Consider the following 112,374-nt stretch of genomic DNA (forward strand, 5'->3'; position numbering starts at 1 on the left):
AACGAAGACGTCCTTCCCAATATTTAGTCAATATACGCTAACGAAGGCGTCCTTCCCAATATTTAGTCAATATACGCTAACGAAGACGTCCTTCCCAATATTTAGTCAATATACGCTAATGAAAACGCCCTTCCTTATATTTAGTCGATAGCCATGATGTATAACTTAGTGGAACTGAGAATATTCTGAACGCAGGCATAATTGCCTCTATATTCATATCGGTGTCCATATGATATTCAAACAAAGATGTATTTGTGTTTATGTTGTGACTTTACTCAAAAATTTGTTCAGACGGTTTCGAAACTGATTAAATTTGGGGCTTGAACTATAATTCCGTGTACAGAGTTCCAGCTGTCCACAATTCTCTGAGGGAACGAATATTTCCTCATGTGCAGTCTACTTCTTGATTTGTCTTGGCTGAGTGAATGTCCCAAGTTTTGAGAATGGGAATGTCAGCAGCCATGTTTATCATACGTTTTGTCACTTCAAATAAAATAAACGTTTTACAAATAATCAAAAGAAAGAATAATAAACCTCAAAACATGGATTTTAAGTTTTTATTAAAAATATTAACAACTCATTCAGGACATACTTCACGCCCGATACAGAAATATGATAACAACAAAGACGCCCTCAAACAATCCAATATACGTCGGCGTGTATATATATATATACACGTCCGAATCATCAACGGTATAGTTTTACACTGATCTGTCATTCTCAACACTCGTACCAACTATCAACTACCAAGTCTCTCTCTTAGACAGCTATTGACATCTATATCACTCGGTGCTGACGTCACTAGAAGAGAATCAATTTGACAAGGGGGCTATGACAGCTATATATGGATATATATATATAAATATTTAATGTTTATTTTCCTTGAATGGATACGAACTTATTATCTTTGATATATGAGAGATCAGATATTATATCAGAACCATAGACAGGGTATTTAGCTTGTAAATTAGAATGTGAAATATGCACATTGCGCAGTACAATGCACAATACAATGTGCAGTACAATGCTTACACTGATCTGTACATAAACAGTTTAACACAGCGAACTAATATATAGTGTAATGTTATACAGAGAATCCCTGTACGATAACCACCAGGGAATAATTAAATGTTTTTAACTCTGGTTACAATCAAAAAAGCACAATACACCCATAAATGTACACTTCACCTGAAAAACGGAAGGCGATTGATGATATACCACACAAATTTGCAATCATTTCTTTTAAAAGGAAATGATTATCATTTATCAAACTAACTCTAACCATTCATTTGACATAATTCTATCCGTAGATCAATAAAACAATTGTGAATCATTTGGCACTTACGGTATGCACGAACACCTATTAGATACAACTATTATGTGACAGCTGTTTGCCTGAAATGTAATTTATTCAATAGTAATACTTACATAAATACACATTTCCTGTTGAAAGAAGATGAAGGGAATGACTATTATCTTTCTTCACTACCATTATTTACCAATTATCTAACAATATAAATCATACATTCTTCCTATATTGCTTCCATCTACCGTCTCACACGCATCAAATGATAATAGGTTTTGAGTGTCAAACATCTTTATATTTCGTAGAAAATTGTTATACACCAAAATTTAATAACAATAGGATATGACAAAAGAACGAATTTGCCATGACATTTGGACAATATACATGTGCATATAAGATCACGTGACAACCTACCTTATAATTCTAGCTATTGATTCCAGTAAGTAAATAACTGGAATGTTAAACTAAATGATATCACGTGACAGCCTACCTTATTAAACTCGTTACTGATTCCAGTAAGTAAGCTACTGGAGTATTAAATGGAGTGATGTCACGCGACAACCTACCTTATTAAACTCACTTGTGATTCCGGTAAGCTACTGGAGTAGTAAATGAAATGGTGTCACGTGACAGCCTACCTTAAAAAAAACTCGCTACTGATTCCAAGAAGTTACTGGAGTGGTAAATGGAATGGTGTCACGTGATATCCTATCTTATATTACTCACTACTGGTTCTAGTTACTGGAGTGATTGACTGAATAATAATATATTATTGAATGTGATTTTCTGATGTCGCAAAATTATATATCATTGACTCTATTTGGAAGAAAAATAATTATATTAATGAACACACGAGCTAGGAAGCTCAAGATCAAATGTTTAATGGGATTATTTTACAGAAAAGAATGATTAATCAATATACTGTATTTAACTTGACAACATTTCCTAACCGTCTGTCAAATGGCGTATTACGATAATTCAGAAGATCAATAACAATCTACCACATGTTTTGAGATCATCGGTTGTGTTGATTCTATAAATGCACAATATCTAAAATATACAGGAAACCACTAAATGAATTGTGACGTATGACACACATGTATCAATATATGAAATGGAATGTTACCCGCTTTATATTGGCTACAACCGTGTCCGACTATCCTACAGTCCAATACACAATGAAGACAGACGTAAACAAAGTCACATGTATTCTTACCGATGGGGTAGTGAGTACTGGAAAGATCACCAAATGATCACCGAGGTGCATCTTAGACTAACACAATGTAAATACAATATTAATCTATAATGTAATGATTTCATATTTTATCATTATATTCGACATGATCATGTAATGAAATTCAGTTCGAAATTTATAATGAGTTTTCAAAATCCGGCAAATACAATTCATACGACGTGTATGCATGTTCTTTTTTGTAATTCCAAACTCAACTACAACAGCTTACAAACACAATTATTATGTCGTATTTCTATATCCGTTCAAAGTCAAAACATGAACAATCAAAACTACTCTTAAGAGATGATAGTTGTAACAGACCAAGGTTCCTGGAAGACACAGTTAGCATTTATGTCATTGGTCTAGGCATGCATCCCGTACATATCAATTAACATGTATGCCATTGGTCTAGGCATGTGTTCCGTACATATCAATTAACATGACTTCGAACATCACTACTGCAGTGTATTAATTCATATCACATATCCAGACATTATAGTCGCTTCAATTTGATACATTGTTTGGAAGAACGATACTATTTCGAGATTAAAATATATTAGAATATTGAATCTAATTTCAATGACTTATGAATACGATTGTGTATCATTATCTATTTCATGACACCTGTTTGTGGTTTTCCTTCTCTTAACATACTGATAATTAAGAACAGAAATGAGACACTTTCGTCATTATGTTATGTATATATTACAGCGCCGTCTATATCTGATAAATACAGTGTGGTACAAGGAGTATATAAGCCATTGGTTATTTAGAAAAACACTTGTTGCTACCCATCAGATACAAGTCACTACAAGTCACTAGGAATATTACTTATAAAGCCTTTTGATGTAGATCAGTGTGTATCAATAGTGGACATACCTGACCATATCTGATTTTGTTTTATTAGTGGAAGTTCAAGCTGACCACAACTGACAAACACAGGTCGGTGGTAGACATAAGGTATCCCTCTTAATATCTTGAGATTGGCGGAAGGCCAAAATGACCGCAATGACAAAGCCTTGGTTGCACGGAAGAATGACTTGTAGACTCTGAAGTTAGTTGGTTCGACTGTGGAATGTAGAACTGACCGCTACTGACGTACAATTGCAAAGACAAATCGCCACACACATTGTATTATCGTAGTCCAAAATCTTGTAACCAGGGTTGGTGAAAATATCACAGATAGCTAAGAAACTAACCTACAATAAAGAATTAACAATACATCAGTACTTTGTATAATGATATACCACATGACATATGTAATTGTTTGTTTTATTTTCCTGCTCTGTTACAGAGTTATATTATATACCACGTATGTGTTTATTTCTTAATTATGACAAGTCATCAGATGAAAAAAGGATTAATTAAGATAACCATTATTTATCGTCCATACCTGAAAATAATAGTCCAGTTCATCCGAATGAATGGTATTGCCACACAGTCTTCATACCCCTGCGACCAAAACAATAAGAACAATTAACAAAACTGTCATATTTCATCATTACCATGATTTTGTTTTCAAAACCTACATTTTGCTTTACAAACACGATATTTACTACGACGAAATTATCTCAGGTGTCAATAAATGGTAACAATGATTCTAAAATTAAAATTTTGCATAAAATAATCAACATACATTTGGCTAAAGCTACGCACTTTCAAAGGCAGCATTCGGACACAAAAAGTGCGGATCTCAATTTGTGGTAAGTAGCATGTAAAGTGGTAATGTAAAGTGGTAACAATCACGTGACAGCTAGCAATCTGTTCAAAACGAACCATGAACTCAAACAATCAACTAAGGTAGAGAGCCCGGTCATCATTGTTCCTGATTAGTATGGGTATTACGATACAGAAAGCCGGCTGTACCAAATTGACAATCTAGAATTATATCAGTATTTATTTTGTTCAACAGGTAATCGTAGTTAAGATATTCATTTTTAAAAGAGTAGAACAAACACTTTTAACATTTGATATTACAAAATATGTATATGTCACACCATTCCTAACAAGTTAAACTCATCTGCGGTGAATGCTCCTTGCGGTTTGGACTCTCTACCTTTGATTTAAAGTGATAGCATGGGATATGATGAATTACAAGTATTAAAGACCTTCAAAGACGTTGTGGCAAACAGAAGCTACACCTATACGAATAAGGAAAGATAACTAAGCAGTCCCTTCCTAATATGAATAAACGGGTAACATTTAAGTAGAAATACGAAGAAAATTAATTGTTATTTATGCTGATAGAGATAACTAGGGCATTGATATATTTATATACATATACGACTTTATATATATATATTTCTCTCGGTACAACTATGACAGGAAATTCAAATCTATATCTTCGGATCACCAACACATAGTGTATATGATAAATTGACAACTTTTTGACTCGTGCCCTGACCGGGCCATGAACTCACGATCTACGGCACCCAATCGCCTAGCCAGAAATACCCGCGGCTTATACCGCTGCGTCACATCGGCGTTCTTAAAAAAGAACGTTTCAATGGCGCAGTGATGGTCGGCCCGATACCCTGACATGATCATTGTGGAAGTCGTCTATGAGATGATATGAATACCTGGATCGCAATGTATTTACATACATGGATACGAATCGTACATATATGTATTTCTCTCCGTACAACTACGACAGGAAATTCAAATCTTTATCTTCGGATCACCAACACAAAGTGTATATGATACATTATGCTAATAAATAGATATATAACTTAGCAACACAAATGACGAAGGAAGACAACTTATACGACTTTATATATATACGTATATATATAGAAACGGAACTATCTATATAATGCATGTATGTTTCCTTTTCTGATAGAAATTAACACATATGATATAAATATAAGCTATTTGGAAATATGGCGATTATGTGTGTCGTTCCGACGTTATTCTATGTCGTAGACAACTTTTCGGACGGTCCCCTGTTACATAGATGAGTTTCCGGACGAATCCCTGTTACATAGACGAGTTTTCGGACGAATCCCTGTTACATAGACGAGTTTTCGGACAGCGCTCTATGGCGTTGATGATACACTTGGTGAAAAATACATTTATCTATTTAAGCTTTTAAAGTCGAATTTATAAACACTGTGTTTAGATGTAAGGATTTATAATTTAAACAGTACTGTAACATGTAAAAATATATAAGGAAGTTACTAGATTATTGAACAACCATTCATTATCCGCTTTTAATGGAATATTTCAATTTTACTTAGTGACTCTTTTTAACAACTATGATAGAGATCGTTAGGATTACAACACATACAAAAAAGTGTATATATTATACAATTTACAAATGATATGTTGTGTTAATATGTTTCTTGGACTGCAAATGAATTCTCTATGTGTAGAAACATTCTATAACACGGTGTTAGTAATATTATAGAGGTGCGAGGCCATATTAATGAAAAGTTAAATGATTTGTTTTAATGATTAATGAATATGAATGAATAAGAATGGCATTTTAATGGGTGCATCAAACATGCATGGCGAAGGGTACATACATGTATGTCAGTGGTATGAAATTAGAATACAGGAAGTGTATTTAGAATTGGATCAGTCTATACATGCAATTATTTACATTCTTTTTGCTGAAATAAGAACATATAAGGTATTAGTCACCAATAATAAGTTCATCGATAAGCACTTATAATCTTTGATTATCTACCGTTAGTGAATATCTAATAAGATTTAGTTTGAAGTAAGGCAAACATTTCGTCCATTTGTCATGTTCTATGACGGCGTTGACCGCATTACTATTACGTTTATAATATTTACTGAGATTGAATACAATAAAAACCTTAATATCTTTTTCCAATATTTTCCATAACACTATTTTATTTTTAAGCATAAATATAAGCATTGTATATCAATCAAGAAACCAGTAGTATCAAAATATAAAATGACTGCAACAACGAAGCGAAATAGAAAACATTATGACATAATAAAAAGTAAGAAAACTCAAATAATGAAAAACACATAACAGAAAGCAAAACATCGGAGTGAGCTTAATCAAGGAAAATGTCCAGAAAGTCATAGTTGCGATGGGAAAACAACTTAACTCAGTCATGCAGAAAAGTAGAGAGATCTTTCTGTGTAAACTGGTATTGACAGTCTAGAGATGTAGGAAAGGAAAGAGACAGAGAGTAGCTTAAAACGCAATAACCTGTTTTCGCTATTTTTCTTAGGGAGGAGCCGATGTGATAGGCGTGCACAGTATTTGTTCTTCTTTGAACGGGGGTACAGGATGTGACGTGCTACAGACAGGATGTGCGACAAACCACTGAAACAATGGACTACTTTACCAGGAGCATGCTCAGACGACTGAAGGTGCATGTCACGTGGTTTGTGCGGCAGAAGAGGCGAAGAGTGAGTCGAAGAGATGTCCATAGATTCAGAAGTAGTAAGTCCTACAGAGCAAAAGTGTAGTCAATGTAGACAGACGGCTCAGACGTCTGTAATAGTAAGTCTTCCCAGAGAGTAGTGATACACATATCGTCCACCTGGCTACTGAATATGCATCAGTGGTTTGTTCACTCGCTACCTTACAATTATCATATATATCATCCGCTAATTACACAACAGAATCAATATCTAGTATGTACAAATAAGTACAATAAACTATTTACTTTGTCATCGAAATTAGTCAACATATTCAGATACAGAAATAAAAGTGTTTTGAACAGTAGTTCATTGCTGAGAACCACATAAATAAAATCCATAGTGAGTACAACATAATCACAACATCAACAACAAAAACGTTAACTTACTGTCGACATCTGTCAAAGCCCCTAACGACCTCCTTCTACCGCCAAGCCCGTCGCCTTTACTACCCTGAACGCAATGAAAAATACATCAGTATTGCTTTGTTAAATACATGTTCTCGAATAACAGAAATAACATTATTTGCGAGTTATCTCCCTTTAAATAAAAAAAAAACCTGCACAAAAGAAAAAGCGTTTTCAGAGTTACATCCCTTCTCCTATTGTCACAAACAATTTCTCAGGTTATGCCCCTTAATGAGGTATCAGAACCAAATGAAAATTATGTCCCTTTATATTAAGTTAATAAAGTTTATACATTTCCATTTGCTTTTTCATTTAATACTTTTCAAACTTACCACCAATGATTGTTTGAAATCATTTCCGTCTTTTACAAGTCAGAATAATCATAAAGAACTGCTCTCATATAATGGCTTGTACTGACCTTGTACTGTTTACTCGGAGAATCTCTGCTGCCTCTCGATTGATTGGGTGAACCTGTGCGAATGATATTCTGCGAAGATCTCACGGTTGGTGGCAGCACCGTTGGTTTCGGAAGTTCTACGCCGGTGGTATTGTCATGTTCACGTAACGGATACCAGTGTGGCAGGTTGTCAAGGAAACCAGGTACTTTAAGATTAATGATAATGATAATGATTATGTCATAGTTCAATCCACTCTGATTTTGATTTTACTTAAAGAAATATACAAAAGAAATAGAGCTTACCATCAATGCATTTCAATTATCAATGTTTCCATGGAAACGTCATAAACATATACGGTGCCTATATATGCCTATAATTATCACACAATTCTCCGTAAAATCTTTTTTATGACAGGATGAAATATTACCATTTGTTTGCGAAATCAATATCTCTACTGTCCTATATTTGGGCATCTGTTGAATGAGGCTTGAACGAAATACACCCAAAATATATTGTATAATGTATCCGTGCGATTTGAAACGTTTCTCCTAATGTAATGTATCCATGATATTTGGAAATGTTTCTCCATAGGAAATATCACTATTGTTTATATAAACGTTTATTATATTGGATCAAATCTGAACACTTACCCGACAAATCAATAATGACCTCGCCCAGAAAGTCGTTAGCTTTGAACCTGTCGTAATCCCAGACGGTTATTTCCAGTGTCTTGTATTGAAGCTCCTCTCTGTGGAGGTCCTGGAACACCACAGTCTGGTACCACTCTGGGCACAACGTCTTAGATATGTGTTTGGTCCGCCGCTTATTCTCAGCACTGAAAGAGAACATCGCCTATTGTTTGAACCTGCACTATGTAAAGCTTGTAAAGAAACATATTGATAAATTAATGTCCCCGATAAGTATTACAGACGCAGTGGTGAAACTGTCCGATTCTTGAAATGTTGACATAGACATATGGGAAAGGGGAAAATTCCAAAATACTAAATTATTGTTACTACTGAACACTTTCACCAATTCATTTTCATTGTATATCATTACATTCAATGAATATGTAAAAATACATTGTAAAGGTGAAAATAAATTGAATATGTGGGCATATATTCTATGTATACATACAATGTATATGCATATGTAGATTGTATATGTGTACAAATGTACATACATTGAATATGTGCATATACTGTATGTGAACATACAATATATATGCGTGTATATTGTAAACAAGTATGTGTAGATACATTTTAATTATGTGCATACATTGTATATATGTACATCCAACGTATGAATACATCGTATATGTGCATACATTGTACATTTGTACATACATTTTATGTGTAAATACATTGTATATGTGTGCATACATTGTATAAGGACATATTTTTTTGTACATGTTTAATATTTCATATGTGAAAATATATGTCTATGGTTCATACATTTTATATTTTTCAGACATTGTATAACGCTACATACATTGTTCATGTATACATACATTTAATATGTGTACATACATTGTGTATAATTGTATGCATACGTTATTTATGTGAACCTGCTCTGTAATCTTTAAACAAGCACTCACCATCGACCAGGAAGAAGGTAAATTTTGACAAAAGGGTCTGATAATCCGTTCATGTCTTGTGATATCAGGTTCTTTGCCGCGATGATGTGTATACTGAGAGTACTGTCGATGTCATCGTGACTGAGCTGCAGCTGTAGGAACAGTACTCATTAGTTATATACAGAATATCAGGATTTACGAAGCAAAAGTAAACTATATTAATACAGAAAATTGACAAAAGAAAGCGCTACATTTTACTCCGTTTATCCTAACCTGTTTGACTGTGTAAGCTCTGTAGATGTAGCATGTTTAACATTACTTATTAGGGAGACAGCGACACGAAGGTTTAACCAATAATACATGTCTTGTATTGATAAACTAATTGGTATCCAGAACATTTTCAGAAGTGATAATTATTTGATTTTGCTCTACTGTATATTACTCCTTATTGGTTTTGAAAGGTGCTAATCCCTTTGTGTGTTTTGTAATGTATCATAATGTCTGGATTGAACGCTATATTCCACATTATTGATGTTATTCTACAAATATTTATACCTGTATGTCACCCATCGTTCTTTCTTTCTCGAACGCAGCCTGTAATATCAATATAAAATGTCAATATAAACATGGCAATATAGATATAGATATGTCAATATATACATATATTTACATCTCTCCCTTAGTAAACTCTGACTGCGATGAAATTAGCGTAAATGCAGTTAGCGGAGTAGTAAGCGCGGTAATCGGTAATATAATCATGACGTAGCCTCTTTGTGACGTTATCGAAACGTCAACTTTTCTTCTGCTAACTTTAACTTTTGAAACATAACTCGTTGTGTAACCTCTGTATATTTAGAGATGAATCCAATGAAATGTTATACGTTTGTACTCCTTCAATTCGGTGAAAAGTGTCATATTGTCAATCTCTTAGGAGGAATACATCCAAAAATCAATCCAAGCTTTGTTTCAAGAACTGCTGTTTTCATGTACGGTGTATCTAGTACCGTAAGAATGAATACCGTGAGTATAATTATATTCTACATGAGGATTATGTTATCATGTGTGTTTCCAGCCTTCTGTTTCAATAACCAACTTATAAGGTTAATAGTAAGTCTGTTCATAAAACATTCATCAAACTGAATACCTACAACCAAACGTAACATATATAAATAATGTAACATAGAACATTCATCAAACTGAATACCTACAACCCAACGTAACACATAGCGGATACCTGAAAATATGCTTTAAAATTTTGAAATTGTAACTCAATACAATGTAAAAACATATGATAATTTACCTGTATAACGTCTTCATCAGGTGGCTGTTCCTGAAGTTTTGGTGCCTGTAATCAATAATGTGCAGTTTGAAAGTTAAAACTGATAGTGCATGACATGTTAAAATGTTCTAATACATTAAATTAAGCATTAAGATGTTACCTTATTATATCCTCGGTATAATCAGAATATTTCAATAATCCTTTTAAAGGCAAATAAACCAGACGATCAAAATAATACCATAAAGCCATTCGCCTCACTGCAGTAGTTGGCGGAAGCCTAAATTCTAAATGTATATACTTATATATCATTTTCAGTTTTAAACGTTGTAACCATTAACGATACTTTTCTTTTTGTGAGTGCAAACAAATATTAGTACTGACCACAACTGCCGTTCGCTCTTTCTCCGTACTGCTTGGGATGCTGGTCTGTCGCTGTCGGTCCGAGGACGTGGAGGTAGGGTCGGAGTGTGGGGAGCTACAGGGTGAGGACATACTAGGAGTCAGGAACTCAGGCTGGGACGACGAGGCGGACCCGGCAGGGGAATCCTTCTCCTGAATACCCTCTAACTGGGCTGCCAACTGTTTGGGATCTACACCATGGTTTGACTTCAAACATTTCTCTGTAATGAGTACAGCATATTTGTCTACGTTTGCTTATACCGAACTTCTTTGTAATGAGTATAACATACATGTCTTATTTCGGTAGTATCGAATTTCTCTGTAATGAAATTAACATATCTGTCTACGTAAAATAATATTACCCTTCTTTGTAATGAGTATAAAATATCGGTTTTCTTTCGATAATATCGAACTTCTCTGTTATGAGTATAACATGTCTGTTTCCTTTCGATAATATCGAATTCATAATTGAATGTGGACGTTCATGTTGCAGGATTTAGTTCATGTATTGTTGGTGTTTGTCGATTCCTTCCTTTATACCGCATTTCGTCTATGCAATAATTGTTTTTGGGTTAAAGATATGATTAAAACAAAAGGTAAAGAGGGCATGTACCGCTCACCTGGTTGGATTTGACCAAACGTCAAAATAATGTTCACGTTCAATTCGTTAACAGATTTATTCGTTGATGTCGAACAAAGCTATAAATGGTTATGGGGTTGGGATCTCAACGGTTTGAAGATATAAACATAAAAATAAGTCCCTATGGGCCGGGAAAGCCCTCAGGGCCTATGTTAACCTCATGATTGTGTTTATCTCTTTACGCCGAACAATGCTAGATATGGTTATAGGGTGGGGATATCAACACTTTCAAAAGTAAAACCAGGAAAATAAGTCCCTAGGCTTGAGGAAAGACCTCGGGACCTATATTTACAACAGGATTGTATTTACCTCTTGGGGTCCAGCGACGCTATTTATGGTTATGGGATGGGGATATCAATGCTTTCAATAAAACAAACAGCGATTAAAAACTGACATATATTCAATTTTTTGGCCCCGCCCTTCTGGCCGTATGGGAATTCAGAGTATTCATTTTTGCAAAATCTGTTACCCTTCTCCGAAGGATGTTTCTGACCAAATTTGGTTCAAATCCATTCAGTACTCTGTGACAAGTGTCAATTTTAAAGGATTTGCTTCTATCTCTACTATTGGGCCCCGCCCCTTTATCTTGAAGGGGTCAGAGTCACATTTCATGTAAAATCTGTTCCCCTTCCTCAAGGACGTTTCAGACCAAATTTGTTTCGAATCCAATCAGTACTGAGTCACAAGTGGCAATTTAAAGGATTTACCATTATGTCTGCTATTGGATGGCCCCGCCCCTCTGGCCCCAGGAGGGTCTGATTCACCATCTATGCAAAATCTTTTCCCCTTACCTCATGCAGTAGTGTGACCAAATTATCTATTCAGTACTTTATGACATGCCTTGGCATGAGCTCACCGGTCCTTCAGACCAGATGAGCTAACAAAAACTTTATACATATAACATTATTTTAAATGTGAAAATATATGCCACATTTTGACATACTGTTTGTCACTGCCAAATGTTCCTTTATTCTTTTTTTATTTTATTTTTGACAGATTCGCTATATCCTGTTCTACTCACCATAAACGTCGTCAGGTACAAACTCCAGGTTATCATAGGAGGAGTGACAACTGCCAGGGTCTTTTGTGTGTGACCTAGGACCACTAATAAAATAACAATAACATACACATAAAACCCTGTCTGGTGTGTTTTATTAGGAACATCGGTACTTTCTAAGTGATAAGCTATATACATCATCTATTCAATCATTTAATATAACGACATACTTCGGCAACAGAATAACAACAACGTACAAAAATGTAAAAACAAATATATATCATAAGCATAGGCGTGAGTATGGTATTTCCACAATAGCTGATATTCTCGATAATATAGAATATAACATCACGTTGCTTTATTTTTTTAATAATAAAAAATGTCGTGAATTATGTTGACGAGGATTAAATAATTAAACTGATTATAAACTAATACTAAACTGTTCAAAGCCTTATAAACTTACGGTCGGACCACCAGTTCTATTTCACCATTCGGCTGTCCAATGATCTGCTGAACTTCCTCGTACGTTTTAGATGTCAGCTCGATGCCATTCCATTCTACTATCTGGTCTCCTGAATAAATAAGTACCATCATATCCATGTAATAAATATGTACCATCATATCCATGTAATAAATATATACCATCATGTTCATGTTATAAATATATACCATCATGTTCATAAAATAAATATATACCATCATGCTCATGTAATAAATGTGTACCATTATGTACGTGTTTGTTTCTTGTTGATATGCCATTTGGTTCCGTTTTTTTCCACCATAACACTAAAAGATTGTGATTTTACCTGATTTTTTTACTGATATTTGGACGGCGGGTGTCGTCGATGTAGCATGAGATGTTTTAATCGATTTGAGAGTTTGAATTATGGTTTGTTATTATGTCAGTATTCCTTGATGTATTGTAATTGTGTATAGACAGAACTGAGGAACTCTTAATGTATCTTCTACACTTTAAGGTTTGTACAAGTTGTTATGATAACTGTAAAGTTGGTAACCCTGGTAACAAAACTATTTCATAAAATGGCCCATTGATCGGCAGGTTTCACGAAAGTCTTTTCATTTTATTCTTCAATTCTTTAAAATCTAAGATTCTTTCATGACACTTTGCTCGGAAGTTTTGACAAGCTAGAAACCATCAAATGGTTTTTAATATATTTCTTTTGCAGGGACATGCCTTGTAAGCATCGATAATTGTTAAAGTTATAGAGACCGGTCAGTTACCTGGTTTACATGGTATATAGAGACAGGTCAGTTACCTGTGTATACATGGTATATAGAGACCGGTCAGTTACCTGTGTTTACATGGTATATAGAGACAGGTCAGTTACCCGTGTTTATATGGTATATAGAGACAGTTCAGTTACCTGTGTTTACATGGTATTTAGAGACAGGTCAGTTACCTGTGTTTACATGGTATATAGAGACGGGTCAGTTACCTGTGTTTACATGGTATATAGAGACAGGTCAGTTACATTTGTACCTGTGTTTGCATGGTATATAGAGACAGGTCAGTTACCTGTGTTTACATGGTATATAGAGACGGGCCAGCTACCTGTGTTTACATGGTATATAGAGACCGGTCAGTTACCTGTGTTTACATGGTATATAGAGACAGGTCAGTTACCTGTGTTTACATGGTATATAGAGACAGGTCAGTTACCTGTGTTTACATGGTATATAGAGACAGGTCAGCTACCTGTGTTTACATGGTATATAGACAGGTCAGTTACCTATGTTTACATGGTATATAGAGACAGGTCAGTTACCTGTGTTTACATGGTATATAGAGACAGGTCAGTTACCTGTGTTTACATGGTATATAGAGACAGGTCAGTTACCTGTGTTTACATTGTATATAGAGACAGGTCAGTTACCTGTGTTTACATTGTATATAGAGACAGGTCAGTTACCTGTATTTACATGGTATATAGAGACAGGTCAGTTACCTGTGTTTACATGGTATATAGAGACATGTCAGTTACCTGTGTTTACATGGTATCTAGAGACGGGTCAGTTACATTTGTACCTGTGTTTACATGGTATATAGAGACAGGTCAGTTACCTGTGTTTACATGGTATATAGAGACGGGTCAGTTACCTGTGTTTACATGGTATATAAAGACAGGTCAGTTACCTGTGTTTACATGGTATATAAAGACAGGTCAGTTACCTGTGTTTACATGGTATATAGAGACAGGTCAGTTACATTTGTACCTGTGTTTACATGGTATATAGAGACAGGTCAGTTACCTGTGTTTACATGGTATATAGAGACAGGTCAGTTACATTTGTACCTGTGTTTACATGGTTTATAGAGACAGGTCAGTTACCTGTGTTTACATGGTATAGATGGTATTTAGAGAAAGGTATTTCACAATTGTTTTGTTGATGGTATAAGATACCTTTGTCTTTTTGATATAGAGACAGGTTTGACGCTAAGTAAAACCTACCTTCCTGGAGTTCTCCGTGCAGCTGTTCGGCCACTCCACCTGGGTAGATTGCTGTGACATACGCTCCCACCTCGTTTGTCCATGACATTGTCTTACCGCCAACAATCTTCATCCCTATCCCATTACCTGCTTCAACGTAACAACACGTAATATATCATTTATGAAGGGTAAATAAATGAGTAAATTCGATAATCACATGGTAGGGGGAGGGGGGGGGGGGGTGGCATTAAGAAGGAAACAGACATTTGCCCTGGGCGTTTAGTTAGTAAAATGTAGCATACGCATATTTTCCTAAATATGGCAAATTGACCAGCGTAATCTCAAATGCGTGTGAAGATCTTTATTTTTGGTAAATTGTTTTTAAAAGTGGGAATTGTATGCATATATTACCACAACTTTAAGTATGTTTGATCATTCATTTAGAGATCTTGCATGTAACAACACATAATTCGCAAAGGACACACGATATCGACCCCTTAAACATTTGGGATGCAGTAGTATACATGTAAAACAGGACTCCCGTTAAACAATTGATATGTCGGTACCAAGTGCCTGTAGCAGGAAGTTTAAAGTGTTTATATCGCAAATGCGTGTTCCCTCACTTATGAATAGAATAAAATGTTGGTGCAAATCTGTAACAAAACAATTTTCTAGAAGGAAATATTAGATTTTACTTCTTACTCTATCGATCAGACTTGAGTGATCAAAGGACAAATGCATAGTGAGCTGACAAATACCGTTGACATGGCAACAATCGATGTTTACACGTCCGTACAGCCACACGTAACAAACATACACTGTTCCATATGAGCCAAGTTGTGTATTAAGCAGTTAAATATACCTTATCTGGCACCAGGCTTCCCTTAGAAGCAATATAACAACATCTAGTTGGCAAATTATATAACCATTCAGAGATGTGCTATGTTTCTCAAATGTGTTAGTACTCTGGCAATGTATCTATGTTTACCGACACGTAATCGATACCGCACAAGGAAAACATACATAGCGAGGTCTTATCCCACACATCTATCCCCCTTCTCGTTCGCGCCAGGAAAGTGTTTCCATACCGAGAGAAATTGATAAAGAAGCGTATCGGACCATTTATTTATATCGCTCTCACTTCATTTACTTAGTCTTATTATAATTAACACATTAACAGATGAACGAATGACGCCTCTTTCTATTTATCACACGGACTTCAATTGTCGATGCTGAAGCGTGAACAACATGAAAATTACTAGAAATGGTTAAAATGGTAAACAAATATATATCAGCTGTTACAGATTATAGAATGTGGTTATATACGACAAACAAGGTGACCGTCCTGGTCGGAAAACCTACCTTTGATGGATCTATCCTTTGGATCTCTGGTAAGCAAGATCCGTTTGGTCGGGAAATCATATTTCTTCGGCTGAGATGGCTTCAACTTTACAAAACAAATGAATCATATGTATTAATATATTAACACTACAGCAATGCATGCGTCCGACATAATCACACTTCCTTTTGATATTAATAATTACATTCGACCTAAACTTCAGGAATAACACTTCAGTAGCAAACATGTACTAATAGCAATAAATTAGGCAATTAAGTGTTTTATTTAAATGTAGTACGTCTCTGTTATATGAACCCTACCAGTTTCTATCACGTGGTCTGGCAGGTGCCCCTTTACCTTTATACGTCCGGTTAGAGAATCGACTAGGTGTAAGTCAAGTGTGTAACCACTGTGCCACCCAACTACCCTAGTTACAAGTGTATGACACTTCCATGTTAAACTAACTCTACCGGGTTCTTTCTCTAACTAGCTAAGGATTGTGATACATCCATATCAAATGAACCCTACCGGTTTCTTTCTCTCTAGCTGTTTTAGGATTGTGACACCTCCTTCCATCATGTGTTTCATAATCGGTTCGTCAGCATCCACGCTGTTGTCACTTTCTGCACGGTAGATTGCATTCATCAGATCTACAATACAGAACAGCATTCACGTCGTAATCATCGCAACACATAGTTTTGTGTTTTTTCTTTTAAATTGAGTATGAAACGTTTCTCTTTATATAAATGTCTTTCTATGCTAGTTACACACATAAACGAGTCTTTCTTTACAAAACTTTACACAAACATATATGATTATTTTCTATAGAACTAACCATCAACACCTCCAGTAAAGTTGAATTCAGCAGAAACAGGTCTACTTCCGGCACCAATGTCATGAATTATCTTCCGTGACCTGGCTTTGACGTCATCAAGCAAGGGCATGGCGGGAGTAGGGTCGCTCGGTGGGCTTGCTTCCGTGTCAGAAAACGTATCTTTGGTTTGATATTCAATATCGACAGTCCGGGCAGAATGGAGTTCCGGTAACGTCACACTACTGGACATAACTGGATCCCTGACTGGATCAGACTTACGAAAGAAGTCCGATTGTTGGATAGTAGGTTTAAACGCATGCGTATCATCAACATTACCACTATAAAGAAAAGGACTAGAATACGCAGAATGCATTTCTTCTACTCGACTTCTTCGCGAGGTTTCCTGTTTATGTGCTAAGTATTCGGTCGAACTATAATTCGCTTGTTGCTGGAAATTATCCCACGATCCTTTATCATCGTCTAGGCGTCTGCTCGGATAGTCGAACTCACTCTCCTCATCATCTTCTAGCGGCTTGATTATGCCTGTTGGTATCGGCCGGGTGGCGGGATAAGCGTAGCCTGATGTTCGCGGCAGATCGTCATAACTATGAGCCATAGCGTGGCCGGAAGTACGGGTCAGGTTTAGTAACTCTGCCTGAAGTCGAGATGTTTCTTCCAGCTGCTTCTTTCTCTTTTCAATTTCATTCTGTAATTCCTGTTTTCTGTCTTCGCGTACTTTTATTTCCTCGTCAACTCCAAAACACGACGGAGAACGAGAGGCCTTTTTCACCTTTTGCGGTATGTGCGATTCGGATCGACTCTTTGATTTTGTTCCAGGTAGAGTAGATTGTTCCACTTCCGGTCCCTTAGACTCATCATAGGAAGCATTAAAAAACATTTTTGCATAAGCTGAAGGTTTATTTTTCTTGTTACGTGCATTTGACACAGGTTCAGAACGTATACTTTCATTGTCACTCAGTCCCTGATTGCGAACTATCGTCCGTTATATATTTCATATGCGTTTGCTCTGAAGAAGCAGATTTTCCCTTAGATTGGAAATCGGATTCAACGTCTTTATCTTCTTTAATTGGTGAGAAATTTAGATATCATAGGATCTGACGTCTGACGCTTATGTCTGGAACGCCTTGGTAACACCTGGGGCGAGGAACGCGCAGATTGCAATGGTGAAGTGCCGCGCTTCTTGCCATTTTGCCCTAAAGAGCTTTTATTGGACCTTTGCTGCATAGATCGCTTCAATTGGGATTTGGCATATTCTGAGCTTAACTTCAGTTCTCCTATCTGCAGTTGAAGAGCCCGTATTTCTTCAAACTCTTCAATTCTTCTACGTCTGCCTTCAGTTGCTTTCCGAAGTTCGTCCTGCAGTCTCTTCTTGAGCGACTTCATAGCTTGTGTAATAGGAACACCGTAAATGTTTATCATAGAATCTATCATTTCATCAGTTTCTTCCCTATCCTTACTCCTTTGGTCATTTCGTTCGGATATACCGATGGCCCCCATCAGAATGTCTTTATCTGGAGGTATATTTGCTTTCACTACCTTCATGGGCTTATCCTTAGAGGAATCGCCGGCAGGTATATAGTTACCGTTCCGCTTATCCATGGAGGCTGGTTTATCCAGGTCGTTCATCCTCGTATGACTTTTATGGTGATGGTTTGTCCACATAGCCACTTCAAAATCATCCTCATTCATTGACTCGTCGCTAGTTGATGAAGGGGTTCCATACCCAGTACGCTTTCGACGGTTTTCAGATCTAACGTGCGTGTGATGCTTACGGGACGATGAGGTTTGGCTCTTCTGTTTCGAACTACTTGAAGATTCATCGCCAGTAGGAATCGGGGGTAATTTTCTTCTTGTCTTCTTTGAATCTTGAGATACCTATAAATCACAAACATGCGCTTTATAGACAACAATATATAAACACTCACTCCGTATGCTGCTGGAATCGGAGACTCCACAGTATTATACAATGTATTGATTGTCGAGGTTTAATGGTACACTGTGTACGTTATAACTGCATTTATCGCAGTGTTTACCTTTTATTGCGATAATTTGGTAGTTAGCATATATTTTCAATAGGTACATGTATTACAGTAACGAACCACAAATGAGAGTGAAGCATTTCATGACAACACGTTAACAAGCATGTTCTCCTGGCCCTCAGTATTTTACACATTCAGTCAATCATTCTTGTGACATGCACACTTTATGTCGATATTTTCATCTCTACTGATCTTATAGGGTAATGATTGTTAGAAAAAGATGATGATTAAGTCAGTTTTGGTTTCATAATCAAAATTAGCCGCGTTGCATGCAATCATAACTAGCATTTTAGAGGAATGAAGATATAATAGTAACATGGTTAGAAAATAGAATAAAAATGTAATTTGTTAATGATGCTGGCAACATAGGCTTCTCTTGATGATCTGTCCGTTATGTTGATATTTCTAACCATTTTAACAACAGAGCATTTTTCAAACCTATAAAGATGTAGAAATTGAGCATTTAAATCTGGTTTTGATGGCAGGTATCGATCATATAACTATATTTCTGTATTTTGTATATAACCATCACAGACACATATATATATTGACAGGTGATTCATTATCAACAACAAAATAAGCACTTCAAGCATTCAATCTTCAAATATGTATCAGAATCTGGAACATCGCATTCCTATACTGATTGTCGAAGATCTAAATCTCGTTGAACTCGGATGTAAATGAAATACTACCATGTAATTAGTTCTGACGACATCATGATGAAAGCTACTATAAGCAGTCAGATTTACAAAAACACAATAAACCACAAAATAATGTACAAACAAGATCTTAATTCAGCAGTAAATGATTGTAAGACGGAACCATTTTACCTGCTCGAATTTCTTGATTTTGTCCTTGACCTTGGACTCGGCCAAAGTTTTCTCCTCAAAGGTCTTATTGAGGTGTGGCAAGCGTTTAGATGGAGTGGGTTTTTCGTACGTGCTATCCTCATCAAAGTCTGTACCCGGTGAGGAGGGAGAATGAGGCTTGGGTGGGGAGGAATCAGAGTCAGGAGGGGTGACGGGTGACGGGAAGGGATACACCTCCCGGTCGGGGGAGGAGGAGGGAGACACAGAAGTGCTGTCAGAGTAGTCTCTTTTCAGTGAAGAACGGGACTCCGGACTCGGTGGTGAGTCTAGAACCTTATACTGGGGAGACATACTCTGTTCCTCTGACTCAATATGGCGTATCACTAGTGGATTTGGTTTCGCTTTAAGGTCCTTAGCTTTTTTCCGCTTATCATCCAATTCCGCACCTTTTGGCAAATCTTGCACCATGTTCGTATTGCTGTTATTGTTATTATTGTTATTGTTGTTATTATTCGTGTCATTATTTCTACCATCCGGTCGCTGAGATATATCACTAGATTGAGGAACCATTTTCACATAGGAATCCGAAGCAACAGAAGCACCACCTGATGATTGTGCACTAGCATAGTATTTTCCCGACGATTTCATGTGTTTTTTCGTATGTGCAGCTATCATTTCTGCCGTAGGTTCTGGCAACTTTCTCCGCGGTCTTATAGGAGGTTTCGGAGGTTTTTCCACAGGTTCACTCGGTTTTGCATTTGACGAAGAAGCAGAACCAGAACAGGAAGCACCCTTTTCGGGTTGTTCAAACGAATTAACCCTACTCTGAACTAGACTAACTTTTGGTTGATTATTAGTTGATGAAGTTGTTTGTACTTCTGAACTATTAGCTTGACTTTTTAATATCACGTCTTTAGTCACCGACTTCGAGGCTATTGTTGCACATGTAAATGGATGCCCTGTGATGTCATTAACCAAACTACTTTCGTCCACTGTCATGCATGCTGCCTCCACAGAGCTGTTAAGACCATCACTTATGTTCGGGCCATTGCTTTGTAAAAGTTGACATATATTTTCTACCCTATCATACCTCTTAAGACCATAATAAGATATTTTTTCGTCATCATCATCCTCTAAAGGCTGAAAATAACTATCATAATCTTCGTCATCATCATCGTCGTCATCTTCCTCCTGTGATTCTCTCCTCCGTCGTTCTTCCTCCTGTTTTTCGAACATATCGACGCGTTCTGCTTCTTCAATTGATGGCGACACATCTAGAATAGGTGATAAGTCAATCACTGGGGACCAGTCGGTCGACGGAGGCCGAACTTTTTGACGCTTAGAACCTTGATAATCTATTGCTTTTGAAGATGGATCTGCAAGTTCAACTTCCTCCAAATCATCAGAACCATTTTCATAATAACTTGGAGAAATCGGCGACGCGCTTTCAGTGCTCTCAGTATCCTGCGAGTCTGGGGAAATCTGATCGTGTTCGTGCACGGGTAAAACCTGTAAATTAGTAGGTGACACCGTCATTTGTGTGAGGTTGGCAGTATTACTTGCGATGGTAGCCGCATAGGTTGCGAGATCTATAGCTACAGCTGTATCGGGGAGATCTATATGACTCGTATCAAGTTCGTGAAGATTATGGCACGGTTTGCTCTCGGGCATTTTAAGAAGGAAAGGTTCTCCCATTGTTGTTACCATATCGTCAGCAAGTTCCTCTGGTGATATCGGTGAAGGTTTTTGAACGATTGGCATAACGGCGTATCCTGCCTCACCAAGTGCATGCGCCTCTGCGTACAACTCCTCAACCGAAAGCTGACGAACTGGAGGTGACACATCATACGTAAATTGTAGACGACTGTCTTTGGGAGACACTGGAGACGAGGCACGTTTTTTACCGGGATAAGAATCCCTCCGTTTTGGCGAAAATGGTGGACTCTCTATGCCTGCCCTCCAACTCGGACTTCTCGGAGGTGATGGGCTCATATGCGATTTCAGATCGTCCTGCACATCCGAATCATATTTGTCCATAATTTCATCGACAGAAGACTCCCCTTTAAAGTCTTCCATCTCCTCTGCGAATGCACTAGCAGCCAACGCGACCCTGGCCTCGTTCATGACAGCCAGAGGAGCCAGTCGGTTCTCAGTGTCCGTGCTAACAGTGCTATCAGTTGTCTCGTCATCTGACGATGTGGCACTGTGAGAACGCGGGATGTTGAGCGACCTCGGGCGGTGTTTCCTGCGAAGTCTACCACTGTCATCACTACTTCCGATGCTCATCATCGAATAATCATCACTTACATCGTCCGTACTCATCCCATCGCCTTGGTAATAGTGCATAGAAACGTCTTCCATATCCACGTCAGACGCCGAGGTTTCCGAATCGCTCCTGGCACCTTGGCCCATCGCTGAAATGACACAAGACAATTAATATAAAAATATTACCCTTCGAAAAAATATCCACATCAAATTTAATTGGTGAATGTGAACCAATATTTGCATATTACTTTATTATTATATTTATATCAATACTATTTATGACTTTTGTATATCCAAGATCGTGTTGATCATTTTTTAGGTTTATGCCGCTTGATATATATATATGTAATGACGATTAATCAATTCTAGAATGAAAAGGAAAATTACATAATCGTATATTTGTAAGCAACATAAAAGTCATTACAATGTTTAACTGAATATAATGCCGACAAAATAAACCAGCTGATGCCATTATAGAAACAGATATATCAATATCATTAAAACATAATTATTATCTAATAACACAACAAGAGATCCCAGAGGGATCTTGGCGCCCACCATTGAATGATCTTTATAGGTTCCATGTCAGATTGATCTTTTCTCTACTTTTCCCTTCCTCTAAGTCTTACTAATCTGTGTAAATTCAGAAACAGGTCTCTAGTACTTTTCAAACAAGGGGAACCTATATATAAAATTTAAGATTTAGCGATAATGGCTGTCTGTTGTTTTCGGATTGGTCCCAAAATGCAACACCAGGGACCAAGGGGAACCTACATATGAAATTTGAGAAAGATCCCTTCAGTACCTTCTGTAAAATAGCGATAACAAACTTCAATTGTCAAAATACAAGATGGCTGCCTGTTGGGGAGGTTGTTTTCTGACTGGTCTCAAAATCCAATATGCATAACTAGGCACAGAGGGCAACCTCCAAATGAAATTTCAGAAAGATCCCTTCAGCAATTTCTGATAAAGAGCGATTACAAACTTCAATTGTCAAAATCCAAGATGGCTGCCTGTCGGCCATGTTGTTTTCTGATAGGTCTCAAAATGCAATATGCATAACTAGGCACCAAGGGGAATCTACATATGAAATTTGAGAAAGATCCCTTCAGTAATTTCTCAGAAATAGCGATAACAAACTTCAATTGTCAAAATCCAAGATGGCTGCCTGTCGGCCATGTTGTTTTCCGATTGGTCTCAAAATGTAATATGCATAACTAGGCACCAAGGGGAACCTACATATGAAATTTGAGAAAGATCCCTTCAGTTCTTTCTCAGAAAGAGCGATAACAAACTTCAATTATAAAAATCCAAGATGGCTGCCTATCGGCCATGTTGTTTTCCGATTGGTCTCAAAATGTAATATGCATAACTAGGCACCAAGGGGAGCCTACATATGAAATTTGAGAAAGATCCCTTTAGTGCTTTCTCAGAAATAGCGATAACAAACTTCAATTATCAAAATCCAAGATGGCTGCCTGTCGGCCATGTTGTTTTCCGATTGGTCTCAAAATGTAATATGCATAACTAGGCACCAAAGGGAGCCTACATATGAAATTTGAGAAAGATCCCTTCAGTACTTTCTCAGAAATAGCAATAACAAACTTCAATTATCAAAATCCAAGATGGCTGCCTGTCGGCCATGTTGTTTTACGATTGGTCTCAAAATGCAATATGCATAACTAGGCACCAAGTGGAGCCTACATATGAAATTTGAGAAAGATCCCTTCAGTACTTTCTCAGAAATAGCGATAACAAACTTCAATTGTCAAAATCCAAGATGGCTGCCTGTCGGCCATGTTGTTTTCCGATTGGTCTCAAAATGCAATATGCATAACTAGGCACCAAGGGAAACCCACATATGAAATTTGAGAAAGATCCCTTCAGCAATTTCTGATAAAGAGCGATTACAAACTTCAATTGTCAAAATCCAAGATGGCTGCCTGTCGGCCATGTTGTTTTCTGATAGGTCTCAAAATGCAATATGCATAACTAGGCACCAAGGGGAATCTACATATGAAATTTGAGAAAGATCCCTTCAGTACTTTCTCAGAAATAGCGATAACAAACTTCAATTGTCAAAATCCAAGATGGCTGCCTGTCGGCCATGTTGTTTTCCGATTGGTCTCAAAATGTAATATGCATAACTAGGCACCAAGGGGAACCTACATATGAAATTTGAGAAAGATCCCTTCAGTTCTTTCTCAGAAAGAGCGATAACAAACTTCAATTGTCAAAATCCAAGATGGCTGCCTGTCGGCCATGTTGTTTTCCGATTGGTCTCAAAATGCAATATGCATAACTAGGCACCAAGGGAAACCCACATATGAAATTTGAGAAAGATCCCTTCAGCAATTTCTGATAAAGAGCGATTACAAACTTCAATTGTCAAAATCCAAGATGGCTGCCTGTCGGCCATGTTGTTTTCTGATAGGTCTCAAAATGCAATATGCATAACTAGGCACCAAGGGGAATCTACATATGAAATTTGAGAAAGATCCCTTCAGTACTTTCTCAGAAATAGCGATAACAAACTTCAATTGTCAAAATCCAAGATGGCTGCCTGTCGGCCATGTTGTTTTCCGATTGGTCTCAAAATGTAATATGCATAACTAGGCACCAAGGGGAACCTACATATGAAATTTGAGAAAGATCCCTTCAGTTCTTTCTCAGAAAGAGCGATAACAAACTTCAATTATAAAAATCCAAGATGGCTGCCTATCGGCCATGTTGTTTTCCGATTGGTCTCAAAATGTAATATGCATAACTAGGCACCAAGGGGAGCCTACATATGAAATTTGAGAAAGATCCCTTTAGTGCTTTCTCAGAAATAGCGATAACAAACTTCAATTATCAAAATCCAAGATGGCTGCCTGTCGGCCATGTTGTTTTCCGATTGGTCTCAAAATGTAATATGCATAACTAGGCACCAAAGGGAGCCTACATATGAAATTTGAGAAAGATCCCTTCAGTACTTTCTCAGAAATAGCAATAACAAACTTCAATTATCAAAATCCAAGATGGCTGCCTGTCGGCCATGTTGTTTTTCGATTGGTCTCAAAATGCAATATGCATAACTAGGCACCAAGTGGAGCCTACATATGAAATTTGAGAAAGATCCCTTCAGTACTTTCTCAGAAATAGCGATAACAAACTTCAATTGTCAAAATCCAAGATGGCTGCCTGTCGGCCATGTTGTTTTCCGATTGGTCTCATAATGCAATATGCATAACTAGGCACCAAGGGGAACCCACATATGAAATTTGAGAAAGACCCCTTTAGTAGTTTCTGAGGATTAGCGATAACAAGAATTGTTTACGGACGGACGGACGGACGGACGGACGGACCACGGACCACGGACGCAGGGCGATTTGAATAGCCCACCATCTGATGATGGTGGGTTAATAAAATATATAAAATCCCCAATAAACTCCCGGTCACGAGGACAATAAAAGCTATTTTTAGCGTAGAACATTGTTTACAAAATCAAGTTTTCAAGAATAAAACGATATATATTGTGGAATATCGATACAATTGTTGATTTAGAAATCTAAAATATGTATGTATTGTTTACATAGGAACAAATGTATTGTAGCTAGACGCTAACGAAAGAATATCGTTTATACTATCATACTTATGGTAGTAAGTAAACGTTACGAAAATTATATCAAAAGCAAACTTTCTACTTCTAAAATATCTATATTCACTCCGGTAAAACATAATATGCCTATTTTGTTAAACTGAAATAAGACTCCTCACAACAACGTATTGCAACCCTTCCGTTGTCATGACGTCATGATTGCAAATTATTTGACCATGGGTCAATGAGAGATCATTAAAGATATAAAGATATACAACATAACACAAACTGAGTATATACATATCTACGTAAATATCAAATAAAATCTAACTACTTACTAATAGTACTTCTAATTAATATGTAAATTGCATTCTGTGACCTTGTTTTTGATCTACTGGCTAAATAGTTAACTATAAACAAATGTTTTACTATCACTGCATCTAAATACATTACGCAATCTTTTTTATTACGAAATAATATTATAACATACGAAATGTTATTAGCAAATGTCAAGATGAATTATATATACTTCAAACGGTACTTTAATTAAAAAGTACAATTATAAACCGTGTCTTTAATCTATCATAGTTAGCCCTGTTTCTCCCCGTGTTATCTTACAGACGATGCATTTACTTAATGTGTACTATCTTATGTTAAGGTGCCAAAGCTCCTTAAAGATGTCCAGTAATGTATAGTCTACAACCATTGTCGCGGTTTAAACCAATACTTATTCAACATTCCGATACTTCCCTTTAATGGTCTGGCCAGGAAAACAAGCCAGACATTGTCGCGTTAAAGGTATCTGGTTCACATTAAGATAACAAAGTGGTTGCTAATAATGAATATATACCATGTCTTGCAGGCCCTTTTAGACATTTAAGTTAAACAGTATATCGGCAGAATAGTGTTTGGATCACCTGACAAAACAGTCCACACTTTAACCACAACATAATATTTCTGCATCACTAACACCACCATTATATACAATACTCTGAAATTGTAAAAGAACATATCAACAAAACCAATGACATTTTTATGTTAAACGTTGAAGATTGGACGACCTCCATTTTAAAGATCCGGAGTTTTAAGGTACATGGATATGGATTAGCGGGGAAAGCAATGTGTATGAGACCTATGAGAAATATAATAGTCTTTGTGAATAACATTTTCAAAAAGAATATTAGAATACGATTATTTGTTAAGTAGTAAGGGCAATGATCACCTATTATAAACAACGTTACATCATCTACACACCTCTATATAAGTAACACACATCGATTTGATATCTGGTATTAAGAAAATCGGTTTTATATCTGGTATCTAGAAACTATTTGCACGTACGGTTAATCGTTTTATTAACGGAAAAGAAATCATATTCTTTTTCACATCGGGTGATATAGTGTATGAGGACTGGGTAGGTGGCGCTACATTCGGTGATATAATGTATGAGGACTGGGTAGGTGGCGCTACATCTAGTGATATAATGTATGAGGACTGGGTAGGTGGCGCTACATCCGGTGATATAATGTATGAGGACTGGGTAGGTGGCGCTACATTCGGTGATATAATGTATGAGGACTGGGTAGGTGGCGCTACATCTAGTGATATAATGTATGAGGACTGGGTAGGTGGCGCTACATCCAGTGATATAATGTATGAGAACTGGGTAGGTGGCGCTACATCCAGTGATATAATGTATACGGACTGGGTAGGTGGCGCTACATCCAGTGATATAATGTATGAGGACTAGGTAGGTGGCGCTACATCTAGTGATATAATGTATGAGGACTGGGTAGGTGGCGCTACATCCGGTGATATAATGTATGAGGACTGGGTAGGTGGCGCTACATTCGGTGATATAATGTATGAGGACTGGGTAGGTGGCGCTACATCTAGTGATATAATGTATGAGGACTGGGTAGGTGGCGCTACATTCGGTGATATAATGTATGAGGACTGGGTAGGTGGCGCGACATCTAGTGATATAATGTATGAGGACTGGGTAGGTGGCGCTACATTCGGTGATATAATGTATGAGGACTGGGTAGGTGGCGCTACATCCAGTGATATAATGTATACGGACTGGGTAGGTGGCGCTACATCCGGTGATACAATGTATGAGGACTGGGTAGGTGGCGCTACATCCAGTGATATAGTGTATGACTGGGTAGGTGGCGCTACATCCAGTGATATAATGTATGAGGACTGGGTAGGTGGCGCTACGTCCGGTGATATAATGTATGAGGACTGGGTAGGTGGCGCTACGTCCGGTGATATAATGTATGAGGACTGGGTAGGTGGCGCTACGTCCGGTGATATAATGTATGAGGACTGGGTAGGTGGCGCTACATCCAGTGATATAGTGTATGAGGACTGGGTAGGTGGCGCTACATCCAGTGATATAATGTATTAGGACTGGGTAGGTGGCGCTACGTCCAGTGATATGATGTATGAGGACTTGGTAGGTGGCGCTACGTCCAGTGATATAATGTATGAGGACTGGGTAGGTGGCGCTCAGTGTAGCTGGAGACAATGATAACAAAAGCCAGACATAAGCGTGTTGGGCAAATATTAAAATAGCGTACAAGTGAAGCAAAGCTTTGTAATGAAATCAAAGTTAAAACAGAACCTGAAGACGGTCACTGAATAGTAATTATAAACAGACTTGTTATACATAATTGCCAAATAGCCTTCACAGCAGCATGGGACACCTAAACACATCGTTTAAAAAGAGGGAAAGTCACGGACATAGGCAGCAACATTTTCTTTTTCGTAAAAGTCCCTTTTCTCTTAATGTCGGCGAAATAATTTTTCCCTGAAATTAACCAAGAATGTTTTTTTTTTTTTAAATAAATATTGGAAGTTCAGATATATGGCGTTGTTTGCAGGGTATCATTTGACCCACTATTATTTTGGTTCAGATGATTACGTTAGATTAACAAATTGGATTCAGTTTCCCGTATCAGAATTCCATTAATCCATAATTATTGTACAGCAGCAATAAAACCTATTGACAAAAACGAAGCATGTTTCGGGTTCAACAATATTAACGGGGTGGATGTCGTCCGTAGACTACTGGGTGAGTATCAGAATCATTACAAAATTCAAGAAGGCTTTTGACGAGAACATATATAAACAATAATTCTTACAGATTTACCACCTCCGGGAGTAACATAAACACCTCGAGGAAAGGTAACTACGTGATGTGCCTGATTAACTGAAAACTATATAAATGAATACTGAAATGTAGCATGCAAACTTAAGTAAATATAATGTTCGAAATAAATTGGAGGAAGAGTGCGTGCTGTAGCACTGAGTGTAAGTATAGAGTATTCACCACAGCTGCCGACCATGGTCCTGAGGACGCCTGTAACGAAACGCCATACGGTCAACATTGCTGCCTTATCGATGATTTCATTATGTAAAATGCTCTTTCTCGACCATGACGTTTTTATTAGATGAAAACGCGAGATGAAAGCAGTATGGATTACAACAATCATTTGTAAAATGAATATTTCATATATATTCAATATATGTATCAATACTGATTAGAATGACAGCGTTTGTATGTGGATGAGACTTAAAAAAATGGCAAATTCAATTGTACTAGATTTGATATAATTATATTGACATTACTGTATCATACATTGACAATGGTAAAGTATCCAATCGTCAGCTCCTATGACGTCACGGAATTTCGTTTATTTTTAGCTGAAGTGAAGACATTAATACAGTATCAGTATTTAATAAGCACTTTTGTTTTCGACTTTTATTATTATGAAACGTAAAACAAAAATATAAGCTTGTTTAGCAAACTTCCCGTACAGTAGGATCAATACGTTTTGTCATTAGTTTATAGCCTACCTGACAAAATAATAAAATCGCTAAGTATGGTTACAAAATGGACGTTATTGTACTTATAGTTTTATAAAAGAATTACTTAACTACCATAAGGAATATAAGCAAGATTACTGTGCATTTGGATATTGGTATTTAGTTGATGGCATACACCTATATTAGGAATACCTCTGGATTTACACATGATTATCCCAGGTTCGCGATACCTATTAACTTTCGAATAATAACATAAAAATATGCCTTCGGAATACCTCTTGATTTTCAGACGATGACCCTTCTTTGGCCTATCAATGTAAATATATTGACAACATTTTACGTTCGGAATACCTCTTACTCTAACATGGGACCTTCTCTAGAAACAACTTTAAGAGCGGAAAATATTCCGTGAGGCCATGCAAGTTAGCGTTGTGTATGCATACATTCAACATGCTTACGTATCAAATGCAGAAATGATCAATACGGGATATTTATTAACCATTGTTAAACAGCAATTCATTAATTTGTTGTGACCAATATTGACAATGAAATGGAATATAAAACGCACAAATTACATAGCATAAACAATAAAAAAATAAAAATGTATGAAATGTTTACCAATAAAAAAGTTCGAAATTGTAACTCAAATCACGTCTGTCATTCTTCATGAGTATTAAATATCAAAGCACATACCCAAATAATTGTGTAGTGACATTGATCTAGGATTAAATACACTTCTGTAGATATGGACTTATATACCTGGTATAATATATCTGTATCTTAAACTAGATCACATTGTGTCGTGCATAACAGATTAGTGTACTAACGTTCACACATTGTAACAGTGATTTGACGTTAACACACTGTAACATTGGTCAGTCAGTAATTTGACGTTAACACACTGTAACATTGGTCAGTCAGTAATTTGACGTTAACACATTGTAACATTGGTCAGTCAGAAATTTGACGTTAACACATTGTAACATTGGTCAGTCAGAAATTTGACGTTAACACACTGTAACATTGGTCAGTCAGAAATTTGACGTTAACACACTGTAACATTGGTCAGTCAGAAATTTGACGTTAACACACTGTAACATTGGTCAGTCAGTAATTCACACGTGCCATCACGTCTATATACACGTAAGATCACTACTGTGTCCACATATCTTACCATACAATATGACACTTTGTCTGTAATACTGATCTCTCCTCTCAGACATTGACCTTTTCCCTGAGACATTGACCTTTTCCCTGAGACATTGACCTTTTCCCTGAGACATTGACCTTTTCCCTGAGACATTGACCTTTTCCCTGAGACATTCACCTTTTCTTTGTGATATTGACTTTTTCTCTGAGAAATTTACATTTTCTTCTGGACATTGAGCTTTTCTTTGCGACATTGAACTTTTCCTTGTGATATTGTCCTTATTTTTGTGATATTGACCTTTTCTCCGAGACACTGGCCTTTTCTTTATGACATTGACCTTTTCTCATAGACATTGACCTTTTCTTTGCGAAGTTGACCTTTTCTTTGTGACATTGACCTTATTTTTGTGACATTGACATTTTCTCTGACACTGGCCTTTTCTTCGTGACATTAGCATTTTCTTCGTGACATTGACATGAGTTTGTGACATTGACCTTATTTTTGTGATATTGACCTTTTCTTGGAGACATTGACCTTTTCTTCATGATATTGACCGTATTTTTGTGACATTGGCCTTTTCTTCGTTTTTTTCATTATTTTTTCTTCATTATGATCATAGTTAGAAGGATAAAACAATACTTAATTTCTACTTTAACGACATTTTATGTTACGAGTAACACAATTGGTTGTGCTATAATTTGTCTCCTGCTTATATACTATTTTTATTGTGATTGTGATTACAAAAAAATGTTATCAATCAATAAAAATCCATGCACTCGAAATATAAACCATCTGTTACTTTGTCCATTGACAGATGGAAAAGACATTGCTAACCCACGTTATATTAAACGTGATAATGTTCCTACGCAGTCTGTATTAACATTCTGTAAAAGACGCATCCCTGCAATAATTCCGCATTTATTTAAAGTCAAAGTTCATTAATAGCAATAACAAGCTCTCGATCACATCGTTTCAAGAATATCCGCGCTGTTTAATGCATGCCTCACCTAATATAATACAGTGGGCGATATCTGACCTATCACAGTAGACCAACTAGACAATACATGTAACAGTTCTACATCAGTAACACCGTCCACTTATAGACCAACTAGCCAAACATGTAACAGTTCTACATCAGTAACACCGTCCACTTATAGACTAACTAGCCAAACATGTAACAGTTCTACATCAGTAACACCGTCCACTTATAGACCAACTAGTCAATACATGTAACAGTTCTACATCAGTAACACCGTCCACTTATATACCAACTAGCCAATACATATAACAGTTCTACATCAGTAACACCGTCCACTTATAGACCAACTAGCCAATACATGTAACAGTTCTACATCAGTAACACCGTCCACTTATAGACCAACTAGAGAATACATGTAACAGCTCTACATCAGTAACACCGTCCACTTATAGACCAACTAGACAATACATGTAACAGTTCTACATCAGTAACACCGTCCACTTATAGACCAACTAGCCAAACATGTAACAGTTCTACATCAGTAACACCGTCCACTTATAGACCAACTAGACAAACATGTAACAGTTCTACATCAGTAACACCGTCCACTTATAGACCAACTAGCCAATACATGTAACAGTTCTACATCAGTAACACCGTCCACTTATAGACCAACCAGCCTACCATGTAACAGTTCTACATCAGTAATACCGTCTACTTATAGACCAACTAGCCAATACATGTAACAGTTCTTCATCAGTAACACCGTCCACTTATAGACCAACTAGCCAAACGTGTAACAGTTCTACATCAGTAACACCGTCCACTTATAGACCAACTAGCCAATACATGTAACAGTTCTACATCAGTAACACCGTCCACTTATAGACCAACTAGCCAATACATGTAACAGTTCTACATCAGTAACACCGTCCACTTATAGACCAACTAGCCAATACATGTAACAGTTCTACATCAGTAACACCGTCCACTTATAGACCAACTAGCCAATACATGTAACAGTTCTACATCAGTAACACCGTCCACTTATAGACCAACTAGCCAATACATGTAACAGTTCTACATCAGTAACACCGTCCACTTATAGACCAACTAGCCAATACATGTAACAGTTCTACATCAGTAACACCGTCCACTTATAGACCAACTAGCCAATACATGTAACAGTTCTACATCAGTAACACCGTCCACTTATAGACCAACTAGCCAATACATGTAACAGTTCTACATCAGTAACACCGTCCACTTATAGACCAACTAGCCAATACATGTAACAGTTCTACATCAGTAACACCGTCCACTTATAGACCAACTAGCCAATACATGTAACAGTTCTACATCAGTAACACCGTCCACTTATAGACCAACTAGCCAATACATGTAACAGTTCTACATCAGTAACACCGTCCACTTATAGACCAACTAGCCAATACATGTAACAGTTCTACATCAGTAACACCGTCCACTTATAGACCAACTAGCCTACCATGTAACAGTTCTACATCAGTAACACCGTCCACTTATAGACCAACTAGCCAATACATGTAACAGTTCTACATCAGTAACACCGTCCACTTATAGACCAACTAGCCAATACATGTAACAGTTCTACATCAGTAACACCGTCCACTTATAGACCAACTAGCCAATACATGTAACAGTTCTACATCAGTAACACCGTCCACTTATAGACCAACTAGACAATACATGTAACAGTTCTACATCAGTAACACCGTCCACTTATAGACCAACTAGCCAATACATGTAACAGTTCTACATCAGTAACACCGTCCACTTATAGACCAACTAGCCAATACATGTAACAGTTCTACATCAGTAACACCGTCCACTTATAGACCAACTAGCCAAACATGTAACAGTTCTACATCAGTAACACCGTCCACTTATAGACCAACTAGCCAATACATGTAACAGTTCTACATCAGTAACACCGTCCACTTATAGACCAACTAGCCAATACATGTAACAGTTCTACATCAGTAACACCGTCCACTTATAGACCAACTAGCCAATACATGTAACAGTTCTACATCAGTAACACCGTCCACTTATAGACCAACTAGCCAATACATGTAACAGTTCTACATCAGTAACACCGTCCACTTATAGACCAACTAGCCAATACATGTAACAGTTCTACATCAGTAACACCGTCCACTTATAGACCAACTAGCCAATACATGTAACAGTTCTACATCAGTAACACCGTCCACTTATAGACCAACTAGCCAATACATGTAACAGTTCTACATCAGTAACACCGTCCACTTATAGACCAACTAGCCAATACATGTAACAGTTCTACATCAGTAACACCGTCCACTTATAGACCAACTAGACAAACATGTAACAGTTCTACATCAGTAACACCGTCCACTTTCTAGCTCTAATATGCGACCTGATTGACCTGATTGACCTGAGTGACCTCGGTCCTCATTCCCTATTGGGTAACGCCTACATACCATTGATGTGTTAGAGGTGTAGCTTGGTAGACTTATTGGTAAGTACCATTGCTTCAGATCGCAATTTTATTTCCCCCCCGATTTGTCCTCGTGGTAGCCAATGGCTTCTATGGAATCTTTGTGAGCATCAATTAAACCAAATCTGATGTCCAATCCACCTCGTGTTTGATGTTTATGACCCCGTTAGGACTATGATGTAGATAATAACCAGTATACACTACAGTAGTTAGTAGCATTGGGCCTGCTCAAGCTAGTCAATACTATACCTGGTAGACAAATAACGGATCTACATGCCAAACAGGGACAATTGATTTTACCACAGCTAGGTACAGATTGACACTCCTAACTCGTCCTATACTGCTCTCATCAATTTTAAATTGCGAACGTCTACTGGGACATATTTTGTTCGTGTTCGGTACATTTGTTTTCAATGCCAGCTGGCATGCGTGATTTGAAGAGGGACATGATAGTCGGTCTCAAGTTTGCCCTGTATCAGTTGTACGCCTTTATTGACAAAAATATTGGGAAAATATGCTTTTTAACCAAGAAATAAAATGATGTATTATATTGCCTTCTATTGTCAAGAAATAAACAGGATAAGACCTACCTCTTATCAGAAAATACAGAAAATCTGTCCACAACAACATATAATAAAGAAAATATTCCACTCCAACATATATGATAAAGAAAATATGTCAACTTCAATAAATAAAATACAGAAAATTGTCCCCAGGGTGTAAACAAGAAAGACTGGAAACATGGAATAAAAGAACAAGATTAATCCCCAATAAATATCATTACACCATGAAGTCATGCTATATGGATTTGTAGATAGCGCTCGCGTGATACAATAAATAATAAGAAAATTCCAACAAAAATAAACAGTACACAAATACATGTGTACAATGATAGGAATGTTTTACAGTATGTTACGTTACCTCGGAGTCTCGACTGACCACCAGAACTAGAAGGTCCATCCTCAGACACTGGGCTATCTATTAAAGATTCCCGGCTGCCTTCCGTACTTTTCGAAATGCCCTTCGGGGGTAGGCCGGGTCGTGGTGCCGGTACCGGAGGTGTGTTGGGTAATGAGGTTTGGTGAAGTAGACTTGCTGGTTTTTTTGGTATAGGTGGTTTTGTTCTCACTGTTTCTGGTTCTGACACTGACCTATCGAGTGAATGTTTACTTCCCCTATCGGACACACTTCGTCCATTTCCTTTATCAACCGAATTTCTCCCATTAACTTTTTCCGCTGAATTCCGTCCATTTCCTCTTTCTGCCAGGCTTCTTCCATTTGACCTTTCTGTACTAGTCCGCCCGTTACCTTTATCTGTAGGTTTAACATTGTTTCTCTCTACTTGGTGTTTCCCATTGCCTTTGTCTTTGTCCTAAACAAACACACAAATAAGGATCATTACAATGTACGCTTTAACACGTTAAGGGTATTTTGATTAATCTGAAACATTCGGTCCTTAAACAATCATTTCTGCATCAAAACGTGAGATTTTTCCCATACTCTTTTTTACAATTCTATTCCCCATTTCAAACATAAGAAAATCCTTCATTCCGTTCTCTTGTGATGAGAGTTTTTTTTCCAAGAAAAGCGACCGGCGTTATAATAACATACGGCTAGTACACATAGACAATACACTAAATATGAAATCGTGAGAGTGACTTAATTTCTGATCGACGAGATCTTTGTTGAGTTGTTTAGTGACCAGATCTTTTAACTGATTATTAACTTATCCATGGGGAACATGTTTTCATATAAGATTGATTATATTGAAGAGCTTATCAAAACAGGTAACAGAGACCATGTATATCATAAAATCAGTGATACCACAGACTCCTAAAAATCAGCCGCTTATCTCGACCTTTATTTACAACGTGACCAACGGGGACAGCTCCCATATAAGCTGTATAATAAGCGTGGTGTTTTCATTTTCCCAAATGTCAATTGTCAATTTCCAACAAGTAACATGTGGTTTCGTTATCACCGCCCAAGTTCTCATTTTTGGATTGTATAATTTGACTAGAATTTTATGGCAGGTGTCGCCGTAACCTAGATGTGTATGGCAGGTGTCGTCGATAAAGCAGAAGACGTTTACTCCCCAGGACCACCTGGTCCTAATCTCCTTGTACTTTTTCATGTGTCGCCAAGCAGATGTATCTGTTAGTCCATACCTTGGCCTCGTTTTATCGATTTTGAATTAGAGTTATAGTTATTATGTAACCGTGTCAGTATTCTCTATTGTTTTAACCTCTATAACATAGGATCAATTCAATAGCCTCTACAGAAACTGACACTAGCAATTCAAACTTGACTTTTCTCTAGATATGTCCATCTCAACTCACTCTCAGACCCATGCATATGGATCATTCACTATACATGATAAGTATTTCTTTCCCACTCTGCATTACAGATGGGTTCTCTTACACTTAACGTCATCAATATTTACAATGACACACTAAATAATGATTAGTGTATTGTTTACCTTCATAGTTTCCATCCGAGTTTCTATTTGTTTTGACAGTGGTACTTCCGCCCTCGGCTCCACTCCCGGATGCCACATACCAGAACTCAGTACCAACTTCCGGCGTTTCAGACACGCTGTACACACCCATTCTTGCAGCTGAAATACGTGTTGTTACGATTGTATGAGTTGCGGACCGTTTATACTAGGATTTCTATTAGACGGTATGTTATTAGTGCTATGTATCTATAATCTGTTTTACAATCCACTGACTTTGGGGATAATTAAGAATATAATAGAATATATACACAATTTTAGCTCCTTTAAAATCATCTTTTTTCGGAAATATACAGAATTAATTATATAAGGGGTTAAGGCCACACTCTCCTCTTCTAAATTCTGGGTCTATTTTCCTGACTTCCCCTATTCATTTCCACACGTTTGGTCCCTATCCTCACTAATGAGTCCAAGAAGGACGTTTGTGTACTGTGCATAAATTCCGAACCGATGGCACTTTTAAAGAACTCTGACATTGGCATACAGGGTTACAACAAACCTTGGGGATTAATTAAAAAAAACATCAGTGTTAACTACCAAGCGATTTTAAAGGACTGCACCAGAGATGCAAAGCCGAGTAACATGTTGATATATGATTTATTAAGTTTATTCCGAAGTCACAGAAGATTAACTTTCTGTGGAGGTATCGGTGTAAATGAGACCACGTGATAATCGTAATTACAACCAAGTGAGTGGAAGTGTATTGAGTTCCGATTCTGTTGTCAAAATTACAACACTGTTACAACTGGGTATGTGATTGAACCTCAATCATTCAATTTTCACACACTTCTGCTTAAAATAGTTGCTGGTCGACTTTCCCTGTGCGATAGCAATATATCAAACCCGCTTAGTGTCAAGATCGATATGTGAAATAATGGAAATTGAGAGGTTTGTAGTGATATATCAATATTAATTACATAATATTAGAAGTTGAAAGTTCCTGGTACAAAGCTACTGTGTAATTGGATAATTAGTTTTATTGATTGTCCTTGTCCTTTTCTGACATGGATAACTTTTTGGTAGCCTATTGTATACTGTAGCATGTTAATATGTCCACGTGTCGTACAATATAAATATAGCACACAGTCGTATGCGGTAATAGGTAACAAAAATCTATTTATCATCATCAAAGACACCTGGACGAGGCCTCCGTCGTTTTTTTGTTTTTCTATGACGTACATTAATTTTGCATAGACGTTATTCCAACGGTTTCCGATACCCCAGTTTACTACCACAGAACACGCGAGGGCGATATCGAATTCATAGTTATTACAGAAACCAGCGGTGTTAAGCCGAACATGTGAGTGGATAGCTATTTGTTCTGAGACAGATTAACTTCGCACAATTAACAATGCTATCTGATAATGGGTTGCAATTAAGTGTCAATTTTACAATTGCCCACTTCTCTTCAAAACCCAATCAGAAGCTTAATTCTGGGGCGCAGCAACGCTATTGTAATCTCTTTGATTCAAACAAATGGCTATCGATTGATCGGCTTCAGCGTTCTTAGCGGATTATACTCGTGTGTTTTCTCCGTGCTGGAGATACCGGAATGGCTGTCGGAACGTGCTCGGTCAGGGATAAACCCCATCGATCTGGTTAGTGAGCAGTGTTTACTACAAATATAGATATTATATTCCATCGAAGGTTACAAACGATTTTTATATAAGTATATTTATTACGTTCTTTGTAGCAGTTGTCTATATGCGATAATTAAAAGCCAAATTTTAGTACATTAACTGTTCACAACATTAAACAGGCGACATTCTACTTATCTGTCACACAAATTGTATTCATATTAGCTGATAACAGTTCAGTACTTTGGTATCTACAGAATTACTTGGTGATGTCATAGAAACCATCACCACACTGTCAGTGCCTATAGCTACAAGAACTAAGCATACGATGCATTTATTTAAAATATCATATACAACCATGGCATTGTCCTCATTCTAAGAATCTCCTAATGTTTCAGACAGAAAACCAGTTAAAATGCACACTTTCATTGTCGTTATACATGTTTTGATCTCGATAAAAGAAAATCGAGTACATCAGTTTAAGTTCTACAACAATTTAACCATAAGATTACACAGGCCGCATTACGATATATCGGCCGTCCTTGTGGCGTGTCAACCAGGTGTGACTGGTGTACTACCGGCGGTCCTTGTGGTGTACCGACCTGGTGTGACTGGTGTACTACCGGCGGTCCTTGTGGCGTGTCAACCAGGTGTGACTGGTGTATTACCGGCGGTCCTTGTGGTGTACCGACCAGGTGTGACTGGTGTACTACCGGCGGTCCTTGTGGCGTGCCGACCAGGTGTCACTGGTGTACTACCGGCGGTCCTTGTGGTGTACCGACCAGGTGTGACTGGTGTACTACCGGCGGTCCTTGTGGTGTACCGACCAGGTGTGACTGGTGTACTACCGGCGGTCCTTGTGGCGTGCCGACCAGGTGTGACTGGTGTACTACCGGCGGTCCTTGTGGTGTACCGACCAGGTGTGACTGGTGTACTACCGCTCCTCCCTCTCCTTTCCCCCCGCAGACCGGCGGTCCTTGTGGCGTGCCGACCAGGTGTCACTGGTGTACTACCGGCGGTCCTTGTGGCGTGCCGACCAGGTGTCACTGGTGTACTACCGGCGGTCCTTGTGGCGTGCCGACCAGGTGTCACTGGTGTACTACCGGCGGTCCTTGTGGCGTGCCGACCAGGTGTCACTGGTGTACTACCGGCGGTCCTTGTGGTGTACCGACCAGGTGTCACTGGTGTACTACCGGCGGTCCTTGTGGTGTACCGACCAGGTGTCACTGGTGTACTACCGGCGGTCCTTGTGGTGTACCGACCAGGTGTCACTGGTGTATTACCGGCGGTCCTTGTGGCGTGCCGACCAGGTGTCACTGGTGTACTACCGCGGTCCTTTTGTCGTGCCGACCAGGTGTGACTGGTGTACTACCGGCGGTCCTTGTGGCGTGCGGACCAGGTGTCACTGGTGTATTACCGGCGGTCCTTGTGGCGTGGCGACCAGGTGTGACTGGTGTACTACCAGCGGTCCTTGGGGCGTGCCGACCAGGTGTGACTTGTCTATGGTACTGTTTACAATCTACATACAATGTACTTCCTTCTTTCAGATAAAAAATAGATTCAAAGGACGTGTATAGGAGAAAATCAATGCCATACTGGTAGCTACAGACACGTGTGCACCCACCTGATTTTAGATCATTTTCCCAAGTTAATCAAACATCTATCGAACCTATTGAGTTCAACCTCGGACGACCGACACCAATTTTCCATGCCATTGAACGCGATTTCCTTATTGATTTCTAATGCAAATCAGGATTCTTTTAGCTGCCACTAAACGTTCCACTGGTATGTGTAGTCAAGACAGGAGAGATGGCAATACCACGGGACACTTAACACAAGGATGTGAGGAGGAAGGGAGTCAAGACAGAGGAGATGATAATACCACGGGACACTTAACACAAGGATGTGAGGAGGAAAGGAGTCAAGACAGGAGAGATGGTAATACCACGGGACACTTAACACAAGGATGTGAGGAGGAAGGGAGTCAAGACAGAGGAGATGACAATACCACGGGACACTTAACACAAGGATGTGAGGAGGAAGGGAGTCAAGACAGAGGAGATGATAATACCACGGGACACTTAACACAAGGATGTGAGGAGGAAGGGAGTCAAGACAGAGGAGATGATAATACCACGGGACACTTAACACACGGATGTGAGGAGGAAGGGAGTCAAGACAGAGGAGATGATAATACCACGGGACACTTAACACAAGGATGTGAGGAGGAAGGGAGTCAAGACAGAGGAGATGATAATACCACGGGACACTTAACACAAGGATGTGAGGAGGAAGGGAGTCAAGACAGAGGAGATGATAATACCACGGGACACTTAACACAAGGATGTGAGGAGGAAGGGAGTCAAGACAGAGGAGATGATAATACCACGGGACACTTAACACACGGATGTGAGGAGGAAGGGAGTCAAGACAGGAGAGATGATAATACCACGGGACACTTAACACAAGGATGTGAGGAGGAAGGGAGTCAAGACAGAGGAGATGATAATACCACGGGACACTTAACACAAGGATGTGAGGAGGAAGGGAGTCAAGACAGAGGAGATGATAATACCACGGGACACTTAACACAAGGATGTGAGGAGGAAGGGAGTCAAGACAGGAGAGATGACACTACCACGGGACACTTAACACAAGGATGTGAGGAGAAAGGGAGTCAAGACAGGAGAGATGACACTACCACGGGACACTTTACACAAGGATGTGAGGAGGAAGGGAGTCAAGACAGGAGAGATGATAATACCACGGGACACTTAACACAAGGATGTGAGGAGGAAGGGAGTCAAGACAAGAGAGATGATAATACCACGGGACACTTAACACAAGGATGTGAGGAGGAAGGGAGTCAAGACAGAGGAGATGATAATACCACGGGACACTTAACACAAGGATGTGAGGAGGAAGGGAGTCAAGACAGAGGAGATGATAATACCACGGGACACTTAACACAAGGATGTGAGGAGGAAGGGAGTCAAGACAGAGGAGATGATAATACCACGGGACACTTAACACAAGGATGTGAGGAGGAAGGGAGTCAAGACAGGAGAGATGATGATACCACGGGACACTTAACACAAGGATGTGAGGAGGAAGGGAGTCAAGACAGAGGAGATGATAATACCACGGGACACTTAACACAAGGATGTGAGGAGGAAGGGAGTCAAGACAGAGGAGATGATAATACCACGGGACACTTAACACAAGGATGTGAGGAGGAAGGGAGTCAAGACAGGAGAGATGATGATACCACGGGACACTTAACACAAGGATGTGAGGAGGAAGGGAGTCAAGACAGAGGAGATGACAATACCACGGGACACTTAACACAAGGATGTGAGGAGGAAGGGAGTCAAGACAGGAGAGATGACACTACCACGGGACACTTTACACAAGGATGTGAGGAGGAAGGGAGTCAAGACAGGAGAGATGATAATACCACGGGACACTTAACACAAGGATGTGAGGAGGAAGGGAGTCAAGACAGAGGAGATGATAATACCACGGGACACTTAACACAAGGATGTGAGGAGGAAGGGAGTCAAGACAGGAGAGATGACACTACCACGGGACACTTAACACAAGGATGTGAGGAGGAAGGGAGTCAAGACAGGAGAGATGATGATACCACGGGACACTTAACACAAGGATGTGAGGAGGAAGGGAGTCAAGACAGAGGAGATGATAATACCACGGGACACTTAACACAAGGATGTGAGGAGGAAGGGAGTCAAGACAGAGGAGATGATAATACCACGGGACACTTAACACAAGGATGTGAGGAGGAAGATAGTCGAACCGACACTCGCTCCTAGATTTACACCCGTGACACGATATCGGAGAGGGAAATAGGCTCCAAACATCTTATGATACTCATAGAGTCTACTTCAGTCACTGTGTAACCTTTTCCCAGTTCTTTTTTCTAGACTCCTCGTTACACAATCATGTATTTTGAAATGTAAAGGAAGATTATGATGACATGTTTAATAAATTATATAGCTGGTTTCGCGATTGCTCGTTCAAAGTAAGGTAGTCATTGTGCGTTTCAGGTCCTTAATTATATGTATATATCACAATAAACTCTCCAATCCTAGATAATATTTTTTCTAAAATCTGATTTTCTAAATAGCTGCTCAAAAACTTGGTATGCACAGTTACGGCCCATAACGAACATACATGTAACATCTAAGAAATCTTAAGATCCCTCGAAATCACGAGCAATCTTAAAAGGGGATACGATCAACCGATCATGGCGGTTTTAGTTCATTACAAAAATGTTAAAGGCACAGTTAATATTATTAGGAAACGTGTATGTGTAAGCTGAGACATATTCCTTGAGAGGTGTCTGAGGAATGTGTGATCTGTGATGTTAAAAATGTTGATTCGTTATAAACGACGGAGGAAACTTTTTGTTCGATCACGTAACGTGACAGGGTGATAACTGGTAGTCAAATTAGATTATTGTGATCACAATGTGTTGAGACAAGGTGTTCCAGGGGAGTATGCGTCATCTGCTTTTGGGAAACCAGTTCTACAGCCATTTTTCGCTGATGCAAGAAACGAAGCATACATTTTAAAAATTCAAAATATATATGTATATATATCTAAATTTCTACTCACGTTTTACTCATTTGAACTACTAGATTTTGATTCATTTGCCCATGATTTGGTAAGAATTTAGATAGGGTATGGACACATGCATAATTCCTTACCATTTACCAGTATCAATCCGCCACATAAAGGGAGAGGTTTTCCTTATCAGGAAAGCACATGTAATACGCATCATGTGTTAAGATATATTTATTGCTATTACGTTCTATGAAATTGCATAGACTTGGGCAAGCATTAAGTCGTCAATATAGCAGACCTGTGAAAGCACGTTTCGGATTTCAAAAGAGTATTGGATAGGAATATAAGCATTGAATCTTGCTTTGTCGGTATCATGGGCTGATGAATTGAGTTGATTTGGAACACATCCAACAGTTCATCGAAATTTGTTTCAATTTTAGCTCAACACATCACCCAATGAACCCGACAAAATCAAAATACATTCAATTAAATAAAATCATCAAAGTGATAAACTTATAAAATTACATCTTCAGTAGAATAGTAATCCTAAGTTTTGGTAATACCTTCCATTACACTTACCCTAGTCGTAAGTGAACCTTCGAAAGATCCACATTCCGCACAGGTGAGTTTTTCGCAATCCACACAAACATCTTGGCCTTTGCGCATGCCCGAGCCGTCCATACGCAGCTCGTTCTTCATACATAGTGGACATAAAGGTATGTCCTTGAGGTCGGGTTCCACAGACTGTGCTCGTTGTTCCACCGTTAATGCATACGCTGTATAGTCCTGTTCTAGGTCCCTGTAATGTACAAATGGTCACTCAATACAATACAATGAAAACAACTGTAATATATAAATGGTCACTCAATATAGACAATGAAATCATCTGTAATGTATAAATGGTCACTCAAATATAGACAATGAAAACAACTGTGATGTACAAATGGTCACTCAATGTAGACAATGAAAACAACTGTTATATAAATGGTCACTCAATATAGACAATGAAAACAACTGTAATGTATAAATGGTCACTCAATATAGACAATGGAAACAGCTGTGATGTACAAATTGTCACTCAATATAGACAATGAAAACAACTAATGTACAAATGGTCACTCAATATAGGCAATGAAAACAACTAATGTATAAATGGCCACTCAATATAGACAACGAAAACAACTAATGTACAAATGGTCACTCAATATAGACAATGAAAACAACTGTGATGTACAAATGGTCACTCAATATAGACAATGAAAACAACTGTGATGTACAAATGGTCACTCAATATAGACAATGAAAACAACTGTGATATACAAATGGTCACACAATATAGACAACGAAAACAACTGTAATGTATAAATGGTCACTCAATATAGACAACGAAAACAACTGTGAGGTACAAATGGTCACTCAATATAGACAATGAAAACAGCTGTAATATATAAATGGTCACTCAATATAGACAATGAAAACAACTGTAATGTATAAATGGTCACTCAATATAGACAATGAAAACAACTGTGATGTACAAATGGTCACTCAATATAGACAATGAAAACAACTAATGTATAAATGGTCACTCAATATAGACAATGAAAACAACTAATGTATAAATGGTCACTCAATATAGACAACGAAAACAACTGTGACGTATAAATGGTCACTCAATATAGACAATGAAAACAACTAATGTATAAATGGTCACTCAATATAGACAATGACGACAACTAATGTATAAATGGTCACTCAATATAGACAACGAAAACAACTGTAATGTATAAATGGTCACTCAATATAGACAATGAAAACAACTAATGTATAAATGGTCACTCAATATAGACAATGACGACAACTAATGTATAAATGGTCACTCAATATAGACAACGAAAACAACTGTAATGTATAAATGGTCACTCAATATAGACAATGAAAACAACTAATGTATAAATGGTCACTCAATAAGACAATGAAAACAACTAATGTATAAATGGTCACTCAATATAGACAACGAAAACAACTGTGATGTAGAAATGGTCACTCAATATAGATAATGAAAACAACTAATGTATAAATGGGCACTCAATATAGACAATGAAAACAACGGTAATGTATAAATGGTCACTCAATATAGATAATGAAAACAACTAATGTTGAAATGGTCACTCAATATAGACAATGAAAACAACTGTGATGTACAAATGGTCACTCAATATAGACAATGAAAACAACTGTAAGGTACAAATGATCACTCAATATAGACAATGAAAACAACTGTGATGTACAAATGGTCACTCAATATAGACAATGAAAACAACTGTGATATACAAATGGTCACTCAATATAGACAATGAAAACAACTGTGATGTATAAATGGTCACTCAATATAGACAATGAAAACACTTGTGATGTACAAATGGTCACTCAATATAGACAATGAAAACAACGGTGATGTATATAAATGGTCACTCAATATAGACAATGAAAACAACTGTGATGTATAAATGGTCACTCAATATAGACAATGAAATCAACTGTGATGTATAAATGGTCACTCAATATAGACAATGAAAACAACTGTAAGGTACAAATGGTCACTCAATATAGACAATGAAAACAACTGTGATGTATAAATGGTCACTCAATATAGACAATGAAATCAACTGTGATGTATAAATGGTCACTCAATATAGACAATGAAAACAACTGTAATGTATAAATGGTCACTCAATATAGACAATGAAATCAACTGTGATGTATAAATAGTCACTCAATATAGACAATGAAAACAACTGTAAGGTACAAATGGTCACTCAATATAGACAATGAAAACAACTGTGATGTATAAATGGTCACTCAATATAGACAATGAAAACAACTGTGATGTATAAATGGTCACTCAATATAGACAATGAAAGCACTTGTGATGTACAAATGGTCACTCAATATAGACAATGAAAACAACTGTGATGTATAAATGGTCACTCAATATAGACAATGAAATCAACTGTGATGTATAAATGGTCACTCAATATAAACAATGAAATCAACTGTGATGTATAAATGGTCACTCAATATAGACAATGAAAACAACTGTGATGTATAAATGGTCACTCAATATAGACAATGAAAACAACTGTGATGTATAAATGGTCACTCAATACAGACAATGAAAACAACTGTGATATACAAATGGTCACTCAATACAGACAATGAAAACAACTGTGATGTATAAATGGTCACTCAATATAGACAATGAAAGCACTTGTGATGTACAAATGGTCACTCAATATAGACAATGAAAACAACTGTGATGTATAAATGGTCACTCAATATAGACAATGAAAACAACTGTGATGTATAAATGGTCACTCAATATAGACAATGAAATCAACTGTGATGTATAAATGGTCACTCAATATAGACAATGAAAACAACGGTGATGTATAAATGGTCACTCAATATAAACAATGAAACCAACTGTCAGGTACAAATGGTCACTCAATATAGACAATGAAAACAACTGTGATGTATAAATGGTCACTCAATATAGACAATGAAAACAACTGTGATGTATAAATGGTCACTCAATATAGACAATGAAAGCACTTGTGATGTACAAATGGTCACTCAATATAGACAATGAAAACAACTGTGATGTATAAATGGTCACTCAATATAGACAATGAAATCAACTGTGATGTATAAATGGTCACTCAATATAGACAATGAAAACAACTGTGATGTATAAATGGTCACTCAATATAGACAATGAAAACAACTTATATACAAATGTTCACTCAATATAGACAATGAAGACAACTGTGATGTATAAATGGTCACTCAATATAGACAATGGAAACAACTGTAATGTATAAATGGTCATTCAATATAGACAATGGAAACAACTAATATACAAATGGTCACTCAATATAGACAATGAAAACAACTGTGATGTATAAATGGTCACTCAATATAGACAAAGAAAACAACTGTGATGTATAAATGGTCACTCAATATAGACAATGAAAACAACGGTGATGTATAAATGGTCACTCAATATAGACAATGAAAACAACGGTGATGTATAAATGGTCACTCAATATAGACAATGAAAACAACTGTGGTGTATAAATGGTCACTCAATATAGACAATGAAAACAACTGTAAGGTACAAATGGTCACTCAATATAGACAATGAAAACAACTGTGACGTATAAATGGTCACTCAATATAGACAATGAAAACAACTGTGACGTATAAATGGTCACTCAATATAGACAATGAAAACAAAACTTCGTGTCGAATTATACCCCAGCTGCTAAATAAATTAACTTAATGACTACCTTACACAAGCATACTAGTTCATCAAAATATCGTAATTAAAACCAGAGTATCAGGAACAAGATGTTCACCTGATGTAAACAAATTCCTTCGGTATTTCTAAGATACCAGATTTTGAGGGTTTTTTAACGTATTTTGTAACGTTAATCAAGAAGTGGATATCTCGGTCCAGTTGCTGGGACTGTAAGATTTAAATAATACTTGATTGGTTTAGTAATAAAAGTGTTCTCCTGTTGAACGGAAATATCTTTTAATAATTGAAATAAGTTCTAATATGTAAAAGAAAATGACACTGAAATGATTAGGATCCGTTAATTAGACGGTATCCAGTAAGGCAGATCTAAAGAACTAATTAACATATATAGTCATAGTCACATTACTTAATGCTCCCTGTGGTCACTATAGCCATAACCCTGTTGTCCTGTGGTCACTAGATGTAAACATGTGGTCTCCTACTCTAATGAGTTTTCAAAGTCAAAATAATAAACACAGTGCCGTTTTTGTCTATTTATATCAAATACGTATTATATTCTTTTAGCAACAAGCATTAGTAAGTTTGTACCCGAAGTTACACAGTGATCAATATGTGTGCTGTTCATGATATTCTGACAAGGAGGTTCGGAACATCCTGAAAACATACGACAACATACGCCACCGTTAAAAAGTCTTTGATTCGCCAGTAGTCACATGTACGTGGCTATCACCAAGGGGACGGTGGCATAAGTCCTAATGATTTGGCCCAGACAAGAGGTACTGGCACGCGACGAACTGACGGAAGTTCCCTTATCGCTGGTACATCAATTACGATACTTGGACAATGCACGAGTTTATTTTAATTATCCGCACTAGAATGTCTTACAATGACAAAACCTCTTATACATTAAGGATCAATGATTTTGATCAAGATATTGCGAGTTGGCATGGAGAAAATGTGAGGAAGGCGCTAATGAAATGTATTCAATTTTCAGGGGGAAAATATGGATGCAGTTTTAAGGTCATGTGAAGCTCTCACGATCCCTTCTGAAGGCTGTATGGTACCTTATACAATATCTGACATGTTATAATGGTTTGATCGATTGGTGATAACAATTAAATTCTAATTAACTATAATTATGATTATAACACTGTTGTTAATGTTGAACATGAGATGGAAAGCATGTTTCAAATTGTATAATTGCTGAATATTTCTTCCATTTCATTTCTTTAGAAGTCAACCAAAATAAGCACTGTTACGTGTGTGTAATTTTCTTCTCATTTGCATTTTTTCTAAATGATGGAATCATGTGAGTGACAATTGCTACATTTACACGTCAGTATCCAGTTGTTAACATACTGTTAATTAGAGATATGTTCAACTAAAACATAAACAATGGTAAATAGCTTTTAACAATTCGATGCAATGTTAAAGCCCTTTCCAAATGAAATTATATTGAAAATATCTTCTTTTGTTGCAAATGCTAATAGGACTGCATACGTTCTTAGAAACGATGTTTGCACGAAATAACGATTGCTCCCTGGCGTGCGTGGAGCTATTTATAACCATTACGTTAAACAGTGGTGTGTTCGGTATGGGAGCGGATCGTGATCGCACCACTCAATCGATCGCGACAGCGATTTGCGGGATAGGGAACTGATTGCACTCGGTGAAGGCCAAGGTGGGTCCCAGTGTAGCCATATCAATGGTCGACCAAAGTATCATTCTAATGCATTGACTTTAGTGGCTGATAGGACAGGGACGGACTACCGTAAACGAGAACGTATGTCGCAAAATACCAAAGGTTAGCAATTATGTCTACCCACCAACCAGTGTAATGAAGCATTGCGTAAAAATGAAACAGCCTAATAAAGGAGAGTATAGCGGTGTAGATTAGTAATGAAAAGCAGTTAAAATGGTAATGAGTCTCCGTCGAACTATTCCCAGAGTCCGGGTTGTAAGGTGTGTCATTAATTAAAGGCGGTGAGATAAAACGCATGAGTTAAAACGATCGGAAATGGCACACACACTCGCCGGCATAACACAGGCATCAACTCGACGGGCGCTTTGTCGTTCAGAGAAATTAGGCCACTTTTAATGTTACTCCAGGGAACCGTATATTGTCATCGATTTCAACGGAAACGTTCAATGTATATCGATTGGAAAAATAGGTCATCCTTTATCTTATTATTGTTAAAATAACGTTTTAGTATAAAACATAATGATATAATCAATACAGTAAATTGAAACACACATCTATAACAGATGGTTGTTTGTCTGTACCTATCTAAACACACATCTATAACAGGTGGTTGTTTGACTGTACGTATCTAAACACACATCTATAACAGGTGGTTGTTTGACTGTACGTATCTAAACACACATCTATAACAGGTGGTTGTTTGACTGTACGTATCTAAACACATATCTATAACAGGTGGTTGTTTGTCTGTATGTATCTAAACACACATCTATAACAGGTGGTTGTTTGACTGTACGTATCTAAACACACATCTATAACAGGTGGTTGTTTGACTGTACGTATCTAAACACACATCTATAACAGGTGGTTGTTTGACTGTACGTATCTAAACACACATCTATAACAGGTGGTTGTTTGTCTGTACGTATCTAAACACACATCTATAACAGGTGGTTGTTTGACTGTACGTATCTAAACACACATCTATAACAGGTGGTTGCTTGACTGTACCCTCGTACTGTACTTTGTGATATAAGTGGCCTTGATTAATTAAATACCGATATCGATTGCTCAATCCCAAAAGAGAACCTCTGATCATGTAATGTTTTTGATAACAGTCTGGACATGTCTAACCAAGCCCGTTGGAGGACCTGCCGTATTTGTCGGGAACATGAGGTAGAGCGTGTTGACGAAGATGGTCAGATATTGGTATATCGATCACTTACAGCACCGACACCAAATATAGACACCAAAACGACAGGTGTGAACAGATGTATTACGGCAGAACCGCGTGATGGGTAGCTACCGCTGACCGGTCACGTGACTGATGTCAGCATGTCATAATCGTTACAGATCGCACTGAGTGTCCCTCTGACGCCTTTAGTACTGTGAGTGTCCTCTGACGCCTTTAGTACTGTCAGTGTCATCTGACGCCTTTAGTACTGTCAGTGTCCTCTGACGCCTTTAGTACTGTGAGTGTCATCTGACGCCTTTAGTACTGTCAGTGTCCTCTGATGCCTTTAGTACTGTCAGTGTCCTCTGACGCCTTTAGTACTGTGCCTGTCCACAGCTGATAACACACGACAGTTTACGACTTAGTGATTACTTAAATTGTATCACCATATTCCGTGTACTCTGAAAAAGGCAATAGATTATATACGCCTTCTCCTGTGTGGAGTGCTAGATGTTCATCGACATGGTATCACTATATCATAAATTCACATTAGAGAAAGTCAGCGTCATTGCTCCTATCTCTAGTAATTCTTTAGTCCCAATAGGAAATTCTCTCATCACAGGTAAAATAAAGCACGCTGTATAAATCTGTATCTCTAGTAATTCTATAGTTCCAATAGGTATTCTCTCATCACAGGTAAAGTCTGTAGTAATTCTTAAGTCCCAATAGGTATTCTCTCATCACAGGTGAGGTAAAGCATGCTGTATAAATCTGTATCTCTATTAATCCATCAATTATGTCTAAAAAAAATCATATAACACTATCATACTAATGTAATTTAAGATACAAAAGTCAAGGAATACAGCTTTGAATACCAAGGGAGTAATTATGTACGTATTCTACAGAAAGGTTTAACTAGTAATCAAAGTAAGTATGGTTAAAATAGGTTTAACTAGTAATTATAGTCAGTATGGTTAAAATAGGTTTAACTAGTAATTAAAGTAAGTATGGTTAAAATAGGTTTAACTTGTAATTATAGTCAGTATGGTTAAAATAGTTTTAACTAGTAATTATAGTAAGTTTGGTTAAAATAGTTTTAACTTGTAATTATAGTCAGTATGGTTAAAATAGGTTTAACTAGTAATTAAGTAAGTATTGGTTAAAATAGTTTAACTAGTAATTAAAGTAAGTTATGGTTAAAATAGGTTTAACCTAGTAATTAAAGTAAGTTTGGTTAAAATAGGTTTAACTAGTAATTAAAGTAAGTTTGGTTAAAATAGGTTTAACTAGTAATTAAAGTAAGTATGGTTAAAATAGGTTAACTAGTAATTAAAGTAAGTATGGTTAAAATAGGTTGAACTAGTAATCAAAGTAAGTATGGTTAAAATAGGTTTAACTAGTAATTAAAGTAAGTATGGTTAAAATAGGTTTAACTAGTAATTATAGTAAGTTATGGTTAAAATAGGTTTAACTAGTAATTAAAGTAAGTATGGTTAAAATAGGTTTAACTAGTAATTAAGTAAGTATGGTTAAAATAGGTTTAACTAGTAATTTAAGTAAGTATGGTTAAAATAGGTTTAACTAGTAATTTAAGTAAGTATGGTTAAAATAGGTTTAACTAGTAATTAAGTAAGTATGGTTAAAATAGGTTTAACTAGCAATTAAAGTAAGTATGGTTAAGATAGGTTTAACTAGTAATTAAAGTAAGTATGGTTAAGATAGGTTTAACTAGTAACCAAAGTAAGTATGGTTAAAATAGGTTTAACTAGTAATTAAAGTAAGTATGGTTAAAATAGGTTTAACTAGTAATTAAAGTAAGTATGGTTAAAATAGGTTTAACTAGTAATTAAAGTAAGTATGGTTAAACAAAAAATATCTTTTAAAATCATTAACGACATAGTTTTAATGCTGGTGGTTATAATGTTAAACTGCTGGTGAAATAAATTAACGAACTAATGCGTTTCAACACGGATAACAAAATTATATCAGTTTTAATCATTTTTGGTGATAATAAGACTGCATTTGAATCATGATCAGGAATATGATTTTATTAATGAGTCATTTAAAAGATACATCCACTTATCCACTTATTCAGCTTGCATTCAATCTTAACTTTGTTTCGTTTTTAACTGCATATCTGCATTTTGCATTTACCCCTACATTGACCAATCGCATACTTCATCTTGACCAGTAACGCCATCTGTCGCGTCATATCCAGGGCCAAAAGAATATTATACGGCTATGCCGAAAAACACCACCAGATTTTACAGCTGACATCGATTGATAACATACAATTCAGAGAACGTCATACAGAACATGTGCCCACGTGACACACGTCTAGGACAGTGACACTGTCTATGTACGGAATGTACAACAGACATATCTTAATTAATTTAATCCCTATGAGACAGAAATATTTCCTAATGTTTGTGATAGTGTTTAACAGTAAAAGTGTGAGCGATCGACAGTGTAATGCTCTGACATGGTGCTTTGTTACATCATCCTTAACCTAATAGTTATTAATAGTGGGCTAGGATGGAAACAGATATTTAACTAGGAGTTAAAGAGATTAGAACATTAAATCAGCCAAGTTAATGGCGCGTTCAACGCTGGCGTGTTTTAACATTTGACAATCCCCTTTAGTTCTATTCCGGGATCTCTTTATTACAGTTTTTGGACGATCTACCAGAGAGAACATTAATTTGATGACGACAGGAATTTTCCTGTTGGCAAAATTGATTGTCTCTTTCCAGGCATTGTATCGTTTGAGTTACTGTGTAATCTAGACTCAGCGCTACCGTTATTACTACATATCATTGTCGTAGCTATCTCCCACGTCTTCACCCAATCACTAAATTCTTATTTACATCCCCTGACAAGACCTTACACAAGCCTACTAACACAGATTTGTATTGTCCATCCCATTGAAGTTTTTTTTAATTTTATTTGTTATATTGTCATGCCGGTGAGAACCAATTCCCATGTATCCGACCAGTAAGACATACAGGAAGTATATTTTGACAGTGTAGTAGCGTTGTTTCACTGTTTGAGTGGTGGCAAAATCTTTTTCGCACCGGATAACATATGTTTTGTTGAGAGCGGTGACTCAAAGTCTCAGGTAGACCTTCCTAAAAAACAGGAACTCAGAAGGAAATATCAAATTAATGATAGCTTGCAATGTAAAATACTCTGGAAACGTATAACTATTATTTTCTAGTGTAGCACACATGTACTGTCCCTTAGATACCTACTGGTTGTAGTATCCTTCTAATACATGTAGGATGAGGATACCACTTTGTAATGTTGAACACGGGAGGAACGAATTGTCTATGTGGGTTTTTTTGAATACTTTGGTAATAAGGTCAGTTCCTCCTTAATTCTATATTTCCACACTGGTAAAGACTAGGTTAGATTGATCAAACTTTCCTGCTGTGTCCCCACACGTGTGTCTGTATCTCAATAGATATACCGAATTACAGAACCAAGCAACGCGATAGTCACGTGTCATTCCTTATTTGGTATGTATGTTACTTTTAACACGTCTACAATGTGCTATCCAGTGGTGGTAAGAATGGTTTAGAGCAACACGAGCTTCTCAACAATCAAGATAGTGTGGCATGTCAAATAAGGGAATACGAAATCGTAATTCTGACTGATATTTGAAAAAGCGACGGTCAAACACGAACAAATGGACAAAACGAAGGCCGGACACGAACAGATGGACAAAACGAAGGCCGAACACGCACAAATGGACAAAACGAAGGCCGAACACGCACAAATGGACAAAACGAAGGCCGGACACGTACAAATGAACAAAACGAATGGACAAAACGAAGGCCGGACACGTACAGATGAACGAAACGAATGGACAAAACGAAGGCCAAACACATACAAATTGACAAAACACGTACAAAATATATATATTTGGATAAGATCCATTGAAAAAGTACGAGGACCCTAAGACAAGGTATTCCTACTCTAGGTCAAATCCGAGTTGTCACATCCTTACGTTGTTGACTCCAGTAATAATTATAATAAGCTCAGAATAAACAATCCCCTTTAAAAGAATTACACAACAGGACCTTACGGTCGTGGTAGATATTAGGAAGTGAATTAGTCTGTGCACGCATTGTCTTCCGATCGCGGGGATCGATACAGATAGATACGGCGTGGAAATATCGGACCTGAATTACATCAACAAATCGGTAGATCGATCGGAATAGCTGTTCTGTTCGGGCCATCTGGATGATTACATCAAAAAGTAGTGTCGTCCTAGACCTGCGTCAATAGGTACAACCTATAAAAAATGTACCACGTTTATTCTGATTTCCTATCGTTAATGAACTTTTATAATGTGAATTATCTTTCTGATTTCTTGTTATTTTTAGAAAGTCCAGGTATGATTGCTGTATGGAATCAACTATCACTTTTCTCATGGTACAATCTGTATAGAGTCAACTATCACTCTCATGGTACAATCTGTATAGAGTCAACTATCACTCTCATGGTACAATCTGTATAGAGTCAACTATCACTCTCATGGTACAATCTGTATAGAGTCAACTATCACTCTCCTCATGGTACAATCTGTATAGAGTCAACTATCACTCTCATGATACAATCTGTATAGAGTCAACTATCACTCTCATGGTACAATCTGTATAGAGTCAACTATCACTCTCCTCATGGTACAATCTGTATAGAGTCAACTATCGCTCTAATGGTACAATCTGTATAGAGTCAACTATCACTCTCATGGTACAATCTGTATAGAGTCAACTATCACTCTCCTCATGGTACAATATGTATAGAGTCAACTATCACTCTCATGGTACAATCTGTATAGAGTCAACTATCACTCTCATGGTACAATCTGTATAGAGTCAACTATCACTCTCATGGTACAATCTGTATAGAGTCAACTATCACTCTCATGGTACAATCTGTATAGAGTCAACTATCGCTCTCATGGTACAATATGTATAGAGTCATCTATCACTCTCATGGTACAATCTGTATAGAGTCAACTATCACTCTCATGGTACAATCTGTATAGAGTCAACTATCACTCTCATGGTACAATCTGTATAGAGACAACTATCACTCTCATGGTACAATCTGTATAGAGTCAACTATCACTCTCATGGTACAATCTGTATAGAGTCAACTATCACTCTCCTCATGGTACAATCTGTATAGAGTCAACTATCACTCTCATGGTACAATCTGTATAGAGTCAACTATCACTCTCCTCATGGTACAATCTGTATAGAGTCAACTATCACTCTCATGGTACAATCTGTATAGAGTCAACTATCACTCTCATGGTACAATCTGTATAGAGTCAACTATCACTCTCATGGTACAATCTGTATAGAGTCAACTATCACTCTCATGGTACAATCTGTATAGAGTCAACTATCACTCTCATGGTACAATCTGTATAGAGTCAACTATCACTCTCATGGTACAATCTGTATAGAGTCAACTATCGCTCTCATGGTACAATATGTATAGAGTCAACTATCACTCTCATGGTACAATCTGTATAGAGTCAACTATCACTCTCATGGTACAATCTGTATAGAGACAACTATCACTCTCATGGTACAATCTGTATAGAGTCAACTATCACTCTCCTCATGGTACAATCTGTATAGAGTCAATTATCACTCTCATGGTACAATCTGTATAGAGTCAACTATCACTCTCATGGTACAATCTGTATAGAGTTAACTATCACTCTCATGGTACAATCTGTATAGAGTCAACTATCGCTCTCATTATGGTATTGAGTCCTCGTGGTACGGTGGTGATGATAATTAATTCAGAGAGAGGTATACCCGAGATAAAACAAGGCCGCCTCCCTGATAGAGTTAGTCCCAGTACATTTAGATAGCACTACCCGTATTGGAGATTCACACAACAACTGTCGACCAGGCGTGGATATCGACAATACCCGATCTGAGATTGTCTATTGTGCGTACCACGACCAAGTCTTTGGACTTTGAATAGTTGTTGACAAGGAACATATAGACCAGTGTACAGAAGTAGTGAAAACCCATTAGTACATGTAGTTGTTATTCATTGAATAAAAGTGAGTAAAGATTGGTGGAGTAACAAGCTGACTACGAAACAATGGCTGCGCATTACAGACTGATGTCCATGTGATCGGGCTACAGATGGCACGCTCTGACATGTCGGGTTTTATCAGATCATATCCATAATTCAGCATGCCTGTCCCCTAACGTAAGCTATATATGCTCATATCCGACACACGCCATGTCTAATTCCCAGTGTCCCGAGTATTCGGCATCGTCACATCAAACACAAAGCCAGCGCGGAATCAGTCACGTGATCACAACTACGGCTTCCAACAAAAATAACTTGACAACGGTCCTTTTTGTGGAAGACAAATGTTGTAATTCAGGACCAATTACCGTCCCGGAAAAACTATTTCCTGTTTTGCCGATGCCATTGTCATCGTTACTGGACTGGCGGACACCATGTTTGATTACTGTGGTGTAGTAATTGGCAGCTACATAGTATACCGATGATAAACAACGAACCACGTGTTCAGTCTCGTTAGATGCAGGTCTGTTCAAATAAGCAGATTGTCAATATCGAAAAATGTGTGACAGTACCAAACACAGTATAATTATTGTAATTGCCTAACGTCAATATACTGTATCATTATCACAGGAACAAAACAACCCTACTCATATGAACAGGAAAGGTTGAAGGTGTCATCTCGGTGCGAAACAAAAACACAAGAGCTTTAAGGATAAAAGGCTGTACGTGGCCAACTCTAATTCTCAGTTTAAATTAAAAGGTACCAATATATAATTTGTCTTTTGTACAAGCCTTTGACTAAATACAGCTTTAGTTTTAATAGTAATTATAAAACCTCGCTTTCATAGTGGAAATCAGAAAACAATTTTTGCAATGCACACCACACATTCCTTGTCGTAATAACATGGAACTGTTGTAGTTTGTTTACTCGTGTTAATATAATTCTTTAACTTTCTATTCAAAGGATTTTACAAAAGATCACTACTGGTTAACCTACATAATTCGGCATTTTACTATTGTTACTAACTAGTTTTACCGCCTACATGACTCCGCCTATTACCAGGGTAGGTTACTGGTTTACCGCCTACATCACTCCACCTATTACCAGGGTAAGTTACTGGTTTACCGCCTACATGACTCCGCCTATTACCAGGGTAAGTTACTGGTTTACCGCCTACATGACCCCGCCTATTACCAGGGTAAGTTACTGGTTTACCGCCTACATGACTCCACCTATTACCAGGGTAAGTTACTGGTTTACCGCCTACATGACCCCGCCTATTACCAGGGTAAGTTACTGGTTTACCACCTGCATGACTCCACCTATCACCAGGGTAAGCTACTGGTTTACCGCCTACACGACTCCTCCTATTACCAGGGTAAGTTACTGGTTTAACGCCTACTTGACTCCGCCTATTACCAGGGTAAGTTACTGGTTTACCGCCTACATGACTCCGCCTATTACCAGGGTAAGTTACTGGTTTACCGCCTACATGACTCCGCCTATTACCAGGGTAAGTTACTGATTTACCGCCTACATGACTCCGCCTATTACCAGGGTAAGTTACTGGTTTACCGCCTACATGACCCCGCCTATTACCAGGGTAAGTTACTTGTTTACCGCCTACATGACTCCGCCTATTACCAGGGTAAGTTACTTGTTTACCGCCTACATGACTCCGCCTATTACCAGGGTAAGTTACTGGTTTACCGCCTACATGACTCCGCCTATTACCAGGGTAAGTTACTGGTTTACCGCCTACATGACTCCGCCTATCGTTCGTGTTCTGTCGGCGTAAATCACGGGTGAATAGTACATTTAAATGTTAATTGTGCAACAAATAAGTACATTAAGACTCGTAAATCTAAAACTGCATCACACGATCTGTTTAATCAAAGGATAACTAAAATGTTAAAAAAGGAAAAGAAATAACAACACTAAAATAATATGTCTGAGCCAAACGAAACAGAACTCCCCAGAGTGCGTATTACCCACGACAACCGGAGTCCCCAGAGGACATATTACACACGGCAAGCAGAATCGATATTTGATTCATAAACATATAAATTCCGATAATGACACGTGACTAGGATGATATTCATTACCCCACAAGGAATTATGACCACAGAGACCAGTATCGGATCTAGTATCTCTCATTAGCATATAAGTATATATGGTAAACAATATATATGGAAATGTTGACAATGGATACCAAAATCAAGTGATTGTCGTGCTATCAGATAATGAAAACAACTATTACTATATTGTGTGGTGAAGGTCATATCAGTACCACTACACACCTAATTGAATCAGTATCTAAACGTCATTTCCGGGTAAAACAACATATTAAGCAGAATTTCCATGGATATTTCCGGATTTTAATATGGATTGAATAGATTTTTTTAATTTTCATTGCGGCTATGAATACCAGTAGCTAGCTACATATCCCGTGGCGTGCGGTAGCGCGCCTCGGAGGATATGTAGCTAGCTACTGGTATTTATAGCCGCAATGAAAATTAAAAAAATCTATTCAATTCATATATTTACATAACCTTGATTTAAAAAATTTATATCGAGAAAACGAGAAATTTTATTAAAAAGAAAAATTTGTCATGTATACGACGAAACGCCAAATTATTAGAACAGCCGGGAGATCCCGCCTATGCACCACGCCATTGTTTTAATGTCGTTCCGCATTTTTCCGGTCTTTTTTGTTTAATTTTGTATAAAACAAAAAGAAGAAGTATTAAAGTAAAAATAATATTAAATACAATCATTCAATTCAAATCATATTTATTTTATGTGAACAAATTGCAACAAAAACACAATATTTTCATAATTGAAAGGCGGACTATTTTTTTGATGGCGTATTAATATGACCCGATTAATCAGGTGATTTGCACGAGAGACAATGTTTTCATACGGTTTCATAGTGTATTCATGGTGATATGTTTGTTGTTTTCACTTGGTATGTTCATATCAGCAAACCACATTAGGAATGTAAATATAACACAATAAATAATTAATATCAGTGAGTAAAACGGATCGCTAAAAGATATATAATTTAGATAGGCGTTGAAAATAGCATATCAGTGTAACTAGAAAGGCCATGGACAATGGAAATGCCACTGGACAATGGAATGGTCAAGACAGTGGGGCTGCTTGGTCCGAGGACCTCTCGGTTTATAACTATAACAAAGTCAACATGGTGGGACTGCTTGGTCCGAGGACCTCTCGGGTGTTATAACTATAACAGACACTGTGATTGACTCGAATAAACCACTATTAAATAACACGTTTAAATATGTCATCTTACAAAACATATATCACTATTATTTTATTTAACGTCCTATTTACAGCCAGGGACAGCAAGGGTCATTTAAGGACGTGCCTGGTTTTTAGAGGTCGAGGAAAGCCGGAGAACCAGGAGAAAAACCACCGACCTACGGTCAGTACAAGGCAATTGTCCAACATGGGTTTCGAACTCGTAACCCAGAGGTAGAGGGCCTGTGATAATGTGTGGGGACACATTGGCCACTCGGCCACCGCGGCCCCACTGATACCCTAAGTGACTGGTAATAAACCAATAAATAACACGTTTAAAGAGGTTATCTAACAAAACATACATTTTACCGATACCGTGCGTGTTCTGAAATAAACCACCATTAAGTAACCTTTGTAAATAAGCCATTTACTTACAACGAAATATATATTACTGGTATCTAGAGTGACTTGTTATTTATAACTATGAATTAACAAGGTTTTGATTGACACTACGGCGAATCAACGGCACATACTATTCTATCAACTGTGCAATAAGTTTACACAGCATACTACGATGTACAACATTTGTTTTATATACATATATATAATACAATAATACCATACATGGTAATTTGCTGTATAACCTACACTGTTCGATGATGTAAGCTTAATGTCTCGTCCACAAATGCTGTTTATCATTTATTCCAGTTTGGCCACTTTGAATTGATTTGCTGATGGTATCAAATGAAGCTCTCCTCTTCTGGAGAGACACACTGCCATGGTGGAGACGCAATCCCTCTAATCCGATTGTTCTGGTGAAGGCGACCTATGTCAGCATCACAATTCTGTATCGACCGTCCAATACTCTAAACCATCAAGTGCCTAGGATCTTAAAATCACAAATCTGATCAGAGAGGCCACTAAGTGCCAATAGGGTTAATTCTGTGTAGGGGAACTTGTCTTACGGCATGGTTGTCCAATACTGTCACTGTCCGTGTAATGCCAGGCTAGCTGCGTATATGTAGGGACACGCGTTTGAATGTCAATAGTAAAATCACATTGAGAGTCTCTAGATATGTCTATTCAGCGCTTCATGTTTACATTAGATAGGAAAAGCTATTGAGACCCCTTAAAGAACATGCTCGCATTGCCTGTGTAATCCATATTGATTTTCCCTATGGTGTTCCGAGAAGGAAAAGGAAAGGCCTTGCAATTCTTAACGTATTGTGTAAAAAAAAGTTAGCTAAATATTATGAATGCTGATTTCCCGGGAGGGCTAAAATCGATTTTAAAGTACGGATGATCTTTGATCTTACAACATCATCAATGATTAACATGAAACGCCTTACAGATGATAAACATTCCTTGTTGTTTTTTCTGATTCCAACACACTTTGGACCCAGAGGTACCATGACCCCGGTACAGTAAGTGACACAGAACTCCGAGTCTCGTGACGTTTGTATGAGGGGTTTACGTGACCCCGGTACAGTAAGGTGACATGAAACTCTCAGTCTCGTGACGTTTGTACGAGGGGTTTACGTGACCCTGGTACAGTAAGTCTCAGTCTCGTGACGTTTGTACGAGGGGTTTACGTGACCCCGGTACAGTAAGGTGACACGGAACTCTCAGTCTCGTGACGTTTGTACGAGGGGTTTACGTGACCCCGGTACAGTAAGGTGACACGGAACTCTCAGTCTCGTGACGTTTGTACGAGGGGTTTACGTGACCCCGGTACAGTAAGGTGACACGGAACTCTCAGTCTCGTGACGTTTGTACGAGGGGTTTACGTGACCCCGGTACAGTAAGGTGACACGGAACTCTCAGTCTCGTGACGTCTGTATGATGGGTTTGCGTGACCCCGGTACAGTAAGGTGACACGGAACTCTCAGTCTCGTGACGTTTGTACGAGGGGTTTACGTGACCCCGGTACAGTAAGGTGACACGGAACTCTCAGTCTCGTGACGTTTGTACGAGGGGTTTACGTGACCCTGGTACAGTAAGGTGACACGGAACTCTCAGTCTTGTGACGTTTGTATGTGGGGTTTACGTGACCCCGGTACAGTAAGGTGACACGGAACTCTCAGTCTCGTGACGTTTGTACGAGGGGTTTACGTGACCCTGGTACAGTAAGTGACACAGAACTCTCAGTCTCGTGACGTTTGTACGAGGGGTTTACGTGACCCCGGTACAGTAAGGTGACACGGAACTCTCAGTCTCGTGACGTTTGTATGAGGGGTTTACGTGACCCCGGTACAGTAAGGTGACATGAAACTCTCAGTCTCGTGACGTCTGTATGATGGGTTTACGTGACCCCGGTACAGTAAGGTGACACGGAACTCTCAGTCTCGTGACGTTTGTACGAGGGGTTTACGTGACCCCGGTACAGTAAGGTGACTGGGAACTCTCAGTCTCGTGACGTTTGTATGTGGGGTTTACGTGTAAACATGCATACAGTAACAATGCCTCGGTGTTACCATCGATACTAATTTTATTAAAGCTGGAAATTTGCAGACTCAGCGATCTAAGATAAATGTTATTCGACAGTGTGGTGTGCGTATACCATCGGTTACAAGTGGAATACGATAAACCTAACAATGACAATATCAGGCCAGGCCTTACGGTATCATTTCAGATTTCTCTCGATATGTTTTATCATTAGAAATAGAAAATAACACTTGGCAGTTGTACGACTCTATTCCTTATGTACACACTAACAAACCCTTACTTCAACATCAGTACCATACAAATCAATATCTCCCCATATCCCCACAGGTTATCATGGGCAATATTCGGAGGGATAGTCCTCACATCATACACATACTTAATCAAATATGCAGAACAATCAAATAAGCCTGTCATTTGTTTCTATATAAAACCATGGACATGTAACAGAAGTAAACAATCATCATTAAGGGGTATATAACACATATATATCACTTCCTTGGCATTCCTTTGTGTAAATTCCCAAATCTGTAAATAAGACATCACCTTTCAGGCACCATACACTTGAAATGTGTTTTGCCGAGCTCCTTGACATGGCGTGTACCCATGGATACTACGCTGCCTAAAGTCTGACCAGCCCTAGTTACCGTCGGCCATTGTCCAGACCATGCCAGCAACTCCTTGGTAGGTCGAGAAGATACCAATATCACACACGCTTTAGTATAGTATTCCAATATTACACTCGTGAGTGAAAATGCTTGAATACAGTCTCCTTATTCCTGGAATCGAGGGCACACACCCACACTGACCTTTATGGGAAAAATATCCAATCTCGTGTCGCACGCATTAACACTTTATAATCCACATAAACTCCTATCGTTTAGTCATACACGAAGTTTGTGTGGAGACTGGTACCCCTGTGGGTCTGTCAGACCGGGATAGACATCCTCACGCCTTACTTCAGTCAGCAGTTCTGAAAACACGTCTGGGTTCGAGGACTGCCAAGGTGAGCATTGCTATTCTCTTTGGATTACAGCAGAACTACCGGGCACAAGTGTGTTTTCAATGAAATATTAAAAACATTGAAACAGCTATATGCAGAGATGATCTGTTTGAATGTGAAATCAATACAAGTATTGTTTTGGTATGTACATCCGAGATACTATAGAAATACACAAGTCACATGTAGATACGGCCAGTTACACCACTCTCCGATTCCTGTCTGTTATTTGTACGGTCAAAGTGCATTGTCAGCAGAAACGGAGAGCAGAAATGCTTTACACGGTAAATTCCTTAGACACATCTGTGGTGCTCCAATTAAAAGCATTGGGAACATTAATTAAGCCTTAGTATTGCTTTAATTGATTTGTAATTGTACTCATCTGCTGCTTCGACGCGTTATTCCAATAGAACAGCTTGTCGCCACATAATGTCGTGTAACCTTCACATACATGTATACGTAAGGTCGGATACACTGGATTATAACGTGTAACCTTGACATACATGTCAGGTCGGATACACTGGATTATAACGTGTAACCTTGACATACATGTCAGGTCGGATACACTGGATTATAACGTACAACCTTGACATACATGTAAGGTCGGATACACTGGATTATAACGTGTAACCTTGACATACATGTACATGTAAGGTCGGATACACTGGATTCTAACGTACAACCTTGACATACATGTCAGGTCGGATACACTGGATTCTAACGTAAAACCTTGACATACATGTCAGGTCGGATACACTGGATTATAACGTGTAACCTTGACATACATGTAAGGTCGGATACACTGGATTATAACGTAAAACCTTGACATACATGTATACGTAAGGTCGGATACACTGGATTCTAACGTAAACCTTGACATACATGTAAGGTCGGGTACACTGGATTATAACGTAAACCTTGACATACATGTCAGGTCGGATACACTGGATTATAACGTACAACCTTGACATACATGTCAGGTCGGATACACTGGATTATAACGTAAAACCTTGACATACATATAAGGTCGGATACACTGGATTATAACGTAAACCTTGACATACATGTCAGGTCGGATACACTGGATTCCAACGTAAAACCTTGACATACATGTAAGGTCGGATACACTGGATTATAACGTAAAACCTTGACATACATGTAAGGTAGGATACACTGGATTCTAACGTACAACCTTGACATACATGTAAGGTCGGATACACTGGATTATAACGTAAAACCTTGACATACATGTAAGGTCGGATACACTGGATTATAACGTACAACCTTGACATACATGTAAGGTCAGATACACTGGATTATAACGTATAACCTTGACATACATGTAAGGTCAGATACACTGGATTCCATCAGAAGAGGACATTTTTTTGGAGATTTCCAAAGTAGGGAAAACAAGCTATTGTCGAATGTTTCACCACAAACATATTAATGATATTTCATATTATATTATTTAGAAATGGCTAGGTAATTTAGATTTGAATGTGTCGTCAGCCACATCTATAGATTTCAATATTGTTTTGTTACATGTTAACGTTTGCACTCTACCAGAAATGTATTGTGTTACTGTGTAATAACATAACCTTTTATAATGGCGACTTTATTACTGGTTTAGATATGATTGTCCTAAATCAAACAATTCATATACACGCTTTCCAAGCTGTCTTAAATCTGGTTTAAATACACTATGATTTCAAAGTATTGCTTATCATAGAAACATCTAAGATAAATCTAGTAGTCTACCCCAACTGGAATGTGTGGTATAAGTTTTATAACATTGTTTCAGGGTTAAATCAATAAAAACATATGAAATACAGAATCCGAATGGGATAGGTTTCAATAAATGGAAGGACTACTAGTGATGACACAAAAGATCAACAGGTTGTTTTCCTGAAAAGATGGTGATGCAATATCACGAACGGAAATTCCTCATTATCGACTAATTTCATTCGAAGTTTAAGAAATGTTGTATAAGGTAAATGTAGTGTGAAGGAACTCGGCGTGAGGTGTGTTGAGGTTTCCCATCAAAGATCTTATTTGATTTCTGAACGTCTGGTTGTCCAGGCTTAGCTCCAGAGTCCCCCGCTCGAATGTTCTGTGTGAATTGGAAGCTCAATCAATAAAAGATAGTTAACATTTATGTATGTGTATTAGTATGGACACAGTGATAGGCCCTGATTTTAACATTTGTGAGGGTATTATGGACCCCGTATGTACGACCGTGGAATTTTCCACTCCACCACATACACCTCGTACAGGCGTTAATATTGATCTATCACAGTAACTTCTCGGCTCCAGGCATCAGTTTCCATTCGGTTTCAAGTAATGACACAAAAACAGCTACAATTTGCAAATACAGCAAATACTACTAAACCTGGCGCTGACGGACCACGTAACGTACCTGTATGGTCGTGACGCCACCCGGCAGGAAGACGGAGGCTATGACCGCCATTATTGAATGCAGACTCATTGCTATCGGAACGAGACCTTTATCACTTATTTGACACAACGAACCTTAAGCCAATATCTATTGATTATAATAACGTATGGTTCCTTGCCTATTGTTTTACCAATTATTTGTTATGTATAACCATATTTACATACAAATAGTTGTTAAAACTAGGATTGTTTCTTAATAATGCGCATACCAATAGACTCGTCACAAATGTTTCTTCTGAAAACATCACGGAAAACACGAAGTAACGAAACGATGATGAGCTTCACATCTAAGTGTGTCTGTAGCATTGTAGCGGGGCTGGACTCGGCTGAACGCCGGTGACCAGGTCTCACAAATAGTTAGAGCGCCTGTCTAGATTTTGGAGGTCTGGGTTCGAGTACCGGTCTGGTCGTTGTATTTTGTCCTCATTTTACAGCATCATAGATTGAAGAATGTCACGTGGGTTAAAATTTATAAGCGACAGGTTCCCCAGATTCCCCTAAACGGTTTGAAATAACCTCCTTTAAAAATACCGATGTTGCATAATAAATTAATTTAAATTGGTTTAAACATATTCAGAATGATATTAAGAGTGTAGCAGTGACCTTAATAAACTCTTCAGACCAGCATATCGGACCTATTTATGACATCTTCATTAACAAGGAGAACAATACATAAACATATCTGTAAGCATATTCAATATCGTAGATTGATATGGTTCATTCAATACTAGACAGTATTACGATTGCTTTCTCTGCGAAAACTTCTATAAAGGGACGCGTACGAAACATTGATTAACTGTATTTTCGCTTACTCAGCAAGAAATAGTCGGTATATGTGTATCTAAATAACAAGCACCACATAGAGTATTCAATACAGAGACCAACAGAAAATACGGCTGTATTCTGGCGTTATATGTTGAGACGGTTCTGATACGAAGCTGAGATAGACCAATTGTTTCAGTGGCCAGGGATCCACCATGCCATAACAAGTATTCATTTATTCAAACACAATTACTGACGACTGATTTCAAATCCTTTGTGGGAAAGGCATAGGGGTTCATACATACATACAAAAGAGGGGGCGATCCTTATTGTGAGGGTACATACATACAAAAGAGGGGGCGATCCTTATTGTGAGGGTATATACATACACAAGAGGGAGTCATCCTTATTGTGAGGGTATATACATACACAAGAGGGAGTTATCCTTATTGTGAGAGTATATACATACACAAGAGGGAGTTATCCTTATTGTGAGGGTATATACATACACAAGAGGGAGTTATCCTTATTGTGTGGGTATATACATACACAAGAGAGAGTTATCCTTATTGTGTGGGTATATACATACACAAGAGAGAGTTATCCTTATTGTGTGGGTATATACATACACAAGAGGGGGCGATCCTTATTGTGAGGGTATATACATACACAAGAGGGGACGGTCCTTATTGTGAGGGTATATACATACACAAGAGGGGACGGTCCTTATTGTGAGGGTAAATACATACACAAGAGGAGCAATCCTTATTGTGAGGGTATATACATACACAAGAGGACTTGATCCTTATTGTGAGGGTATATACAAACACAAGAGGGGGCGATCCTTATTACGAGGGTACATATATACACAAGAGGGAGCGGTCCTTATTACGAGGGTACATATATACACAAGAGGGAGCGGTCCTTATTGTGAGGGTATATACATACACAAGAGGGGGCGATCCTTATTGTGAGGGTATATACATATACAAGAGGGGACGGTCCTTATTGTGAGGTTCTATCCATACTAAGAATGGTAGCGACTTTTCAGAGTTCTTCCGGGAAGATAGGATATATCCAAGAGGACGTTATACAAAGGGATATTTACACACTTAAGATTTCAGTATAGGCTGATACCCCTCTTCCAGAATAGGTAGGTTACAAGATTCATGCGCAAAAAATCGTAAGAAAAGTGTTTTGTTTTATACACGTGTTTATATCATCTTAAGATATATTTTGATGGAATCATTTTAGTCCCTCGAAACCTTAGTTTACATTTGAAACAGACCAATTGCAGCTGTCGCTCACTGATTGTCCGACAATGAAAATGTGTGACCTTGATCAACCGTCAAGATTACAGAGGAAGCAATCTCCTAATGGACACGGAGTTCAATACCATGTATTACCAGATCAAAATATAGGTGAAAGTGATATCCGCGGATTAAAGCAGACTAAGTCTAGGGTGAGCTGGTACATTACCGTGCGTGATGGACTGGAATCACACACGTCATAGATTCCATCAATACCGCTACATGTAATGTGTACACGTCATTCTACTTAACCCGGGGGGAGGGGGGCACCACTGATTTATGTAAACATAACAAACATTCAGTGGTTATTAAACTGCTAGGCTGATAATCAGCCCGACAAGTATGACAAAGCTAATACCTGTATAGAATGGGTATCATTACACCTGTAAAACACTGTTACGTATACGGGTCAAACCAGGGGGCAACGACATTTAAGGGGTTTAACGCCCTCGCAACAGCTAACGTAATAGACAGGTGTCAAGGACACACCTGATAAAGAAAACATAGAACAGAAAGACAGATTAGTTAGGAGAGAAAGGACATATTTAAATTCACAAATGTTGTAATAGGAGCATATTATTTAGTTTGCTCTCTTCAATGTCCTCTAAAGAAAAGACAAGGAAAAAATTCCATATTCTTCAGAGCCGCACTTTTTGTCATCTTCCACGTTCAGAGGATACGGACTTGAACTCTTTCATGTTAAATTACACTGTCCATGGTATACATAACACCTATATCACAACATCTCCCGGTAAATTACACTGTCCGTGGTATACATAACACCCATATCACAAGGTAAATTACACTGTCCGTGGTATACATAACACCTATATCACAAGGTAAATTACACTGTCCGTGGTATACATAACACCTATATCACAAGGTAAATTACACTGTCCATGGTATACATAACACCTATATCACAAGGTAAATTACACCGTCCGTGGTATACATAACACCTATATCACAAGGTAAATTACACTGTCCATGGTATACATAACACCTATATCACAAGGTAAATTACACTGTCCGTGGTATACATAACACCTATATCACAAGGTAAGTTACACTGTCCATGGTATACATAACACCTATATCACAAGGTAAATTACACTGTCCATGGTATACATAACACCTATATCACAAGGTAAATTACACCGTCCGTGGTATACATAACACCTATATCACAAGGTAAATTACACTGTCCATGGTATACATAACACCTATATCACAAGGTAAATTACACTGTCCATGGTATACATAAAACCTATATCACAAGGTAAGTTACACTGTCTATGGTATACATAACACCTATATCACAAGGTAAATTACACTGTCCATGGTATACATAAAACCTATATCACAAGGTAAATTACACTGTCTATGGTATACATAACACCTATATCACAAGGTAAGTTACACTGTCTATGGTATACATAAAACCTATATCACAAGGTAAATTACACTGTCCGTGGTATACATAACACCTATATCACAAGGTAAGTTACACTGTCCATGGTATACATAACACCTATATCACAAGGTAAATTACACTGTCCATGGTATACATAACACCTATATCACAAGGTAAATTACACCGTCCATGGTATACATAACACCTATATCACAAGGTAAATTACACCGTCCGTGGCATACATAACACCTATATCACAAGGTAAATTACACCCTCCATGGTATACATAACACCTATATCACAAGGTAAATTACACCGTCCATGGTATACATAACACCTATATCACAAGGTAAATTACACTGTCCATGGTATACATAACACCTATATCACAAGGTAAATTACACCGTCCGTGGTATACATAACACCTATATCACAAGGTAAATTACACTGTCCATGGTATACATAACACCTATATCACAAGGTAAATTACACTGTCCATGGTATACATAAAACCTATATCACAAGGTAAGTTACACTGTCTATGGTATACATAACACCTATATCACAAGGTAAATTACACTGTCCATGGTATACATAAAACCTATATCACAAGGTAAATTACACTGTCTATGGTATACATAACACCTATATCACAAGGTAAGTTACACTGTCTATGGTATACATAAAACCTATATCACAAGGTAAATTACACTGTCCGTGGTATACATAACACCTATATCACAAGGTAAGTTACACTGTCCATGGTATACATAACACCTATATCGCAAGGTAAATTACACTGTCCATGGTATACATAACACCTATATCACAAGGTAAATTACACCGTCCATGGTATACATAACACCTATATCACAAGGTAAATTACACCGTCCGTGGTATACATAACACCTATATCACAAGGTAAATTACACCCTCCATGGTATACATAACACCTATATCACAAGGTAAATTACACTGTCTATGGTATACATAACACCTATATCACAAGGTAAATTACACTGTCCGTGGTATACATAACACCTATATCACAAGGTAAATTACACTATCCGTGGTATACATAACACCTATATCACAAGGTAAATTACACTGTCCATGGTATACATAACACCTATATCACAAGGTAAATTACACTGTCTATGGTATACATAACACCTATATCACAAGGTAAGTTACACTGTCTATGGTATACATAAAACCTATATCACAAGGTAAATTACACTGTCCGGGTATACAAACACCTATATCACAAGGTAAGTTACACTGTCCATGGTATACATAACACCTATATCACAAGGTAAATTACACTGTCCATGGTATACATAACACCTATCTCACAAGGTAAATTACACCGTCCATGGTATACATAACACCTATATCCAAGGTAAATTACACCCGTCCGTTGTATACCATAACACCTATATCACAAGGTAAATTTACACCTCCATGGTATACATAGACACCTATATCACAAGGTAAATTAAACTTGTCTTATGGTATAGCATAAACACCTTATAACAAGGTAAATTACACCGTCCCGTGTATACATAACACCTATATCACAAGGTAAATTACACCGTCCGTGGTATACATAACACCTATATCACAAGGTAAATTACACCGTCCGTGGTATACATAACACCTATATCACAAGGTAAATTACACCGTCCGTGGTATACATAACACCTATATCACAAGGTAAATTACACTGTCCATGGTATACATAACACTACTATATACAATGATAATGTGTATGTAATGTGATTTTCTTCATCTTTTACCATATATGTATATAAGTAGGCCCACTGATAAGGTTCATTGTTGTGTGTGAAATGTAACTATAATACATATTCATGATATACAAAGCTAAGTGCTTTTTCTTGTTTGTTTCTTTTCCTAATATTCATGCACTTTATTACGTTATTCTGGTGGTAAGCCTAGTTCTTTTGAACTTAAATTACTGTGCTTTACCATGTGAACAACATGCTATTATCTGGTGGCTTTACATCATCTACACGGGAACACCAATGGACAAGCTACCAATATCGAGTTAAAACTACATCAACCCACTTGGTGTTGCCAGTAATACAGAACAAACTCTACTATTTCCTCGGCAAAGATTGAAGTAACGACGATTGTGTTATCGCACAAATGAACCGTGAGCTCTCCCTTCGCTATCTCGAGTATTACGTGGCAATCAAAGTGACGTTATCTCGAATATTACGTGTGGCTGGACTTGGCGCTATCTCGAGCATTAAGTGCCAATATACCTGACGCTTGGTTAGATGTGACATTGACCATAAGTAAAACCTAAGACAGACTGTCTGAACGCTCCTTGTCCCATAGGCCCCGATCGAACGTGCGATGTGTGCTCCACGCCCGTTCACGTGAACCAATCGATGGGACAGGGAGACAGCGAAGCCTTAATGAAATTCTTAGCATTCAGCTATTCGGACTTGTGTTTTGTTTGGCAATAACAAAATCGATTTCTCTACTCAAGGACTAAATCAAGAATTTATATCATAATTTGATATAATATAGCTTTTCAGAGCGGACAAAAACCCGATGTGATATTATAACGAGCTTGTATAAAGATATCTACACACTTATGTGTTTATACGATCAGGTTGTGAATAGTATAAACATCAACAAAACGTTTCCAGTATATTGTTTACAATCCTTCTGTTAGCAGTGGACAATATATATAAAGGCTGTGTGTCAGCCAAAAAAGTATTTGACCATCAATCCAAACTAAACATACTAACACACGAATGGAGTAAAAAGTGGTCCATGGGACCTGCCGAGGAAACATTGATTCTCGAAATTTACATTACAGTTCCCTTGGCGTTCATCATATTGACACTTTCATGATTGATATGAATTTTAGGATATCAGGAATTTTCTATCAAACAGTGAGCACGTTTAAATAATGTCATTGAAAACGAATGTAATATGACAGTCGGAAATGACGCCAAATCAAGGACAGTTGAAACGGATCACTCTCTTGAGGGTGATCTATTGACAATGATATATATTTATTGAAGTCTTCATTTTTAAACTACCTTACGCCTGTTTATTAATATTTCCTGAAAGACCAATTTACAAGTGAAAGTTTATTTCTTCGAAATGATACCTTCATTATATACGGGCAAATAGCGCAAAGCGCTCCACGTATTTCATGCGCGCCCTGATGGCGTCTCTCGTGCGCTCGCGCCTAAGGCATGCCGGTTTATAGCCCCGGGTTTGATTGTTACACCGAGATAAAACAATAATCGATTGTGTTAGTGCTGGTACTCCATCTCCTGCTCTCCCCGTAAACACACCTTAAACACGTCAGCTTGGTAAACACACCTTTAACATGTCAGCTTGGTAAACACACCTTAAACATGTCAGCTTGGTAAACATGTCAGCTTGGTAAACAAGTCAGCTTGGTAAACATGTCGGCTTGGTAAACACACCTTTAACATGTCAGCTTGGTAAACACACCTTTAACATGTCAGCTTGGTAAACACACCTTAAACATGTCAGCTTGGTAAACACATCTTAAACATGTCAGCTTGGTAAACATGTCAGCTTGGTAAACACACGTTTAACATGTCAGCTTGGTAAACATGTCAGCTTGGTAAACACACCTTTAACATGTCAGCTTGGTAAACACACCTTTAACATGTCAGCTTGGTAAACACACCTTTAACATGTCAGCTTGGTAAACATGTCAGCTTGGTAAACATGTCAGCTTGGTAAACATGTCAGCTTGGTAAACACCCCTTAAACATGTCAGCTTGGTAAACACACCTTAAACATGTCAGCTTGGTAAACACACCTTTAACATGTCAGCTTGGTAAACATGTCAGCTTGGTAAACACACCTTAAACATGTCAGCTTGGTAAACATGTCAGCTTGGTAAACACACCTTTAACATGTCAGCTTGGTAAACATGTCAGCTTGGTAAACATGTCAGCTTGGTAAACACACCTTAAACATGTCAGCTTGGTAAACACACCTTTAACATGTCAGCTTGGTAAACATGTCAGCTTGGTAAACATGTCAGCTTGGTAAACACACCTTAAACATGTCAGCTTGGTAAACACACCTTAAACATGTCAGCTTGGTAAACACACCTTTAACATGTCAGCTTGGTAAACATGTCAGCTTGGTAAACAAGTCAGCTTGGTAAACATGTCAGCTTGGTAAACATGTCAGCTTGGTAAACACACCTTTAACATGTCAGCTTGGTAAACACACCTTAAACATGTCAGCTTGGTAAACATGTCAGCTTGGTAAACATGTCAGCTTGGTAAACATGTCAGCTTGGTAAACATGTCAGCTTGGTAAACAAGTCAGCTTGGTAAACATGTCAGCTTGGTAAACACACCTTTAACATGTCAGCTTGGTAAACACACCTTAAACATGTCAGCTTGGTAAACATGTCAGCTTGGTAAACATGTCAGCTTGGTAAACAAGTCAGCTTGGTAAACATGTCAGCTTGGTAAACATGTCAGCTTGGTAAACACACCTTTAACATGTCAGCTTGGTAAACACACCTTAAACATGTCAGCTTGGTAAACAAGTCAGCTTGGTAAACATGTCAGCTTGGTAAACATGTCAGCTTGGTAAACACACCTTTAACATGTCAGCTTGGTAAACACACCTTAAACATGTCAGCTTGGTAAACATGTCAGCTTGGTAAACATGTCAGCTTGGTAAACATGTCAGCTTGGTAAACACACCTTAAACATGTCAGCTTGGTAAACACACCTTAAACATGTCAGCTTGGTAAACACACCTTAAACATGTCAGCTTGGTAAACACACCTTAAACATGTCAGCTTGGTAAACATGTCAGCTTGGTAAACACACCTTAAACATGTCAGCTTGGTAAACACACCTTAAACATGTCAGCTTGGTAAACATGACAGTTTGGTAAACACATATTTAACATGTCAGCTTGGTAAACACACCTTAAACATGTCAGCTTGGTAAGGCTAGCAATCAACATGGATTTACGTTCGTGGACCTAATAGTGTAAAAGTAGTAATAAAATATAAACAGTTGTCAAAGAAGAAACAATTTACTGATAATAAGGGTCCTTATTTAATAAGCAATTGATAAATCACCACATGGTTTAGTAATACTTTACATACTGTACATGGACGTTTGGGTTTGGAATGTACATGCTACACACAGCTTATACTCCCCACTGAAGTAAGTCGTCTAGAGACGTTTATACATGATGTCGTTACAGAGAATAATATAGCCGTTTGGACACAAGTGATCAGAAAAAGATGTTTGTCTAATTATTGTATGTTGCGTGTAGCTTAATTAAACGGTATGCGTCGAGTTAATGCAGAGGGAAAAACTGAGAACTGTCATCAAATGAGCGTATATCGATATCTGTGACGTCAGATCCGTCTCGGGAACGTGTACCTACTTATAGACATATTGTTATTATTCTCTGTCATTCTGTCTGCCGATAATACGGAAGTGGCCTGCTCCGAAATACTCAATTACAGAACGCATCTAATCCAGGTTTTACATCTAATCAAGGTTTTACAGCGAATCAAGGTTTTACATCTAATCAAGGTTTTACATCTAATCAAGGTTTTACATCTAATCAAGGTTTTACAGCTAATCGAGGTTTTACATCTAATCAAGGTTTTACAGCTAATCAAGGTTTTACAGCTAATCGAGGTTTTACATCTAATCAAGGTTTTACATCTAATCAAGGTTTTACAGCTAATCGAGGTTTTACATCTTATCAAGGTTTTACAGCTAATCGAGGTTTTACAGGTAACCAAGGTTTTACAGCTAACCAAGGTTTTACAGGTAACCAAGGTTTTACAGGTAACCAAGGTTTTACAGGTAACCAAGGTTTTACAGTGAATCCAGGTTTTACAGCTAATCGAGGTTTTACATCTAATCAAGGTTTTACAGCTAATCGAGGTTTTACAGGTAACCAAGTTTTTACAGCAAATCAAGGTTTTACAGGTAACCAAGGTTTTACAGTGAATCCAGGTTTTACATCTAACCAAGGTTTTACAGGTAACCAAGGTTTTACAGCTAATCAAGGTTTTACAGGTAACCAAGGTTTTACATCTAATCAAGGTTTTACAGCTAACCAAGGTTTTACAGGTAACCAAGGTTTTACAGCTAATCAAGGTTTTACAGGTAACCAAGGTTTTACAGCTAATCAAGGTTTTACAGCTAACCTAGGTTTTACAGGTAACCATGGTTTTACAGCGAATCAAGGTTTTACAGCTAACCAGGGTTTTACAGCGAATCAAGGTTTTACAGCTAATCAAGGTTTTACAGGTAACCAAGGTTTTACAGCTAATCAAGGTTTTACAGCTAATCAAGGTTTTACAGGTAACCAAGGTTTTACAGCAAATCAAGGTTTTACAGTGAATCAAGGTTTTACAGGTAACCAAGGTTTTACAGCTAATCAAGGTTTTACAGGTAACCAAGGTTTTACAGGTAACCAAGGTTTTACAGGTAACCAAGGTTTTACAGGTAACCAAGGTTTTACAGGTAACCAAGGTTTTACAGCTAATCAAGGTTTTACAGCGAATCAAGGTTTTAAAGGTAACCAAGGTTTTACAGCTAATCAAGGTTTTACAGCGAATCAAGGTTTTACAGCGAATCAAGGTTTTACAGCGAATCAAGGTTTTAAAGGTAACCAAGGTTTTACAGCTAATCAAGGTTTTACAGTGAATCAGGGTTTTACATCTAATCAAGGTTTTACAGCTAATCAAGGTTTTACAGCAAATCAAGGTTTTACATCTTATCAAGGTTTTACAGCAAATCAAGGTTTTACATCTTATCAAGGTTTTACAGTGAATCAGGGTTTTACATCTAATCAAGGTTTTACAGCTAATCAAGGTTTTACATCTAATCAAGGTTTTACAGCAAATCAAGGTTTTACATCTTATCAAGGTTTTACAGCGAATCAAGGTTTTACAGCGAATCGAGGTTTTACAGCCTACTATTAGGCCGTGTAAATGTGACTACCTGCACATTGTAACACTTTCACGCGCACGGATAACGACCAATTAAATATGACATCATAGTCCATGTTATGTTGTGATCTTGCCCTTTCCCCTGCCATGGGATTAAGGACATGTGTCTTGGATTTGTTTAAATCGGTTATTACATCAACAAAACACAACTATCACTACGGGGTTAAAGGTCAGCACTCGTTTCCCACATTTTCTACATCGGTGTCTGTGTATGAATGGCTTTCTGGAATACGAAATCGATTGCGCTCAGCAATGTATTGGCATTCATTCAACATTTAAACAATAGGGCACTATATATCTAGCAGAACATGGGCGTTATATAAGTCAGACTTTAACACTGAACCTACATCACAGCAGTATGATAGAGAGACACTAAACTCTGAACCTACATCACACAGCAGTATGATAGAGAGACACTAAACTCTGAACCTACATCACACAGCAGTATGATAGAGAGACTCTAAACTCTGAACCTACATCACACAGCAGTATGATAGAGAGACACTAAACTCTGAACCTACATCACACAGCAGTATGATAGAGAGACACTAAACTCTGAACCTACATCACACAACAGTATGATAGAGGCACTAAACTCTGAACCTACATCACACAGCAGTATGATAGAGAGACACTAAACTCTCAACCTACATCACACAGCAGTATGATAGAGAGACACTAATCTCTGAACCTACATCACACAGCAGTATGATAGAGAGACACTAAACTCTGAACCTACATCACACAGCAGTATGATAGAGAGACACTAAACTCTGAACCTACATCACACAGCAGTATGATAGAGAGTAAACTCTGAACCAACATCACACAGCAGTATGATAGAGAGACACTTAACTCTGAACCTACATCACACAGCAGTATGATAGAGAGACACTAAACTCTGAACCTACATCACACAGCAGTATGATAGAGAGTTAACTCTGAACCTACATCACACAGCAGTATGATAGAGAGACACTAAACTCTGAACCTACATCACACAGCAGTATGATAGAGAGACACTAAACTCTGAACCTACATCACACAGCAGTATGATAGAGAGACACTAAACTCTGAACCTACATCACACAGCAGTATGATAGAGAGACACTAAACTCTGAACCTACATCACACAGCAGTATGATTGAGGACACTAAACTCTGAACCTACATCACACAGCAGTATGATAGTGAGACACTTATCTCTGAACCTACATCACACAGCAGTATGATAGTGAGACACTTATCTCTGAACCTACATCACACAGCAGTATGATAGAGAGACACTAATGCCTGAACCTACATCACACAGTAGTATGATAGAGAGGCACTAAACTCTGAACCTACATCACACAGTAGTATGATAGGGAGATACTTATCTCTGAACCTACATCACACAGTAGTATGATAGAGAGACACTAAACTCTGAACCTACATCACACAGCAGTATGATAGAGAGACACTAAACTCTGAACCTACATCACACAGCAGTATGATAGAGAGACACTAAACTCTGAACCTACATCACACAGCAGTATGATAGGGAGACACTAAACTCTGAACCTACATCACACAGCAGTATGATAGAGAGACACTAAACTCTGAACCTACATCACACAGCAGTATGATAGGGAGACACTAAACTCTGAACCTACATCACACAGCAGTATGATAGAGAGACACTAAACTCTTACCTACATCACACAGTAGTTTAAGAAGGCAGTATCAAAATTGAATAAAAAGTAGACAGCTGCTATATTTTCTCCTCTTAATTTAATACTCCGCCATGAAACCTGTTTAACAATGGTATTGACTCGATACAATTTTATTTGTTTTTGTAATAGCAGAACTCTCCGACAATTACTTTTCCAAACACAATGTGGCACTGCCTGGTTGATAATTTGATGTTGGTGATGTGACATAAGTTATACTAAACCAAAGTCGGCGTGGTATCTGGTTATAACAGACTTAGATAGGTGATTTAGTAAATTCTAGTTTCTGACAGAACTTAAAAGGATGATGTTGCATATAAAGTCGTTTGACTATGTAGCTATTAAAATGGATTTCTCTTACATTGGATTCTACGCCTAGTTTCAAGGTTATTTTGACTCAGTGTCAAACTTGATTTGCTTTTGAAACTCACAACAAAGTCAACTGACTCAGTTAAAATGCGAATAGATTAACAGGCAAGGGCGATGAGAATTTGTAATTTATCTGAGGATAAAACGGTAATGTCATTTTGTAGTCTAGCTCTGTCATTATAAAAAGGCGATGACATTTTGTAGTCTAGCTCTGTCATTATAAAAAGGCGATGACATTTTGTAGTCTAGCTCTGTCATTAAAAAAAGGCGATGACATTTTGTAGTCTAGCTCTGTCATTATAAAAAGGCGATGACATTTTTTTGTAATATAGCTATGTCATTATAAAAAGGCGATGACATTTTGTGTTCTAGCTAATTCAGGATAAAAAAGCGATCACATTTTGTGTTCTAGCTCTGTCATTATAAAAAGGCGATGACATTTTGTAATATTGCTAATTCAGGATAAAAAGGCGATGATATTTTGTAATATAGCTAAGTCAGGATAAAAATAGTGTGACGTAGACATGATAAATGGTACTTAACAGTATGGTTACTACCACAGGAATTTATTTATCTGAAATAAGATAACGTTTACATTGCTGTAATTTGAGCGAGTGATATTTTTAATACACTTGGTTCTTTGACGAATGTCCTCTCTAGCCTATAATCGTTAAAAGTGCCATCACTTCTCTTGACGCCGACCAAAACAAAAAAAAATCAACCTTGAGGACGAAAATTAAACATTAATAACGCCTCGACGATAATTAACTCCGTCTAATTGTGATATTGATTCCTCGAAACTGAAACAAACGCGAGTCTCGGGGCAACTATTCCATGTAAATGTTATCGGTAGGACAGAGTCGTACTGAATCAGAGACAAGCTAGGGGCCTAGACTGGTATTAACCCAATGATGGTATGTGTGTTTACAGTGGTACACCTGACTGAATCACCCTATATAATCAACATACATTGCAATATGTTAAAGGATGTCACTCTGCTCATTAACGTCGAATATAAAAAAAGATAACGATTAAACAAACTAAAATCATCATGAAAACGAGGCTTGCTTGTGATGTCACTTCGGGAACGCACGCGCTTATTTAAATAAACACCGTTGGATAGATATGTATTCCCTCATTTAGATAGAATAGGGTCCGCGGTGGCCGAGTGGTTAAGGTGTCCCGACACTTTAACACTAGCCCTCCACCTCTGGGTTGCGAGTTCGAAACCTACGTGGGGCAGGTACTGACCGTAGGCCGTTCGTTTTTTCCGGGTACTCCGGCTTTCCCCCACCTCCAAACCTGGCCCGTCCTTAAATGACCCTGGCTGTTAATAGGACGTTAAACAAAAACAAACAAACATAGAACAGATAGAATAGTTACGACGGTGACACATCGCAGCGGGTCTGTCGAGCCGATCAGCTGCGAACCCGCTCCAAACTCACCGCGAACCCACCGCGCGAACCATTCCGAATGGAAACGATTTTACTTTTGCAATAATTAAGGAAAGATTATTTGACATTTTTAATCAAAATGGATATAGTGATATTATAGATATGTCGAAAGGTTTGCTTTACAGGGAATTAAATGATAAAATTCTATTACAATCGTATCTAACAAAATCAGTTAATATCAGCTATACGAAAGAAATTGCTCGGCTCAGACTGTCAGCTCACAAGTTAAATATTGAATCTGGGCGATATGTTGGCATTGATAGAAGTAAAAGAGTTTGTACTCTATGTAATCTTAATGATATAGAAGACGAATTTCATTTTGTTTTAGTTTGTACTAGGTATTCTGATTTAAGACAGAAGTATTTAAAATATTATTATAGAAATAATCCAAGTGTATATAAGCTTACTCAATTACTTAATACAAATAATGTTAACGACTTGTGTAATCTTGGGAAATATCTGTTAGCGGCAAATAAGTGCCGATCACAAGCATGAGATATATATATATATTGTAATAATAATATTGATTGATGTTACTGTTATATTATATTATTGCTTTGTTCATTCTCCTGTGACCAATTTAACATTTTGTATATATGTAAATATCCTGTATATCATATGTTTACACTGATGAGTCGTAAGACTAAAAGTAATAAATGAACTTGAACTTGAACTTGAACGCTGCTAGCACCCTGCGAACCCACTGCGAGCATCCCACGGCTAAGAGCGACAGGTTTAGAGATTTTTCGCGCGTTTGGTACAAAATCAACATCACAGCAGTGTAAATTTATATATATATATATATAGACCAACATATACAAAGATGAATTACTAAATATGTATATATGTGTTTATACATAATGTCATTACGTCATTTACAAATAGACATGACTATTTATATATACATATAATGTTATTACGTCATTTACAAATAGACTATTTATATATATAATGTTATTACGTCATTTACAAATAGACTATTTATATATATAATGTTATTACGTCATTTACAAATAGACTATTTATATATATAATGTTATTACGTCATTTACAAATAGACATGACTATTTATATATATAATGTTATTACGTCATTTACAAATAGACTATTTATATATATAATGTTATTACGTCATTTACAAATAGACATGACTAATCATATATATAATGTTATTACGTCATTTACAACTAGACATGACTATTTATATATATAATGTTATTACATCATTTACAAATAGACATGACTATTTATATATATAATGTTATTGCGTCACTTATAGATAGACATGACTATTTATATATATAATGTTATAACGGCATTTACATATTACGTACAAGGAAGCATGAATAAATATGAATATGTTATTACGTAATAAATGTTTTAATAACGATATGGATGACTTTATTGTTATGTGTAGTTATTATATTTGCAAGCACTCATGACTAAATACATGGTTGGTACTCGTTATCACTAATTAGCATAAATACGAATGTACGATAAATCAATTATTGATATAATTACATGTGTTTGATAAATCACTAATTGTTATATTTAAATGTGTATGATAAATCACTAATTGTTATATTTACATGTGTATGATAAATCACTAATTACTACATTTACATGTGTATGATAAATCACTAATTGTTATATTTAAATGTGTATGATAAATCACTAAGTGTTATATTTACATGTGTATAATAAATCACTAATTACTACATTTACATGTGTATAATAAATCACTAATTAGTATATTTACATGTGTATAATAAATCACTAATTAGTATATTTACATGTTTATAATAAATCACTAATTATTATATTTACATGTGTATAATAAATCACATGTAATAAATAATATACCCCCCCCCCCCCCCCCCCCCCCCCCCATCAGCGGATAAAATCGTCATTTCGTACGCAGAAATGTCCATATTGGTATGTCAAGATTTACGGATGAGATTTGTTGAATTCTTAGTGAAACCCCAACACGAGAAAGAGAAACAATCTACCAGTGATCCGGTTAAAATGTCAGCATTTTCTGTGCTAATGGAATCCCAAAAAACGCTTTCTCTTCCACCCTAACCAAAAGACTCCGCCAAACTTGTCGGTCCTCAAAAACTGTATTGTGATTTTCAATGGTAAATCTTAGTTTTCATTTTTTATTGGTTGGGACCATGCTTTTGTTCTCATTAATAAATATTGTTAGATTTAAAAGTCCATGTTACCAATTTTTTGTAGTTGTTTATTAGTTTGAGATTGGGGAGGGGACCATGGTTTTGTTCTCTTTCAAAAATATTGCTAGATTTGATAGCCAATGTTGCCAAAATATTGTAGTTTATTGGTTTCAGATTCTAGTCATTTTGAGACCTGTTGTTTGATAATTTTACATGCCAATCAAAGATGACTTTGTTAATTTTATCTAATTTCAAATACTATCAATGTTTGAACTTAATATTTAATAAAACACTGTTGATTTTGTTTGAGCAATGTGTTTGTTTTGTAATCGTCATCCCTTGATATTTGGATTTTTATTTTTTATAGATGCACTAGCCAAAATATTTCCTTTTTGGATATTTTTTTCATTGGTATCCATAAAAGAACATGCATTGCATACAGTTTATGAATTCAAGTTTAAGCATTTCATCATTCATGGAGTGACCAATCATTGACTTTGGGTATTTTTGACAAATTTTCTACTACATTACATTGTTTGTAACTTCTGTTGTTGATGTTCTTCTATTCACCTTTTGCTCCTGAGCAGATCCATATATGTAGTAATAATTCAGCAACATCAAATAACTAGTTTGAATGATTTAAACATTTGTTGTTGCTGTATTTAAAGAGGAAAAGACATTATTCTAATATTGCGTCTGTGAAAATTACGCGCTCGCTTCAAAATGTTAGGATTTCAATTTTTTTTTTTTTAAATCAAAAAAATTTCGCTCGCTCGCTCCAATTTTAAAATGTCAAAATCCGAAGAACAATTTATCAAATTGGTATGGCCTTAGTATATTTATTTATGTATGTGACAATGTATCGGCTCGACAATACAGCTCTCTAGACAATCTACACCATTTGTTAAGGCTGGTGACGTTTTTATGTACCCAATGTTATGTAACTCATATCACACGTGGTAAACACGTAACTACTTGTGTCAAGTCACACTGACTGTCCGGAATTAGAATCATATTTCAATCGTTTGTAGAGGATGTGTAACGTGGTGTGATATAAATGATGACGTAGTTAACAGTCCATGAGGCGAGTACTGACCACGGAAGTCATTGGTGTTTTTATATTTGAGAGTCCATATGATGTCCGGATTTTAGTTCCATTACACGTACAATTGTATGCTTTACCGTGACCTTTATAGATTAGATTACTAACACGTCTTTATATAAACAGTCGCTTATCCAGGTAAACACGACCCGCCTGTATATCCAAAGTGGTGCCCTATGATTTACTGTCCTGTTGCACGGACGGTTCTGGACTGTATCATTACACAGGAAACTGCTTCAGGGGAAAACGTTTTATAACTACATCCCGAACAGGATCAATGGAGTCTGTCAGCTTAAAACGGGATCAATATAATTACAGTTTCTCTTTTGAACGTAATCTAATTCGGCTTATACCGGGAGACTTAAGATATGTCTGAAGGGAATGGATGAACATCAATCCTAGTGTTAAAGTATGATGCGCCCCTGACATCGCTGGACAACACTCTTCAGGCCTTAATAGTAGCATTGGCCAAACCGGTATTTACCATGATCGCCTGAAGAATAGTCTTGACTTTAAAACAAAAACAACATTTTAAGCAGTTTTTAAAAGGCGGAAATTTGCATTTAGGAAAAGGTAGTACAGAAAAACTAGAAAACCGGAAATGCATACCAGCCTGACAAAATCAAAACGTCATGCATTGATTTTATTTGCGATCAGATAAAGTTCAGGAAAGCACTACTCAGCTTGAGGAGATGTTTAGCACTACTCTGTTTGATGATCACGTGATCACTACTCTGTCTGATGATCACGTGAGCACTACTCTGTTTGATGATCACGTTAACACTACTCTGTTTGATGATCACGTGACCACTACCCTGTCTGATGATCACGTGACCACTACCCTGTTTGATGATCACGTGACCACTACTCTGTCTAATGATCACGTGACCACTACTCTGTTTGATGATCACGTGAGCACTACTCTGTTTGATGATCACGTGAGCACTACTGTTTGATGATCACGTGAGCACTACTCTGTTTGATGATCACGTGAGCACTACTCTGTTTGATGATCACGTGAGCACTACTCTGATTGATGATCAATTGACCACTACTCTGTTAAATGATCACGTTGACACTTCTCTATTTAATGATCACGTTGACACTTCTCTGTTTGGTGATCACGTTAACACTACTCTGTTTGGTGATCACGTTAACACTTCTCTGTTTAATGATCACGTGATCACTACTCTGTTTAATTATCACGTTAGCACTACTCTGTTTAATTTGATGATCACGTTGACACTTCTCTGTTTGGTGATCACTACTCTGTTTGATGATCACGTTGACACTACTCTGTTTGATGATCACGTGATCACTACTCTGTTTAATGATCACGTGATCACTACTCTGTTTAATGATCACGTTGACACTACTCTGTTTAATGATCACGTGATCACTACTCTGTTTAATGATCACGTGATCACTACTCTGTTTAATTTGATGATCACGTTAACACTTCTCTGTTTAATGATCACGTGATCACTACTCTGTTTAATTTGATGATCACGTTAGCAAACAAGACGATTTCCACGTGTAATATGTTTATTTAACACGAACTTATACTGGAAAAAGCAGTGTCAGTACAATAAAAGTGTTCCTATTGTCTATATAACAATAAAGGCGCTTCTATTGTCTATATAACAATGTAAAATCGATTCCCGTGTATATCACACTGACAGTGTGAATTATTAATCAAGAATATAATTGATTATAAAAACAAAAACGAGTATTGAATCCACAGAACCAGCATTATTGCGCTTTAATGAAACTTTAATGAAGCTATTAAATTGAGTTGCTGCATTGCGTAGTGTGATAAAGTACAGTATTAATAAGGCAATAAATATCTCGGGTTATCGCTCTCGTTGATGTATAGTGTATAAATCATTGTGCTGCACAGAAATTGTCTGTTACATCATACGCCAGTTCGTAGTAGAATTATCATGTTATAGAAGTCACGGACAGGGGCCGTATTCGGGATCAATCAATTACAGTATTGTAACAAAACGCGTGTAAAACAAATTGCATAATATAAAACACCAACCTGTATTAAGAGCAAACACTATCCCTATTACCGTACTACTGGAGTCTGCGCTCAGGGTCTAGAATAACGACCATACTTGTGCGCTCAGGAACGACACAGACATTTGATCGGAGTCTGTGCACTCATGAACAACAAAAACGTTTTGGAGTCTGCGCCCAGGATACGGGTATTCTCTCTTGCCGTACTACTGCGTTGAGGAACAATACTGCTGAGATGAGAAATATATGACAAGCGATGCAGCATAAATTGATGTGTATGTATTTATGCAGTGCATTTTGTTGAGTAAGACATCACATTTGGTATTTGCTAAATTGTTCGTCATATAAGCGGTATGCCCGATAGGAAAAGTTAACAGTAAAGCTGTGACATCATCCTACAAACATGTAGAAAGTAGTATGGCCCCAACAAAATAACATCAGTACTGGTACCCAGACAGAGGATGGCCTCATCTGTACTGGTACCAAGACTAAGGATGCCCTCATATGTACTGGTACCCAGATTAAGGATGCCCCCATCTGTACTGGTACCCAGACTAAGGATGCCCTCATATGTACTGGTACCCAGACTAAGGATGGCCTCATCTGTACTGGTACCCAGACTAAGGATGGCCTCATCTGTACTGGTACCCAGACTGAGGATGCCCTCATCTGTACTGGTACCCAGACTGAGGATGCCCTCATCTGTACTGGTACCCAGACTGAGGATGCCCTCATCTGTACTGGTACCCAGACTGAGGATGGCCTCATATGTACTGGTACCCAGACTAAGGATGGCCTCATCTGTACTGGTACCCAGACTGAGGATGGCCTCATCTGTACTGGTACCCAGACTGAGGATGGTCTCATCTGTACTGGTACCAAGACTGAGGATGGTCTCATATGTACTGGTACTAAGACTGAGGATGGCCTCATATGTACTGGTACCCAGACTAAGGATGCCCTCATCTGTACTGGTACCCAGACTGAGGATGGTCTCATCTGTACTGGTACCCAGACTGAGGATGGTCTCATCTGTACTGGTACTAAGACTGAGGATGGTCTCATATGTACTGGTACCCAGACTGAGGATGGTCTCATCTGTACTGGTACCCAGACTGAGGATGGTCTCATCTGTACTGGTACCCAGACTGAGGATGGTCTCATATGTACTGGTACCCAGACTAAGGATGCCCTCATCTGTACTGGTACCCAGACTGAGGATGGTCTCATCTGTACTGGTACCCAGACTGAGGATGGCCTCATCTGTACTGGTACCCAGACTGAGGATGGTCTCATCTGTACTGGTACTAAGACTGAGGATGGCCTCATATGTACTGGTACCCAGACTAAGGATGCCCTCATCTGTACTGGAAACCCAGACTAAGGATGCCCTCATCTGTACTGGTACCCAGACAGAGGATGCCCTCATATGTACTGGTACCCAGACTGAGGATGCCCTCATCTGTACTGGAAACCCAGACTAAGGATGCCCTCATCTGTACTGGTACCCTGACTAAGGATGCCCCCATCTGTACTGGTACCAAGACTGATGCCCTCATCTGTACTGGTACCAAGACTGAGGATGCCCTCATCTGTACTGGTACCAAGACTGAGGATGCCCTCATCTGTACTGGTACCCAGACAGAGGATGCCCTCATCTGTACTGGTACCCAGACTAAGGATGCCCTCATCTGTACTGGTACCCTACAGGATGCCCTCATCTGTACTGGTACCCATACAGGATGCCCTCATATGTACTGGTACCCAGACTGAGGATGGCCTCATATGTACTGGTACCCAGACTGAGGATGCCCTCATCTGTACTGGTACCAAGACTGAGGATGCCCTCATTTGTACTGGTACCCAGACTGTGGATGACCTCATCTGTACTGGTACCCAGACTGAGGATGCCCTCATCTGTACTGGTACCCAGACTGAGGATGCCCTCATCTGTACTGGTACCCAGACTGAGGATGCCCTCATCTGTACTGGTACCAAGACTGAGTATGCCCTCATATGTACTGGTACCAAGACTGAGGATGCCCTCATCTGTACTGGTACCCAGACTGAGGATGCGCTCATCTGTACTGGTACCCAGACTGAGGATGCCCTCATCTGTACTGGTACCCAGACTAAGGATGCCCTCATCTGTACTGGTACCAAGACTGAGGATGCCCTCATCTGTACTGGTACCCAGACTGAGGATGCCCTCATCTGTACTGGTACCCAGACTGAGGATGCCCTCATCTGTACTGGTACCAAGACTGAGTATGCCCTCATATGTACTGGTACCAAGACTGAGTATGCCCTCATCTGTACTGGTACCCAGACTGAGGATGCCCTCATCTGTACTGGTACTCAGACTAAGGATGCCCTCAGCTGAACTGGTACTCAGACTAAGGATGCCCTCAGCTGAACTGGTACTCAGACTAAGGATGCCCTCATCTGTACTGGTACCCAGACAGAGGATGGCCTCATTTGTACTGGTACTCAGACTAAGGATGGCCTCATCTGTACTGGTACCCAGACTAAGGATGGCCTCATCTGTACTGGTACCAAGACTGATGCCCTCATCTGTACTGGTACCAAGACTGAGGATGCCCTCATCTGTACTGGTACCCAGACTAAGGATGGCCTCATCAGTACTGGTACCCAGACACAGGATGGCCTCATCTGTACTGGAAACCCAGACTAAGGATGCCCTCATCTGTACTGGTACCCAGACAGAGGATGCCCTCATATGTACTGGTACCCAGACTGAGGATGCCCTCATCTGTACTGGAAACCCAGACTAAGGATGCCCTCATCTGTACTGGTACCCTGACTAAGGATGCCCCCATCTGTACTGGTACCAAGACTGATGCCCTCATCTGTACTGGTACCAAGACTGAGGATGCCCTCATCTGTACTGGTACCAAGACTGAGGATGCCCTCATCTGTACTGGTACCCAGACAGAGGATGCCCTCATCTGTACTGGTACCCAGACTAAGGATGGCCTCATCTGTACTGGTACCCTACAGGATGCCCTCATCTGTACTGGTACCCATACAGGATGCCCTCATATGTACTGGTACCCAGACTGAGGATGGCCTCATATGTACTGGTACCCAGACTGAGGATGCCCTCATCTGTACTGGTACCAAGACTGAGGATGCCCTCATTTGTACTGGTACCCAGACTGTGGATGACCTCATCTGTACTGGTACCCAGACTGAGGATGCCCTCATCTGTACTGGTACCCAGACTGAGGATGCCCTCATCTGTACTGGTACCCAGACTGAGGATGCCCTCATCTGTACTGGTACCAAGACTGAGTATGCCCTCATATGTACTGGTACCAAGACTGAGGATGCCCTCATCTGTACTGGTACCCAGACTGAGGATGCGCTCATCTGTACTGGTACCCAGACTGAGGATGCCCTCATCTGTACTGGTACCCAGACTGAGGATGCCCTCATCTGTACTGGTACCAAGACTGAGTATGCCCTCATATGTACTGGTACCAAGACTGAGTATGCCCTCATCTGTACTGGTACCCAGACTGAGGATGCCCTCATCTGTACTGGTACTCAGACTAAGGATGCCCTCAGCTGAACTGGTACTCAGACTAAGGATGCCCTCAGCTGAACTGGTACTCAGACTAAGGATGCCCTCATCTGTACTGGTACCCAGACAGAGGATGGTCTCATTTGTACTGGTACTCAGACTAAGGATGGCCTCATCTGTACTGGTACCCAGACTAAGGATGGCCTCATCTGTACTGGTACTCAGACTGAGGATGCCCTCATCTGTACTGGTACTCAGACTAAGGATGCCCTCAGCTGAACTGGTACTCAGACTAAGGATGCCCTCATCTGTACTGGTACCCAGACAGAGGATGGCCTCATCTGTACTGGTACTCAGACTAAGAATGGCCTCATCTGTACTGGTACCCAGACTAAGGATGGCCTCATCTGTACTGGTACCCAGACTAAGGATGGCCTCATCTGTACTGGTACTCAGACTAAGGATGCCCTCATCAGTACTGGTACCCAGACAGAGGATTCCCTCATCTGTACTGGTACCCAGACTGAGGATGGCCTCATCTGTACTGGTACCAAGACTGAGGATGCCCTCATCTGTACTGGTACCCAGACAGAGGATGCCCTCATCTGTACTGGTACCCAGACTGAGGATGCCCTCATCTCTACTGGTACCCAGACTGAGGATGCCCTCATCTGTACTGGTACCCAACTGAGGATGGCCTCATCTGTACTGGTACCCAGACTGAGGATGCACTCATCTGTACTGGTACCCAGACTGAGGATGCCCTCATCTGTACTGGTACCCAGACAGAGGATGCCCTCAGTTGAACTGGTACCCAGACAGAGGATGCCCTCATCTGTACTGGTACTCAGACAGAGGATGCCCTCAACTGTACTGGTACTCAGACAGAGGATGCCCTCATTTGTACTGGTACCCAGACTGAGGATGCCCTCATCTGTACTGGTACTCAGACAGAGGATGCCCTCATCTGTACTGGTACTCAGACTGAGGATGCCCTCATCTGTACTGGTACCCAGACTGAGGATGCCCTCAGCTGAACTGGTACTCAGACTTAGGATGCCCTCAGGAGCAACACATTTAAAGTCTGTTCTGTCAAGCGGAGTGAAACCGTCCACGGGAACAATGAATTAAGTACCGCCCGGTAAAACAGATTTACACCCTCGTCGGAAACTACAGCAATTTAATTGTCATCTTGGGAAGGTTCAGTACAGTTTGGATACATCATTCTGCTATAAATGACATTCTAAGGAGTTACACTATAAATTATAACATGTTATAACTACATAGTGAAGAACAAGTTACACCATATCTTCACAGCAGTACAGGATAGGAATTATAACACCCTGTCAGATAATTAAGTGGAATTTCAATTTCTGCATTATGCATAAATAAGCATTTAGCCTAAAAAGCATTTGAAGTTCGGAGATATCCGAGTCGATGTGAGGAATGTCTCCTGCGTCATGTAACCGTTCGCTTTCTTCTCTCCGCTATCGATTTAGGAGAATGGCTGATAGATTGTGTTGTTTACATCACGGGGCTCGCTCTGTTCTCGCATTTTGTCGACGTCACGTCCTTCTCCTCCTTCCGCCATTCTTCTCATCCACCGTCCTCCCCCTCCCCCCGCCCTTCTCCTCCTTCCGTCATTCTTCTCATCCACCGTCCTCCCCCCTCCCCGTCCTTCTCCTCCTTCCGCCATTCTTCTCGTCTGCCGTCCTCTTTCCCTCCTTGTTGCCTCTGACTATCGATTTGTAATTAAGAGTTTTTCAATGACACTATTCTGTTACGCGCCAGATATTTTTATGGGAACTGCTTTCAATTTCTCTGCCCAATGAGACGTTTGTCTTCATTACCGTGGTACCGGAATTGTACATAACTACGGAGAGAGAGAGCCGAAAGCCACAGAAGCCAGACCATATGTTTTACACAGCTGACGTTTTGTCTGCAGCTCGATGTTTTCCAAGCTTGTCACTCTACTGTAACGGTTACACAATCAGTCCATGCGCTGTAATGCGACGCTGAAATCCCCAAAAGGCACTATTGGCGCGCGCTTAACTGCACCGAGATATCTGCTGTGTAGTGGTTACGCCGAGTCGATACATGTAACCCTAGTCTTTGCTGTTAAGCAATGAGTCTGGATCCTTTTCCTAGAACCCTTTACGTGCAGTTGTTAAAAGGACCCTTCTATATTACTTTTCCCCTAGAATAATGCTGTTTTTAACACGCTTTTTTACTTAAATTTACGTTTTAAGTTCTGGCGATGGAACACATTCAGCGATTCGGTACAGATCAGTAGTATTTGGAGACCAGTTTACTCTCCCGACAAACAAACATATACTGTTCTATGGCGAGAATCGATAGCCCATTATGTAGCTAAAGGTAACGATCTCCGTATTTGATTGGAGTTCGTTTCTCGTCAATGATTGATGGGCAGCCTGCTGATTCCGACATTATAACAGTTAATGATACCGATACCACGACCGTATCCCGTAAAACACAGAGTAGAGTTCCTCTAGTGTCATACACTGTACTTATATAGGAAATAGTTCCTCTAGTGTCAAACGGGGAAAATAGTTCCTCTAATGTCATACTCTGGGAAATAGTTCCTCTGGTGTCAAAAACGGGATCCAGTAAATAGTTCATCTAGTGTCATACACGGGATCCAGTAAATAGTTCTCTAGTGTCATACACGGGGTCCAGTAAATAGTTTCTCTAGTGTCATACACGGGGTCCAGTAAATAGTTCCTCTAGTGTCATACACGGGGTCCAGTAAATAGTTCATCTAAGGTCATACACGGGATCCAGTAAATAGTTTCTCTAGTGTCATACACGGGGTTCAGTAAATAGTTCTCTAGTGCCATACACGGGGTCCAGTAAATAGTTCCTCTAGTGCCATACACGGGGTCCAGTAAATAGTTACTCTAGTGTCATACACGGGATCCAGTAAATAGTTATTCTAGTGTCATACACGGGGGCCAGTAAATAATTCCTCCAGTGTCATACACGGGGTCCAGTAAATAGTTCCTCTAGTGTCATACACGGGGTCCAGTAAATACACGGGGTCCAGTAAATAGTTCCTCTAGTGTCATAGACGGGGTCCAGTACATAGTTCTCTAGTGTCATGCACGGGGTCCAGTACATAGTTCCTCTAGTGTCATTATACGGGGTCCAGTAAATAGTTCTCTAGTGTCATACACGGGGTCCAGTAAATAGTTCCTCTAGTGTCATACACGGGGTCCAGTAAATAGTTCCTCTAGTGTCATACACGGGGTCCAGTATATAGTTCTCTTATGTCATACACGGGGTTCAGTAATAGTTCCTCTAGTGTCATACACGGGGTCCAGTAAAAAGTTCCTCTAGTGTCATACACGGGTCCAGTAAATAGTTCCTCTAGTGTCATACACGGGGTCCAGTAAATAGTTCCTCTAGTGTCGTACACGGGGTCCAGTAAATAGTTCCTCTAGTGTCATACACGGGGTCCAGTAAATAGTTCTCTAGTGTCATACACGGGGTCCAGGAAATAGTCCTCTAGTGTCATACACGGGTCCAGTAAATAGTTCCTCTAGTGTCATACACGGGGTCAAGGAAATAGTTCCTCTAGTGTCATACACGGGGTCCAGTAAATAGTTCCTCTAGTGTCATACACGGGGTCCAGTAAATAGTTCCTCTAGAGTCATACACGGGGTCCAGTAAATAGTTCCTCTAGTGTCATACACGGGGTCCAGTAAATAGTTCTCTAGTGTCATACACGGGGTCCAGTAAATAGTTCCTCTAGTGTCATACACGGGGTCCAGTAAATAGTTCCTCTAGTGTCATACACGGGGTCCAGTAAATAGTTCTCTAGTGTCATACACGGGGTCCAGTAAATAGTTCTCTAGTGTCATACACGGGATCCAGTAAATAGTTCCTCTAGTGTCGTACACGGGGTCCAGTAAATAGTTCTCTAGTGTCATACACGGGGTCCACTACATAGTTCCTCTAATGTCATAAACGGGGGCCAGTAAATAATTCCTCCAGTGTCATACACGGGGTCCAGTAAATAGTTCCTCTAGTGTCATACACGGGGTCCAGTAAATACACGGGGTCCAGTAAATAGTTCCTCTAGTGTCATACACGGGGTCCAGTACATAGTTCCTCTAGTGTCATTATACGGGGTCCAGTAAATAGTTCTCTAGTGTCATACACGGGGTCCAGTAAATAGTTCCTCTAGTGTCATACACGGGGTCCAGTAAATAGTTCCTCTAGTGTCATACACGGGGTCCAGTATATAGTTCTCTAATGTCATACACGGGGTTCAGTAATAGTTCCTCTAGTGTCATACACGGGGTCCAGTAAAAAGTTCCTCTAGTGTCATACACGGGTCCAGTAAATAGTTCCTCTAGTGTCATACACGGGGTCCAGTAAATAGTTCCTCTAGTGTCGTACACGGGGTCCAGTAAATAGTTCCTCTAGTGTCATACACGGGGTCCAGTAAATAGTTCTCTAGTGTCATACACGGGGTCCAGGAAATAGTCCTCTAGTGTCATACACGGGTCCAGTAAATAGTTCCTCTAGTGTCATACACGGGGTCAAGGAAATAGTTCCTCTAGTGTCATACACGGGGTCCAGTAAATAGTTCCTCTAGTGTCATACACGGGGTCCAGTAAATAGTTCCTCTAGAGTCATACACGGGGTCCAGTAAATAGTTCCTCTAGTGTCATACACGGGGTCCAGTAAATAGTTCTCTAGTGTCATACACGGGGTCCAGTAAATAGTTCTCTAGTGTCATACACGGGGTCCAGTAAATAGTTCCTCTAGTGTCATACACGGGGTCCAGTAAATAGTTCCTCTAGTGTCATACACGGGGTCCAGTAAATAGTTCCTCTAGTGTCATACACGGGGTCCAGTAAATAGTTATCTAGTGTCATACACGGGGGCCAGTAAATAGTTCCTCTAGTGTCATACACGGGATCCAGTAAATAGTTCCTCTAGTGTCATACACGGGGTCCAGTAAATAGTTCCTCTAGTGTCATACACGGGGTCCAGTAAATAGTTCCTCTAGTGTCATACACGGGGTCCAGTAAATAGTTCCTCTAGTGTCATACACGGGGTCCAGTAAATAGTTCCTCTAGTGTCATACACGGGATCCAGTAAATAGTTCCTCTAGTGTCATACACGGGGTCCAGTAAATAGTTCCTCTAGTGTCATACACGGGGTCCAGTAAATAGTTCCTCTAGTGTCATACACGGGATCCAGTACATAGTTATCTAGTGTCATACACGGGATCCAATAAATAGTTCCTCTAGTGTCATACACGGGATCCAGTAAATAGTTCCTCTGGTGTCATACACGGGGTCCAGTAAATAGTTCCTCTAGTGTCATACACGGGGTCCAGTAAATAGTTCCTCTAGTGTCATACACGGGGTCCAGTAAATAGTTCCTCTAGTGTCATACACGGGGTCCAGTAAATAGTTCCTCTAGTGTCATACACGGGGTCCAGTAAATAGTTCCTCTATTGTCATACACGGGGTCCAGTAAATAGTTCCTCTAGTGTCATACACGGGGTCCAGTAAATAGTTCCTCTAGTGTCATACACGGGGGCCAGTAAATAGTTCCTCTAGTGTCATACACGGGATCCAGTAAATAGTTCATCTAGTGTCATACACGGGGTCCAGTAAATAGTTCCTCTAGTGTCATACACGGGGTCTAGTAAATAGTTCCTCTAGTGTCGTACACGGGGTCCAGTAAATAGTTCCTCTAGTGTCATACACGGGATCACATAAATAGTTCCTCTAGTGTCATACACGGGGTCCAGTAAATAGTTCATCTAGTGTAATACACGGGATCCAGTAAATAGTTCCTCTAGTGTCATACACGGGGTCCAGTAAATAGTTCTCTAGTGTCATACACGGGGTCCAGTAAATAGTTCCTCTAGTGTCATACACGGGGTCCAGTAAATAGTTCCTCTAGTGTCATACACGGGGTCCAGTAAATAGTTCCTCTAGTGTCATACACGGGGTCCAGTAAATAGTTCCTCTAGTGTCATACACGGGGTCCAGTAAATATTTCCTCTAGTGTCATACACGGGGTCCAGTAAATAGTTCCTCTAATGTCATACACGGGGTCCAGTAAATAGTTCCTCTAGTGTCATACACGGGGTCCAGTAAATAGTTCCTCTAGTGTTATACATGGGGTCCAGTAAATAGTTCCTCTAGTGTCATACACGGGGTCCAGTAAATAGTTCTCTAGCGTCATACACGGGGTCCAGTAAATAGTTCTCTAGTGTCACACACGGGGTCCAGTAAATAGTTCCTCTAGTGTCATACACGGGGTCCAGTAAATAGTTCCTCTAGTGTCATACACGGGGTCCAGTAAATAGTTCCTCTAGTGTCATACACGGGGTCCAGTAAATAGTTCCTCTAGTGTCATACACGGGGTCCAGTAAATAGTTCCTCTAATGTCATACACGTGGTCCAGTAAATAGTTCCTCTAGTGTCATACACGGGATCACATAAATAGTTCCTCTAGTGCCATACACGGCTACTACCCAGTGTCATGCATACAGTATGATCTGGTAAAATTGTGTTTAGATACAATGTTAGGCAATATAGATATTCCTTTACACGGGATTTGGTGAATAAAGATACATGTAGTACATGTAGCAAAACGGGATCTTTAGATCTTTAATTTACTGTATCATTGTAAGACAGGATTCGGTAAGTTTTACAAGACAAGACCTAACCAGACAGATAGAGACACTGAAACTTTTATTCTTGAATCTCATATAGCTGATGTTGTAAGTAGATCTACATAACACCATCACCTTGTCTTTAAACAGTCTACCACTTCCACTGCTTCGTGATAAACAAATTCACTAGAGATAGAGTGAGGTTAGTTTATTGAGATGGAGCCATGTCGCTTTTGACCTTACGTTGACCTATAACTAATTCAGTACAATAGTGATCCCTAGGAAACTAAACAATGACTGCACGGAGACTAGTTAGACAGGTACATGGTTAATTAATCAGTTTGTAATTAACCTACTCACTGAAGTACAAACACATCTATTAGGAACAGGTGACATCGCTCGTAGTACGCGTATTATCAATATTTACCGCCTTCCCGAGAGATTTACTGTAGGCAGTGCCTATATATGGTGCCCCAGACGATACAAAATAGGACTTTTTATTTTTTCGGCATAGCCGTCTAATTTTCTTTTGGCCCCGGATATGACGCGACAGGTGGCGTTACAGGTCAAGATGAAGTACACGTATGTGATTGGTCAATGTAGCGGTAGATGCAAAATGAAGATATGCAGTTAAAAACGAAACAAAGATAAGATTGAATGCAAGCTGAATAAGTAGGATGTATCTTTTCAAATGACATATTAATAAGATTATATTCCTGATTCAAATGCAGTCTTATTATCACCAAAAATGATACAATTTTGTTATCCGTGCTGAATCGCATTAGTTCGTTGATTTATTTCACCAGCAGTTTTACATAACTACCAGCATTAAAACTATGCCGTTTATCTTTTTTAAAGATATTTATTGTTTGTTTTTGTTTTTGTTTTTTTTTTGTTTTTTGTTTTTGTTTTTTTTATAATTCGTATTCTTGGCCCTTATTCAATGTACCATCTACAAAATGCCGATAACATTTGCTAACTTGGTATCTACAACGTTTTTTTTCACCTTTTTTTTTTGTTTTTTGTTTTTGTTTTGTTTTTCTTTTTTCTTTTTCTTTTTGTTTATTTCAACGAGGCATGATACATACATACCTTTTTTTATCAGTTTAGAAAGCATATTTGTTTAGTTGAATCCTCTCACAAAATATGCGAAATGCTCAACAACGGTCTATCTGCTCAGAAAAATACCCGTTTTAGAATCCGATTACGAGATGTATAAACTTCACAGTTCAATATCTACCATACATATTCACATATTTATCATATTCAACACCGCAAAAATATTCCTGTGTTATTGTACACAATTGATCTTCATACCGATTCGCCAAACATAAGTACATGGTCTGTAAGCTGAAGTCATTGTGTTGAGATAATGATGTTGTAGAGGCCATCTGTCCTTGATTACATAGCGATTCACACATCACCATCCATATACGGGCATGACTTCCCAACACGTGACAGACCTCGTGGTGAGATGACATCACCATAGTAAACCAGATTGTTGACCACGTTTGGGCGAGGGTTCGGGAGTAAGGACATCCACGATTTAGATCAGTTTAATTATTCAACAGGTGGTGATCATGATAGTACGGGATAATCAATACGGATTATCAATGTGACACTAAGCGAATGTGTCATATAAACACGTGACGTCATGTTGATGATAACTACATAAACCATCAACACGTGACGTCATGTTGATGATAACTACATACATAAATCATCAACACGTGACGTCATGTTGATAACTACATACATATAAACCATCAACACGTGACGTCATGTTGATAACTACATACATATAAATCATCAACACGTGACGTCATGTTAATGATAACTACATACATATAAACCATCAACACGTGACGTCATGTTGATGATAACTACAAACATATAAACCATCAACACGTGACGTCATGATGATGATAATTATATACATATAAACCATCAACACGTGACGTCATGTTGATAACTACATACATATAAACCATCAACACGTGACGTCATGTTGATAAGTACATACATATAAATCATCAACACGTGATGTCACGTTGATGATAACTACAATTTGTACATACATTTAGTTTGGTTTTATTTTTGTTTAACGTCCTATTAACCACCAGTGTCATTTAAGGACGTGCCAGGTTTTGGAGGTGTAGGAAAGCCGGAGTACCCGGATATTTCGAACTCGCATATAAACCATTAGCACGTGACATCATGTTGATAACTACATACATATAAACCATCAACATGTGACGTCATGTTGATGATAACTACATACATATAAACCATCAACAAGTGACGTCATGTTGATAACTACATACATATAAACCATCAACATGTGACGTCATGTTGATTACTACATACATATAAACCATCAACATGTGACGTCATGTTGATAACTGTATACATATAAACCATCAACATGTGACGTCATGTTGATAACTGTATACATAAAAACCATCAACATGTGACGTCATGTTGATGATAACTACATACATATAAACCATCAACACGTAACGTCATGTATAATACATATGTCTTTTAATGTATCATACTTATCGATTATCCATTACATCACAGATATTCACCTGGTATCTTTAATGATAAGTTACCGGATATATCCCAGGGAAACATTAACAGTAAGTGGGGTAGTAACATTAACAGTTAGTGGGGTAGTAACATTAACAGTTAGTGGGGTAGTAACATAACAGTTAGTGGGGTAGTAACATTAACAGTTAGTGGGTAGTAACATTAACAGTAAGTGGGGTAGTAACATTAACAGTTAGTGGGGTAGTAACATTAACAGTCACTGGGGTAGTAACATTAACAGTTACTGGGGTAGTAACATTAACAGTTACTGGGGTAGTAACATTAACAGTTACTGGGGTAGTAACATTAACAGTTACTGGGGTAGTAACATAAACAGTTAGTGGGGTAGTAACATTAACAGTTAGTGGGTAGTAACATTAACAGTAAGTGGGGTAGTAACATTAACAGTTAGTGGGGTAGTAACATTAACAGTCACTGGGGTAGTAACATTAACAGTTACTGGGGTAGTAACATTAACAGTTACTGGGGTAGTAACATTAACAGTTAGTGGGGTAGTAACATTAACAGTAACTGGGGTAGTAACATTAACTGTTACTGGGGTAGTAACATTAACAGTTAGTGGGGTAGTAACATTAACAGTCACTGGGGTAGTAACATTAACAGTTACTGGGGTAGTAACATTAACAGTTACTGGGGTAGTAACATTAACAGTTACTGGGGTAGTAACATTAACAGTCACTGGGGTAGTAACATTAACAGTTACTGGGGTAGTAACATTAACAGTTACTGGGGTAGTAACATTAACAGTTACTGGGGTAGTAACATTAACAGTTACTGGGGTAGTAACATTAACAGTTACTGGGGTAGTAACATTAACAGTTTACTGGGGTAGTAACATTAACAGTTACTGGGGTAGTAACATTAACAGTTACTGGGGTAGTAACATTAACAGTTACTGGGGTAGTAACATTAACAGTTACTGGGGTAGTAACATTAACAGTAACTGGGGTAGTAACATTAACAGTTACTGGGGTAGTAACATTAACAGTTACTGGGGTAGTAACATTAACAGTTACTGGGGTAGTAACATTAACAGTTACTGGGGTAGTAACATTAACAGTTACTGGGGTAGTAACATTAACAGTTACTGGGGTAGTAACATTAACAGTTACTGGGGTAGTAACATTAACAGTTACTGGGGTAGTAACATTAACAGTACTGGGGTAGTAACATTAACAGTTACTGGGGTAGTAACATTAACAGTTACTGGGGTAGTAACATTAACAGTTACTGGGGTAGTAACATTAACAGTTACTGGGGTAGTAACATTAACAGTTACGTGGGTAGTAACATTAACAGTTACTGGGGTAGTAACATTAACAGTTACTGGGTAGTAACATTAACAGTTACTGGGGTAGTAACATTAACAGTACTGGGGTAGTAACATTAACAGTTACTGGGGTAATAACATTAACAGTTACTGGGGTAGTAACATTAACAGTTGTTGGGGTAGTAACATTAACAGTTAGTGGGGTAGTAACTTTAACAGTTAGTGGGGTAGTTACATTAACAGTTACGTGGGTGGTATCATTAACAGTTAGTGGGGAAGTAACATTAACAGTTACTGGGGTAGTAACATTAACAGTTAGTGGGGTAGTAACATTAACAGTTAGTGGGGTAGTTACATTAACAGTTACTGGGGTGGTATCATTAACAGTTAGTGGGGAAGTAACATCAACAGTTACTGGGGTAGTAACATTAACAGTTAGTGGGGTAGTTACATTAACAGTTACTGAGGTAGTAACATTAAACAGTTAGTGGGGTAGTAACATTAACAGTTACTGGGGTAGTAACATTAACAGTAGAGTGGGGTAGTAACATTAACAGTTACTGGGGGGTAGTAACATTAACAGTTAGAGGGGGTAGTAACATTAACAGTTACTGGGGTAGTAACATTACAGTTAGTGGGGGTAGTAACATTAACAGTTACTGGGGGTAGTAACATTAACAGTTACTGGGGTAGTAACATTAACAGTAAGTGGGGTAGTAACATTAACAGTTACTGGGGTGAGTAGCATTAACAGTTACTGGGGTAGGTAACATTATACAGTAAGTGGGGTTAGTAAACATTAACAGTTACTGGGTAGTAACATTAACAGTTACTGGGTAGTAACATCAACAGTTACTGGGGTAAGTAACATTAACAGTTACTGGGGTAGTAACATTAACAATTTAGTGTGGTAGTAAACATTAACAGTTACTGGGTAGTAACATTAACAGTTACTGGGGTAGAACATGAACAATTAGTGTGGTAGTAACATTAACAGTTACTGGGGTAGTAACATTAACAGTTACGTGGGGTAGTAACAGTAACAGTTACTTGGGTAGTAACATTAACAGTTACTGGGGTAGTAACATTAACAGTTACTGGGGTAGTAACATTAACAGTTACTGGGGTAGTAACATTAACAGTTACTGGTGTAGTAACATTAACAGTTACTGGGGTAGTAACATTAACAGTTACTGGGGTAGTAACATTAACAGTTACTGGGGTAGTAACATTAACAGTTAGTGGGGTAGTAACATTAACAGTTACTGGGGTAGTAACATTAACAGTTACTGGGGTAGTAACATTAACAGTTACTGGGGTAGTAACATTACAGTTACTGGGGTAGTAACATTAACAGTTACTGGGTAGTAACATTAACACTTACGTGGGGTAGTAACATTAACAGTTACTGGGGTAGTAACATTACAGTTAGTGGGTAGTAACATTAGACATTAGTGGGGTATTAACATTAACAGTTACTGGGTAGTAACATTAACAGTTAGTGGGGTAGTAACATTAACAGTTACTGGGGTAGTAACATTAACAGTTACTGGGGTAGTTAACATACAGTTACTGGGGTAGTAATTAACAGTTACTGGGGTAGTAACATTAACAGTTACTGGGGTAGTAACATTAACAGTTAGTGGGTAGTAACATTAACAGTTACTGGGGTAGTAACATGAACAGTTAGTGGGGGTAGTAACATTAACAGTTACTGGGGTAGTAACATTAACAGTTAACTGGGGTAGTAACATTAACAGTAATGGGGTAGTACATTAACAGTACTGGGTGAGTAACATTAACAGTTACTGGGGTAGTACATTAACAGTACTGGGGTAAGTAACATTACAGTTACTGGGGTAGTAACATTAACAGTTACTGGGGTAGTAACATAGAACAGTTACTGGGGTAGTAACATTAACAGTTACTGGGTAGTAACATTAGACAGTTAATGGGGTATAATATAGACAGTTAGTGGGGTAGTAACATTAACATTAGCTGGGGTAGTAACATTAACAGTACTAATGGGGTAGTAACATGATAGACAGTTACGTGGGTAGTAACATTAAAAGTTAGCTGGGGGTTAAAAGTAACATTAACCAGTTACGTGGGGTAGTAACATTAAACAGTCTGACTTGGGGTAAGTAACATTAAACAGTTAGCTGGGGTAGTTAAGCATTAACAGTTACTTGGGGTAAGTAACATTAACAGTAGTGGGAGTAAACATTAACAGTTAGCTGGGTAGTAGCATTAAACAGTTAGCTGGGTAGTAACATTAACAGTTCCTGGGGTAGTAACATTAACAAGTTACTTGGGTAGTAACATTAACAGTTAGATGGGGTAAGTAAACATTAACAGTGTACTGGGGTAGTAACATTAACAGTTACTAGGGGTAAGTAAACATTAACAGTTAAGGGGTAGTAACATTAACAGTTACTGGGTAGTAACATTAACAGTTACTGGGGTAGATAACATTAACAGTTACTGGGGGTAGTAACTTAACATTAACTGGGGTAGTTAAGCAGTTAACAGTACTAGGGTGTATTAACATGACAGTTAGTGGGGTAGTAGCATTAACAGTAACTCGGGTAGTAACATTAACAGTTAGTGGGGTAGTAACATTAACAGTTACTGGGGTAGTACCATTAACAGTTACTGGTGTAGTAACATTAACAGTTACTGGGGTAGTAACATTAACAGTTACTGGGGTAGTAACATTAACAGTAACTCGGGTAGTAACATTAACAGTTAGTGGGGTAGTAACATTAACAGTCACTGGGGTAGTAACATTAACAGTTACTGGGGTAGTAACATTAACAGTTACTGGGGTAGTAACATTAACAGTTAGTGGGGTAGTAACATTAACAGTTACTGGGGTAGTAACATTAACAGTTACTGGGGTAGTAACATTAACAGTAACTGGGGTAGTAACATTAACAGTTACTGGGGTAGTAACATTAACAGTTACTGGGGTAGTAACATTAACAGTTACTGGGGTAGTAACATTAACAGTTACTGGGGTAGTAACATTAACAGTTACTGGGGAAGTAACATTAACAGTTAGTGGGGTAGTAACATAAACAGTTAGTGGGGTAGTAACATAAACAGTTACTGGGGTAGTAACATTAACAGTTACTGGGGTAGTAACATTAACAGTTACTGGGGTAGTAACATTAACAGTTACTGGGGTAGTAACATTAACAGTTACTGGGGTAGTAACATTAACAGTTACTGGGGTAGTAACATTAACAGTTACTGGGTAGTAACATTAACAGTTAGTGGGGTAGTAACATTAACAGTTACTGGGGTAGTAACATAAACAGTTACTGGGGTAGTAACATTAACAGTTACTGGGGTAGTAACATTAACAGTAACTGGGGTAGTAACATAAACAGTTAGTGGGGTAGTAACATTAACAGTTACTGGGGTAGTAACATTAACAGTAACTGGGGTAGTAACATTAACAGTAACTGGGGTAGTAACATAGACAATTACTGGGGGACGAGATAGACAATTACTGGGGGACGACATAGACAGTCACTGGGTGACGACATAGACAGTCACTGGGGGAGGACATAGACAGTAGTTACTGGGGAATAAGCATAAAAATACTACCTAAATATAAATAGCTACAAGACTAATACATAAGAAAACTGATTGCATTAAACAAAGAATGATATGTAAAGCTACTGATAAAACTATATGAATAAAAGATTACCTGATCCGTTTCTGCTCCTCCTCCTGAAGCTCTTTGGCCCGACCAATCACAGAACGGATTTGTTTGATTTCATCCTCGGACAGGTGCGCCAGGTCAGGCTCAGGTGGGTCCGTTGGGGTAGGAAGGCGTGTTGACGACACGGACGAACGACGCTTTGATCCGAACGACTGCACAGACTGCCATTCGGAAGTGGGTGTAGTACAATCGGAGGGGATACTGCTAGACTCATTACCCATAGTACTACTTGCCGTCATGGATATGACATCGAATAAAGTATTTAACGGACATAATATGAAACACAGCAAACCTAACAATACTCTCCGGTAAGTGACCAAGGAAAGGTAGCACACATGTCGGTGCCATAACTCGAGCGCGAAGTAGAGAATCCCCCGTAGGTTGGGAACAACACATCCAGTGGTAGCATTAGGGGCCACACGCGGGAATCCGAGCATTGATTAATACTAAGGATTATTTCGTAACGAAGGAAACACATCCAAACCCAAGAAAGACATCGTTTCTAGTCATTGTCTCCAAATCGTAGAACGTGAATCAGATAGACACAAATTGGAACCATTAGATCATAAGCCTCAATTGTGATCGAGTAGACTCATCCAGTAGCGTATACACACAAACCAATGGAATTCTACATCTTCACTACACAAGGCGTGTGAATGTCATATCAATAATTAATCCGCCGGAGTAAGATCGGGCTACAGACGACATTTGCCGATTGTGGGGACTATCCTTCCCGCGCTCCGGCAATCTCTACACTCCGTGGACACGGCTCCAACCGAGGAAACCCAGAGCGAAGCAGCATGGTGGAAACGCCAGCATCGGTCGAAAACCACTGTGTGTATATATTGTCTTTCCAAGTCTGCGCTGCGGCTTGCAAAATATTCAATACATCAGTGGCCGTCAAACTCGTCCTGTATCGATTTGCTAACCCGTGTATTTCAAAGACCAACTTTCACGTAGATTTGCTGCCGCCGAGGCTTCCTTCCTTCACGCATGCGTATATGACATGTACATTATACGGTAATGCTAAGAGATTTTAGTCAATAAAAGCTAAAAGCAATAAACTAACAGAAACGCGTAGTAATAAGGTGTATGATTAGCGGAAACCCCTAAACTAGCGTTGTCTGTACATGTTGTTTGTTCCTGTAGTGTGGACTCTGTGTCTGTGTTAATTAATCGACAGTCATGTCACTTTGGCTTCATACAGAGAAATATACTCTTAAGTCATGTGACAATAGATATTGTATGATCGTTACAACAATAGTCTTCATCTATGGATCAAGCCTTTACAAATAACAACCTAATGTGTTTTCAGTTTTCCAGTATTGGTGGTAGGAACTGAGTGCTGGAGAAATACCAGTATTGTTATATGGGTATTACTACCTGTATTAGTATGTAGGTATGACTACCTGTATTGATGTGTGGGTGACTACCTGTTTTAGTATGTAGGTATGACTACCTGTATTATTGTGTGGGTATGACTACCTGTATTATAGTGTGGGTATGACTACCTGTATTAGTATGTAGGTATGACTACCTGTATTAGTATGTAGGTATGACTACCTGTATTATTGTGTGGGTATGACTACCTGTATTAGTGTGTGTGGGCATGACTACCTGTATTAGTATGTAGGTATGACTACCTGTATTAGTGTGTGGGTATGACTACCTGTATTAGTGTGTGGGTATGACTACCTGTATTAGTGTGTGGGTATGACTACCTGTATCAGTGTGTGGGTATGACTACCTGTATTAGTGTGTGGGTATGACTACCTGTATTAGTGTGTGGGTATGACTACCTGTATTAGTATGTAGGTATGACTACCTGTATTAGTGTGTGGGTATGACTACCTGTATTAGTGTGTGGGTATGACTACCTGTATTAGTGTGTGGGTATGACTACCTGTATTAGTGTGTGGGTATGACTACCTGTATTAGTGTGTGGGTATGACTACCTGTATTAGTATGTGGGTATGACTACCTGTATTAGTATGTGGGTATGACTACCTGTATTATTGTGTGGGTATGACTACCTGTATTATTGTGTGGGTGACTACCTGTATGAGTGTGTGGGTATGACTACCTGTATTAGTATGTGGGTATGACTACCTGTATTAGTATGTGGGTGTGACTACCTGTATTAGTGTATGGGTATGACTACCTGTATTAGTGTGTAGGTATGACTACCTGTATTAGTGTGTGGGTATGACTACCTGTACTAGTGTGTGGGTGACTACCTGTATTAGTGTGTGGGTATGACTACCTGTATTAGTGTGTGGGTATGACTACCTGTACTAGTGTGTGGGTATGACTACCTGTATTAGTGTGTGGGTATGACTACCTGTATTAGTGTGTGGGTGACTACCTGTATTAGTATGTAGGTATGACTACCTGTATTAGTGTGTAGGTATGACTACCTGTATTAGTGTGTGGGTATGACTACCTGTATTAGTGTGTGGGTATGACTACCTGTATTAGTGTGTGGGTATGACTACCTGTATTAGTGTATGGGTATGACTACCTGTATTAGTGTATGGGTATGACTACATGTATTAGTGTGTGGGTATAACTACCTGTATTAGTGTGTGTGGGTATGACTACCTGTATTAGTGTGTGTGGGCATGACTACCTGTATTAGTGTGTGTGGGTATGACTACCTGTATTAGTGTGTGGGTATGACTACCTGTATTAGTGTGTTGGTATGACTACCTGTATTAGTATGTAGGTATGATTACCTGTATTAGTGTGTGTGGGTATGACTACCTGTATTAGTGTGTTGGTATAACTACCTGTATTAGTGTGTTGGTATAACTACCTGTATTAGTATGTAGGTATGACTACCTGTATAAGTGTATGGGTATGACTACCTGTATTAGTGTGTAGGTGACTACCTGTATTAGTGTGTAGGTATGACTACATGTATTAGTGTGTGTGTATGACTACCTGTATCAGTGTATGGGTATGACTACCTGTATTAGTGTGTGGGTATGACTACCTGTATTAGTGTATGGGTATGACTACCTGTATTAGTGTGTGGGTATGACTACCTGTATTAGTATGTAGGTATGACTACCTGTATTAGTATGTAGGTATGACTACCTGTATTAGTATGTAGGTATGACTACCTGTATTAGTGTGTGGGTATGACTACCTGTATTATTGTGTGGGTATGACTACCTGTATTAGTGTGTGGGTATGACTACCTGTATTAGTGTGTGGGTATGACTACCTGTATTATTGTGTGGGTATGACTACCTGTATTAGTGTGTGGGTATGACTACCTGTATTATTGTGTGGGTATGACTACCTGTATTAGTGTGTGGGTATGACTACCTGTATTAGTGTGTGGGTATGACTACCTGTATTCGTGTGTAGGTATGACTACCTGTATTAGTGTGTGGGTATGACTACCTGTATTAGTGTGTGGGTATGACTACCTGTATTAGTATGTAGGTATGACTACCTGTATTAGTGTATGGGTATGACTACCTGTATTAGTGTATGGGTATGACTACCTGTATTAGTGTGTGGGTATGACTACCTGTATTAGTGTGTGGGTATGACTACCTGTATTAGTATGTAGGTATGACTACCTGTATTAGTGTGTGGGTATGACTACCTGTATTAGTATGTAGGTATGACTACCTGTATTAGTGTGTAGGTATGACTACCTGTATTAGTGTGTGTGGGTATGACTACATGTATTAGTATGTAGGTATGACTACATGTATTAGTGTGTGGGTGACTACCTGTATTAGTGTGTGGGTGACTACCTGTATTAGTGTGTGGGTGACTACCTGTATTAGTGTGTGGGTATGACTACCTGTATTAGTGTGTGTGGGTATGACTACACCTGTATTAGTGTGTGGGTATGACTACCTGTATTAGTGTGTGGGTGACTACCTGTATTAGTGTGTGGGTATGACTACCTGTATTAGTGTGTTTGGGTATGACTACACCTGTATTAGTGTGTGGGTATGACTACCTGTATTATTGTGTGGGTATGACTACCTGTATTATTGTGTGGGTATGACTACCTGTATTAGTGTGTGGGTATGACTACCTGTATTAGTGTGTGGGTATGACTACCTGTATTATTGTGTGGGTATGACTACCTGTATTAGTGTGTGGGTATGACTACCTGTATTAGTGTGTGGGTATAACTACCTGTATTAGTGTGTGGGTATGACTACCTGTATTAGTATGTAGGTATGACTACCTGTATTAGTGTGGGTATGACTACCTGTATTAGTATGTGGGTGTGACTACCTGTATTAGTGTGTGGGTATGACTACCTGTATTAGTGTGTGGGTATGACTACCTGTATTAGTGTGTGGGTATAACTACCTGTATTAGTGTGTGGGTATGACTACTTGTATTAGTGTGTGGGTATGACTACCTGTATTAGTGTGTGGGTATGACTACCTGTATTAGTGTGTGGGTGACTACCTGTATTATTGTGTGGGTATGACTACCTGTATTAGTGTGTGGGTATGACTACCTGTATTATTGTGTGGGTATGACTACCTGTATTAGTGTGTGGGTATGACTACCTGTATTAGTGTGTGGGTATGACTACCTGTATTCGTGTGTGGGTATGACTACCTGTATTAGTGTGTGGGTATGACTACCTGTATTATTGTGTGGGTATGACTACCTGTATTATTGTGTGGGTATGACTACCTGTATTAGTGTGTGGGTATGACTACCTGTATTAGTGTGTGGGTATGACTACCTGTATTCGTGTGTAGGTATGACTACCTGTATTAGTGTGTGGGTATGACTACCTGTATTAGTGTGTGGGTATAACTACCTGTATTAGTATGTAGGTATGACTACCTGTATTAGTGTATGGGTATGACTACCTGTATTAGTGTATGGGTATGACTACCTGTATTAGTGTGTGGGTATGACTACCTGTATTAGTGTGTGGGCATGACTACCTGTATTAGTATGTAGGTATGACTACCTGTATTAGTGTGTAGGTATGACTACCTGTATTAGTGTGTGTGGGTATGACTACATGTATTAGTATGTAGGTATGACTACATGTATTAGTGTGTGGGTGACTACCTGTATTAGTGTGTGGGTGACTACCTGTATTAGTGTGTGGGTATGACTACCTGTATTAGTGTGTGTGGGTATGACTACACCTGTATTAGTGTGTGGGTATGACTACCTGTATTAGTGTGTGGGTATGACTACCTGTATTAGTGTGTGGGTATGACTACCTGTATTATTGTGTGGGTATGACTACCTGTATTAGTGTGTGGGTATGACTACCTGTATTAGTGTGTGGGTATAACTACCTGTATTAGTGTGTGGGTATGACTACCTGTATTAGTATGTAGGTATGACTACCTGTATTAGTGTGGGTATGACTACCTGTATTAGTATGTGGGTGTGACTACCTGCATTAGTGTGTGGGTATGACTACCTGTATTAGTGTGTGGGTATGACTACCTGTATTAGTGTGTGGGTATGACTACCTGTATTAGTGTGTGGGTATAACTACCTGTATTAGTGTGTGGGTATGACTACTTGTATTAGTGTGTGGGTATGACTACCTGTATTAGTGTGTGGGTATGACTACCTGTATTATTGTGTGGGTGACTAGCTGTATTATTGTGTGGGTATGACTACCTGTATTAGTGTGTGGGTATGACTACCTGTATTATTGTGTGGGTATGAAAAACTACCTGTATTAGTGTGTGGGTATGACTACCTGTATTAGTATGTAGGTATGACTACCTGTATTAGTATGTAGGTATGACTACCTGTATTAGTATGTAGGTATGACTACCTGTATTAGTGTGTGGGTATGACTACCTGTATTATTGTGTGGGTATGACTACCTGTATTAGTGTGTGGGTATGACTACCTGTATTAGTGTGTGGGTATGACTACCTGTATTATTGTGTGGGTATGACTACCTGTATTAGTGTGTGGGTATGACTACCTGTATTATTGTGTGGGTATGACTACCTGTATTATTGTGTGGGTATGACTACCTGTATTAGTGTGTGGGTATGACTACCTGTATTAGTGTGTGGGTATGACTACCTGTATTAGTGTGTAGGTATGACTACCTGTATTAGTGTGTGGGTATGACTACCTGTATTAGTGTGTGGGTATGACTACCTGTATTAGTATGTAGGTATGACTACCTGTATTAGTGTATGGGTATGACTACCTGTATTAGTGTATGGGTATGACTACCTGTATTAGTGTGTGGGTATGACTACCTGTATTAGTGTGTGGGTATGACTACCTGTATTAGTATGTAGGTATGACTACCTGTATTAGTGTGTGGGTATGACTACCTGTATTAGTATGTAGGTATGACTACCTGTATTAGTGTGTAGGTATGACTACCTGTATTAGTGTGTGTGGGTATGACTACATGTATTAGTATGTAGGTATGACTACATGTATTAGTGTGTGGGTGACTACCTGTATTAGTGTGTGGGTGACTACCTGTATTAGTGTGTGGGTATGACTACCTGTATTAGTGTGTGTGGGTATGACTACACCTGTATTAGTGTGTGGGTATGACTACCTGTATTAGTGTGTGGGTGACTACCTGTATTAGTGTGTGGGTATGACTACCTGTATTAGTGTGTTTGGGTATGACTACACCTGTATTAGTGTGTGGGTATGACTACCTGTATTATTGTGTGGGTATGACTACCTGTATTATTGTGTGGGTATGACTACCTGTATTAGTGTGTGGGTATGACTACCTGTATTAGTGTGTGGGTATGACTACCTGTATTATTGTGTGGGTATGACTACCTGTATTAGTGTGTGGGTATGACTACCTGTATTAGTGTGTGGGTATAACTACCTGTATTAGTGTGTGGGTATGACTACCTGTATTAGTATGTAGGTATGACTGCCTGTATTAGTGTGGGTATGACTACCTGTATTAGTATGTGGGTGTGACTACCTGTATTAGTGTGTGGGTATGACTACCTGTATTAGTGTGTGGGTATGACTACCTGTATTAGTGTGTGGGTATGACTACCTGTATTAGTGTGTGGGTATAACTACCTGTATTAGTGTGTGGGTATGACTACTTGTATTAGTGTGTGGGTATGACTACCTGTATTAGTGTGTGGGTATGACTACCTGTATTATTGTGTGGGTGACTACCTGTATTATTGTGTGGGTATGACTACCTGTATTAGTGTGTGGGTATGACTACCTGTATTATTGTGTGGGTATGACTACCTGTATTATTGTGTGGGTATGACTACCTGTATTATTGTGTGGGTATGACTACCTGTATTAGTGTATGGGTATGACTACCTGTATTAGTGTGTGGGTATGACTACCTGTATTATAGTGTGGGTACGAATACCAGTGAAAGGGTATGAAGCCAATTTGGTCAGAAACATCCTTTGGGTAAGGGGAATAGATTTTGCATAAATGGTGAGTCTAACCCCAAGGGGCCAGAGGGGCAGGGCCCGATATAGGGAAATAGAGGTAATTCCTTTAAATGGTTACTAGTCATAAAGGCATTGATCGATTTGAACCCAACGTTGTCTGAAACATCCTTTGGGAAGAGGAATAGAGTTTGCATAAATAGTGACCCTGATCCTCTCGGGGCCAGAGGAGCGGAGCCCAATAGGAGAAATAGAAACAAATAATTTAAATAGCTACTCGTCAAAAAGTACTGAGTAGATTTGATCGAAATTTGGTCAGAAAAATCCTTAGGGGAAGGGGAACAGATTTTGCATAAATGTTGACATTGACCACCAATGGGCTAAAGGGGCGGGGCCCAATAGTGGAAATTGAGATTAATCTTATCAATAATCACTATTAGACCTAAATGACCAAATGGATTTTGATGAAATTTAGTCTGAAACGCTATTGGGCAAAGGAGATCTAATGTTTTGTAAATGGAAGGTATGGGTCCCCTGGGGCTGGAGAGAGGGCCTAATATGGAAAATGTTCCAAAAATGTTTAGTCATACTGGTATACCGCCTACCCCTCTCCAGTGGTGTTTTGTTGTACTGGTATACCGTCTACCCGTCTCCAGCGGTGTTTTGTTATACTGGTATACCGCCTACCCGTCTCCAGCGGTGTTTTGTTATACTGGTATACCGTCTACCCGTCTCCAGCGGTGTTTTGTTATACTGGTATACCGCCTACCCGTCTCCAGCGGTGTTTTGTTATACTGGTATACCGACTACCCATCTCCAGTGGTGTTTTGTTGTACTGGTATACCACCTACCCGTCTCCAGTGGTGTTTTGTTATACTGGTATACCGACTACCCATCTCCAGTGGTGTTTTGTTATACTGGTATACCGCCTACCCATCTCCAGCGGTGTTTTATTATACAGGTATACCGCCTACCCGTCTCCAGTGGTGTTTTGTTATACTGGTATACCACCTACCCGTCTCCAGTGGTGTTTTATTATACTGGTATACCACCTACCCGTCTCCAGTGGTGTTTTATTATACTGGTATACCGCCTACCCGTCTCCAGTGGTGTTTTATTATACTGGTATACCACCTACCCGTCTCCAGCGGTGTTTTATTATACTGGTATACCACCTACCCGTCTCCAGCGGTGTTTTGTTATACTGGTACACCGCCTACCCGTCTCCAGTGGTGTTTTATTATACTGGTATACCACCTACCCGTCTCCAGCGGTGTTTTATTATACTGGTTTACCGCCTACCCGTCTCCAGTGGTGTTTTATTATACTGGTATACCGCCTACCCGTCTCCAGCATGTTTACCTATACTGGTATACCACCTACCCGTCTCCAGCGGTGTTATATTATACTGTTATACCACCTACCCATCTCCAGCGGTGTTTTATTATACTGGTATACCGCCTACCCGTCTCCAGCGGTGTTTTTTTTATACTGTTATACCGCCTACCCGTCTCCAGCGGTGTTTTGTTATACTGGTGTACCACCTACCCGTCTCCAGCGGTGTTTTATTATACTGGTGTACCACCTACCCATCCCCAGTGGTGTTTTATTATACTGGTATACCGCCTACCCGTCTCCAGCGGTGTTTTATTATACTGGTATACCACCTACCCGTCTCCAGTGGTGTTTTATTATACTGGTATACCACCTACCAGTCTCCAGTGGTGTTTTTTATGCTTGTTTATCGCCTACCCGTCTCCAGCGATGTTTTTTATGCTTGTTTTTCGCCTACCCGTCTCCAGTGGTGTTTTATTATACTGGTATACCGCCTACCCGTCTCCAGCGGTGTTTTGTTTTACTGGTATACCACCTACCCGTCTCCAGTCGTGTTTTGTTATACTGGTATACCACCTACCCGTCTCCAGCGGTGTTTTATTATACTGGTATACCGCCTACCCGTCTCCACTGGTGTTTTATTATACTGGTATACCGCCTACCCGTCTCCAGCGGTGTTTTATTTTACTGGTATACCGCCAACCCGTCTCCAGCGGTGTTTTATTATACTGGTATACTGCCTACCCGTCTCCAGTGGTGTTTTATTATACTGGTACACCGCCTACCCGTATCCACTGGTGTTTTATTATACTGGTATACCGCCTACCCGTCTCCAGCGGTGTTTTATTTTACTGGTATACCGCCAACCCGTCTCCAGCGGTGTTTTATTTTACTGGTATACCGCCTACCCGTCTCCAGCGGTGTTT

The 112,374-nt window shown here is 38.7% G+C and overlaps 1 protein-coding gene across 1 annotated transcript; it reads right to left on the minus strand.

Annotated features, from left to right (window-relative positions):
- Positions 1–543: 543 nt before the first annotated feature.
- Positions 544–103,613, minus strand: LOC117331284 (protein piccolo-like). The gene is given in 24 exon segments (XM_033889895.1): positions 544–3,739; positions 3,934–3,992; positions 6,866–6,970; positions 7,331–7,394; positions 7,767–7,951; positions 8,397–8,581; positions 9,344–9,474; positions 9,878–9,916; positions 10,623–10,667; positions 10,983–11,221; positions 12,662–12,744; positions 13,101–13,209; positions 15,109–15,237; positions 16,450–16,534; positions 16,955–17,076; positions 17,262–18,222; positions 18,224–18,337; positions 18,339–19,136; positions 20,131–22,523; positions 29,292–29,321; positions 35,360–35,810; positions 36,918–37,055; positions 43,697–43,916; positions 102,711–103,613. Coding segments are annotated over 23 exon segments (7,086 nt in total). The 5' UTR covers positions 103,163–103,613; the 3' UTR covers positions 544–3,739; positions 3,934–3,984.
- Positions 103,614–112,374: the final 8,761 nt, after the last annotated feature.

The sequence above is a fragment of the Pecten maximus genome, chromosome 7, assembly GCF_902652985.1.
Source record: "Pecten maximus chromosome 7, xPecMax1.1, whole genome shotgun sequence".
NCBI classification, from domain to species: Eukaryota; Metazoa; Mollusca; class Bivalvia; order Pectinida; family Pectinidae; genus Pecten; species Pecten maximus.